This window comes from Puma concolor, chromosome D2 (assembly GCF_028749965.1).
Source record: "Puma concolor isolate L17-30 chromosome D2, mPumCon1.1.hap2, whole genome shotgun sequence".
Taxonomy (NCBI): domain Eukaryota; kingdom Metazoa; phylum Chordata; class Mammalia; order Carnivora; family Felidae; genus Puma; species Puma concolor.
This window is the reverse complement of record NC_141677.1, coordinates 62,509,117-62,650,740: the sequence shown is the minus strand read 5'-3', so window position 1 is coordinate 62,650,740 and position 141,624 is coordinate 62,509,117. Positions and strand designations below refer to the sequence as shown.

The following is a 141,624-nucleotide window of genomic DNA, read 5'->3' as shown; positions in this document are numbered from 1 at the left end:
CCAGATCTGAAAATCAGGGCGGGGGTGGACCCAGACACCCCCACGCTGAACATGCACCCCAGGTGATTCGATTAAGTTGCAATGTTTAAGAACTTCTGCCCTAAGTTTGAGTATGGAGTCTGGCTGGGAAGGAAAACCCTTGAAACACCAGGGTTAAATCTTGCTAGAAGAAGTGCCACTCAGTCTCTGGCGGCCCAAACAGGAAAGATTGGGGAAGATCTAGCCTGTGAGCTCCTCTGGGCTTCTGCCCCTCCCTGATGACTCATTCATTGCACACACACACACACACACACACACACTCACACACAAGCACACGCACGCACTCACTCATTCACACATACATACACATCCTGCTAATGCCTCCATCAGCACAGATGGTGACCACAGACATGCAAACCTGGGTTCACCCCATGCTTTTCTGGTCTCAGGGCCTGGGGGGTCATGCAGGGGCCCCTGGATGTGCCCTGGAGCCCAGCCCCCTCCGTATCAGGCAATCTCTGTTTTCCTGGGCTCTTGCCAAGAGACTCGTATGACCAGACAATCCCTGCAGCTCAGCCTTCCCCCATCTACCATGCTGTGGTCAGGCCATGCAAATGTTTGAAATGGAGCATGATTCAGCAAAAGTGTTAGCGGGGATTGGGTGGGGAGGAAAGGTGGGAGATCTTAGAGATGGCCCAGTCAGTACAGTGAGCTCTCAGCTCAGGTAAGCGGGCTCAGGGACCCCACTTTGGGCTGCAAGGAAGCAGCATTTGGCACAGTGAAAAGCCACCGACTGTAATCAATACCCCTGCCTTCTTACACTATGCACTTACAGAACACCTACTGCCTAGATAGCATTGTGTCAGGGAATAGGGAAGAGAAAATACACAGATGATATGCCCTGCCCTCAAGGAGCTCACTGTCTACTAGGGGGACAGAAACGGGTACAGAAATAATTATAATCCAAAGCAAAAGACGTAAGTGATATGACAGAGGCAAGCCATGTGCCACAGAGATTTAGCATGGAGAAGAATGGCTCCAAGCTGGGGGATCAGGGAAGGCTTCATTTGAATGGGTCTGGAAGGAGAGGGAGGGTTGTGACAAGTGGAGCCAGAGATGGGAGTGGGGCCGCAGAGCACCTACAGGGAGGAAACAGCAAGAACAAAGGCAAAGAACTGGGAAAGGGGCAGCATATGTTTCATTTATTCATTCAACAAACATTGATGGAATACCTAGAGTGCCAGAGAGCAGGACGCACGGAGAGGCAGGGTTCTATCTTAATGGCGCTTCCAGTCTGGAAAGGAGCTATGACACAAGCTAGGGAGCAAACAAGCAAATGGAGCAGTGTGCAGTCCAAGCTGGCAAAAATGAAGGACTGGGCGGGGGGGCTGAGGAGCCCGCTTCCAGTGAGCCCCACCAAGAGTTGCTCCCTGAGCCCTGCATCCAGTGACAGAGTCTCTGGATCAGCGCTGGACAGTCCTCAAATGTGTCCCTGCCCTCTGAGGCCCCCAAATGCTGTGCTTTCCAGCCCAAACCTCTTTGCCATTGTCCGTCCACCATTTGCTCACATCCCCTGAGAGGGAGATGCCTGGAGCAGTGTGTGCCACCCCACCAGGGAGTGAAGGACACGGCTGGAAGCCTCCCGCCTGCTCCTAAAGACCCTCGCCTCCCAGGACAGCAGCCGTCATGGGCGCCCAAGCTCGTTCCCCAAGCCCCAGCCAACTCTTGGTGATAGCCCTCCTGACCACACCCTATACATAGGGCCTCTCTTCTGGGAGACACGTGGCCAGCGGGGCAAGGCAGAAATGTACTAGAAGCGTGAGCTGGGCCTGGACAGCTGCAGTTCTGTGCGAGAAGGGGAAGACGGCAGGAGGTTTAGGCCAGGACTTTGGCTTGACCCTGCAGGTAACTGGACATGAAAGGCAAGTGTGTACAAAAGCAAGGTCAGGAGGAAGGACATGGCAGTGATGTTTGAAGCTGCAGGAATGGGGAGGCCCAGCAAGAGAGAGGCTTAAGTGAGAAGAGGAAAGACCAAGACCTGTAGAGCTTTGGAGGAGAAAGAGGAACAATCACGGGCAAAGAGTCCAGAAGGATGCCAGGGAGGCATGAATTCCAAGACGGGGGGAGGAGAAGCAATAAATTCTGAGCTTCAGAGAGACCCAGGAGTGGGAGGACTGAGGGAAAATCATTGGGTCTTGGTAACTGTTCAGGACAGAAGGCTTCTCACCCAGGGAGGTGTCCTGGTGAAGAGATGGGTGGGTTTCTGTAAGATTCCTGTAAATCCCTGGGCATGTGCCCCCCACGCCCCTGGGGTTATAAAGAACAGGTGGGAGGTTTGGGGCCTGCCTGTTTTAGGATACTGATACAGGAGGGACCTTCAGCACCCATGTATAGGGCAAGGCACCAGGACCCCAAAGTACAAGGAGAATAAAGCATGTCCACACTAACATGCTGCCACTTTCCAGGGTCTCACAGAAGGTAAGGGAGTTTTCTGTTGAGAGGCCAGCTCTGCCCAGGCCTTTGAGGCCAAATGAAATGACCGCCCCTTGCCTCTGCTTGATCTGCTCTGCAGGAGAAGGACAGAGAGGGCTGTAGGGTGGGGACAGTGTCCCTAAGGATCTAGAGAAAAGCAATGGGAGATGGTCCAAAACGGCAGAAGGTAGCAGAGCGGAAGTGACGCTGGTTTTTACCATGGTAGTGAGTTTTGAATGGGCCCAGCCCCTCCTGCCCACCGCTCCCACCCAGCCAGCCACCCTTCACATAAAGGAGGAACTTCTCTTTAGCCCTCCCCACTCTGCTCACAGAACCCAACCCTGGCAGCAAGCCCAGAGCCAGAGTGGCAGGACTGTCTCCTATTTGGGTCTGAATTCCTGCCTCCTCTCAAAGTTACCTGGGTCCAGGGCTCACTTCTTTCCTTTATTCATTTATTCGTGTATTCATCCGGCACTTATTAACTGAGCACCTACTAAACCAGGCACACTGTGTCAAGCATTGGGAGCACAGACGTGAACAAAAGAGGTGTGGGCCTTGGACATTTATGGTCCAGTGGGAGCCCCAGATATTAAATAAACCCGCCCCTCCAAAAGAAGGAACTCAAGTTGTAATCAGTGCTGGGAAAGGGAAAGGGCAGTACATCCAGGAGGCCGGAAAGCCTATATCAGCAGAACTGTCTAAGCTAAAGGTTCAGGAACATCTCTGAAGACGGACCATTAAGCTGAGGTCTTTTTTTTTTTTTTTAAGTTTATTTATTTTGATAGAGGACAGCACGCATGTGGGAGCTAGGGAGGGGCAGAGAGAGAGAGAGAAAATCCCAAGCAGGCTCCCCACTGTCAGCACGGAGCCCAATGCAGGGCTCGAACCCACAAACCATGAGATCATGACCTGAGCCAAAGTCAAGAGTCGGATGCCACCCAGGCACCCCTAAGCTGCGGTCTTAAGGATAAACAGAAATTTCTCCGGTGAAGGGTAGGAGAAGCATTCGGGGAAGGCACACCGCACATGCAAAGGTTGTGAGATGAGGAGGGATTTATCCTGTCTGAGGAACTGAAAGCAGGCAAGTGAGCTGGAGAGTAGGTATTGGGAGCAGAGTGGCCCTGGGCCCAGCTCCCACATGGGCATGCAGAGCCTGTTAAGGATTTGTTTACTTCAGTCATTGAAGGGAGTTAAGAATGTGGTCATATAATCAGATGTCCACTCTTTAAAAATCACACTGCCTGCAGCCTGAGAATAGCTTGATAGGGGCCAGTGTGCACTTCAGAAGGAGGCAAGAGCTAGCGGAATCTGGATTAGGGTGGAGATGGGCAGAAATAGGTTGGAAGTATTTAGAACTCTGGGTGTTCTTGTTTGTCAGTGTCCTGCTTAAAATGCAATGCGTAGGGGCGCCCGGGTGGCTCAGTCGGTTAAGCGTCTGACTGCGGCTCAGATCATGATCTCGCGGTTCGGGAGTTCGACCCCTGTGTCAGGCTCTGTGCTGACAGCTTGGAGCCTGGACCTGCTTTGGATTCTGTGTCTCCCTCTCTCTCTGACCCTCCCCTACTCGCGCTCTGTCTCTGTCTCTCTCTCAAAAATAAATAAACATTACAGAAAGTTTTAGAAAAGGGAAGAAAGCCAGCAAAAGGTGGGGAGCCAGCCAGTCACTGCTGTGAACAACTCTGGGAGCCACGTGCAGGAGTCATCCCAACCCAGGCGGGAAGGAGTGGAGTGCTTATTACCAATTCCCAACAGTCATTCACTGGGACACTAACTCAGGTACCTCCAGCTTGCCTTGGGCCAGTGTCCCGGGTGTGCTATGAGCAGCCTTCAGAATGTGGAAGCGAATGCTTACAAGGCCGGGTGGGGCCCAGAGGCACGTGTTACACCTTGTCCAGGGTCCAAGAGACAGAAAGAAAAAGAGCAGGAAGAGTGGTAAGAGGTGGGGGTTGGGGGGCTCTATGCCAGAACTCAACCATGTGGCTCCAAGCTGCCTGGAACATGGACTGGGGATTGTGAGGAAGCACATAGACTATCTGATGAGCGCTACGGGTTTCTGCCACAATATACAACCTTCGATACAGTTTAGCTGATGCAGAAGAGAGTGGCATTATATCCTTCTTAGGTAAAGGCGTTATACCTCTGATAACACAGCTGACAGTCCTTGAGCTGCTTCGGCAGCCACATGTCGCTGATGGTTCCTGCCTCCTACACGGCCCTGTTCTCTGGGTACTCCCATGGCTGCTGGTTGAGGGCAATGCCCACTTGAACACCACACGCTCGTGCTCTCCTACGCAAATTGGGCATTTCCCTAGAGGGACAGCACCCGCTCCCCACAGGCCCCCTTTGCATGCTGCTTTTCATGACACGCTTAACTCTTCCAAGCTGGAGGGGACCCACCGGCACTGGTGAGTGCCAAGACCACTCCTGATGGCTGGAGGCGAAGGGGCCAGTGCACATCCCACGGTGTTGGCCGTGGGTGAGTTTGCCGCCCAAGGCATCAAAAAGTTTGAGCAGGGTCATGATATCCTGCTTTCCATTTACACCCAGTCACACTCTGGGGGGTTACAGGGAAGAGGTGCAGAAGACACAAAACACTGCTGAATGCATTACCAAAGACCCCAATCGCAGCAGATAAGAGTAATGGACCCCCAAAGTCTACCTCCTGATCTCTGGAACTTGTGAGTGGGTTACCTGCAAATGGGACTTTGCAGATGTGATTGTGCTAACAATTTTGAGATGGGGAGACTATCCTGGATTAGTCAGGATTACCCATGCACTCAGTGTTCTTAGAAGAGGGAGGTGGGACGGTCAGAGGCAGAGGAGAAGTGACGACAGAAGCAGAGGCTGGAGGGACATGGGGTTGTGAGCGGGGGAATGTGGTTATCTTCTCCAAGCTGGGAAAGGCCAGGAAATGGATTCTCCCTGGGAACACAACTGCCAACCCCTTGATTTTTAGCCTGTTGTGACCCATTTCAGACTCCTGACCTCCCAGAACTGTGAGAAAATAAAACTTGTGCTGTTTTAAGCCAATAAACTTGTGGTCATTTTCTACAGCGGTAATAGGAAACAAATAGAGATTTTCACAATGCACTACTGAAGCTCAAGTACAGAGCTAATAATTATTACCATTCCAAGGTTATTATAAGGGTCATTTGCCACTCCACTCCCACCTGCAGTATCTCCCGGAGTCCCCACAACAGCCTGAGCAGTAGGCTCTTTACTTGTCCCCATTCCACAGACAAGAACATTGTGGCACCCAGAGGTTAAATTACCTGCCCGAGGTTCCTGGCTGGTACATGGCAGGGTTGAGACCTGAACCCAGGCCATTGGATAGGTTGCTTCTTAACCACCCTGTAACATGGTTTCTTGACTGTTCAGCAAAAGAAACAATGAGTGAATGGGCAGGGCGTTGAAGTGGACGTGAGTGGGCAAGGGTGAGGGCAGATGGTATTCCAAGAGGGGGACAGCACAAGTCAAGGGGTGATGGCTAAGGAATTGCCCCCCCGCCCATGCAGCCTTGTGTCCCCGCTGTGGCCTCTGACACAGTTCTGGCCTCACCTGGTGCTCAAGAGGCCACCTCTACCTTCTCCCTAGAGAGCACCTGCTCTGCCCCACCCTCTTTTCGAGGCTGAGAGATTCCTAATCTTCTTCCCACCCCACTGGATCAACTGACTGATAACATCGGTACATGACACCGGGGCAAAGTGACCTCCTTCACCCATTTTATTCCACCCCCCCACCCCAAAGCTCTTTAATGATGACCTTTTCAAATGTTTGACAAATACACCCATGAAAGCCCTGACCCAAGGGGGAGTGATAAATTCCAAACTAATGTCTAATATTTAATATTTGCTTTCAATAACTGTAAACCAAATTCTGGTGATAACGAGAATAATAGGTTTCGAACCCAATCAAACTGTTTTATGTCAAGTATTTTAAACTAATGTGGAAGTTAGAACTTGCAAAGAATGGATACAGCATGGCATGGAGTAAAAAAGAGGTTCGAGCTGGTAGCCAGCTTGGGTGCCACTAAAAGGGCACATCAGCTACAAACAGGGAGCTGTGCCCACAGTAGAAAACAGAGATTCAAGGCAGCCCTTCCGGGCTCCTGGGCTCCTACACCGCACCCCCCCCCCCAGCCTCACCCCTCTACACCTGGGGCTGTGTTTTAGGCTCTGCCGGCAGCTCAGAACCCTTGTCTACCACGCACATTGATGCTGCAGCAGATGTCTGGGGACAGACACCTCCTTGGCTGTATCTCCCTCATCCTGCTCTGCACCTGTGGGTGCACCTCTGGAGGGCCCCCTAAAAGGTCCTGCAGGTGCCACCAGCCTAGATGCTCCAGCTTGAGGACTGAGGGGAACAATATCCTTCCCTACATGTATCCTACTTGTGATACCTAGCATTTCCATCCAAACTAGTAGAACAGGAGAACCTGATACAGCCGAAGGAAAAAGGCAAAAATAATACTCCCCTGTCCTCTCCTTCACACCCAACTCCCACCTAGTCTGAAATCAACTCCTCCACCTACAAGCTGGGTAACCTTTAGCGAGTAACTTCACCTAAGCCTTAGTCCCCAGTTCTGTAAAATAGGCACAGTGGTGCCTTTCCCATAGGATTGTGGGAGCATTACACAAGGTGATGCATGTGGCCAGACACGGAGGAAGCCCCAGGCAGTGCCAGTTCTTGTCAGTCATGCAGAGACACACAGACACAGAGACCTCGCCTATGGTCACTTGCACACATGCAGATGCACAGAGGCCCAAAGCCACAGGGAGCTCGCACATGGGCACACACAGGGACACACAGATCCGGGGGACCCATGGAGCCACTCCATCCAGGCCCTTGCTCTGCCTCAGCCCCATTTGCTTAGAGCTGGACCTGACCTGTTTTTCTGGGAGAACTGGCAGCATCAAAGGGAGCCCTTTCAGCTCTGCCCCACTTTGATATGCTGATGGAGGGGCCCTGGCCTGGCTCCCCACATACTCAGACTTTCATGCCACAGCGCTCCAGGCATAACACCCCACAGCCCCACCCCTTTAATTTTTGATCTGGGGGAGTAGAGGCAGGAGGTGCAGCTGGGAAAGGATTTCTCATCCACAGTCCATAAACACACGGGCACACTCACAGCGACACAAGCAGACTGGACATAAAAGCACCTGTTTTATGCTCACAGGCATAGCGCCCTGCCTAGCAGGGAGGGGACCCAGCAACCTCGCAGATCCAAATCCTCTGACTCCAGATTCAAGGCTTTTTGCACTGTGAGAGGCTGCATTAGCCCTATCTCCACTGTCACCACCACCACTGTCACCATCATCACCATTACCATAGCCACCATCAGCACCAACAGCATAACCGCCACAACCATCATCCCCACCACCATCCCTACCATCCCCACCACCACTGTCACCACCACCATCCCCATCGTCGCCACCATCCCCACCACCATCCCCATCATCCCCATCATCCCCACCACCATCCCCACCATCCCCACCACCAACCCCACCATCCCCACCGCCATCACCATCATCCCCACCACCAACCCCACCATCACCACCACCATCCCCATCGTCCCCACCATCCCCACCACCATCCTCATCATCCCCACCATCCCCACCACCATCCCCACCACCATCCCCACCACCATCCCCACCATCCCCACCACCATCTCCACCATCCCCACCACCATCACCATCATCCCCACCACCAACCCCACCATCCCCACCACCATCTCCACCATCCCCACCACCATCTCCACCATCCCCACCACCATCCCCACCACCATCCCCACCACCATCCCCACCATCCCCACCACCATCCCCACCATCCCCACCACCATCTCCACCATCCCCACCACCAACCCCACCATCATCCCCACCACCATCCCCACCATCCCCACCACCATCCCCACCATCCCCACCACCATCCCCACCATCCCCACCATCCCCACCACCATCCCCACCATCCCCACCACCATCACCATCATCCCCACCACCATCCCCACCATCCCCACCACCATCCCCACCATCCCCACCACCAACCCCACCACCATCCCCACCATCCCCACCACCATCACCATCATCCCCACCATCCCCACCACCATCCCCACCATCCCCACCACCATCACCATCATCCCCACCACCATCCCCACCATCCCCACCACCATCCCCACCATCCCCACCACCAACCCCACCACCATCCCCACCATCCCCACCACCATCACCATCATCCCCACCACCGTCCCCACCACCATCACCTTCATCCCCACCACCGTCCCCATCATCCCCACCACCATCCCCACCACCATCCCCACCATCCCCACCACCATCCCCACCATCCCCACCGCTGTTACCATCATCCCACCGCCATCCCCACCATCCCCACCACCATCCCCACCATCCCCACCACCGTCCCCATCATCCCACCACCGTCCCCACCATCCCCACCACCAACCCCACCATCCCCACCACCAACCCCACCATCCCCACCGCCATCCCCACCATCCCCACCACCGTCACCATCATCCCACCGCCATCCCCACCATCCCCACCACCAACCCCACCATCCCCACCGCCATCCCCACCATCCCCACCACCGTCACCATCATCCCACCGCCATCCCCACCATCCCCACCACCAACCCCACCATCCCCACCGCCATCCCCACCATCCCCACCGCCGTCACCATCATCCCACCGCCATCCCCACCATCCCCACCACCAACCCCACCATCCCCACCGCCATCCCCACCATCCCCACCGCCGTCACCATCATCCCACCGCCATCCCCACCATCCCCACCACCATCCACCTTCACTGCCATCACTACCTTATCATACATACCATCACTGTCTGAACCGACCAAGGAGCCTTCTCGAACCCTGATACAGCACAGAGGAAAGACCCAACAGGAAGGGCAGAAGGAGGGCGACACGCTTCCCAGGAGCCCAGGAGAAAAGGTCAAGAAGCTGAGGCCCTGCCACAGCCCTGCATTCTCCCAAACTCCAACCTTATTGGAGACGGTATCTTCCCAGCCTGCGTCTGAGCCTCCTTCCCCTCGCTCCTCCCACACCCACAGAGAACTGGTCTCCGTCAGGTGTGGCCCTCTTGGTTTCCCAGTGCCGGAGGCAGCTGTGGAGAGAGAAGCCCAGGAGGGGCAGGAAGGGAGGGAGGGGCAGAGCCCTGGCTGCACGCACAGGATTGGATGGCTTGTGCCCTCTCAGCCAGCCCCTGACTAGAAGGTTTCTCAAAGAGACGGTGACCTCGGCCGCTGCCCTGAGCTCTGCCCGTCTCTGCCATGAGGCGGGCACCTCCTGGGCAGAGTGGGCCACGGGGGCCATCCTGAAGCAGCGGTGAGGCGGGAGGAGGCCGTCAGGCCCCGTGAGGGAGGGCGCCATGGACAAGTTCCGGATGATTTTCCAGTTCCTGCAGTCCAACCAGGAGTCCTTCATGAATGGCATCTGCGGCATCATGGCACTGGCCAGCGCCCAGATGTACTCTGCCTTCGATTTCAACTGCCCCTGCTTGCCCGGCTACAACGCAGCCTACAGCGCGGGCATCCTGCTGGCGCCCCCGCTGGTGCTCTTCCTGCTCGGCCTGGTCATGAACAACAACGTGTCCATGCTGGCCGAAGAGTGGAAGCGGCCCCCGGGCCGCCGGGCAAAAGACCCTGCCGTGCTGCGCTACATGTTCTGCTCCATGGCCCAGCGGGCCCTCATCGCTCCCGTCGTCTGGGTGGCCGTCACACTGTTGGATGGCAAGTGCTTCCTCTGTGCCTTCTGCACTGCCGTGCCCGTGACTGTGCTGGGCAACGGCAGCCTGGCGCCCGGCCTGTCCCCACCCGAGCTCGCCCGCCTGCTAGCCCGGGTGCCCTGCCCCGACATCTATGACGGCGACTGGCTGCTGGCCCGCGAGGTGGCCGTGCGTTACCTGCGCTGCATCTCCCAGGTGAGGGGGTGCCACGGCCTTGGCATGGGTCTCCCCTCACAGCCTGGGGTCCCTCTGGCAAGGCCCAATCCCTCGCTTCTTGAAACGGGGCTTTCTCAGGGTACAGTCGTGTTTCTCAATGGATTGGAGCTCCCCAGACTGGGCTGGGTCTCCCCCTCAGACGGAGCTCTTTGGGACAGGGGCGTATTTTCCCAACTGAGGCCAGGACTTCTGAAGGCAGAGCCGTGTGTCTTCCCTGGATCAGCACCACCTGGGAAAAGTGATGTGGCTACCTCAGCCCAGAGGCCTGTCCTGTCTCGAGACCCCTAGAGTGGACCCAACAGCTCAGGCAGCCCCACCTTCTCCATCCTGAGCGCCGGCTTAGAAGCCTGGTGTATTTGCATCCTTTTCTTCTTCCAGGCCGGGGCGGTGGCGAGGCAGGTGGGTGGCTGGGCCATTTGGGTACATTTCCCTGGCAAATGCCCCCAGTAGGTGCCCCTCTGCTCAGGGAGTGGGATCCGAGGGTCCTGGGTCCCCTGGAAGGGAGGGTTTGGGGAGGGGATGTACTGTTGGGATGCACCCTAAAGGCAAGGGTGGAGGGCCCACTGATGGGCCAGAGCTTGGTCCTCCCCAGCCCCACTCCCTCATCCTCTGCCCCCTGGACGTCCCCCACCTAAGCCCCCAGGCCTCCCCTGCAGTCGCTGCAGCACGGGGAGGAAGCGGCAGCAGGCCCTGGCAGCAGATGGACCAGGGGCTGTCAGGGGAGGGGCAGGGGGCCGGGCCTGCCCTGCCAGGGCTAGAGAAACACTGTGCTCTGGCAAGTCCAGACCCTTGGCTCCCCATCTCCGGCCCTCCCGTGGGGCCCGTGTCACCACCACCACATGGATGTCGCACTCTGAGTGTACGAGCTCTGCTTCCCTCCCAAACCACTCCCTCCCTTGTGGACACTTGTGCCATCATGCCAGGCCTCAGGGCCTGGGGCAACTGTCTCTCCACCCGACGTTTAAACCACTGCATCATAAACTAAAGGGTCCCCCAGGGGACACGCTGCCTGGCCTATAGACATGTTTCATCTGGCCTTCCAAGTGAATTCAAAATTCAATTTTGGAATTGGTCTGAAAACCTCCTCTGAAAACCAGAAATTTTCCCATAAAATTCAGATTTCTGGCTTTACTTAAAACCTGAAGATATCTTGGGGCGCCTGGGTGGCTCAGTTGGTTGAGCGACCGACTTCGGCTCAGGTCACGATCTCACGGTTTGTGAGTTCGAGCCCCGCATCGGGCTCTGTGCTGACAGCTCGGAGCCTGGAGACTGCTGCGGATTCTGTCTCCCTCTCTCTCTCTCTCTGCCCCTCCCCCACTCATGCTCTGTCTCTCTCTCTCTCTCTCTCTCTCTCTCTCTCTCTGTCAAAAATAAATCAACATTAAAAAAAAAATTAAAAAAAAAAAAAACATATGAAGATCTCCAGCCCCACGGGGTGCGCATTTCCTCTCGGAGCAGCACAGGGGATGCCTGCTCCCCCCGACCAAGCACGTGCTCTGCAGCTCCCCAGCCCGTGTGTGCTCTGCCACAACACCAGCTCCAATTACAGGCACTTACCTCGCATCCTGATCCAGCCAGACACTTCTCTGTGCAGCTGGGGGCTGATCCAGAAGCCCAGGTTAGGAGAGCGTCCTGCCCCGGGCCTGACTGAACTATCAGCAGAGCACATCTGGCACCCAAGCATCTAGGGCTCTCCAGCACAGAGTCTGAGCAACTGTCTTATTTGTCTCCGTGACCCTTGAGGGCCCAACTCAGAGCCCACACAGAGAAGCCTCGTGTAGTGCTAGCTACTGAAAGGCAGACAATGCCAGGAGCCAGAGGACAGGTACCAGACTCAGAGGACGAAGGGTCACTCTGGCTCTGGGAGGTGAACGAGGACATAGTAATAGTGGCTAACAGTTCCTGAGCGCTAAGCACGTACCAGGCTGTGTGCCGTGTATTATTACATTTAGTCCTCGCAGAAACCCTATGAGATATGTACCGTCAACAACCCCATTTTATACGTGGGGAAACTGAGGCACAGAGAAGCCAGACACCTTGCTCCTGGTCAACTGGTAAGGACTGGAGACAGGGTCCAAAGCCAGGCAGCCTGATTCCAAGGTGTGCCCAGCTAACTCCTGTGCACTGAGTGCCAGGCCCACACGTCGGGCATTTTACTCACATGATCCCATTTCCATGCCCATTTGACAGAAAAGGAAATGGAGGCCAAGAGGTAAGATCATTTGTCCTGTCAGTCCTCTTTTCCCTAAAGGCCCTGACATACAGAGTGCTTTGGGGGGTTTAGCCAGGCTTGGGATGCTGGAGAGCAATGCCAGCCGACTCCCTCCTCTCTCCCCTGCAGGCACTGGGCTGGTCCTTCGTGCTGCTGACCACACTGCTGGCATTCGTGGTGCGCTCTGTGCGGCCCTGCTTCACACAGGCCGCCTTCCTCAAAAGCAAGTACTGGTCCCACTACATCGACATCGAGCGCAAGCTCTTCGATGAGACGTGCACAGAACATGCCAAGGCCTTCGCCAAGGTCTGCATCCAGCAGTTCTTCGAGGCCATGAACCACGACCTGGAATTGGGTCACACCCACGGGGCACTGGCCACGGCCCCCGCCGGCTCGGCTGCCCCAGCGCCCCCCGAGGGTGCTGAGGAGGAGAGGGAGAAGCTCCGTGGCATCACGGATCAAGGCGCCGTGAACAGGCTGCTCACGAGCTGGCACAAATGCAAGCCGCCCCTGAGGCTGGGCCAGGAGGAGCCGCCGGTGGGCAACGGCTGGGCGGGGGGCGGGCCCCGGCCTCCACGCAAGGAGGTGGCCGCCTACTTCAGCAGAGTGTGAGCTGTGGCCAAGCGGAGAGGCGAGAGAGGGGGTCTGAGCCCATGGCCTCTCAGACCCCCAAACCAGATGGGAAGATGAAGTCTGCAGGTTCTGGGCGATAGGCCCCCGGAGCAGACCCACATGCATTTACCTGCCACTGAGGCAGGAAATTTGGAGCTGGATGAGGACCTTAGTCCTCCAGCTGTGACACAGCAATATGAGTCAGAAGGGCTCAGAACTGGCTCGTGGTGGGGGCAAACTCCCACCTGACCAGCCCCTCCCAAGCCACTTCACCCCTGCTTCGCTATCTCCTCTCAGGTTCTACAACCATCCTTGCTCTGGATTGCTACCGTCTCTGCTCCCTTATGCGCAAGTCTCAGGGAGTGGGGGGGAGGGGGACGTCCAGTCATCTCACAAAGCAGGAATCCTGATTTGGGTCAGTATCCTGAACGAGGCTGAGAGTGGGCCGTGAGGACATGGCCCACAGCCTCACCCGATGTCGCATACCTGCAGTGCTAGGTGATGACACAAGATGCCAGAAGTTCTGTCTACTTAGGGGAAGCCAGAGTGCGTGGTCACCACAGAGGCCACCCAACAACTTGAGTATATTTATTTAGTGCTGAGCACAAGTCTTCCTGCCTTAGCCATTTGAGCTGCTGTAACAAAATACCACAGACTGAGTAGCTTATAAACAACAGAAATTTACTTCTCACACTTCTGGAGGCTGGAAGTCCAACATCACGGCACCGGCACGGTCACGTTCTGATGGAGGCCATCTTCTTTGTTCAAAGCCGGCAACTTCTCAAGGGAGCTCTCTGGAGCCTCTGGTCAAGGCACTAATCCCACTCATGAGGCTCTGCCTTCATGACTTAAGCACCTCCCAGAGGCCCCTCCCCCTAGTACCATCACCCTAGGGGGTTAAGATTGAGCACATGAATGGGGGCGGGGGGGGGGGGGGGGGGGGGGGGGGGGGGAGACACATTCAGACCATACCACCCTCCCTTGGAGGGGTCCTTGGAGACCGCCTGAACACCTCCTTCACATCCAGGTCTTGCGGAAGATCAGACCTCCCCTGAGCTCAGGCATTTAGAAAAAAAGCTGAATTTTTCCCATTTTCTCAGAAACCCTACTCCCTGGGAAGGGGTCTCTAGAGTGCTAAGAGGCTCTGCCCTGAGACGGGGAGGAGGGTGGAGGAGTGGAAGGGGAACTGCCTGCAGTGGAAACAGCTCAGGCTCCAGAGCCAGAGAAAACTGGGTCACATGCTGACTCTGCCAGTTACAAACTGTGTCCCTCGGGCCAACTGCTTCCTTTTCTGTGCCTCAGTTTCCTCATCTGTATAATGGGGCACCTACCTGATGGGGTTGTTAAAATCATGAAACAGGTGAGGGGTGTAAAGCACAGAATAGGTACTCAGTATGCAGTGGCTCATGTGTTTGTAGATTTCTGAACCTGACAGCTTATCCGACCCTGGACAGAACGGGAGGGCGACATAAGGAACTGGAGACACCTTGTCGAGGAGGGAATTGAGGGCCAGGAAGATGTGAGTCCCACTCATCTAGGAATTCATTTTGATCTTGATCCCTACAACATCGCTTTAATAATTTCCCTTCTTCCCAACTACTCTTCCCTCCATTCCCACTTCTAAGACTCAGCCTGAGCTCCTTTCATTATTTGGGAGGAGGACACGCCCAGGGTATCAGGAGGTACAAACGCCAAGGAAAGAGCAAGGTTTTGGGTCAGGCAGATTGGGGTTCAAGAACTAGAGCTGTAGGACCTCACTAAATCCCTCCAAACTTCAGTGTGTCTATGTGAAAAACAGATCTTAAAAAGACCTGCTTTTCAGAATTATGGTGAGGATAAAGGAGGATAACTTTTGAGGAAGAGGATCTTCCTCACCTGGTAGGATCTGAATAATAACCACTGGTCCTTTCCGTTCATTTCTGCACAGGGACAAGCACAACTCAGGGAGGCCAGTGTGGCACTCGGCAGTCCCACCGTCACAGAACCACAAACGTTGCAGAGATGACACAGTGGGGAACTTGAGGGAGGTCTTTCCCTTAATCATAGGGCTCATCTAGCCTGTCCTTGGACAGGGCTCTCCCCTTTAGAATTCTTGACCCGTGACTTTCCAGCCTCAGCTTGCACACTCCCACAGATGGGGAGCTCATGACCACTTTCTGGGACAGGCTGGGCAGCTCTGATGGTTACAAAGGGGTTCTTGCAGCAACTCGCCTTCTTGTAATTTCTACCCACCATCCGGTGGTCTGCGCACAGGGCCTCAGAGAATCACGGTGCCAGCCCTCCTGAGATGTGAAGCAGTGCCGGGGGAGTTAGCTGAAGTATGGACAGAAGACCCAGTGGTGGGGAGGAGGACCGACTGGTGCAGGGTGGCTCTGAGGGAGAGGAGCCAGAATAAGGTAGGGAGGCCGTGGCCTGTGCATCCTGCTAGTGGTCAGCATCAGTCTGGTGGCGCCTCTCCTCCAACCCTCCTGGGGCCTCCATGGCAGCTCCTGTCCAGTGGGGGTCAAGCACGGACAGCACTCCTGACACTGGCAGGGAGGACAGGCCCAGGCAGGATCTCCCAGAGGGCCCCCTTGCCTGGCCCCTGAACTGGTCCCCCTGGTGTGCAGCTGGCTCAGGAGGGCAGGCGCGGGCCAGGCGCTGCTAAACAGGCAGCCCAACTTCCTCTCCTCTTGCACCGCCCTCACCACCCGCCCTCCCCTGCCTGGCGCCTGAAGGCGGCTGTTTTTCCACTCACTGCTACTGCCCGAGTTCCATCCCGCTGTTTCCTTCTCTTCCTGGAGTTAAAACTTCTTAGAAAACAGCGCCAGGCCGGCCCAGCTCCCTGCTCCAGTGCAGAAGAAAGCGCAAGACAGCCCGAAAGCACTTCGGGTCAGGGCCGCCCTGCAGGCCCACGCTCCGCGGAGGCTGAAGCCACTGGTTGTCACCCGCAACTGGCCCCAGGTAAGAGGAAGGGCCCTTCTCTGGGGTGTGCCAGGTGACGGGGAGGATGGGGAGGATGGGCGGGCTGCTCAAGGCCACCCGGAGGGATTGTCCTGGGAGGAAAGGCCCCTCCGAGGCTCCTCACTCTGGACCCCGCCAGTTGTGCCCCTCCCAGCCTGTCCCACTTTCTGTCCCGACTGCTGTTGTCAGAGGTCCCACCCAGGCCTAGATGTGACCCCTTCCTGGCCTGCGAGACAGGGCCGGTAGTCTCAGCCGATGGCCTGGTTTCTTCTCTGTTCACTACCCCAAGGATTCAGGTATCTTGTACCCCATTTTGGGCAGCTTCTGAACCCATGAAGGCCCATTAGGAAACTTGAAGCCAAGAGGGGAAGAGCAAGAGGGAGAGGAGCCTGCCTTTAACCCATTCATCCCTGGCAACATTATAAACTTTTTCCCAAAGAGTGCAACCGGAGGCCCTGGGCTGAGTGGGAGGGAGTCAGGTCCCTCCTCCTGCTCCTGGCTCCCCACGTGGTCACTGCCGGGGCCCATCTGGCAACCTGGGCAGAGACCAGGAAGGGTGGCGGGTACAGAGGAGGTAGAGAAGGAAATATGGGCAGGTCTCCCCCACTTTGTTTGCTGCCCACTCCATCCCACCACTCCCAGGCTTCTTCTGGCTGTGGGCTTTTTTTCATCCCCTAGATGGGGAGGACATAGGACCACACCCTGGAATGTCTGCTTGTGTGGGTGGAGCCTAGGAAGGGAGTCGGGACAGAACATGGCTGGAGCCTCAGCCACTTCCTGGCAGGCTGCCAGTACCACATGGCGGAGCAGGCTGGGTATGGGCTGGTGGGGATGGTCAAGCCTTAGCCCATCAAGGCTGCCTGTCCCTGGCAGGCTGGGCAGCCCCCCCGGGAGGCTGCTTAGAAAGGGAGGGGTAATGGGTGGGGAATGGAAGGTTCACCAGGGCTCTCTCATGGATGAGCAAAGAGCAAGGTCAGGAGGCCAAGAAAACAGAGGACTGACTTAGCTAGACCCACCCCTGTCCACTTCCCAAGCCTCCTTACATCAGGCTCGAAAGTCCTGCCCAGGCACCTCCATACTTTAATGGCCTCGAGCAAGGCACTTACTCCTCTTTAGACCTTAGTTTCCTGATATTTGCAGGAAGGAGAAACATGCCAGGGGCCTCACCTCTGGGAGCCACCCTAAAGACTTGACAGGGTGAGGTAGGGGGTTTCTGACGCAGAACAGTTATTAGGCATCACTTTTCCCCCTTTCTTTTCCCCCCAGCACCGCTAAGGAGAGAGCAAGGGCCAGAATGATTTGGCCTCTTTTCAGAGATGAGGACACCGAGACCCAAAGAAAAGTCATGAAGTACGTTGAAAGCCAGGATCTCCTAAACCAGTCCAGATGCTGAGGTCTCCAAAATGAAAAGTTCTCATGAATTCTAGGAACGCTGCACCAGGCTTACCACTGACCGAGTCCCCTTCCTCCACCCCACCCCACCCCACCTCACTGAGTCAGGCCCAAGTCCTTTACCAGGTCACCCACTCAGCTGTTATACCCATGGGCTACAGGCCTTGAGGACAAAACCCTCCAAGTAGTCCTAGGTCCCTTAACACATCAGAACTACTTGGAACCCCATATTCCCCAGGGCCACAAGGCCATTCTTAATCCCTCCTTCAAGGGAAGCTTGTGGGAGTAACAAGAACCTGAGTGCCTGAGGCAGACAGACCTGAGCATGAATCTCATCTCTGCCACTTACTTACATGTGACCTTGGCAAGCCCCTCCCCCTCAGGAAGCCTCCATCCTCTCTGCATACACTGGGGATATGACAACACAGTGAGATCCTGACCATGGGCAATGAGGGATGGAAAGCACCTGGCACCTAGCAGAGGCTCAGTGAGCAGTGGCTGCCACCACCCTGTCCACCAGGCCCTGGGGCTCCCCAAGTCTCCTTCCCATCTCACCAGCCTGGCCACACAAGATCCCCTCAAACCCTTTCAGTTTTCAGAGGCACACATTTATCGTCACTTACTGTCCCACAGGGAGCGCTCGGCCAGCCACTAGAGGGGCTAAGATGACAAGACCTCGCCCTGCCTTCAGATGCCTACCAGCCTGCACGCCTTCTTAGTCCCACCAGGAACCATCGGCCCCAGGCTCCGCCTGCACCTCCCCTTGCAGTCGGTCCCCCAGCCGACTCATCACCATGGCAGCCCTGATTGCAGAGAACTTCCGCTTCCTATCGCTCTTCTTCAAGAGCAAGGACGTGATGATTTTCAATGGGCTGGTGGCACTGGGCACAGTGGGCAGCCAGGAGCTGTTCTCTGTGGTGGCTTTCCACTGCCCTTGCTCACCTGCCCGGAACTACCTATATGGGCTGACAGCCATCGGTGTGCCCGCCCTAGCACTCTTCCTCATCGGTGTCATCCTCAACAACCACACCTGGAACCTAGTTACCGAGTGCCAGTACCGGAGGACCAAGAACTGCTCGGCCGCCCCCAACTTCCTCCTCCTAAGCTCCATCCTGGGCCGTGCGGCCGTGGCCCCCGTGACCTGGTCTGTCATCTCCCTGCTGCGCGGTGAGGCCTACGTCTGTGCTCTCAGCGAGTTTGTGGACCCCTCCTCACTCACAGCTGGGGAAAAGGGATTCCCACCAGACCATGCCACGGAAATCCTGGCCAGGTTCCCTTGTGGGGAGGGCCCTGCCAACCTGTCAGGCTTCCGGGAGGAGGTCACCCGCAGGCTCAAGTACGAGTCCCAGGTAAGGCTGTGCAAAGGGAAGTTGTTCCTCTTTCTTCCCTAGGCGACGGCTGGTGGGGAGGTGCTGGGATGGTCCAGCCTTGAAGGCAGAGTTGTCCTCAGGGGCTGAGGTCTCCAGGAAAGCACTAGATTGTCAGCGTCAGGTGTCTGAGCCGGGTAACCTTTGAGTTAGGACTTGGTGAAGCAACTTTTAAACATTAAAGGAATGTTCTGGCTTAGACTAAGCCTCGATCCCAGTCACAGATTAAACCTCTACTTCGGGGCGCCTGGGTGGCTCAGTTGGTTAAGCGGCCGACTTCGGCTCAGGTCATGATCTCGCGGTCAGTGAGTTCGAGCCCCGCGTCGGGCTCTGTGCTGACAGCTCAGAGCCTGGAGCCTGTTTCAGATTCTGGTGTCTCCCTCTCCCTGACCCTCCCCCGTTCATGCTCTGTCTCTCTCTGTCTCAAAAATAAATAAACGTTAAAAAAAAAAAATTAAAAAAAAAAAACAAAAAAAACCCCTCTACTTCACCCAGATTGAGCACGAACCCTTGCAAGCTTATGAAATGGTTACCGTCAGCTAGGAGGTGACACGTTCCTATTCCGGGAAGGACCCCGGCCCAGCACGAAGTCAGCCTTCAAGTGCTGCTGTCATAGGGGAGTCCCCCGAGCCAGGAAGGGGTGTTGACTCAGGACGCAGTGGCTGCTGCCCTGATCCTAGCCTTAGCCGTGGCTCAATTCTGAAGGAGCAGAGGTCAGCCTGGGGAGAGAGGACAAGGGCAGAGACGGGGGCAGAAAACACCGCTAGGAGTATTAACTCAGAGCAGCAAGGGATGAGGGACACAAGGAGAGCACAGGATTTTCTAAACAAACAAATAAAACACAACAGAGAAAGTGAGTTCAAGGGAGTGAGGACAAAGTGGAATCACAGCCATAAGGGCCGGTTTCCCTTCTAGTAGGATCTGCCCTCAGGGGGGTTGTGGCTGAGGTTCGGTTCGGCCCAGCCCAGCCAGAGCCCTCTGACCAGCTCCTCCCACTTCCTCCTGGGGCGGGTGAGGGTCTAGGCAGCTCCTTGCCCCTCCTCAACCCTGCCCCTTCTCTGGCCAGCTCTTCGGGTGGCTGCTTATCGGCATGGTGGCCATCCTGGTGTTCCTGACCAAGTGCCTCAAGCATTACTGCTCACCACTCAGTTACCGCCAGGAGGCCTACTGGGCGCAGTACCGCGCCAACGAGGACCAGCTCTTCCAGCGCACGGCCGAGGTGCACTCGCGGGTGCTGGCCGCCAACAACGTGCGCCGCTTCTTCGGCTTTGTGGCGCTCGACAAGGACGACGAGGAGCTGGTGGCCAGGTTCCCCGTGGAAGGCACCCAGCCTCGGCCACAGTGGAACGCCATCACGGGCGTCTATCTGTACCGCGAGAACCAGGGCCTCCCGCTCTACAGCCGCCTGCACAAGTGGGCCCAGGGTCTGGCGGGCAACGGCACGGCACCAGAAACCATGGAGATGGCCCTGGTCGCCTCCTGAGGGACCGGTTCCCGCACTCTTTGCCAGTGACGGTGCCTGGACTCAAACGGAACTCCACCGCCTGCTCACAGCATCAGAAGGGGATGATTTTTTTTTAACTTTTTGGGGAAACAGGTCAGAAGCAAGGAACACAAAGCACCCTGGGGTGTGGAGAGCTAGTAGACAACGTGGTCTGCTCCGACAGCAAGGCTCTCAGACCTGAAGAAACGCCCTGTCCTGCTGCCACCAAACACTTGGTCAACCGCTTTGGGGAAAAGGCCCTTTCCCAGAACCGAGCCTTAATTAACTATGATGTGGACAACTGCTTACCGGTGAGATTCCCAAGCTGGGAAGCCCCGGCCAGCAGAGCCAGGTGAGCGTGATATCCTTGTGCAGGATATCGTGCACTTACCGTATGTGTGACTGCACGCGGATACCTGGCTCAGCAGTGCTCAGCCAGGAAGCTGCCCTCCAATGTAAGCCTCTGGCTTTATTTTATATACTTAAAATTTTTGATAAAGTTGTTCCTAGTATAAACGAGTAGCTTGGTGTCTGCATTATTGGATGGGCTATGCCACAGCAGGCTGGTGGTCACGGAGACAGGCCCAAATCCCAATCCCTTGGGATTGGCGGGGGGGATAGAGAGACTCTGAGCAAAATTAAAATGGATGGAAGGGAGGGCAGGGGTGCAGGGAAAGCCAAATGTTCCCACATGTGGGAAGGCCCTACGGCTGATGATGTCTTGGTAGTTAGATTCAGTTATCTGATTTGATCTGGGGAACAGATGAAGCCTGGCCTGTCTCAGATGGAAGATCACCTTAAATTCCATGAGTCAAAAGACCCAACACTCAGGAAGGTAGACTAGCTCCTATAACTTAGTGCTAATGACCAAAAACCAGGATAGCCCCACCTCTGCCTCTCCCCACCACCCACACATGCCCACCCTTGTCTGACCGCCTCCACCATCTCTAAAACCTTTGATGCTCTCCTTGTCCCTGTCCTGCTTCCCAGCATTCAACCCAGTCACTTCCCATAGGAAAGCTCTCCAGTTCTCAGCACATTTAAAGCGCTGCCAAAGAAAACGTTTAATCCCCTTAAGACCAGCCAGAAAAGAACTGGCCTCTACAACTGAGTCTGTGCTGGCCTCCAAGAATTCTGGAACATACAGGATTATTACCAAAGGAGGTGGATGCCACCTTTCTGGGAAATTTACAAGGGCCCCAGGGAGGCGTGGGTGTGGTGGACCCAACATGTCCCCTTTCCCTCAGGTCTCAAGGAAAATCATCCAGCCAATCAATGCCCTCCATCCAAGGATCTCTCCCCATCGGGGCTATAGGGAGACACAGAAAAACTGTGGTCTCCCCAACTCACACAGCACAGCAATCTAGGTCCTCACCGAGCCTCCTAACTACCCGGCCCCACCACTATTCCAAGTAGGACTTTTTGACCCCATTTCACAAATGAGGCACCTAACTTAGGAGAATCTGGATAATCTGGGCCTGGTGGGCCTGGGAGGAAACCTCCCAGGTGGTTCATGTCAATCCCTGTGGCTTTCCTCTCAGGTACCCAGGTTCCCCAACTGTCCTTTCTGGGGTCTGCCTTCATCCTCCTGTCCCAGCCTCACTGAGTCCACAAAAGGGCATAAGTGCTAGCTGAGTGCAGGCTGCGGGACTCAGCCTAGGGGAGGAGGCCCACTCCCTGGATCTTGCTGACCCCCTCTAGTTGGACCAAGAGCCTACTGGGGCCAGAGTGAGATCCTGACCAGCAGGTCATCAGAAGTTAGCCCCTCCATTCTTGTCCCCAGCAAACTCCCAGGAAGGAGAGCGCCTCAGCTTTTCTAGGGGTCCAAGAGTCTGCTGCCTACAACCACTGAGCAGCCTCAGAAAAGGGTACAAATGAAGTAAACTAGTACTTAAAACAAGCAAAAAGGCAGTCTAAGAAAGCTCAAGTTCTTTTCCATCCTGACAGGATTACCCTAAAAGGTGCTGCAGAAAAAGCAACACTTAAATAAGAGTCCTCAGACAACACAGCTTTTCAGCCGCCCACACGCCTGAGATTCGCCAGGGCTGGCCCCCTGCCGACAGTGGTCATCTGAGGCCCGCGGGCCACTAGTCCTCCAACACGGAGCTCTTGGCTTCCACGTATTCCAGGGCCTTCGCCTTCACGGCCTGCACGTCCTTCTCAGTGCCGTGTTGTTTCTCATAGTCCAGGTAGCGCTTGAAGAAGAATTTCATTCGCTTGGGAGCCAGGCTGAGATGAATGACCCGCTCAAAGATGTCCCTGTGAGGAAGAGCAAGGCAGCATTTGCCTGTTGGCCCCCGGCCACTCGACTGCTGGCTAGCTGTCACCCACTCGCCCTCTGGCCCTGGAGCCAGGCTGTCTGTTTTCCAGCACTCTCACATCTGTCTTTACATTCATTGCCATTTTAAAGTCCTAAGGTGTCCATGGGAAGATAGACTGCCACCCTCTTTCTAGATCAAACACCCACAGGCTTGGGCAAGGCACTAGTTCTTTCTGACCTCAATCCATCCATCCCTAATCCTCTCTGCCTTGTGGAGACACAGGCGACAACAGCAAGCCCATGAACATTCTCTATCACCAGAAGCAGGTACAATGAATTATGCAGGAAGCCCAAATTTCCTGACTCCCACACCAGGACCAGCCTACCACCCACCCCAGGTTCCAGATACAGAAAAAGAGGTTGCAAAGTGAATGCCACAGGACCTGGTATGTCATGTCAAAGATGTTCTTCAGAGAGTGTAAGAGAACCGGGGATCCTGGAAGCTGACTGTGGGGCTAAAACTTACACACTTGGCCAACGTCCCCCAATCCCCACAGTTAAATCAGCCCCGATCTGTCTTCCCCTCTCACCGGACTTCCTTCTGGCTGCCATGCTTAATGGTCATGTCGATGTAAACCGACCAGACATCGGTGCGCTTTGGGTAGGTGCTCAGTGTGTTCTCAAAAATGGCTTTGGCCCGTTCCGCATCCCCTAGCTGGAACTCCAGCTGGGCAAACTTGGCAATCACATCCACATCTGCAGGGAGAGGACAGCTCAGATACACAAAGCAGACAGACCCCTCACCACAGCACAATGTGCTACATGTCAGACACCATCTGACCCCTGACTCCCTGCTCCCAGGTTCCAAGATGACAGTTGGGACAGTGGGGCAGTTTAGGGCCAAATACACAGATGGGTACTGATCTATGACTTCCACTGGAGAGTCTCTCTGGGCCCAGTAGGGAGAGAGGGCAGGGGCAACAAAGTTAGCACTAACTGTTTTTTGTTCCTTCATCTTTGAAGTTTAGCATCTGAAATGCAACACATGGTTACGTCCATGAGCACGTAATCAATAGAAAAATAGTTATATGCCCTCCACTAGGCTTTCCCAACACCACACCCCGCTCAGAGAAAACCCCCAATCCCTACGTCCAGACATCAGAGAGCCTAATGTGATCCAGAATCAGGCTGGAAGGTGGGGATGAACACTCACGCTCTTTACTGGGCAGACACTCGAGGGCTCGCTGCATCACACGGTGACTGGCCCCAGCCTGGCCCCTCCGCAGAAGAAAGGCACCATATTTGATCCAGACAGATTTCTCCTGCCTGAATCGCTTCAGCATCCGGTTGTAGAGCTCACCAGCTTCCTGTGGGAAAGAAAAGGTAAGCTACAGAGTGTGATACAACAGAGACAGGCAGCAGCTATGCTCATGAGGGGTTAGACGTAGCCTCAAACTCCAGTCACTGTGCAGGCCCAATTCTAGGTGCCTGAGGGAAGCAGAGAGGCTCACAGAACACATGAAGGAGCCTTACAGGTGAGGAGTCTCCCTATCAATCCTGTGCTGCATGGAAGTCCAAACAGGAGAAGAGAGAAGGTGAGAACAACATGGGGGCACACGAGAGACAGAAAAGGGACACTCTGCCGAGCTGCTGCCTCATGGCTGTAAACCCAAGGGATATACACCAGGGGTCAGCTGTCCCTTCACTTCCTTCCGCTGCCGGCTGCAGTCCTAAAGTAGAGGGGGGAGGAAATGACTCCACCCACTTAGAAGCCAAACAAGTTAGGGCCCAGATGACACATAGCAAGCCTGTGGCAGGGCTGTATCCAGAATGGGGGAATTCATCCCTGTGACTTCCCTGCTGCCTCTGTGCCTCCTAGGAGTTAGTTTCTGAGCAACTAAGGACCCTCCGGCAGCGGGCCACCCAGATCAGACTCCTACCTGGAATTTCTCTGACTTGGTGTAGATGTCAGCCAGATGGAGAAAGACCTTGAGAGGCTCATTGTACTGCACAGCCCGCTCAAAGACCTTGGTCAGTGACTCCGGAGAGCCGTACATGTTCTCTAGATTCAGCAGAGCCACCCATACATTCAGCTTCTCCTGCTCCTCTCTGGAGAGAAAGTCAGCACATGAGCTCCATCACCTCAACCCAAGAAAGCCCCCACTACTGCCCAGGGATGCAGACTGGAACTATTTCTTCGTTCCCTGGCTCTATCCACATCCTCAGTTTCCAGCCCCTAGTGAGAACCCTGAGAAGCCCAGTCCCCACTGCAGCTCACACAGAAGCAGAACACCAGCCCCTGACTGTGGGGGTTCCCCTGGCATCTGCCTCCATTCCTAGAAAGGAAGCCCACTAAATCTTAAACTGGCTAGATGTTTGGGCAGGAAGGAGCAGAATCTTCTGGTCTCTCTCTCCAAACTAAGAGAATGAAGCAAAGGATCACCATCCCTCCTCTTAGCGGTCAGAAAACTCACTCTACCCTGTGCCTGGAAATGGCCACTGAGAGTGTCTGCACCCAGGTACGTGGAGTTATTTCCCTTGTTCTACTTCTGCTCCAAGTTAGGCCCTTTATTTCAGTGTAGGGACTCCTGTAAACCCTTAGCCACTTCAGTGAAGGAGACTATAAAATATTAATGAGCAGATCTGTTTCACAGATGGCGCAGCAATGAGACAAGCCTGGGAACCTATGGGTGCGGGTGGCGGCCACCCAAACTGCTGTCGGCCTGCCGAAGAGGAAATGACCCACAGGCAGCAAGCTCTGCAGCCGGCGGAGACACAGCCCTCCCTTTCAAGAGCCACCCCCCCACCAAAGCAAGAGGACAAGTCTGAGACCTGAAGGAAATGGTCTTGAGAGCCCTCTCAGCCACGGCCCGGGCCTTCTCGATCTCTGTGGCCTGCAGGTGGAAGGCCATGTACTGCAGCCACAGGATAGAGCTGTTGGGGGAGCTCAGCAAGAGTCGGTCAAAATCATCTGCGGACTCTGGCTGTCGCCCGGGATCCATCAGTGCCTCCTCAATGCGGGACAGCTCTTTCTCTGCCTTCTGCTTCTCCAACATCCTTTCCTTCTTGCTCCTCTTCTGCTACAGAAGGCACAAAAGTTAGTGAGTAATCTGCTCCTCAGACCCTTGCAGAGGTCTGCAGTTGAAGCCAAGAGTTGGCAGGGCAGTCAGTGAGCTCTGTAAATACTCCCCGGCCTGAGATTGCCCCGCCCTGCCAGGAGGGACACCCAGGCCAGGAGAGAGCAAAGAGAGACTAGCACCAAGGGGTCCCCTGCAAAATACGACACCGTGGACTGCTGTGGCTTGTCGTCCTCCTCACTGTCTGAGCTCTCTCCTCGAGGTGGTAAGGCCGGGGTCAGAGAGTCTAGCCCCACGTCCCAAATGAAACCGGAGGACAGCTGTAGCCGGGGCACTTCTGCTGGCCTGGTTGGCTTCCCCTGAAGGAGCACAAGAGGTGTGTGAGGAAAGCACTCAGCTCGGGCTGCACCCTGTTCCGACCCCATCCCACCTGGAGGAGCAGGGGCTCCCACCAGGCCCAGAGACCCTTGCTCCCTCCCAGGGCCAGGCTAGGCCCGCTCCACTGGAGAAACCACAGTAGTGATGTGAAAGCTTTTCTTGTAAATACATTTATTTAGGCAATGAGCTTTTAAGACATATGTATGCAAAAAAACAAAAAACAAGAAAACAAACAATCCACCACCACCAGCAGCATACATATGCATACATATATACACATCTGTGTATAAAGTGCCATACACGTGTAAGGAGATAGTAGAGCCAAGACAGAGAGATAAGCGTTCCAGGGTGTAGAGATGTTAGTACCTACAGTCTGGGCAGCCCTTCCTCAGTCCTAATGGTACTGTCCCCATCTTTCAGAAGGGGATGCAGGTTCAGGAAAGGTTAAGCCTCCCCTTTATCTGCCCATCCCACTAATTTAATTCAGCTCCACTCAATAAATACTGATGAGAATTTCTTTTATGTAGCCCCCTCCTTGGATAAAGCAGTGGCCCCACCTGGTCACATTTTACAAGAAGTGAGAGAAGAGGGTGGGCCGGAAACTGCCCAGCTCGGAGGCAGGAGACCAAGGGCTTCCCTCCCCAGGGCCGCCTCCTCTCTCCATCAAGGCTGACCCTCACCTTGGGCAGCACACTCCTCTCTTCCACCTCCTCTTCCCCTTCCCGATAATACACTTCAACACCACTGTCGTCTTCCTCTGACGGAGCAGCTTTCTTCTGCTTCTTCTTCACTCCTTCCTGAGATGACAAGAGGGAAAGATGGCGAGTCACCCTTCCCGCCCAGGGGAACCCGCTGGCGGCAATGCCCCCTCCTCTGCCCCTGCTGGCACCATCCAGCGCCCGGCTCCAAACTCACACTGCTCTCGGTCTAAGAGAAGGCCACGTGGCATCTGGCTGGCTCTGAAATGCTCTCCTGTGCCCGTGAGGGAGGCCATCCTCCCTGAGGGACGTACCTGTTCACTTGCAGGCTCCCGGCGCGGCCGCTTGCCCTGCTTCTTGGCCTGCGGTTTCTGGGACTCGCTCTTCTCCTTGCCAAGCGGCCGCACTGCCTCCTGCCCTTCCTCATTCTTCTTCCCTTTCCTTTTCTGATTCTTCTTCTTCTGCTCTTCTTCTCCTTTGTGCTCTTGCTCCTCTGCCTCCATTTTCCTCTCCTCTTGCTTTAGAAGTGGCAGTCCTAGGGAGGCGGGAAACACGTCCGGCTTCCCAGTGTCACCGGGGAGGAATGAAAGCTCTACCAGGTTCTTCTGGCGGTTCAGGCTACAACAAGGAGGGAGGACAATGAGGACAACAGAGGACAGCAGGCTCGGCAAACAGCCCAGGCCTTTCTCTCCTGATCGGTCCAGTTTTCCGGGCCCTGTCCTACCTACTTGCAATCCGTTCAGTATTCTTTGGAATGACCTGTGCATTTCCCATGCTGAATAGTAAAATACAGGGGGCAGCTCTGATGTCCCCTTACCCTGTCCCCAACAAGTGCCGACGCAGAGAAAAGTCTCCACGTCGACTTCTAGGAACTGAGGCTGGGGCGGAAGTAGAAGGCTCCAAACAATGGGATTTTGTTCAGCTGAACATTGCACCAACACTACCTAAGCCGTTAAGTCTAGTTTACCTCTTGAATCTCCTCCCAGGGCTCCTCGGAAAAGAGGGCGTATGGGGGTGGGGAAGACACCTACCTCAGGACCTTGGCTGTAAGCAGCTTCCCTTCCGGAAGGTATCTGTTATAAAGGGCTTTCTTGGACGGGCTGTACTGAGAGACATGTGGGTATTGGGCCAAACCCACAACAGAGGGGCCGAGGCTGACAGGAGAGAGACAAGAGTTGTGTGGTCACAGGGGTGCCTGGGTGGCTCAGTCAGTTAAGCATCCGGCTCTTGATTTCGGCTCAGGTCATGATCTCACAGTTTGTGAGATCATGGCCTGCACTGGGCTCTGTGCTGACAAGCATGGAGCCTACTTGGGATTCTGTCTCCCTCTCTCTCTGCCCCTCCCTGCTCACACACTCTCTCTCAAATATAAATGAGCATTTTTAAAACATTAAAAATAGGGGCGCCTGGGTGGCGCAGTCGGTTGGGCGTCCGACTTCAGCCAGGTCACGATCTCGCGGTCCGTGAGTTCGAGCCCCGCGTCGGGCTCTGGGCTGATGGCTCAGAGCCTGGAGCCTGTTTCCGATTCTGTGTCTCCCTCTCTCTCTGCCCCTCCCCCGTTCATGCTCTGTCTCTCTCTGTCCCAGAAATAAATAAACGTTGAAAAAAAAAAAACTAAAAAAAAAAAAAACATTAAAAATAAATTTAAAAAGAAAAAAAAGAGTCCTGTAGTCATAAATACAAGAGAGTCCCAGCCTAGCCTAGTGCCTCCACTTTCCTAGGGACCCAAGTTGTGACAAGGATTTATGACACACACAAGTTCCTGGCATTCACAAGGATAAAAAGAGCTCTGTAAACTAGAAAAAACTATCAGGCATAATGAAGATGGGACCGAAGGGCATTTTCCATCGCACACCAGAGCACCACAATGCATCTATCACGAATGGCCAGAGGAGATGAAAATGGGGAAATCGTAGCAGAGAACGCTGTGCTATCTGCTGGTTGTGAACGTCATGTGATTTCACTGAACAGTTACAAATCACCATCAAATACCAAACCAAAGAAAAACCAAATGAACTGAAAACTGAAATTGGACATGCCATGCTCTTTGGTGTCCAAAACACCAGTAAGAATAATTCAAAACGCTTTTAAAAGTATAAAACATCTCAGAATTTACAAACTGGTGGGAACTCATTGACTCCCCTTCCTTCATATTGTCTCCAGAGGAGGTGACCAAGGACCACCACAGACCACGGACCAGCACAGGCCGGGGAGGGCGTCGCATTTGGCCCACGCCCCCACACTCCACCTCACTCACCCAAAGAGCACACCGTGCGGCTGGACAGACTTCACATAGCCCCTCAGGAGCTGCCCTTCCTGAATATCCTGGATGGAGTTAATCTCAGCATCAGTTATTTTGCTCTTCGTCTCCGGGTTTGTCCTAAGAATGAAAGGCTTATTATGTACACATACCTCAACCCTCCCTTCCCCATCCACTCCCAACTCACTTGTGATAATCAAACTCTACATCCAAGAATATAACTCTGGACCTGACTGTAGGATATGACAACCTCAGAGCCCAGCCCCACTCTCTCCTGAAGTCCTGTCAGCCTTGGCCTCTGAAACATCCATTTCTAACCATGGAACGAGAGGACTTCAGGCCAATCCACTTCATGACATGCCACTAACTACGGAACCCTGGGAACCAGATCATCTTCCCTTTCCAGGGCCACTATGTGGCCACCTTGAACACCACATTCAGATGTCTGAACCTTGCCCTGGGCAGCAAGAGTCTGAGCAGACACGTTCTTCTGGCAATGTGAATGGCCACAGCTTTTCTGGATAAAGATGGGGCAAGGTAGAAAGTGCACAAGCAGAAAAGAAAGGGGGGAAGCCCAAAGTTCTGTGCAGCCTTTCCTCAGTGCCCTCCTTGTCTCCACCACAGACACTCACCTAGACGATCGCAGCGACAGAGTCAATACATGGTCTGTAGCAGACAGGACGTAACACCTGGAATGAGAGCAAAAAGAGATGTTGACTTTTCAGCATCCCAGGAAACAGCAGAGGGACTCAGCCTCCTCTCCACAAGGCTGATCAACAAGCAAGAGTAAGGGGACATGACACCTGGGCTCTGTTCTTCGTTCTGTCAAGAACGTGCTGAGGGACTCTGCACAAGTCACCTCCCTGAGCCTCAGTTTACTAGTCAATCACTACCTACTCTTCTTACTCAACAAAGGTGCTGGGAGTAGAAAATGAGAGGGGGCATGGAGCCCTCGGGAAGAGACACAGCCATGTGGTGGGTACTCAGGAGGTGTCAGCAGCCTGACACTGGGTCCTGGCAGTGTGCAATCTCAGCCACTAACCACTGGAAACCATGACCAGTGACGACCTAGGTGTTAGGGCAGGATCACGGCAGCAGATCAGAGGATAACAGATCAGTGAGTCCTAAGCAGGGGAGGCTTCTAGGAGGGAAAGCAGAGTTTACTCTTTGGTTAAGGTTTCCAAACTTCGTTCGTTGAAAACAGCACTTAGCAACCCAAAGTTGCAATTTCAAAATATAGAATCTTAGCAGTAGAAAGGATCTCAGCAACAGTCCAAAGTTTTCCCATGACACACACCTGCCTCCTAGCCCACAGCATCCTCATTCCCAAAGCAGGGGGGACCTTGAGGGATCATCTACATTTAGGCAATTAATTTATTATCCACATGGGGCAGATAAATCACAACTGAACGTGACTCACAGGTTTGGCCACAATAAAATGTATTAAAATTAAATACTTTGCTAAAAGTCACATCTGCATTTTTAAAAAATGTTTATTTATTTGAGGGGGTGCAGAGAAAGAGGGAGACACAGAATCCAAAGCAGGCTCCAGGCTCTGAGGTGTCAGCACAGAGCTGGATGTGGGACTCAAACCCATGGACGGTGAGATCGTGACCCGAGCTGAATTCGGACACTTAACCAACTGAACCACTCAGGCACTGCCACACCTGCATTTGTAAGCCCAAGAGGAAAAGCAGAGATGACCCTGGATTTCTCATTCCTTTTCTTTTCCTAGGCCCTGGCTATCTCTGTGCTGTTTAGCTCAGATAAGTGGTTGTGAATTTATTAGGCAGGTGCTAGTGGCTAGCACACCTGAGGTGGGAAAGAGCATTATGACTTTCCAGCTCGTCTCCTCAAGGCCTCTGCTCCACTGTTAGTCAACTTGGAGTCTCAGAAGTCTGTACTATGTCAGGCCGAAGTCCGCCTCTTCAATGCTAATTTATTCGCCCTATCAAATGACTTTAAAACTCTGAACCAGGCTCATTTTAGTGCACAAAAAATACCCCATAAAGCAGCTCCCAACTGCAAAAGGTTACTATCTTTCTGCAGAGAACACCTATAGATCAATTTTTTTCTCATTAAAAAGATGAATGCTTCAATAGGAAAACAAGCAAGCCACTTGGACAAGCAAAGAAAGCCAACCAAGAGGGAAAATGACAGTAGGAGAACTGCACACCAAAATGAGAGATCAATTTTTGCCTAGTCAATGGCTGAGACTAAATATCAAGAATAGCCAGTTTTGACAGGGATGTAAGAAATAGTCATATTTATTGTTAACGGGAATGTCAATGAGCACAGTCTTTTCAGAGAGCATTTTGGCAAAATGTATAACATTGTTTGGCCCATTAATTTTACTTTTGGGAATTTACTTCACAGATATACTTATGTTCGTGTCCAAACATATGCACAAAGATACTCACTTCAACATTACATCCATCAACAGAGGTTTAGATAATGACAAAAGAAAGAAAGAAAGAAAGAAAGAAAGACCAAGAAATGTTAAAAATAAGGTAAAAGAACAAAGTAAATTTAGATATACTAGCACAGGAAAAGAAAAAAGTCCATGATAAACTGCTATGAGAGAACAAGCAAGTTGCAGACTATATATCAAATGAAATTCTATTATTACATAGAAGAAAATTATACCTACAAAGTCCTGAAGAATAGAGACCAAGGTGTATAATGGTGAAAAATGGTGGAAAAAGAGGGGAGCATCAGAACTTTTCTTCTTTGGGGCACCTCAGTTGAGCGTCTGACTTTGGCTCAGGTCATGATCTCACATTTCATGAGTTCGAGCCCCACATCAGGCTCTCCGCTGTCAGCACAGGGCCTGCTTCGATCCTCTGTCCCTCTCACACTGTTCCTGCCCCACTTGCACTCTCTCAAAACAAAACTTGTCTTTTTTTTCATACTATTTTTTCTGGTACAAAATCACCTATCACATCTATACTTTCTTTCTTTTTTTTTTTTTTAAAGAGAGAAAGCAAGTGAGTGGGCAAACTGGGGAGAGGGGCAGTGGGGGGGGGGGTGGCAGAGTGAGAGAGGGAGAGAGAGAGAGAGAGAGAGGAAGAATCTTAAGTAGCCTCTGCACTGCGCTCAGAGCCCGACACACCCCTGAGCCAAAATCAAGAGTTCAGACAGTTAACCAACTAAGCCACCTAGATACCCCTCACATCTATATTTTAAAAAAAGAGAAATTTAGGGGTGCCCAGATGGCTCAGTTGGGTAAGCATCCAACTTCGGCTCAGGTCATGATCTTGTGGTTCGTGAGTTCAAGCCCTACATTGGGCTCTGTGCTATAGCTCAGAGCCTGGAGCCTACTTCAGATTCTGTGTCTCCCTCTCCCTGTCCCCCTCCTCCGGTCACACTCTCTCTTCCTCTCTCAAAAATAAATAAACATTAAAAATAAGTAAATATATATGTAAAAATTAAAAAAAGAAATCTATAATCCCACATAGAGCTGAAAAGGGAAAAAACACAAAAAATTTGGCCTACCTGACAACCTTCTGGGGGATGAAGTCTTCCAGGGGCATCTCTGAGTAGGAGTCACTCACGTGAAATATACTAACAGTTCCCATCTTCCCAAAGGGGAAGGAGACAGTCAGCCCCTCCTTGGGAGTCACCTTCACCACTCGGCCCATGGCCACTTCCCCTTTCTCAAGCTTGTGAGGACCTGGTAGGAGAATGAACCAGATTCAGGGAAGAGAAAGTGAGCCAAGAAAGAAGGTAGAATGCTGGCCAACCACAGGCTGGGTGGACCAGAATGATCATGAAGACCCACATTACCATGCCATGTAGTCAGGAATCCCAGGGCCATGTGGTGGACAACCCCTCCTGAGACACTTGAGAAAACCAACTATGTTGGTAAAGGTGACTCAGACAGTAGCAGAGTGACACAGGCCAAAGAACAAAGCCTCAAGAGAAAAGGTGTTCCCAGAAGGCACATACTACACTGGGCTTTCTGAGGACCCCAATACCTGAGACATCCTTAAACCCAGACACTACCTGATGACTCTTTCCCACTCCTTTCTACCCCCTCCCTTCCCTGACCAGGCATTCATCACCACACCTATAAGTGAGAGACACAAGAAGGCCTTGGAAGAATCTGGGCCAACCACTGTAGCCTTCAGGGCCTGGCCAATCCGGAACTTCTTATCTGGATGTTTCAGAACCTGGAAGGACAAGAAAATTCCTTTCATGTTTAAAGAGAGGTCTGTCATTTATCCAAAACTACTGTCAGTTATCCAAAACTACAGCACTTAAGTCTCTATATCAAGTATCTCCCAAACCATTCCCTGAATAAGTACATGGTTTCCTGTACCCACTGCAAACATATACCAGACTCTGAGTCGAGCTTAGGGAGCCTGGGTTTCCTCTCCAGGGATCTCAAGCACACTGACCTTGAAGCTGAGAGAAGTGAGCAACAAGGGAATCCTCCCCCGGATGTCTGGAGCAATCTCCACCTCAAGCCATTTCTTAACCACGTTGTACTAGAGAAAAAAAAACAGGAAGGGAAATGGAATGGGATGGGATGGATATAAACATCTCTTTTCCCTTCATTAAAACACAGACTCTCCTAAAATCATAGGGTTGAAGGGGCCCTGTTCCAAAGGGACAGGAATCCACCCTCTACACCCCACTGCCTCTGCCATTCTCTCATTTCTCAGGCTTCACTCAGAGTCTAGCTCTGAGCCTTTGCTAGGCTAGCCGACCATGCATCCCTCCTGGTGCCTCAGTTGATAAGAAGGCTAAAATGACCGCAGAGATGGCTTTAAGCAGCAGGAACAATTTCAATGACCACTGCAGCCTTCTCCAAGCTCAGCTGTGCCCAATAATGGTTAATCCTCTCCAGGGCTCAACATCTGATTTCTTTTTATTTTTTAATTTTTAACATTTATTTATTTTTGAGAGAGAGAGAGAGAGAGAGCGAGCACCAGCAGGAGGAGGGACAGAGAGAAGGAGACACAGAATCCCAAGCAGCCTCCATGCTGCCAGCACAGAGCCCAACACGGGCCCTGACCCCACAGACCACAAGATCATAACCTGAGCCAAAATCAAGAGCCAGAAAGTCAACCAACTAAGCCACCAAGTGCCCCTAAATCAATTTAAATTTTGATCCTTCGCTGTTTATAGGGTCCTGCCCTAAACACAGACCCCCAATTTTCTAAGTCAATTCAACAAGACATTTATCAAGCAACCACTATGTACATGGCATCACAGTGATAAATAAAAACCAAACCCCACCTTCAAGATTAGAGTCTACAAAGAGTAAGTCAAATAAATATGCAAATAACCAGAGCAACAGAAATATGCTATAGGAAAAAATAGAAGAATGAGTAATATGGGGAGATTATCTGTGCTGGGCCATAAAGGGTTGTAGGAAGAGAGGGTACTCTGGGTAAAGACAAGAAGGGAAAAAGAGAAGGTTTCCAGGGTGACTGGAACACAAGTTATATGAGGTCAGATTATGAAGAGCCTTAAGTACAGCTCTAAGGCATTGGGGGTTTATGAACCCCACCTACGGACAATAGGTAACTATAGGGATCAAGCATCAGTGACATGCCCAGCTAGAATGCTTATGAAAGAAGAATCTGGCAGCAATGAAGAGGAGCTATCCCTCAAGGTCAAGCCCCATCCAACTTTTTCTCTGATACATCCCAACCGGTACAGTTTTCACTATCTCTTCCTTTCTTAAACTCCTGTTCCACTTGGGATTAGAACACATAATCTGGCACCCAGGTATGCATTATTTTGCATTGCACTTGAACTTCATCAAAGGCAAGCATCTAGAATCCAAGAGCGCATTCACTTTAAATCTTGCTCTATATTGCTCTTTCCCTTTTATACAATTAATCTATAAACATGCTGAATTGTGAGTTGCTTGCTAATTGTTTCATGTTTAGCTCCTCCATTAGGGCTTCTGGTCTTCCACAAACCGGCATGGTAGCAAACAGACTCAAATGTCTAGTGCTAATGGCCTTTGTCTCCAGCTCCTCCCCCACTTTCTTCTGAAAGAAGGAAGCATCACACTGCAAGGTGTGCACAACTCACCTTCTTCAAGAAGCAAATCACAGTCTGTCCAGCCTGGTACTGTTTAATCTTCTCCAAGGGGCTGACAGTGTGAGTGTTGAGAGCAGTGCAGCCATCCTTCTCCAGCTCACTGTTTGTAGAAAAGCAATGGAAACAGTGGGCCAACCTCTGGATAAGGCTTCTAGCTTGAAACCAGCTCCCCCAAATGGCCATAGATTGACTGTACCCCCTCATTCATGCCCACCTCCCACACTCCCACTTCCCTCCTCCAAGGAGAATGTTCATAATACCTGCACGAGAGATAATCTTTTCCATTTCGCTCACCTAGGTACGAACAAGCTATAAAGTAGTAGCCTACAATAACCTTTACAAATTTAGGAAACAAAATTGTTTTACTTCTTTCACAATACTTTAGCTATTGCTTTATAGTTTGCAGAACTGCTCTGTCAAATAATCTCTCACTGAATCGTGACAACAATCTTATGTGTGAATTAGGCAGGGTAGATATTCTTGAACTCATTTTATGCTCTTGAACCAGGAGTTGAAGTCAGGGTTCTGACTCAAAAGTCCAGGGCTCCATCCCCTATGCTACTTTGCCATTATCATTGTCTTGATTCTTTTTCTTCTCAGGAAAGCAATAAGGGGATGTGGTTATCAGCCCACAAATCACTTCAAAGGTATCACAGAACTCCCAACTCAAGTAATTTCTAAAACAAAACCAAACTTATCAATAAGACGGTACAAATAATACTGGTAAAACTGTAACATATAACAGGCACTGGTGACTACAGAAAAATGGAAACCTTCATATACCAATAAAAATTACAAATGCATATACTTTATGATCCATTAATTCTACCCTACAGAAATCCTGGTACAGATGCCCAGTAGAATGAGTTCAAAGATGTTCACTGTGGCATTATTTATAAAAGAGAAAAACTGGGAACAACCTTAAATGTCCCCCATCAGATGGCGAACATACAGAGTTGAGCCCATTCATACGATGGACAGCTATTTTCACTACACGCACAAGAGCAGATCTCAAAGACAAAATTTGGAGAGGAAAAAACAAGTTGTAAAATATTAAGTACAGCATGACATTTATGTAAAATGTGAAAACCACACAAAACAATTTTATAAATATATGTATGTATATGTGTACATATAATTGAAATACAAAGAAGTTGGATACATATCAAATTAATAATGGGGAATCCATCTTCTGAGGGTGCAGAGAGAAGCCTCAGGAAGGGAACATCTGTAGAATGTTACTTCTTAAAACACACACACACACACACGCACACACACAGAAAATCTGTGTGCCTGGCACTGTAATAGACAATTTATATACGTTATCATAATGCTTATATGGTAGGGGGCGCCTGGGTGGCTCAGTCGGTTAAGCCTCCGACTTCGGCTCAGGTCATGATCTCACGATCCGTGAGTTCGAGCCCCGCGTCAGGCTCTGTGCTGACAGCTCAGAGCCTGGAGCCTGTTTCAGATTCTGTGTCTCCCTCTCTCTCTGCTCCTCCCCTGTTCATGCTCTGTCTCTCTCTGTCTCAAAAATAAATAAACATTTAAAAAAAATAATAATAATTAAAAATAAAAAATAAAAAAAATAATGCTTATATGGTAGAATGAAAAAGCTTATTCCCTGAACAGATGCCATTGGAATGTCTCTGTTATTGGCTAAATTGTGTCACTCCCACCTCCAAGTTCATATGTTGACATGCTAACCCTCAGTATCTCAGAACATGAATGCATTTGGAGATCAGGAACTTAAAGGGGTGATTAAGGTAAATATGAATGTCAGGATGGGCCATAATCCAGTCTGACTGGAGTCCTTATAGGAGGATTAGCCTACAATGCAATGACAATAAAACCTGATTAAAAACCGGACTTGAATAGACATTTCTCCAAAGAAAATATAAAAAAAAAAAAAAAAAGACCAACAAGCATAGGCCAAGGCACTTCACATCACTAACCATCTGGGAAATAATCACCACAGTGAGATTATCACCTCGCACCTGTAAGGATGGCCATTATCAAATACACGGAACACAAGTGTTGGCAGGGATGTGGAAAAAAGGGAATCCTTCCCTGCACACAGCTGGCAGTACTACAGAATGATACAGCTGCTATGGAAAACAGCATGGAAGTTCCTCAAAAAATTAAAAACGACCATATGATCCAGCATTCCCACTTCTGGGTATATATCCAAAACAGGATCTCAAAACAGATACTTGTACACCCATGCTGACTGCAGTGTTAGCCAAGATGTGGAAGCAGCCTAAATGCCTGTTCACAGATGTATGAAGAAAATGTGGCCTACACATACGTGCATTATTAATCAGCCTTAGAAAAGGACAATCTGCTATATGCAACAACATGGATGAAATTTTAGAACGTTATGCCAGTCAGAAGGACTGGCCATGACTCCACTTACATGAGTTATCTAAGTAATCAAACTCAAAGAAACAGAAAGTAGAATGTTGGCTGCCAAAGGTGGGGGGTGGGGGAGGGTAGGGATAAATGGAGAGTGGTTCAATGGGTATAGAGTTTCGGCCATGCAAGATGAAAAAGTTCTGGAGATCTGTTCTACAATAATGTGCACATAGTTAACAAAACTGTGAGGCACACTTAAGAACTGTTAGGAGGGTAAATTTATGTTTTGTGTTTTTAGCACAATAAAAAAAAAAAAGAAAGAAAAAAGAAAAAGGGAAGAGATTAGAACACAGATATCTACAAAAAGAATACCACATAAAGACACTGGAAGAAAGCCATCTGCAAGCCAAGGAGGGAAGACTCAGAAGAACCAACACTTGTTAATTAAACATATCTACCCTTAGCTTGAATACATTACTTGACCTCAACTTTTCATTAAACAAGGTATACACCACAGGTGAAGATCTGGCAGACTGAAACGACCAATATGGTGAAGTCTCTGTTCTCACAACAAAGACTAGAGAAGGACACGATCAAAATCTACAAAACTAAAGTAACCACAGAGTAAACAAATAGGAATGTGTGCATCCAACAACTCTCATTATTCTGGAACTAAGGGGCTTTACTTTGAAGTTCCAAGAATGTTGTTAGCACCTCGAACTCAACGTTCCAGGAATATCTGCCTATCTCAGGCAAGCCTTCCCAGAAATATTCCACTTCTATTCTGATACCTTCAGGACACTGACCAAACATTACTCCCTGACAACACAATACTACTCAGCCATAAAAAAGAATGACATCTTGCCATTTGTGACAACATGGAAAGACCTAGAGAGTATTACACTAAATAATAGACAAATAACTCATGGTTTAACTTCTATGTGGAATCTAAAAAACAAATGAATAAACAAAAAAACAGAAATAGACCCATAAATGCAGAGCACTGATGGATGCCAGAGGGGAAGTGGGTGTCAAGATGGACAAAATGGGTGAAGGGGAGTGGGAGATATAAGCTTCCAACTATAGAACTGGTAAGTCACAGTGATGAAAGGTACAGCATAGGAAATGTAATCAATGGTATTGTAATAGCATTTTATGGTAGCTACACTGGTGAGCATAGCATTAAATATAGATTTATCCAATCACTATGTTGTACACCTGGAACTAATGTAACATTGTGTGTCAGCTATAATTAAAAACAAAAAAACAAAACCTTACCCCCTAAAAGTTACTAAAGAGGCTCTTCTATAATATCCCCAGGCACTTAAGATTTACAACCTGTGTGGATCCCAGGGCTGACTTTGAAGAGCCATTCTCTCAGTCATGTGTATCTAGCTTCATTCATTGATGACCCATTAATTTTAGGAGGCTGAGTTTTTTTTTTTTTTTTTAATTTTTTTTTTTTTTTTAACGTTTATTTATTTTTGAGACAGAGAAAGACAGAGCATGAATGGGGGAGGGTCAGAGAGAGGGAGACACAGAATCTGAAACAGGCTCCAGGCTCTGAGCTGTCAGCACAGAGCCCGACGCGGGGCTCGAACTCACGGACCACGAGATCATGACCTGAGCCGAAGTCGGCCGCTTAACCGACTGAGCCACCCAGGCGCCCCGAGGAGGCTGAGTTTTTAATGGAGGAAGCAGAAGCAGATAGATCCATGGGTCCAAATGCTTAAGATCCTCAGGAAAAAAATGATCCCAAACTAGATCCAACACTAAATGGAACTAGTATTCCTCCACACAGAATCCCTCATTGAACACCCCTCTACAAAATCCACTAGAACATGACTTAAAATGGCAGTCACCAAGCAGTAGTCTCTACACTCAAAGAACAGGTATTCTTGGTTACATGTTTTTTATTCTGGGAATTACTGAGTTTTAGAAAGTTGGGTTTAGAGTAAAAATGCTTCTTTTTGTTACATGCTGACAAACAGAATTGCAACCAGTCTTTTAAACCCTAAATATAGCTTTTACATTAAGTTTCATATAATTCTTCTAGCCCTATGAGAGCCAAATATCCCTACTAGAGAAGTGAGACAACATGGACAGAGAGAAGCAAAAAAAGCCACAACACTGGCAGAATCTAGACTAGAACTCAGGTTCCTAACTCCAAAGCCCCACACTCTTTCCACGAGCCCATGCTGCTGGGGTTCCCTCACCTTGGCCGGACACTCAGCTCCGGAATGGTTCGAATAAATCTGGGATGACTTATTGGGAGAAACCTGGAGGAAGAAATAAGGTCAAATCATTTCTCTTATGCTCTGTACCACCATAATCTGCACATCAGAATTTCTCTACTCCCACGAAACTGAGCTTAAAAACCACCGGGTTCCACTGCCATATCACCTCCTGGGGATGTGTCAGGCCTGAGGGTTTCCATTCTTATCCTCTGCAGTAAATGTTAAGGAGCTGGCTCATCTGATCTTTTATTATTGTCTTATTAAACCCTTATTTCCTTACAGACTACATACTCCAACTCTTTCACTCTGAAGGTAAGGAAACTGAGGTCTAGAAAGAATAGTTACTGAAATTAACAGGCAAATTATAGACCAGACTTTGAATTATTCTTCTTTTCTTATTATAACAAGGATTTCTACTGCAGTAACAATATCACATGTAGATTTAAAGAAAATGAGTGTAATTAAGGCACGCAGTAGAGAATGAGTGATAATAACCTCTGATGTATACTCAGCAATAGCTGTGTCAGGCAACCTGCTTGGCATACTGCATCCTAGATATTCTTTTAGCTCTGCAAAAGAGGTACTAACCACTTATACTCTCATTTTACAAATTAGGAAAATAAAAGTTAAGTAACAACTTAAGTCATCGTCACACAATTTTAAGTGGCAGATGTGAAATGCAAACCCAGGTCTCACTTTAAACCATTGTTCTAACCATTACACCATATGCCTTTTTGAAAAAAAAAAGGGGGGGGGAGACAAAAAGATTCTTTTGGTGAACATTTCTGTTAATTAGAAGAAAGTCTGATTCATGCACAACTTTTTGGAACCTGCTCAGTGCCCACAATTACAACAGTCTCCCCTCAAAGACAGCCCATCCCCCAAAGCCTCCATACTTGAATGTTTTCATGTCTCGCCCACCAATCACTCGGGCAGTGACCGTCTTCCCAACTTTCAGCTTGGCAGTAGGAGATATGCCCACTGGAACATCATCTAGAATGTGGGAGGCATGAATACAGCCAATGATGCCGTCTTCCAGGGTCACAACCACATGAGTGGGTTTAATGGACTTGACAGTCCCTGTGACCATGTCCCCAATGGACAGGGTGTGCTTCTTCACAGCACCCATCACCAGAGCTGGATCTGCTTCCTCGTCTTCATCGACTGTCTCAGAGTCCTTCCGGGTCTGTCTCACAGTCCTCTTAGTAGCTGGCCCCTCAACAGCCAAAAGAAAACCAGTCACTCCTGGTTCTGTGGTCTTGAGGGTTAGGGAGACACCCTGTCCCACCTGCAACTTCTCTGAGTCAAAGCGGAAGGTGTCATTGAGGTGAGAGGTCAGGGAGAAGGCTGCCAGGTGGCCAGTCTCTACCAAGGAGGCGACAGCAAAGGACTCCTCCAAGTGCTGCACGATCGCCTGGTGCTCACTGCCTTTCTTCAGCTGGAAAACAGAAAAAACCCACCATCCCTGCTTCTTACGGGGCACAAGTGCTCAGTCATCACTCACTGGGCAGTGCGGGGCTGGGGAAGCCCTCTTGATCCCAGGGGAGCCAGGCCTAGTGCAAGTTGTAACAAACTAGCTTTCACTTCCTTGACCTAGCCTCCCCTCCTGTTACTGAGGTGGCCTGACTAAACTCAAGGCACTAAATCAGAATCCTGGGGACTTAGCTTTTGTTTTGAATTCAGATTCCTATCCTAGAACTAGTGAATTCCTATTCCTAGAACTGAATTCCTATCCTATAACTAGTGAAATCAGCATTTTAGAAGTTACTGAGGTGATTCTAAGCATAGCTGGGTGCCCCCTAATGGTTCTCCAGCTTGAAGATGCTGTGTTCCTGACTTTCATTGTTCCACAGCATCCCATCCAATTTGTTCACCTTTTCAACCATTCACCAGAGGCATTCCTGAGAGCTTATTGTGTTCAAGGCATTTAGCCTACCTTTCCCCAAAATCCAACCTGTGCTCACGCCCTTATATGCACCAGCTTCACTTAGATAAATTAGGGACCTACCAGAAAACTTAGTGAGGGATTAACTTTGTTTCTATTTCTGTTTTCCCAAGTCTTAATTATAGGCAACCAGACATTAAGAATCATTATGCATGTAATTCTCTCTACCATACCCTACACAATTAGATGCTTAAGAAGTACTTTAAATGATGACCAAATATATATATCATCCAGAGGGAAATACTACAAATGTTGAGATTTCCCTCAAACCCATTCTTTTCTCACACAAAAGTGTATAGGAGAGGGTGTAGATGAACAGCCTGGAGGTCAGAAGCACCCACAGACATGTTCTGTTTGGTTCATATGTTTTAAAAAACACAGTTTCCAATGTTTCCCACATTTATTTCAAATAAAAATCAAATTCTGCCTTCTCTTAAAAATCAGATGCAGCAACCCTAGATGCAGATGTTCTTGCTTAGCCACGAGTCTAAGTCATCTCTGCCCCTCTATGGGCTTCTCATGCCCACTTCAACTCGTTTACATGATCTACCTGGCCCTGAAGACTGGGTGACCACATAATTTATCACTGGAACCAAAGGGCAAGTCAGTGCTATTAATAACCACACCAATTGGGGCGCCTGGGTGGCGCAGTCGGTTAAGCGTCCGACTTCAGCCAGGTCACGATCTCGCGGTCCATGAGTTCGAGCCCCGCGTCAGGCTCTGGGCTGATGGCTCAGAGCCTGGAGCCTGTTTCCGATTCTGTGTCTCCCTCTCTCTCTGCCCCTCCCCCGTTCATGCTCTGTCTCTCTCTGTCCCCAAAAAAAAAAACGTTGAAAAAAAAAAAATTTTTTTAAATAAATAAATGACCACACCAAGAGGTATAAAACCATGACCCGGACAAAGCCAGACATAATGATCCTCTTATCTACAGCCATTTGCATTAGAACCCTTGAGCAAAGTGTGTGGGGCTAAAGAGGTCCACAATGCCTTCGAAACCAGGGAATGGAAGTCATCCGCAAGCTTACCTTTTTAGCTTTTCGATTCACCAAATCGTGGCAAAGGGAAACATGTACCTCCAACTTCAACATATCAACATTTAAGATTACAGCCTTCTTTTTCTGCCCAGGTTCCACCTCTTGCCCTGAAGTGCAGAAAGAATCAAACACAACGTGATCACCCTCTTGGAGCAGGGAAGGAAGCATCTGCCCAAGAGTCTTGCAAGCCCTTAGGCACAAAAAAGAAAAGACAGCATCTGTTCTGGGTCTATAGGGCCTAGGAAAACCAAAAGTCTGGCTCCCATAATTCAGGTTCAGGTGTGCCTTAATTTATGCACCCTGACAGACAAAAATCTAGACTTACCCAATTATAACAATAAAAGGATTCACACCTAAACATCCTTTAACATGCTGTCAACTGCATTGATTTTCATTCATAAACGACAGGGATGACAAAATTTTCTACTGAATCAGCTCATCAACACTATGTATTTGGAAATTTCTGTATCCAGGAGAGGGAACAATGAGCAAAGGATTTCCCCCAAGAACCACGAGGGGCGAGACAGAAGTGCTCACCTGCCCGATGATATCTGCTCGCTCTCAGGACCAGGCCAGGCACTGGGCCCTCACTGAACACCACAGAGCCATCCTCCAACACCTCCTGCACCTCTAGGTCAAGGACCATCCCTGGAATCATCTCAGCCAGTGTCTGGATCAACACAGAGTCTGCCAGAGACCCAAAGGAAACAGGGATTAACAAGCAGAAATGCTCACCATTCTTTTCCTTTGGAAATGTGCCGCCATGCTGGGGACGGCAGAGCATTGCAAGCACTGTGAAGGTAAAGTTACTTTGGGTAGAAATATGTGATACCCATGAACACTCCTATCGCAGGCAGAGAGAACTATGCCTCTTACCAATCCTACCTGGCCACAGTTCATGAAAGTAGCCAACAAATACCACACACACACCCTTTCCTTTGACTTCTGGATTTTCATTGCTTCTGTTTGGAATCTACCCTTTCAAGCTTCTTATTCCCAAATCCATCAGGGTGCCAACAATCCTACCCATGGTTCAAAACAGGAAGATCAGCATAATAATTCCTCATAAAGTCTTCTAGAAGGTCCCTGTTCTATTCTATCATTCACCAGATATTTGTTGAATAAAAGAACAAGGGAAAAGGTGAATGGATTCACAACAAACGCAAACCTGAGGCCATAAAACTAAGGGAAATTTTGGTTTTGGTCTGGCAGGGAGCACAAGGGGGACCTGGAATCTTTATCTGAATCTGGGTGGTAAATAGGAATGTTCATTTTATAAACATTCACTGAACTGTACCCTAAATGATTTATGCCCTTTATACAGGTTATACTCCCACTAAAAAAAAAAAAAAAAAAGTTTATCCAAATTGTATGTAGTATCTGGGAAGCCCAACAACTCATTGGAACAGATGGGCTTGACGTGTGACACACGCCCTCACCCGCCCCTCATCCCCAGGCCCCGCGCCCCCACCTCGGCTGCTCATGAGGCTGCGCACACCCTGCCGCTCTTCCAGGCACTGGCTCAGGAGGAGGAGGCTGGTGGTAGCCAGGTCCCCTAGACCGCAGTCCGACAGCCGCAGAGACAGCAGCATGCGCTGCTTCTCCTCGTCCACATTGGTCACCTTTGCAACCACCGTCTGCCCCTCGACAAAGTGGTCCCTTGTGGAGGTCACAAACTTGTCACTCATAATCTAAAGGGAAGAGCAGGCAGAAATTAAGAAACAAGTATCTATCAAGACAACCCATTTAATGCCCCCCCCCCTGAAAAGAATGTGGGGTGGGGTGGGGTGGGAGGGAGAGATGGGACCCAGGAAGCCCGCCCTCTCCAAGCCCTCTCTAAGCACAACTTTACCCCTCTTCCAGAAAACCATATGAGGCCCTGGCTGTCCAACCCAACCTCCTAGAGGGCACCCAGCCAAGGAGGCACATCACTGGCAAGCCAGAGGAACACGAGCTGCCCATGTCTCTAACACCCATGGTAACCCTCTGCCCCATGCCATACATGCGTCTGGGGGCTTCCCCTCTGCTCCCATTGTTAAAATTGCTCTGGCAAGGATTGCAAATAAGATTTGCCCAGGGAAAAAATCAGGGAGACAAACTTCTGGGAAGGAAGAAGTATTTACGAATTATCTGTGGCAGGAGTAACAACACACCATTTGCTTGCAGTGACGTTGGCAAGACTCCTCCCAACTCTGGGTCTCAGTTCATTCAGCAGGCATGAGGGGGTTCAACTATGGGATCACTAAGATTTTTCCCAGTCTGAAAAGTCTATGAATTTGATGACACTATGGTGGAGGGGATCATTTCAAGGGTGTTCTGGTAACATAACACTTCAAAAACCTCAGAAGGTTGTAAAACCTGTACTCAGCTGCTCAGGAAAATCAACTTCCATGTCTATACATACCCAGAGTATAGAAACGAAGGTGCCTTTTCCTCTAGGACACAGCCCTGCACCAGGACACACATGGCTGGGCAAGGTCTCAGCCCCATTCCCCGCAGGTGCCTTTTGGCTTGCCCCTGAAAATCTTTCAAGGCATTTGGGTATCCTGCTCCCTTCCACCCTCAGGCTCCATGACCCTAATGTCTCTCCTCCAACACTCTTGGGCATGGAACTGAACTCACAGCTTTGGGGGCCAGTCCACTAAGGCCTGATGGGAACTGGACGAACACACCATAGTCCTTGATGCTCTTCACAAAACCAATGAGCAGCATCCCAGGATGGATTTCTGAGAAGCTCTTAGGATCCTGGCCGCCCTCCACGGTGGAAACCAAAGCTGGCTTCCTGCAAAGGAGCTGGTAGCACTTCATCAAGGAACATTCCAGAAGAGGCAGATGAACTTATCCATCCATTTCCTTTTTCCACCCTACATCCTCTGTTGCTACAATGGTCTAAGCATGCAGACCAGCAGCATTAGCATCACCCGGAACTTGTGAGAAATGCAAATTCCCAAGCACTGCCCCAGACCTACAAACTCTGGGGCGAGCCCAGCAAGCTGGCTGAACAAGCCCTCCAGGTGACTCTGATACACACTCACGTTTCAGAACCGGTTTTCTCCCTCTGCCTATGAATTCATCTCCAGATTACCGGAAGGGACAAAAACAGGGACCGGCTCAGCCCTGTGCTTTGGCAGCTGGATCTGCCACAGTCTTCACACAACCCTACCTCACCTCCTCTGCCTATCTGCACTCTAAGGAGATTTTATTTTACATTCTGTGTAAATAACATCCTACTGCCTCTTTTCTGGCAGTGTCCTCCTTCGAGGTGCACACACCAAGACCAAGGGGAATATGCTGAGTCCCATATGGGGGGGGACAGGAGGAGGAAGATAGCACCTACCTTATGAATTGTTTCAGCTCAAGGGGCAGGCGCTGAGTGTCTGAGAAGGCAAGGTGTGCTACTGGAAATATCCCACTGGGACTGGCAGGCCACACCGCCCCCTCTGGACTGGACTGACCAGCATCTGCTGATAGGACTTCAATCCTCTTACTTTCCACCAGGTCTGGTCACTGGTCTGGTTTTTTGGAGGTACTTCTGAAGTCAAATGGCTGACATTTCCCCATGGGGTTTCCAATGAAGAGCAGAGCCTGACCCAGAATCTTCCCCCAAGGGCCCATGGCTCACCAGATACCAGTAAAGGATACAACATGTCCCTCACTCTGGCTCAGACACAAGACTCTGTGAAGGATGTCGCCAGCCTGGAGCCAGTGATACAACAGAGGGCCGTTGGCGACATGGTCTGACAGATGAGGTATGGGGAGGAAAGCAGGGACGTTGTGGGGCAGAACAGCCACCTCCAGCCCATCCTTGGTCTTCTCTAAAACCTTTACATCCACCAACTACTCAGGAAAAGAAAGACAAAAAATAGTACTTATCTTGAGCAGACAGCAACCACACCTGGCTCAGGCAGACATAAGAGGTATCAAGTTCCAGCACCAGGAATATGGAGAGGTCAAGATCAGAGAAGCAGCTTTCTTCCACACCACTGCCCCCAAAGACCCCGCAGGTACGCACACGCACATACACCCATACACCCCGGGACCCACTTGCACACTCATGTCACTTTTCTCCCAAGGGGAAAGACAGTCTCACAGGCTGGTCCTAGGGACCAGAGAGGAAAAAGGAAAGAGGACAGCAGTACACTGCTGAAAAGTCAGACCACAATGGTGCTTTCCTGGACAGCTTCCATTTGCTCTGACACACAGAAAGAACCCTGTCTCGAGGTCTTCAGTTCTCTCTACCCCCAGAATCTTCTTTTTTTTAATGTTTGTTTATTTTTATTTTCAGGGAGAGAGAGAGTAAGAGAGGGAGGAGAATAGAGAGAGGGAGAGAAAGAATCCCAAGCAGGCTCCATGCTGTCAGCGCAGAGCCCAACGTGGGGCTCGATCCCATGAACTGTGAGATCACGATCTGAGCCAAAATAAAGAGTCAGATGCTTGACAGAGCTACCCAGGCGCTCCTCTAGCCCCAGAATCTTATCTAGCTGCCTTTATCTTTCCCGCCATGGATCCCAGTGCCCCACGTGTCAGTGGCACCCTTTCTGTCAGTGTAAACTAAAATAGCTTGTCTGGAGAAGTCCAGGTACCTGTCCAACACTAACAGCTCTTCTTTTCTTCTGACTGTGTCCCGTATGCTCTCGCTTTGGATCACCCAGCAGCTTGAAGGACAAGAGCATCCTCTCTTTAGATGGCTCACAGTTCAGCACCGCAACCTTCACCACCTGGTGAGAAACCACACTTGCCTGGTGAACTCTTCCCAGCAAGCCTATGAGGCCCTAGAGAGAGCTGCCCTCAGTGAGCACTGCAGAGTGAGATACACCAAGACTTTGGATTAGATCAGAGGCAGTGGAAAGAAATGTACTGAAAGCGACACAGAATCTCAAATCAGCCTTTTGGGTGAAAGGAAGACATGAATAAATTTCTGGTACAACCCCGAGCTTTAAACAATTATTTTTCCTAGATAAACCCCGACTCACTAGTTTCTTGGCACTGCCACCTTGTGGTGACAGTGGCCTCAGAGCAACTTCTGATGGGAGGGACACTGGTATGTTGTAGGTAAAGACTATTTTCTATCAGGTTGTGGGCTTGAGGTCCATTAGTTTGCTAGCTTTTGCAGAACACCCTTGAGGGGTTCTGTCAGTTCTGTTCTACAGCTCCTCCGCTCAGCTGGCTCAAGCCCACTGCCCCACATGGTCATTCCTTATCCCTTAAAAAGTAGTCCTCCTACAACTCCTTCAAATCTGTGTTCATGGGGTCACCAAGGATAAGGGCCTATCGAAGGAAAGGTTACCTGGCCGATGTAAAAGACCCTCTCTGGGTCAGGGACATACTCGGCACTGAGCTCATGCTTGGGCACTAGACCCTGCACATCATTGTAGAACTTCACAATGCAGCCATAGTCCTTGACTCTGAGGATGAAGCCGTGTGTCTGCAGACCAGGCTTGGCATCGGCATAGCAGGTAATGGCAGGCAGTTTGGACTCAATCAGGGTTTTCTTCAGGGTCATCATCAACTTCTTGGCTTCAGGATCACAAAGCAAAACCTAGGGGAAGGATACTAGTCGTCATCAAGTTACCCGTTATCAAGAGAGCCACTGGCCTAGTCTCTGCAACATCTGAACCCAAAGGCCATGGTCAGTGCCAGAGAACCTGCTATCTCTTTGCCTCTGAGTACTGTCAGAGGCAAATCCTCCCTGCTCCCTGCTGGGACGACAATCTAGGGAAGATTCACCTATTTCAAATGTACTTCCTCCCACATAACAGAATGAACCATCAAACCAATTTACCAGCTCAGTACTGTGTATTAGTTATAAATTAAGGCCGAGAGATCCAACCATCTCTCATCCCTCAGGTTATCTCCTAAAGGGCAGAGAAATTCCTCTACTTCTAACCTCCTGACTCCACTATTGTACAATCTTGCACCAATGGGTGATCAATACCTATTTTGACTCAATAATGAAACAAAATGAGAGAAAGAACATCTAACATTGTGACTGGCTGCACAAACCAGGCCCTATGCTAGCCACTGCTAACCACATGTAACCTTCACAACTCTGCAAAGCTTCTCTTGGGATTCAAGACTTTGTTATAAACCACTCATATTTCGGCAACTTAGCTTGTCTATTTCTGGGCCTGACACACATCGCTTGCTCCTCCTCAAATCCTTTCCAGTTCAAGTACCACCTCTGCCAGAAATCTAGAAGACATTATTGTCATAGAGACCTGAATTTGAAAACTGGTTCTGCCATTTATTAACTCTGTGACTTCGGGCAAGAAATTTCACTTTCCTAAGCTTTCACTTCCACACCTGCAAAATGAGGATAACAGTACCTACTTTATACGGTTGTTTTCAGGATTCAATGACATAAAGCATGTCATGAGCCTAGCATAGCAACTGATACAAAATACATGTTACACTGTAGTTGCTATTAACATCAATGATTCTTGCTGGCCCAGCCCACTGTCACCTCCCCTTTGTGATACGATCATAGGACACAGCCTGTACCAAACCATGTGATAAAAGGTCGCACAACAGCCTGCTCTTTTCATGTATGAATATTTTAACTCTCAATTATATTACACAATTCTCAAGGGCAGAGACACACTTTTCTCTTCCCAATGCCAGGCACAGCACCATAGATGTTAGATGGTCACTTTGTGGAAAAAGGCAGAAACTTCAGCTGAAAAGCAATGCTCTCTTCCCATCTGGCCAAAACCCCAAGGAGACCCTTCAAGAAGCTCACCCGGCACTTGACCTCATCCCCAATGTGGTATTTCTTCTCTGGATTCTTTATCAGGATGTCGGCCAGGTGTATGGGAGGTACCAGGCCCCTGATTTGTTCGCCCACTTTCACCAGCATCCCATATGGCTTTATGGTCAGCACTGTGCCCTAGGGAGTCCAAAGAAAAGAAGTCATCATGCCTCAAGAATGGTTTTTCTTCCACCTCTTACAACAAAGCATGTCACATCTCTCTCAAAGCCCACCTTTCCAGACTAACTGTGCCTGTTTTTCCAGATGTCATGGGGTAAAGCATGTACCCCACACTGATCTGAAGGCAGTATGGTTGATTCATGGGAATCTTCACATCTTTTTGTGGGAGCGTGTTCTTTCGGCCTACCTCACAAGCACATTCTCTGAAGGAGAGATCTATGTCTCCTAAGGAATGAACTCTACATATAAAGGAGATCTGCTCAACTAGGGCTAAATGGTTAGACAGGAGAGGCAACTGCAAGTGACTTACTAACATCACAGGAGCTCAACTATCACAAAATTAACTTTTGACCTGGTCTAATAAACATCATCAAACCCCAGGATTTATGACCTCCTGCCTCTGTGTAGCTGGGTGATGCTATTAAGACCTTACCTTGAAATTAATTACAAGTTACTCCAGGGAAGAAAAAGAAATGCCAGTTAACAGGTAGAGAGAAGGAAGGTGACTTTAAATGTGTTCACATGACAACTAATAAGCTAACAGTTAACCTGTGAACTAAAGAATGTCTGAAAGTGGAAGGGTATCTAATTATGTGCTTGAGTCTTACCTTTACCAATGCCCCAGGTTTGATGTCATGGTACCTAAGGTATTGAGCTTCAATAACAGATCTAGAACAAAAAGAAAATACAAGATCACATAAACCAGGGCAGAGGCTACCTAAAATTCAGGGCTACCAGAATCATGCTGGCAAGAAAGAGAACCCTCACCAAGCCAGGCCAAGAGAAAGTGTGAACGTGCACGCACAGAGGGGCCCATCTCCACAGCCCCACATGCGCTGATGACAGACTTACGTCCTCAGAGACAGCAAAGCCAGTTCATCCATTTGGCTGTAATCGATGATTCTACACTTGTGGGTGTTCCCTGGCTTGAAGGCCTCGGCATTGAAGACGTTCTTAGAATCGGAGAGATGGCTGAGCTACAAAGTACCAAGTGATTAAGGACAAGCCAGAGACTGTAGATCTGAGGCAATCAGGTATGGAAGCACGTGACATAACTCAACACATTTATCACATACCATAAAAACAGTAGTCTGATTGCCTGTTAAAATAATTCTTCTAACTAAAACACTGTTCTTTACTATCATAGACTCTCTATAAGGTCAGAGAACAGTCTAGATCATGAATCAGTATACTATAGTTCACAAGTCAGTGCCTATTTTTATAAATAAAAGTTTTATTGACCACAGCCATGCCCTTTCATTTACATACTGTCTATGGCTGCTTTTGGCTTTAACAACAGAGTTGAGTAGTGAGGACAGAGATCATATGGCCCACAAACCTGAAATATTTACTATCTAGCCCTTTCAAAAACTTTGCCAAGCTCTGGTATAGATCTTAACACACTCTACCATCAACCAGGTATCAAAATAAGTCAAATTAATCCTGAAGAATTCTAATAGAACATACATTGTTCTAATCCCTATATAGAGTCCTCCACACTTGGGAATATTCAAAAACAGGAAACTAATACAAAGGATGAAGGAAACAAACAAGGACCCACGTATCCCCAAAGTCCTTCTAGGGGTAAATCCTGGTGAAACAAAGAGCCTCCTCACCCGGGCATAGGCCAGAGCCCCATCCTTCAGCCTGAAAGTGGCCCCAGCCTTGCTGGAAAAGCTCTGGACAGGAACATCCTCCAGCACTGCTCCCAGGTGCTGGCAGGAGAGCCGGGTGAGCGCGCGCCCAGGCTGCAGGAAGATGGGGCGCAGGCTCAGCCTCACAGCCCTGGTCCGAGGATGGACACAGAGAACACAGGCCCTTACCTACAAAAGGGAAAGAGCATAATGAGCAGGAGGCACACAGAATATAACGCACCTAAAGCAGACCTTCAAAGGCCAAGACTCAACATGTGCTGACCAGGTTATGGACATAAGTACTCCTATCAGCTTGTGCGATCAAGCAGCATGTGGAAACATCCAACAAAATGTCCCAGAAGGACTATATCCAACTAAATCAATGCTTACTCAAGGTCAGCAAAACATATTAGGGTCCCCTCAATACCATGAGGCTAATAATACATATGCAGCAGAAGCCATGTACTGGCATCACTGTATCAGAGGCGCATCTGAAATATACCAGAAACAGCCTGCTCTGAGCACAAGGCTACAGCACACAAAACGCCTGCACTTTGTTTACAAATATGATTATAAAGAGAAAAAATTATTAGAAAAACGTTTACCAATATGTGGTGGGAAAACCAGTTTAGTTAAAAAATACGTCTATATAGGGGCACCTGGGTGGCTCAGTCGGTTAAGCATCCAACTTTGGCTCAAGTCATGATCTCAGTTTGTGGGTTCAGGTCCCACGTTAGGCTCTCTGCTGTCAGCACAGAGCCCACTTCAGATCCTCTGTCCCCCTCTTTCCTTACTCCTCCCCAGCTAGCGCACACACTCTATCAAAAATTAAACATTAACAAAAAAAAGGTTCAAAAAAAATGTGTCTCTACAGAACCCAACAGCAATGTTATTGTTAAAAACAAAAAAGGAAAGAATCATTTTAGAATTCTTTTTAAAACTCTGAATAGCATATATTGGGATTTTCTTCCCAAATATCCATGTTCATTGTAAAAAATTTAGATATTTAGATAAGGGTAGAAAAAAACCACCCAGAGTTAATCATTAACACCTGACTGTAAATCTTCCAATATTTTAAGTAAGCGTACTATTAAAAAATATTTTCAGGGGCACCTGAATGGCCCAGTCAGTTGAGCATCTGACTCTTGATTTCAGCTCAGGTCATGATTCCAGGGTCGTGGAATCAAGCCCCACATCAGCTCTGCCCTGAGGGTGGAGCCTGCTCAAGAGTGCTCTCTCTCTTTTGGCCCCCTCCCTCTCACTCTCTGTATGTCTGTCTGTCTGTCTGTCTCTCTCTCTCTGTGCTCCTCTCCCCCCGCTTGAGCACTCTCTCTCAAAAAAAAAAAAATTGCTTTTCAAAGTTGGTTCTGCTCTATTCTCTTCACAGCACTTTTAAACACATTTTTCTATTTAAATATAGATTTTGTTCTTTTACATTAAATATTTTTCTTAAACACTTTAAATGGTAAGAGCAAAAGATCCACTACTCACCCCCTAAAATCAAACTACCTAAAAGAGTAATAAATGCAAACTACAAGTTGCCTTCTTTTTCACAGGCTCCATTTCTCATCTCAGTCCACAGAAATAACTACGGTGGCTTCCTGTGGTCCTTCCAAAACACCTTTCCTTCCCCTCGCCGCCTCTAATACCCATACACACGCAGCCCTAGGACCGGCCCATAGCTAACTGCAACACTGGACAGCTGTTTGGGACACAAATGGAATCAAGAAAACATTTCTTACTGTTTGGTTTGAGAAGTATGTTCCAGCTTTCTTGGGATCCAAGTGCATAAAGTCAACCAGGCCAGTGAAGAATGAGAGGAAGTTCAATATAAGGCCATGTGGAGTCACCTGAAAACAAACAGAAGAAGCCAAGAATGTAAGAGACGTTGTGCAGATGAAACACTCAATGCTACATTTTCCATAACCACTGTGTATTTCTCCTCCCCCAGCTAACCCTTGACAATCTTTCTTCTTATAAAATTAAGTGGCAGGGCAACTCCTGGCTCTGGCTGTTTCTTTATTCAGTAAGCTCACCTCCCCTCAAACCTGAGGGGACATCAATCCTCCAGTCCTCGGGATTTCCATATGGAATGGAGGACAATTTGCACAAAGACCCTCAGGGAACCATCAGCCTGACAACGTGGACAAATTGTTGCTAACTTGGTGATTTGCCCAGACTCAGAAGGCAAAACCCAAATGCATGCAAAAGGGAGATACTGACCACGCTGATTCATCCTACAGAGCCCCCCAAAAGCTACATAATTAGAGGTGACAAGCACCTCAAAAGAAAGCAGTGAGGCAGATGACTGAAATCAGGGAAACTAAGTTAGATCTCCAGGTCCTCTCCTCACACCATAGGGCCTGCGCCTCTCCCGCCTCCACAGGAAACCTGTATGAGACTGAAAAGACAGAGGAGTGCAAACTCTGAAAATGCAGATTAAGAAAAATTCTGAACATCATACAGATATAGACATGGAGACATCCAGCCCCTCTCCCACCTATCTCTCAGGCAGCCAAGATATTACCCCCCTGAGGAGAGATTAATAGATCCTTTCTAGAAAAATCTGACATGCCAGAGAAGACTGGTAACTGTGACATCTGGAGCTTGCTCAAAGTCTGCTAGCTCCTGATCCTGACACTGAATTCAGCCAGTCAACAAGTCCCACCCAACCAGGCACACCACATTTTATACCACCTCAATGATAAGATGGCAGTCAAAACACAAATTCAGTAGAGGAGATAAAATTAAAGTTGAGGGACTCTCCCAGAAGGTAGGATCTAGATAAATACATGCACATGCCAAAACAAAGGAGAGAAAAAACATAAGAAAATTAGAAAACTGATAATTAAGTCCAACACCATTCTATCAGGAGTTTAAGAGAAAGAAGAGGAAATTATACTTAAAAAAAAGTGGAAGTGGGGGATGCCTGAGTGGCTCAGCTGGTTAAGCATCCGAATCTTGATTTGGCTTGGGTCATGACCTCATGGTTCGTGGGACTAAGACCGAACCTGGACTCTGCACTGACTGCATGGAGCCTGCTTGGGATTCTCTCTCTCCTTCTCTCTCTGCCCCTCCTCAGCTCACTCTCTCTCAAAAATAAACAAACATTAAAAAATTAAAAAAATTAAATCTTTTTAAAAAAGTCTGATAAGGGGCTAGTATCCAGAATATACAAAGAAATCTTACAACTTAATAAATACGAAGACAACCTAATTTTAAAATAGGCTAAAGACTTTTGAACAGATATTTCTCCAAAGAAGATATACAAATGGCCAGAATACAACCAGTGCATGAAAAGATGCTCAACGTTACTAATCACTAGAGAAATGTAAACCCCAATCATAAGGAGATGCCACTTCCCACCCATGAGGACGGGTATAATAAAAATAAAAAACAAATGTTTGTGAAAATTTGGAGAAACTGAAACCTTTAATTGCAGGTAGGAGTGTAAACCGGTGCCGTCCCTTTGGCTGTTCCTCTAAAAAGTCAGTTACCATATGACCCAGCAATTCTATTCCCAACCATAGGCCTAAGAGAAATGAAAACTTACATCCACACAAAAACTTAAACATGAATTTCACAGCAGTATTACTCAAAACATCCCAAAGTGGAAACAACCCAATTGGCCACCAACTAATGAATGGAAAAACACAATCTGTCATATCCATAGTGTGGAATATTATTTAGCCACAGAAAGGGATGAATCACTGATACTTGCTACAACATACATGAACCCTGAAACCATGAAAACATCATGCCAAGTGAAAGAAACCAGACACAGAAGGCCACATATTATAGGATTCCATTTATATGAAACACCCCCAAGAGACAAATCTAGAGACAAAAAGCAGAGCCAGAGGCTTGAGAGAGACAGGGATGGAGATTGACCACCAATGGGTACAGGGTTTCTTTACGGCGGTGATGCAAATGTTCTGGAATTTAACAGTGGTGATAGGATGAGCATTGGGTATTGTATGGAAACCAATTTGACATTATATATAAAAAAAATTAAAAAATAAATAGTGGTGATAGCTGTGCATCTTTGTGAATACACTAAAAAAAATCACTAAATTATACATTTTTTAAAGGATGGCTCTTCCTATATGTGAATTACATGTCAATATGAATATAAAAAAAAACAGTAAATACAAGAAATTTTCTCAGAATTTAAAGATCTGCATTTCTGAATTGTAGGACAAATAAATGGAGACAGATCCACACAAAAACAAATCACCATGACATTTTAAAATAAAAGGGATAAAGATAAAATCTTTAAATTCTTCCAAAAATAAAAAATACATACAAGGAAAAGAAATCAAAGTAACATCAGACTTTTTTTTTTTTTCTTTTTTAAATTTTTTTTTCAACGTTTATTTATTTTTGGGACAGAGAGAGACAGAGCATGAACGGGGGAGGGGCAGAGAGAGAGGGAGACACAGAATCGGAAACAGGCTCCAGGCTCTGAGCCATCAGCCCAGAGCCCGACGCGGGGCTCGAACTCACGGACCGCGAGATCATGACCTGGCTGAAGTCGGACGCTCAACCGACTGCGCCACCCAGGCGCCCCATAACATCAGACTTTTTAAGAGCAACAGAGGCTAGATGACAATGGGAACAAGGTCTTCAAATTCCTCAAGTTATTTTTGACAAAAGGATGCTAATCCCAGCTTTACTACCAATCACATACATGTGAGTGTAGAATAAGGACATTTTTCTACTCTGTGACTCCACTGGGAGAGGAGCTTGGCTTCCAGTGCCTTTTCCCTTTGCTGATTTTGCTTTGCCTCCTTTCATCATAATAAATCATAGTGATGAGTATCACCATATGCTGAGTCCTGTAAGTGTTTCCAGTGCATCAGTGAACCTGGGGGTGGTCCTGGGGATCCAACACACTAGGTCAGGAAATCAACCTCCCATGTACCTTTCCAATGATGCTTCTGGAGAATGTGTCATGCTAAAATGAGCAAGTAAACCAAAAAAGAAGAATATATTGAATCAAAGACTCCCATATAGGAGAAAGAGGGGAAGGAACAGGATGACCAAGAAGGTAAGTCTTAGGATATCGGTTCTGCAGGGTTCCTACCAGAGCAACCAGTCTAGCCTGCAGGAGGATAACAGGAAAAAGGGCCCTAGGTTTAAAAACAACAACAACAACAAAAACAACAACAACAACAACAACTAAGAGGTTATCCAAAGGAAAAATCTTTATGGAAAATTGTAATATAAGGAAAATGCAGGATATACAGTATTATGAAACAGTGATAGGTAGGAAGAGAATTTGGCAAATGACAAAAACAAAGCTGATAATCAGCTCCCAGGAAAAAAGCTGTTCAAGAAATAGTCATAGTATGTTACCTGGCTCAGCACTAAATAATATGTACATCAAACACTGATTAATGATTTAACCAAAATTTAAAATACTGTTAGGGGGTTGGAGGAAGGGAAGGGGAAAATTGAGAGAGCCAAATCATCATCTACCACAGTAAGAACTTAAAACTCAATGCCTAGGGGCACCTTGGTGGCTCAGTCGGTTAAGTGTTTGACTATTGATTTTGGCTCCAACTATGATCTCACAGTTCGTGAGATCAAGCCCTGCATTGGGCTCTGCACTGAGAGCGTGGAGCCTACTTAGGATTCTCTCTCCCCCCTCCTCTCTCTGCCTCTCCCCTGTTCATGCATACTCTCTCTCTTGCTCTCTCTCAAAAATAAGTAAACATGTAAAAAAAAAAAAGTATTTTATGGGGTGCCTGGGTGGCTCAGTCAGTTAAGCGTCTGACTTGAGCTCAGGTCATGATCTCACAATTCCTGAGTTTGAGCCCTGTGTCGGATTCTGTACTGACAGCTCAGAGCCTGGAACCTGCTTCAGATTCTGTGTCTCCCTCTCTCTCTGCCCCTCCCTGACTCGTGCTCTCTCAAAAACAAATAAAAACATTACAAAGATAAAATTAAAAGAGTGTAGCGCTTTAAAAAAAAAGATAGATAAATAAAAGTATTTTAATACTATTTGACCTTTCCAATCGGCACTGTTCAAAAGAAACATGGTCCATATGTAAGCCTATACCTTTAAGTTCTCTAACAATCACATTTTAAAAACTACAAAGAAATAAGTGAAATTTATCTTAATAACACTTTAACCCAATAGATGTAAAATACTGTCATTTCCACATATGGCACTGGCTACATTTCTACTGTGTAAAGCCACATATGACCAATGGCTACCCTACTGGACAGCACAATTTCAGGTTGTGTGCATAGCACTACTTCAGTAAAAATTATCTTTATTTTAGAAAATAGTAATGACAATGAATGGCTTACCTTCTGTACCTGGGCTTTGACAACCAGTCCTGGTAGCAAGTTATTAAGGGTCCAGTTTTGCTCCTCAGTAGCAATGGCGGTAGAAACTTCAGAATGACCAATAGATAGACCAACGACTCCTCCGTTACCTTTCACCTCTTCAATAACGCAGTTCAGATAATGACCCACCTTCATTTCAGCACCTGCAAGCCCCAGCCCCCCAAAAGGCAAAATACCTCCATGAGAAGGGCTCTTAATTTGGGTTCAAGTAATACCTGAAAAGATCCATGGTTTACCTGCCTAGTTACCATGTAATACCCATGTTCCCAATCTCTCAGTGCCCAACTACAAGAGGGGAATAAAGTGACCCTGACTGATCTGGAATCAACACCACTTAAAAATATGAAAATCTCAACAAGGCAGGAAGAGTGCTGGCTCAGAGGCCCTGGGGGCTCAAATTTCAGGGGAATCTTCTAGGTGAGAAAAAGCAAAACTGGTCCATTGGATCTAAACCCTGTCACTCCCTGGCTCTTCACACATCTTCCCTTTTCTATCAGCTGGGATTAACACTGATTTTAGCAAAGCCAAACAGCTTTTGGGGTCACCATTCTGTCATTTTACTCACCAAACAGCATTTAAACATAATCCCTACACGTACCACCTCCCTACCATGTACCTGCCCCTCTTTTTCCCCTCACCTTTGTTCTTCTGTCGGATATATTCCTGGGCTTTCTGCAGTGGCAGGAAAGCTCTGGCCCCACCAACACCAATGTCCACTAGGTAGCCGTGGTCTTCCAGGCTGGACACAGTGCCTGTGAGCAGCTGGAAGAGAAAGCATTCCCCAGAGTTCAAAAATCAAAGGTAATGGGATACACAACAAACATCTCCTACCAAACATGAATGTTCCCATCATCGATCTTGACATATCATCCGTAATCCTCTCCCACTCCCCCTCCCAATAACTTGTAACTGTAAATTTCAATCCCACTAGAGGATAGAGAAGGGAAAGACATCAAGTTTAATTCTCCATTGGCTTGAGGGATCTTATGGTTTCCAGTCAGTGAAGAGTGCTATAAACAGGTGGGGAATGACAAAGAGGGGTTTCTCCCCTGAAGAATTTCCAAAAGATAAGAAAGACTACTATGTTACACAAAGAGGAATAAACCAGATGGCCTTACAAGGTCACTCCCAGCGCCATGACTAATCCAGAACTACTCTTCTAGCAGTCATCATGTCTTTTCTAAGTGCCTCCAAGACTTCGAAAAAAGAGAAAAATCTTGCCAACCTCCTGCACATTTCATCAGGAGCAGTGTGAAGTTCCAATCTGGCTCTTACTAGCCATTTTGTCTTTGGCAAGTCACAAACCCGAGTCCATTTTCTCAAATGCACAAAGGTATACCTATCTGCCTCACAGGGCTATGAGAATTTAAGATAAAATGTCTAAAACAGCGCCTGCCAAACAGCAGGCTCTTGATGCTTGTCAATTTCCTGCACCTTGGGTTATTTTTATTCCCCTTTCTACCCAGCTTTCAGGCCTGTCCCAAACTGACTGCTTCTACCTAAAGGTTAAAAGATCATATTGATCTCCTTCCTCTCAATTACAAGAGCACTTAGAGGAGTGTAGTTTATTCGAGCATGTTTTACACCTATTGGACGTTGACACTTGGAGCTAATTTCTCCTGAATCTCCACAGGACTGGGAGACTCAATAGCGAGCTCCTCATTAGTACAGCTGACAGACTAATTGCCCTGACTACCTGTCTCCTGCTCTCGGAGAGCAGTCCTCAAGCATTCCCTACAGATGCCAGATAGCCTCTGAAAAAAAAATCTGTAAAGAACAAGTCTTGGTAAGCAAGGCACTTTGTGGAACTCCTCACTCCTGCTAAGCCTCCTTGAAGACTTTTTTTTTTTTAATTTGGCCACCAATGAACCTTCCCTTTCTCCCCTCCAAGGTAGTGTGATTACGTTCAAGCCTTCAATTTCCACTAGAGTACCCAAGCATCCTAGAGACTGTCCTTCTCAGGAAAAGACCCACCCCTGTGTGTAAGCTGAAAGTCAAAGGTCACCTAAATACTCCCCAGGAGGCAGGCCAGGAAAAAGGCACATGGTCTGCTCCTCTTCCTTGACCTGATACATACCATGCCGGGCTCCAGGGCCTCAGCAGATAACACTTCGTTGACATTTTTGGGGTTCAGAGATAGCTTGACACTCTTTTTGCCCCCTTCTGTGAAGCCCACACTGCTCACCACACACCTCACCAGCATCCCAGGTGAGAAGAGTTCAGGCAAGCGGGCCAGGTCCTGCACAATACAAATGAGAAAATTCTGATACATACCCCTCCCCTGGACCAATATACCACTGCCCAACCTTGGCTCGGTGGTTTCTCATCCTCAGACCCCAAAGAGCCCAAAAGGCGGATGAAGAGGGTAACCACTCGCCCATAAAGGAAAAGGGATCTATGGCCAAGTCAGTCTTCACTTTCAGTATGAAGCCTCCGTATCTCCCCAGAACAGGCAGATGTAAATGACTTGTCAAGAGCTGTCTGTATTCACCATCTCCGTTTCTTCACCTCCTGCTCTCTTCAGGTCACTGCCTCTATGTTCCACCTCTCACACACCACTTTATCTCCCAATAAAATCACCAGTGACCTCCATGTCACTAAATCCAAATCTGTTCTCCAGTCCTTCTTATATGTGACCTTTAAAAGGCATTTAACACTGGCGCCTCTCCTTCCTTTTTTAAACATTTCCTCCCTGGCTTCCAAGCCCTTCATGTGCTGGTTTTCTTTACTATCCCTCTGGCCCCTCCTCCTTCTTCCAACAGCGACTCTCCTACTCAAGACGTTAAAATACTTGAGGGTCAGTCTTCCTCGACGATCAGTATTTACTCGAGGGTCAGTTTTTCGGTCTCTTCTAACTCTATTCACTCCTTCTAGGCACCCTCTTCCCTCTTCTTAGCTTCAGTCACCACCTACACAGAGCAGTCACACATGCACATTTCTGGCCCAGACCTGTCAGAGCTCTGGAATCACCTGTCTACTGGATGTCTCCACCATTCCTCAAACTCAACACAGCAAAAAAATAAAATCATCATCATCTCTCCCAATCCAGGTCCTCTCTCAGGGTTTCTATCTCAGGATGGCAAGGCTGACCATCAAGTCAGGTACAACAGAAACCCAGGACTCATCCCCCATATCAAACCCATCAGTGCCCATGGACTTTTCCTCCTCAGGCCGCAGGAAACCCTGAATGCAACCTGCCATCAGGTGGACTACTACAGTAACCTCCTACCTGGTCTCTGGGCAACTACACATGCCTCTTCAATCTAATCTCTGTGTTGTCTACGTACAAACATTTCAAGGGCTTCCCACTGGTTCTAGAATTAAAAACTAATCCTTAACATGACCTAGCCTCCAGCTAGCTCTCCTGCCCCATCCCACGCCACTTTCCCTTGCTTTCTATGCCATAGCCACACTAGCCTTCTCTCAGCTCCTTCTGCCTGAACTCCTTTCTTTATTTACCTGGTATACCCTCATCCTTCAGATCTCAGCTCAAGCATTCCTTCCCCAGGGAAGTCTCCCAGGCTCCCTAGGCTAAGTCAAAATCTCCTTATTAAAAAAAAAAAAAAATTAAAATCCCCTATTATAAACTCTCATGGCACCTTGCACCTGGGCTTCTCAGCATTTAACAAAGTTGTAATTTAACATCTACCTATGCACCATTTAGTTCCAGTTATTGAGTACATTCAGGTCTCCCTTACCTTCAGAGGTTCTTCTTGAGCCACCTGCTCACTCAGCTTTTTGGTGTAAGCATCACAGATTTCAGTCACTTGCACAAAGCCCTTGAGGCCATTGGGGAGACTCACCACCAGTTCCAGTTCATTTACCTCTTTCACACAACCCAAAATCCGCATCCCCTCACACAGGGACTAGAAGAGAAAAAGTGAAATGTGTACAATAGGGAAAAGACCAATGAATGGGATCAGGGGTTGTGGCTTCTAGTCTCAACTCTGACTTATAATTTTTTTTTTTAAGTTTATTCATTTTTGAGAGAGAGAGAGAGAGTGAAGAGGAGAGGGGCAGAGAGAGGGAGGGAGACACAGAATCCAAAGCAGGCTCCAGGCTCTGAGCTGTCAGCACAGAGCCCGACGTGGGGCTTGAACTTATGAACTACGAGATCATGACCTGAGCCAAAGTCGGATGCTTAACCAACTGAGCCACCCAAGCGCCCCACAACTCTGACTTCTAAAAGCTACAGGAAATACATGTTCATGTGTCACATGACATGTGTCAAATACACGTCAGAACACTTATCATTGCTGACTGAGCACCGTAAAACAGCACTAGGATACTCGAGGACGCTTGCTTTACTCCAAACATCCCACACTCAAACACGTGGAGGGGGCAACAAAATGAAGGAAGCAGGTCAGTGGAGACAACGGCAGGGTGGGGTGAGGATGTCAGACCTAAAGGGTTAAACCACTACTCAGTTTCATGTGATTACAAATGAGGAAACACGAGCTTGTGCTGTTAGCACTCTCAAATTCTTACAAGAAGCTAGAAAGCACATTTTTAAAAAAGTTTATTTATTTTGAGAAAAAGAGAGCATAAGCAGAAGCAGCAGAGAGAGGGAATCCCAAGTGGGCTCCGTGCCGTCAGCGCAGAGCCTGATGCAGGGCTCAAACTCATGAGCCGCAAGATCAGGACATGAGCCAAAACTAAGAGTTGGACATTTAACCAACTAAGCCACCCTGGCACCCCCAGAAATCACATTTTTATGTGAAATTTTCTCTAATGTTAACAAAAAGTTAAGAAATTCTTCTTCTGGGGGACACCTGGGTGGCTCAATCAGTTAAGCATCCGACTTCAGCTCAGGTCATGATCTCACAGCTCGTGAGTTCAAGCCCCATGTCAGGCTCTGTGCCTGGAGCCTGCTTCAGATTCTGTCTCCCTCTTTCTCTGCCCTTCTTGCACTCTCTCTCTCTCAAAAATAAATAAACATTTAAAAAGTTTTTTAATAAAAATAAAAAATTGGGGCGCCTGGGTGGCGCAGTCGGTTAAGCGTCCGACTTCAGCCAGGTCACGATCTCGCGGTCCGTGGGTTCGTGCCCCGCGTCGGGCTCTGGGCTGATGGCTCGGAGCCTGGAGCCTGTTTCCGATTCTGTGTCTCCCTCTCTCTCTGCCCCTCGCCCGTTCATGCTCTGTCTCTCTCTGTCCCAAAAATAAATAAACGTTGAAAAAAAAATTTTTTTTAATAAATAAATAAATAATTATTTTTCTGAGCGTCATAAAGAACAAACAAAATACCTCTGCAGGCTGAATTTGAATCTTTTCCTTAAGACTTATTTCACTTTTTTTTCTTTTTTACAACATATATCCCCAATTATAATCTAAAAATCTAAAGTAAATTAAAAGACGACTTTTCCAAGAGAATCTCCACAGCTACAAAATGAAATAGAAGTAGAATGGTTGTTAAAGTTATTGCCAGTTCTAACCTATGAATCTACTAATACACAAGTTCAATGAGGACATAAGCACAACAAGGGGCTCAGCAGCGGCTAAAAAAACAACACATGATCCCAGGCACTGGTTAACAGTCAAAGGCAATAATGTTCAATTCTGAGCACAAACTCCAAAAAGTCTCTACAGGGGGGCGTGCACACTCACATACACGCACACATGTGTATACAAAAGGAATGAAGGAAAAACAAAAGCAACCCAGGTAGTTTGTTTAGAACAAGATCAAATTGTAACAAACCTCAATACTAAGGATTTCAAACTTCTCTCTTATAGACTTGCTGTTTTCTCTCTTTTCGATTTTCAACTTTTTTGTTTTTGCTGGCCCTTTCTGGCTCTTTTTCCTTTTGGTAGATTCCTCTTCAGTAGAAATCTACAGAGGAGAAGAAAGATCTCAAGGAATGAAGAGAAACAATCCTGGACTTTCCTTCCAATTTCAGGTCACCTGTCACCTTGCTTCGTTACTCCTTCACTGCACCCCCTTCCAGTGTTCCTGTAATTCCCGCTCCAATGTCATCTCTTCCATTCTGCCACCTTTGTTCAAGCCAAAGGTGAGAACCTTCGCATTTTCAAAAGCCCCTTCTCTTCTGTGTTCTTCCTCCCTTGACTGGGATGGACAATGGCATCCCCAGGATGAGAAGCAATTTGGAACAGTGTGTGAAAATGGAAGGTGGAAACACGGAGACCAGAGTTAAACTCCCAACACCACCATAACAAGCTATGTGGTTTCTGCTCAACCACATAACCTCTCTCAGCCTCAGTTTCTCATCATGGAATGATGTTCTCTACTCCACTGTAGTTGGACAGATTACATAAAATCCATATGAGACCACACAATCAAATGTTAGTTCCCTTCCCTCTAGCATTTGGAGCAATGCCTACTCTCGGGGAAGATGGTGAATTTTAATGCAAATTCTGACCATTATACATGGCAAGAATCCCATTTAAAAGTGCAATCACCAGCTCCTTTCTCTCCATACTTTATTTTTAATCAATTGAAGTATAGTTAACACACAATGTTACATTAATTTCAGGTGTACAACATAGTGATTTGACAACTCTACACATTATGCTATGCTCACAAGTGTAGCTACTATCACTATAAAATGCTATTACAATATCACTGACTATATTCCCCATGTTGTACCTTTCATGACTTATTCCATAATCTTTCTCTCCATCCTTAACCAACATGGCAAAAATTCCTAAGAATAAGGAACAACAGCACTGCAAACTCAAGTACTAAAAACCATGTTTCAAAAAATATAGTCTCATGGTGGTATGGACTCTCCAACAAGTTCACTTTACAAAAGCAGACTTCCAAAAGAAACAAATATGGAAAATACCACATTCTCAAACAAGGTTATTCTTCACAAGGACACTAGAAAGTGTTCAGTGAGTCTTACCAAACAAGCACACCACTTACATCAAATAAGTTGTCTTGTTCAACCGACTGCTGGAAAGCTTTCTCTGATTTGTGGGTCTTTCTTGTACCCCCTCGGGGGAAGCTTTCTTCCATGGTTGCTGTGTTTGAGTCTCCTAAAAACAATGCAAAGAGTATCAGTGAGATGTAGCGTTGGTGTCAGATTTCCTAAAGGCTGTGATCAGTGGTCAAGAGGCAGAACTTTCTAGCACCAATGTGCTAAACAACATTGAGGCCTAACAAATAGATGGTTTGATGCTAAGCCTCAAATAACCTATAATTCATCTTTTCAATGGTATCTGCTTCAAAACCACAAGTTCATACACTTCCTCCAGAAAAAGAAGTTCTAGATCCAGTGTAGTAAATATCATAGAATAGCTACAGAGAATAGCTATAGAAATAGACAAATGAATATATAAATGCCTATTTTCAAAGAACATGCACAATTTTAAGAAAATAAAGCAATTAGGCAAACAATTTAAAGTACAAATTGGGGCCACTGGCTAGCTCAGTCAGAAAAGCATGCAACTCCTGATCTTGGGGTGTTAAATTTGAGCCCCATGTTGGGTGTGGAGATTACAAAAAAAACAAAACCAAAAAACAAAAAACCTACAAAAAATAAATAAAATACAAATCAGGAGCACCTGGGTGACTCAGTTAAGTGTACAACTCTTGATCTTGTGAGTTCAAGCCCCGCATTGGGCTCTGAGCTGGGTATGAAGCCTACTTAAAAAAAAAAAAACGCAAATCAAATTATAAGCAAAGAAATAGGAAATGATGAGGCTTCAGTAAAGAAGGCAAGCTTCGTAAAGAAGATGCCTTTGAGCTGTTAAAAGATGAAAAAGATTTTGACAAATGGAAAAGGAAAAGCAGAAGGAATGTGAGAAAAGGCATTCACTTAGAGACAAATATTTTCAATAATCACCAGCAATTTGTCAAAAAATTGCTCAAAAAGTTGCTGTTTCCTTTCTTTGAAGAACTGTTCCACTAAACCACAGGGAGAATAAATCATAATAATCACAGTTAAATTGTAGAACACAGGTGGGCTTTTTTTGTGAAAGATTTTGAATTAGACAGGAACAGTTTAATGTCTACTTCGATTAAGTCAGAGTCTTAATTAAGGGAAGAAAGAGAACAGCAATCAAAAATATACTGCAGGCTATAAATTGGACAGGAAGAGAGACAGGACTGAAGGAAAGTAAACAGTGTACAAGTCAACTGCAGTACAGAGAGACACCATGCGAATGAGAACCAGGTATAAGAGAGAACGGAAGATAGGAGAGATTAGTTGTGAGAGACACTTGGTATAAGGATCTAAAAAGGCTTTAAACTGTAGAAGAGGTGAAGACCCACTGGGAGGCTTGGATTTGGAATCAGGAATAGGTGGGTCAATGTTTCCTAGAAATAGGAAAGAACCGAGGAGTCTAGTTTGCAGGCAATTTGACCTTAATCTCACTTCAGACAACGGGAAACTGAAGCTTCAAAGAGGGGATGCAGCGGCATAGAAGGAACTTAAGCAATTTGCCAGGGACAAAGCCTGATGTTAAAGGGACCACTCGAGTAGAGCCAGCTTCTGAGCTGGGCTGGGGTGGCCGAACCACTCACCCAACCCTGTAGGTCCATGGGAGGGACCCAGAAGACCTAGCCCTGGGACAATCCTGGAAGCCACGAGGTTTCCTCCTTTCTCGCCCTTGTCCTCGCTTACCAGCCCCGCGACGCCAGCACCTCTGTACTTCCGAGCCGGTATCACCGGAGACACACGCGGAGACCAGCACACCCACATGCCACCACAGCTCCCCCCGGAAGCGAGGGCGGGCTTAACGCCCTACTTCCGTTACCATGCTCGGTTCTTCAGAAGGGGGTTGTGCGGGGAGGGGGAGAGATTTAGAGACAGGAAGCGGAAGGGCGGGACTCCGAGCCGTAGCCAATCGTCACTGACGGTTGAGTTTCTGTGGCCCGTTGAACGCGGGCGGGGGGAGGTGGCTTCTTCCGGCCGGTGGTGGGGTAGCTGCGTAGGTCGAAGGACACAGCCAGCGGAATTGGTGTCTTTTGCAAGGTCGGTGTGTGGAGGGGAACCCGGGCTCAGGCCTTAAACCTCCGCTTTGCGGGGCCGGCATAAAAATCCCACCGTTCCTGATCCGGGAACACCGCTAGGTTTTCAGTTTGGGGTGCGAGAAGGGTGGAGAATGGAAAATAAATTAGACACAACGAGGGCCGGGGCGCGAGCGGTCGGACTCGCCTGGAAAGCCTCGGGGCGAGACGGATAGGAAATCCCAGAGGCTCCCAGGGTCCCCGAAGGCCCTTAAATTGTATCTTACAATGGAGGACAACGAGGCCCGCAGCGAAGGGAGTCCCCCAAGGTCACCAGCGAAGTAATATTGAATGGAACTCGGGCCTGTGGCCCAATTAACCTCTTCCTCTGTGTGCCCATAGCAGTTTGCTTCCACTGTGCGGTGCTTAGGGAGCTGACGAGCAAGGTCTCCTTTAGCTGCGCTGCAGCCTTTGTCAAAGCGAGAGTGAGTGTGGCCCGGCCCCTGCAGTTCGCCAGGCCCGCAGTAACCGGGTTAGATTTCAGTTTATGTCCGATCAGCCGGAAGGCCTTTCCTAGGAGGTAGCCAGAACAGAGAGAGCTGTAAACTCCTTGAAGTGCAAGAGGCTGCTTCTGGTCCCCGAGTGGCTCTCGACCTTGCCTCCTTTTACCTCGTGATCTCACCATTCCAGGTAGGTGTCCAGTCAGACAGGAAAATTGCAGTTTTAAGAAACAGAGAAAGTAGGGAGGGCAGTTGGTCACTTCGGGCCTTTTCTGAAATGCCCATTTTCACAGGTGAAAAAAGACGTGGAAGGCCTAATGTTTAACAAAGGTGGGCCGGTTAATTAGAAACAAGAGCAAGACCCCTTGCTTAGGTTTCTCCACGGGCTACCATTTAACAATTAGTACATTATTAGTCTTAAGTAATTTCCTCCATTATTATTATGGCTTCCTAAACTTTGTAGGATTTAAAAAGGAATAAGGTTTCAGTGTCAGTTATTCCGTAAAGGGTGCTCTAGCACAAGGGTTCCTGATATTTGTCCAAAAGTAACCTGCGGTTTGCTGAAGGGTGCAGACCCAAGTGCTTGTAGGCTTTTCTCCCATTGTTTATTTCACCAGCAACCTTTTAGTCTCCACTCCTGCTTCCATCTCATGTGAGCTTCACAAGAGTCTTAAGACCCAGACTAAATTTCAGTTCCTATGCCATGCCCTTCCTTGCAGTCAAAATTAGTCTTCTGTGGAACATCCCAGCCTTCCTCCTATAAAGTGTAAAGAGAAATTTAAACTGCTTTAGTATTGTTTCATTTGGACACCACATCCTCTTAAAACTTTTTGTTAGGCACAAGGTCATGGGGTTATCCATTAATAATTTGATAAAGTTAAGCTTCTGTTTTATGTAGGGTTTCTCCTAGAAACCTACTTAATACCGTAAGAATCCAAAAGTGTATCATGAAGATGAATGCGGGGGAAAAACATACCTTTAATAAGTCTAGTAAAAGGAAACAGTTAATGTAAGAGCTACATTATAAAGATTTACTTTAATGGAGATTTTCCTACTTGAGCTGGAAAGGCCAAGGCCCCAGAGGGGGCTCACGGAAGTTTGGATTTCCTTCATTGTTCCAAGAACCTTATTGAAACAGTGTTCAGAATTAAGGTCATTTGTCCAAATTTTCATTGCCAATTCTATGCACATGAAAGCCTCTGAAGGCCTTTGAATGGTAAACTGGTGAGTGCCAGTTTCCATAGCAACGACTTCCTCGCAGTTCTCTCCCTCTTCATTTCATCAAGAGCCAGCTGAGTCACTGCCACTGCCTACCAATCTCGACCGGACCTCGACCGGCTCGTCTATGTTGCCAATCGACTCGGCGTGGCGTCGGTCGTGGTAGATAGGCGGTCACACATACGAATTTTCAAGTGTTTTGGTGACCTTTGAATGTGCCTTTGTTATTTTTTATTATAACAAATATATGCCTGTGTAAAAAATAGGTACTATAGATATGTCTTCCTAAAAGCTTGCATATTTTTCCAGAGTTTTTTTCCTACATAATTACTAACAAGTACTTGGTTTTCTATTCCTGCAGTGTCTTTCAAACTTTAGCTTACATCAGAAACGCCATTGCTGGGCCCCAGAATTTCTGATTGAATAGGCCTCTGATCCCTCCTCTTCCTTCCCATACGGGACAAATTGTGAAAGGGGTTGTGAATTGAGCTGTTTTGTTGATGGTTACCCTTCTGAGAAACTTTGAAATGTATCACAAGCTCCAACTTGACTCTTAAAACTGATTGATTCCATGCACGGTGTAACATGGTATAGCTAGAGCCAGGAATGAAAATATCGAGCAGCATTGGGTTAGAGGGTGGACTTAGAGAATACTGTATTTTCTTCCTGTGCTGGGTGATTTGATGTATCTTCTGGAATGTTGTATAGTAACAACCAAGGCAAAGTCTTCTTTCTGAAATGTAGTCTTATCAGTAAGGCTTTTTCCACCATCTTTACTGCTACTGTGTTGGGCAAGACATATGTAAAAATTTATAATACTTCTGTGCAATGACTTTTCAGGTTTTTAAACTAGAAAAAAAAAAGTGGGGAGTGGAGGCGCCTGACTGGCTCAGTCAGTAGAGCATGCAACTCTTGATCTCAGTTGTGAGCTAGAGTCCCATGTTGGGTGTAGAGATTACTTTAAAAAAATAAAATCTTTAAATTAAAAAAAATATTTTTTCTTTTAAATTGCATCCAACCCATTTATTGTTGCTTTTTTCTTTTTTTCTTTTTTTTAAAAGATTGAAATCATGGCAGGACCAGAAACTGATGCCCAATTCCAATTCACTGGTATCAAAAAATATTTCAACTCTTACACTCTCACAGGTAGAATGAATGTGAGTATTAATGATACCTTTCAGCAATTATGTTTTAGAATAATAGAGATGGCAATGGCTTTTTGTTTACTTTGTCCTTTCTTTTTTAGTGTGTACTGGCCACATATGGAGGCATCGCTTTGATGGTCTTGTACTTCAAGTTAAGGTCTAAAAAAACACCAGCTGTGAAAGCAACATAAACAGTAAGGAGTTTACATTTAAGTTTGTAAGTTAGACATTTTGTTGTTAGCATTTTTCCCTCACTATGAAAGTAAATTGTCATTGTGCAAAATTATATACAAGAAAAAGAGGAAAGTATTGTTCATATCCCATTACCGTGACGATTTTTGTTAACATTTTGGTTTGGCTTTTTGTTTTTTTTAATTTGGTTTCCAGTGGCTATGAATCATGTCTGTAATACTGTCTTATAGCAAATATGTTATCTATTATTTGAATGCATGAGTGTTTATGGATATATGATTTTTGAGAGAGAGAGAAAGAGGGCACAAGTGAGAGAGGATCAGAGAGAGAATCCCAGGAAGGGCAGAGAGAGAAGTGGGACTCACCTGAAGCAGGTGGGACTCGCCTGATGTGGGACTCAAACTCACAAACCATGAAATCATGACCGGAGCCAAAGTCAGATGCTTGACTGGGCCACCCAGGCACCCTGTGATATAGGATCTATATGTTTCCTGTTAGAATTTTTCAAATAGAAATAACATTACATTGAACACTTTTGAGCATGAAATGTTGTATGATTGTTTTAGGCTTAAGTGCTTTTCCAAAGGTTGTGGGGCACCCAGCTTAGTATGAGAGTATCTCTTTTGGACTAGCCAATGTTGAATAATAATCAGTTTCTGGTTTTTGCTCATTTGATGAGTGAAAATACTTTGTCTTTTTTAAGTTGATTTATTTTGCACTCCTAATCCAACGAGCAGGGGAGGGACAGAGAGAGAGAATCCCAAGCAAACCCCACGCTGCCAGCATGGACCCCATGTGGGGCTGGAACCCTAAAACTGTCAGATCATGACCTGAGCCAAAACCAGGGATCAGTCACTTAACCGACTGAGCCACCTACGCACCTCTAATTTGTCTCTTTAATGAAACTACATTTTTTCCATTTGTTTGGCTTTTGTATTTTTCTTAACATCCTTTTCATGTGTTTTTCTCATTTAACAATTGTCTTTGTGAAGACTTTATTTCTCTTATATAATCTCTGTAATAATTATTAGCCAACCTTTTAAATACATTACAAATCTATCTTTTGCTGGTTCTAATTTTTATATAAGCAATTTTATTTTTTCCTTAAATTCCCATAGATTTTATTTTCTTCTTATGATGCCCTATAATCTCCATTTGCCCATGCTTAAGTGAATGAATATTTGTTTTGGTAGTAGATAATGTGCACAAAACCCAAAACCCAGATCTTTAATGTAACTCTCCACAGAAAATTTTTCCTCTGATCATAAGGGTTTTTCCAGTTTCAAAACTGTTGACTATTATTCCAGAATACAGTGGCCCATGGCTTATTCCTGACAAACAGGTAGTATTTGCCCAGTTTTCCATTAGGTACCTCCCAACTTTGGGAGGGTGGTAGTATTCTCATTATAAATATGGAGAAATTTTATCTCTGATACTAAGTAACAGATTACTTTCCACTATTTAAAATGTTACTTTGCACCTAGACTTTTCCAATAGCGTATGTTCAGTATCATACTGAATTCGTAGCAGCTCTTTTTGTTAAAGGTGAAATGTTAGGTTAAATTGTATTAAGCTGAGAGACATCTTCATTTTGGGGTGGTTACTGACTCTGAGAATCTCATGAATTTGCATTCAATTTCAGGGGCTTCATGAATAGTCCTTATAATTACTGTCTTAAAAGTAGGGTTGAACACAATTGTGTCTAAACTATTTTTGCTTTGTTTATAGGATTTTAAAGTGTACCTCATCTGTTAAGTTCCCATGCCTGGAGAAGCTAATGTCAACTCATCATGTGATACTCAATTTGTACAATAAATTATGAACCTGGAAAAGCTGGTTGTCTTTATTTACAAGATATCAAAAATATAAAAACTGTACAAAATGCAACGAAGGCAAAAAACTGGCAGTGACTTGGTCTAAATCTTTTAGTTTCCCAAAGCAAGGCTCAGTACTGGAGGTAAGCAACTGAAATGTCTGTCTGACTTCAAGTGTACTAGGTTGTATGTAGCTGTTTTAGCTGAAGTAGAACATGGAAGCTAAATTTCTTCACCTGGTTTATAGAGTGGGTGCACTCATAATCCAACAGTTACAAATTCAGATGGCATTGGATGGTTGTACTTCATCTAGTACTTAGAAAGGAACTGTAGTTCACCCTACCCAGTAACGTACATTCCACTAGTCATGGGCCAAGCAAAAAGGTTAGTGGATCATTTAACATAGTACTTGAGTGCCATACAGTAACTACATTTTTACAGCAGAAACATACATGCTCATAGAATTCTTCAGCTAAAATTCAAGATGGTATTATATTACTTGATTTGAATCTTGAAGCAGGATGAATTATTGTAATTGATTTTTTTCTAAACATAATAAATTAAAATAGCATTTGAACAGAAAATGCATAGTTTCCACACAATCCAAAGCACCATAAATGTCCCCTCCACGAACATAATACCTCTTATTCAACTAACGGAAATTAGTTAAATGTGGTTGCTATAGAAACGTGGAACTGTCCTGTTCAGATTTTTCAAGCAGCATCCTTCCAGATCCATATAGACAAAACATTCTTTGTAGCTTAAATATTAATCACTGAGGTATTTGCTTTTAGTCTCCCTTTTTCAAACCGTAGCTTCCAAAAGGTCTTTAATACCGATGGTTTATTGCGGACTATAAGCTCCTGCAGCTAGAACCAAGTTTCTTCGAGTAAAATGGAGGTGTACAACTGGCGTTGATTTGGTCATATATGTTCCCAGCAATAACTCCTGTGAATTCTCAGGTAAATTTATATGCCCGGTGGCTGTAGTAAAGTCATCGGTCTCTAAATCTTCAAATGCTTTGACAGCATCCCATAACCGGACTGTATTATCCATCGAACCTACAGGAAAATCAAAGGAAACCATTTAGTAGCATCTACCATATTTAGATTCTGACATTTTGTCAAATATACTTCCTATATTTACTGTATATTTCTGGTGAAAAAAATCTACTTGATTAATAACTCTTCCTTCTAAAGGACCATTTCAAGCAGTTTAACCTGAGAAGTCAACACACATGTTGACTGGAATCATGGCTAAGAGAAGCAAAACCTAACATAGTCAACACTCCTGTTTCATTTCAACATACCATCCCTTTACCACAAAGTCATTTCTAGTCATTTACCTGATGCCAAAATTTCACCATCTCTACTAAACCTAAGTGAACAAACTGTATCAGTGTGGCCTTTTAATTCTCCAACCATCAAACCATGTCCAATATCCCAAAGGAGTACTCTGCCATCCGTTGCTCCTGTAGCCAGGAATCTCCCATTGGGAGAAAATGTCAAGGAATGAATTGGTCCCTAGAAAAGAAGTCCATAGAAATAATCAAAAGGTTAAAAATGAGAAAATAAGACAAAGCTAGAATTTTAAAGCTTCGTGGAATGAGTAGTTTCTTTAAAATGTGTCACTGGTTAATTTTTAAAATATTCTCTCAGAAGCAAACTTGTATGTGTAAAATACCTTGTGTCCAGTGAATATCCTTACACAGTTCCCATTCAGGACATCCCAGAGTCGCACAGTTCTGTCTGCAGAGCCCGTAGCAACATAATTAGAATTTGGATGGAATCTAGTACAATTCACATCAGCAAGATGGCCAGCAAATATCCTTAAAGGCTGATAGTGGTCAGTAGCCCAGAGCCTTTTAAAAAATACATTGAAAGCAACAAATGATAGTTAACTACCAAAATTTGAACATAAATAATAGAAACACCATGTGAAATGTTAGCTCCACATGGGGGACCCTTCACTAGCTACCTGATTGAGGTAAAGAAAATGGACTGATGGAGACGAAATAACATTCTTAAGGAAAACTAAGTTGATCTAGAACAATATTTTTTTTTAATTCTGTAGTTCTCTGTACCCCCCTTTCTTTATCCCAATTCCTAGTCTAACCTATAGAAAAGTATTTTTCCCTAGTTTTGGCTTCCACAAAATAAGTTTCTAATCTGAGTTACCTCATCCTGAACAAGAGATCACAGGAAAACAGGGGTGCACATAATGGTTGTGAAAGACAAGGTTTAGCATCTAGCTAAGGGAGGGGCTGGAAGCATGTTAATAAGCTAGCTTGAGGAAAAAAAGCAGGACTCTTAATCTTGGTATAGACATAACTGCAGTCATAGTAATACTTCTCCCAAATTCATTTTCAAATAAGGAGCTATAAATATTGACACTCTTGAAAAGTTGATCCCAAATAATAGGAGTGAAAATGAGTTTGGCTGGAGTTTGTAATTCTCAAAAAGTAACCATTCTGCCAGTCATAAGATCACAATGTTCTTACCGAGCTACTCGATCATGGCCCCCTGACACAAAATAATAGCCATATGGGGAAAACTGTGTGTCCCATACTGGGTAGTTGTGTCCTTTATATCCCACCAAGCAAGTAAATGTTTGAAGACTCCACAATCTAACAGTCCCATCCTCCGAAGAAGAAAGCAAGTAGTTCCTGCAAGAAGAGAAGGTAATACATTTGACTCCCAGCGCAACTTAGTTACCTGTCCAGTTTCTCTGTACATTTGAGTATGTTAAATAACAGCTGAGACATCTCACTTTTACTTCATACATGGAATTCACAGTAGATAACAAAAGTTGAAAGTACTAACCAAACTAACATTAGCTGTGACACTATACATCTAGGCACCTACTGAATGAGGTTACGTTATTTTTAAAAGTATATTGGAAAAGTCACAGTTCTTATAAAAAATTATACCAAAGAGTACCAACAAAAAACATGGTCAAAAAGTTCAATTGAGAAAAACTAAGAAATGTGATACAAGATGTTACTTAAAATTCAACAATTTTTTACTTTAAAATGAAGATGCTATTTTCCTATCCTGTATGACTTAATATAAGCATTTAAAAGAAGTGTCTGGGGGCGCCTGGGTGGCTCAGTAGGTTAAGCGTCCGACTTCGGCTCAGGTCATGATCTCGCGGTTCGTGAGTTCAAGCCCCACGTCAGGCTCTGTGCTGATGGCTCAGAGCCTGGAGCCTGTTTCAGATTCTGTGTCTCCCTCTCTCTCTGACCCTCCCCCGTTCATGCTCTGTCTCTCTCTGTCTCAAATACACGTTAAAAAAATTTTTTAAGTAGGCTTCACACCCAGCACAGAACCCAATGCAGGGCTTGAACTCACGACCCTGAGAGCAAGACCTGAACTGAGCTCAAGAGTCAGGACGTTTAAACTGACTGAGCCACCCAGATGCCCCAAAAGGAAGTGTCTTTTCAACAAAAAAATACAAAAACGAAAACACTATAGACCTGTAAATAATAGTTTACCCTCTCAGAGATAAACACAAAAGCTGAACAACTCAGAAAGTTACGGTTTTCACTGAAATCAGAGGTTTCCCTCCGGTAAAAATGTTTCATCTGTCTAAACCCTATCAAAGTTTCATTCTCAAGGTTTCATAAAGATGAAAATCTTAGTGGACTGAAAGCTATTATCCAAGTAAGATACAAATGGTATTATAAATATAAAATTCCCTTCCATTTCTACAGAATGTCAGAGATCATGAAAAATAAGTAAATACCTATTTGTGGGTTTCAAATTCCCTTTTCAGTATCCTTAGTTCTTTTGATTATACAAATTCTTCAACTGACATCTAATAACCTTTAATATCAGGAATTTGTTCAGAATTTGGAGATGTTGGAATACGGCAGTAGCCACAAACCCAAGACAAGAACCCAAAGAAGCAACTCAGCTCCTATCGGGGTTATACAAAAACTAAAGCAAATTTTTAAGGCCAACAAACCTGGAAGCCATGCATCTCGAGTCTATAAGTTTAGGTATAAAGTTGCTACCTTGTATACCAATACCCCAAGATGAATTAGCAAATGGCAAGAGTCTAACAGATAATGCGTGAGAGGCAACCATGAGATTTTTCTAACAGAATTTTTCCCCACGTTTCCAGTAGTTAACTTTTATAATCTCAAATTTTATAATGTAGCAGTATTTCATTTTTTGTTTGTATTTTACCTATCTGGACTGAAGCTGGCTCCATAGACAGGTCCGCTGTGACCATACAAAATCTTCAACTCACTTGCTGTTTTCTCATCCATTATTCTTTCTAAGACATCATCTGATTCCTTGTCTATGAGGCTAAGATCTAAAATGGTGCAGAAATACTGATTTTTAAAACCACATTCACTTAAAAAGTATATTCATTAGAACATTTTAAGGCAATCAAATCATTGTTTAGAAGAACTAACATTTGAACAGTTCCTCTTACATACCAACCACTGCTAATACCTCTAAATTAGGTGGTATCAGCCCAGTGTATAGAAGAAGAAACTGAGGTTCAGGATAGTTAAAAATTTGCCAGAGTGCACAGAGCTACTCCATGTGGGAACTATGATTGAAACTCAAAGTAACCACTCTATCATAATGTTCTACACAAATGAAAACTATGGAAATATTAAAAATTTTTTGAAAATGTATTCTCTTGTTTAAACAATACATTTAGCAAGAAACTTTCTTTAAAGTGAAATCCTGGGGCGCCTGGGTGGCTCAGTCGGTTGGGCGTCCGACTTCAGCTCAGGTCACGATCTCACAGTTCGTGGGTTCGAGCCCCGCGTCGGGCTCTGTGCTGACAGCTCAGAGCCTGGAGCCTGCTTCACATTCTGTGTCTCCCTCTCTCTCTGCCCCTTCCCTGCTCATGCTGTGTCTCTCTCTGTCTCAAAAATAAATAAACATTAAAAAAAAATTAAAAAAAAAATAAAGTGAAATCCTAACCCCATTTCTTTTTTAGCCATTTTTATGTTTAAAACAAAGTACAATCCCAGTATTTACTTTAAAGGCATGTTTTAAATTAACAGGCAGTCATAAAAGTAGATTTTTAACCTTAAGGAGTTTTCCAACCCAATCCTCTCATCCTACAGATGAGAAAACTGAGGCCTAGAGAAGTTAAACCGGTCTAGTACCCCTGTCTCCTAATTGCCACTCCAATGCACTTTTCACTGTTGGGAACATTAGCATTTTTTTTTTTTTTTTTTTTTTTTAAGTAAGCTCCATGCCCAACATGGAGCTTGAACTCACAACCCCGAGATCAAGTGTCACATGCTCCACCGACTGAGCCAGCCAGGCACCCTGGGAATGTTAACATTTTGAGTTAAAGTGAAATTCTGCTAAGATCACAATCTCTTGTGTATATTCCCTGGATTCCAGATTGGTGTAAACTAAGGACAAGTTCACATCCTAACAGGTCATCTCAGTTACCTGCTGCCTGTTTAACACTACGAAGCTTTTTGGGTGTCACAGACCACACTCTAACAGTTGAATCTGCAAAACCTCCAGCAATCAAACTAGAATCATCAGTGACATCCACTGCAGTGAGGCCCTGCCAATGAAAAAATAAAAACTTTGTACTAAACAATAATGTCTTGGGGGAAAAAATTACAATTACATGTTAGAGAATACATGATAGCTCTTTTTCTCATATAAAATACCATTAGAGATTTCATTCTCCAAGGAAACCCACTGTTTGAAAGTATTTACTTTGAGAACACGTCATCATTCACCCCTTTACGCCCTCCAAATTAGGGGCACATGATACGAAGAAAACGTTAGTCATTTTTGTACTTTGCTAATTATATCCTCAAAAGATTATAAACAATCTATAAAGACAGAATCCTTAATAAAAAGTATTAAGTTTATTAAGTACGTAAGCCAAGTTAAATAGAGATTAACTACACAGTTTCCTCCTCAAAGACAAGCAGAATTCTAATCAGTGAAACAACACACACATAACCAAGATTCTGGCATCTACAAGTTGCTAAAGGTCTTTTCAACATTGCCTTCTAGCTATTCCAAGCAGCGTCCAATTATCCTTGTCTAACTTCTGTCTTTAAGCTATATTTACATCAAGAGTTTAAAAAAGAAAACTCCGTTTAAGTTAACACATCTAGGTTTCTTTTAATGGTAAGTCACCATTTTACATGACTCTCCAGGCAGAAATTGCGCAACGATCTCACCAACCTGGTAAGCATTGAGGAATGTATAGAAACAAATGGAGGGTAAACAGTCTGGCCCAAGGCGTACTCGTTTGGTGGTTTCTTTCATATTCATTATCTTATCCAACTTATCTGAATCTTTCAACTCAGGAAGAGGGATTCTGTAAAAGAAAAACAGATTGAAAAGTACTCTGAATTACTGAATTCTCTACAACAATATATCACCTTATACCTCTACACATGTTCCTGAAGTTTTTTCCTCACCTGTTTTGAGGTGGAGCATTGGGATCTTGTTTTTTGCTTTTGGACCCAATACTATCTTTTTTAGGTTTCTTCTTTTTAGGTTTTCCTTCTTCATTTTCTCCTTCTTCATCTTCATCATCCAAAGGTACCTCAATTTCTGGTTCTTTTAATAAGCCAAAAAATACCTATAAGTCAAAAACGCCAACATTTTTGAAATGAGTATTTCACTCATTGATATATCCTTTTCATATCTTGATAGGATGAATCACAATTACAATACAGTAATTTATATCCTGAAGCAGATTCTGTAGTTTTCTACCCAGTAGCCAATCCCTCTTCCTTACTAACAGAACCCTGATTTTGCTGGAACAGCAATATGCTCAGTGAAATAATTTCTGTTCCCAGAATCCTTTGCAGCTAGGAATGGCCATATAATGTCATTCTGGCCAATAGATGTACCCACAAATATACTGGGTAAGATTTTAGGAAGAAAATATTGTTTTCCTGATAACAAAAGAGATTTAGCAGGGATATGCCTTCTGTCCTCCCCCTTCAGACTTCCTGGAATGTAGGTGCAGTGCTGGAGCTGCAACAGCCATCTGTGAGCACAAAGAAGAAAGCCACATTCTAAAGATGGTGGAGCAGAAACTAGAAGGAGCCAGGCTCCTTGATGGCACTGTGGAGCCCTCATGCGAGTCCAAGAGGGCTTTTCTCTGCAATTCATTATATGTATGCAAAATCCCTCACTTGTTTCAGCCACCGTAGTCAGGGTTCTGTTCAATGCAACCATTCCCAAATTCTCATCTATACAGCATCCTTAGATCATGAAACTTAGTATATAGTGTACAATTATTCCCAAACTAGCTATAAGAAAAATGTGTAAATTATGGAGATGGAAATGCTACAGTTTTTCATAATCTGCATTACATAGTTCTTAGGTTTATTCCCATACCTTTGACTTGTTTGCCTCTCGTTTAGCCTCTCCTGCCAAACTTCCCACCATCGCATCTATCTGTTGCTTACTACGCGGCATCCCATCAAAGATGTCAATGTAGAGGTGCTCCTGAACTATGTTCCATATCTGATTGTTCTGTTTCTCCTGAAGATGCCTCTTCAAGAGTTGGTACGAGTCACGGGAAATACGCAGAACAAATTTACTTGTTCGAAAATCCAACATGGTCTCATTCCCTTTCATGTGTTCCTTTTTGGTAAGACTAGATAATACTCGTAGGTCATCCTGGTAATAACATTCCTGATCTCCATGGAACCTGTTTCAGTGATTTTAAAAAGTCATTTTTCAATGTAATCATTAAGGGATCTTTTCTCCCCCATATATTTATAAACATCCCAGAATATTTTCAATGTAGCAGTCTGAATAATCCTGGACTAAGCTACAGGATCAGAAGTAACTCATTTCAAAATGATTACAATTCAGTTTCTGAATTCATCCTGAAATTTAAAAATTTTAATTCTCTAATGAAATGTATCATTAACATTTTAAGAGAATCTGAAACAAATACCTTAAGTGAATGAAACATATCTACCACTGGTAAACATATGAATTAGAATTCTTGCTTTACTAAATTTTATGTCCTGTCAAAACCCACGTTTAAAAACTTTTTATTATGGAAAGTTTTGAACATACACAATAGAAACTAGTATAATTAACTCAATGAACCTATCACTCAGCTTCTTAACAATAATCAATACATGTCATCCTCATAAAACTCACCCATTTTCAATGATTTCTTATATTCTTAATACCAGACATATTTATTAAACATCAGTATAATAATATAACTAAAGGACAAACAAATGTGGATGCCAAAGAATGAACACTTCCATTTACTCACCATTACCAAAGGTAATTAAGTAAAGCTTTCAGCCTTGGTGACAATTAGTAAATTTAAATGTACTTTTGTTTCTACAAATCTCAATTTTCCTGATAAAGTAAAATTAAAGATTATATATTTGGCACTCACTAAGAGCAGCAAACAATGCAAAAACAATTAGAGAACAATGACTAAACATAATAATATAATCTAGCTCTGATACACAGTCAATACATTCCTAAACTGTTACCTGTGTTACCCTGCTATGACTCGTCAAGACATGAACTAAGGTTTCTGTCAAGATTTGAGTGAAATTAGGAATCTCAGCCTCTTGGTGTTCACATCAGTCACTGCCTGTAACCTGATCTGAGCATGGTGTCTGGGCAAGGGTTGAGACCGTCCATAACAAGGAGACAGAGTCCTCTGTGATATTCCAGCTTCCCACGTGAGGAGATGGCTACCCCATTAGACTGGGAGAGGAAGACGTTTTTTGATGACAACACTGTAAGAAAAATTAGCTTACAGTAGAAGTTGTCATCATCAGCCTCTGTTCTTTTTTCAACAACACTGAGCTATAGAACGTTTACTTTATAACCTTCTATTAGGCATTTGTACAATAACAAATGGCATAGAAGCTAGGGGTCCCGAGTTCTATTACTCATCTATTCCTACTACTTGTGTTATCTGACAAGTCCTGGCTTTTGGATCTATTGCTTGTACTAAAGTGCTCTCATTCAAACTGTTAAGTACCGCCTCCTTTTTAAACACTTCTTTCTTTGGCTTCTTTTTTTTTTTAATTTTTTAAATGTTTATTTTTTTGAGAGAGAGAGAGACAGCACAAGCAGGGGAGGGGAAGAGATCTCAAACCACGAGATCCTGACCTGAGCCGCTTCACCAACTAAGCCACCCAGGCACCCCTCCTTTCTTTGGCTTCTAAAACTCAATACCCTCTGTGCTTGCTTAGGCAGCACATATACGAAAACTCAATACCCTCTTGCTTTTCCTCCTACTTCTCTGACCTCTCCTTGCATACCTCTTCTACTTGGCCATCTCTTACACTCTTTTTCTATCTCTTCCACTCCAAATGCTGGAGATCCCTAAGGCTCAGTACAGCCCTTTTATTGATCTACTTCATACTCCTACCCCCACCCCAGATGATCTCATCCATATCCGTCAATATTATACACAACTGCAATTTATAGCTCCAGTCCCTACATCTCCTCTGAGCTCCAGAGCCTTATATATCATCCACCTATCAACTTGACATCTCTTAAATGAGTCAAAGGCATATTCAGATCTGAACTCAAGATTACTTCACAACCTGACAAACCAGGTCCTCTTCAAGGGTTTTCTATCTTAGCAAAGAGCACCCCTATCCAGGTGGGGGAGCCAGAAACCTAGGGGTTAGCAATAATGCCTTCATCTCCCTCACCTCCATATCCAATCCATCACCAACTGCCTTACCAATATGTCTACTTCCCTTCACAAACACTACTGCATCCTGGCCTAGTGTTTCTCAACAGAACAATTTGGGGCAAATAATTCTTTGCTTAGTGGGATTACACACACATATTAGAATATTTCGTATCCCTAAGCCACCTGCTCCTCCCCACCCTAGTCATTATGACAACCAAAACACCTCCAAACATTTTCAAATAGCCCAGACAAAGAAGGAATAATATTACCCCAAGTTGAGAACCACTAAAATAACCTCCAAAACTGGCCACTCTAGAGTCACTCTGTTTCTCTCCCACTATCTATTTTTCCAACTGCATAAAGGTCCTTTCAAAATGCAAATTGGGGGGCACTTGAGTGGCTCAATTGGTTAAGTGTCTGACTTCGGCTCAGGTCATGATCTCATGGTTGGTGAGTTTGAGCCCTGTGTCGGGCTCTGGGCTGACAGCTCAGAGCCTGGAACCTGCTTCAGATTCTGTGTCTCCCTCTGTCTGCCCCTCCACTGCTCGCACTCCGCCTCTCGTATTGTCTCAAAAATAAATAAACATTAAAAAAAAATTTTTATTAATGCAAATTGGGGTGTCTGGCTAGCTCAGTTGGTAGACCATGTAACTCTTTTTCTCAGGGTTGTGAGTTCGAGCCCCACTTTAGGTGAAGAGATTACTTTAAGAAAAAATAAAATTAAAAAAAAAAAAAAAAAGCAAGTCTAATCATGACATGGTCCTTCAATGACTTCTGTAGCACAGACACCTCACTGTCCCCAAATATCCTTTTTTTTTTCTTTATTCCTCCACAACAGAATACCTGAATATTAGCTGAGCATATAAACACCTAGGCAAAGGCCACATTTCCTACCTCCCTTGTAGGTAAGTGTGGCCGTTGACTAATGACGTAAAAAAAAAGTGTGTGCAACTTCCAGGAAGGATGTGTGCCCTCCCTGCTGACTGTAACACTGATGTGATTGCTTAGAACCAAAGAGCCATCTTGTGCCACAGGTGGAAGCTGCATGACAAGAATGGTAGAATAACGAGATGGAGAGAGCCTAAGTCCCTGGTAATCAAGGACTCCATGCCAGTCCTGGACTGCCCTACCTCTATGAGAGAGAAATAAACTGTTATCATATTTAAGCCTCTGCTGTTTGGGTTTTCAGCCATTCTTGGTCTAATCTAATCCTAACACCACTTTCTATTGCTCTTAGGATAAAAGCAAAAAATAAACTTTTATTTTATTTATGCCATTATTGTTTTGAGTTTTCAGTGTATCTCAACCAAATCTAATCCTACCCAGTACAACCCACTACTGCTCTCAGGATAAATAAAGACCCTCAACGTGGCCCAAAAACCTGCCTGTTCCAGCCCAGCTTAATGTTATACTATACCCAACCCCATACTCTGCTCCAGCCACGCTGGCCTTCTTTTATCTCTATACCTACCACGATCCCTCCTGCCAGAGCTGTCACATATGCTTTTCCCTCTTCTCTTCATCTGGTAACTCCTACCCAATCTTCAGATCTTACCTCAAGCATCACTTCCTCTGGGAGCCTTCCCTGACTTCTCCAACTAGATCAAACCCCTTTTTTAGGTTCTCAGAGCACCAGGTACCTCTCCTTTATGAAATACTTTTGGAGTTACAATCTTACATTAGTGTGGTTACAGATGTGTATATACATTATATATATATACTATATATATAATATATATAAAATTCACATACTTCTCAAAAAATGATTTTGCTTCATTCTCATGTTGATTGTAGACTAGTTCCAAGTACATGTGTACAAACAGAGGATAAAAGAGTTGGGATAATTCTGCCCGATGGCAGTCCAAAGAACATTCAATGAAGTGTTTCAGTCCACTATAGTATTCTTCATACATTGTGGGGTCTCCTTGTTGGTTGTAAGCTGATAGCACAGCACTGACATCCGGCTGGTCTTCTACAGCTACACTTCCAACTGTTTAAAACACAAAAAACAACTTTCAAGAAAATGGCCTGATAAGCACCAAATGACTAAGACTGTTTTGCTAAGGTCCAGAGGTAAATTGTTTCTCAAATGTTTGTCTCTCACCAAACTCTTCTCCAACACAATCACATGATCTTTCAATGAAATTTTCACCTTGTTTCAGTCACCCATCCAAAACTCCTTCGGCTTGTCCATATCTTCTTGTTTTAATGTTAATGATTCTTTTTTAAATGTTTTTATTTATTTATTTTGAGAGAGAGAGCATGCGCACACACAGGAAAATACGTGCATGCACAAGCACAGGAGGGGCAGAGAGAGAGGAAGAGAGAAAATACCAAGCAGGTTTCACACTGTCAGTGCAGAGCCCAATGTGGGGCTCGATCTATGACCTGAGCCAAAATCAACAGTCAGATGCTCAACCGACTTAGCCACCCAGGTGCCCCTCAGCTTGTCCATATCTTAAAATAAAAATTCCAAATCAATAACAAAACAGGTCAATATTTTTCCTGCAGCTACCTTTTTCTAAAGACAAATTTCATAAAACATGACATGTGCAAATCAAACAAGTATATTAATCTTCTCCCAAGGCTTAGTGTAAATGGCACCCACCATCACGAAGCCATGCCCGGAAATAACATTCCCAGCTCTCTGAGCTATCTACATATTTTGTAACTTTCCTGTAACACGTCCTATCCTGTAGAATATGTGTACATCAATCACTCCTTACAAAATGCAAGCATTTTAAGGATGGGAAGGACTTGCCTTATTTATGTTTCCAACAGATAATTCAATTTTATATGCTTAAAATAATTCCCATAAACATTCCAGGGAAGAAAACATTAGTATTTGTTTGTAACGTAGCAACACCAAACAATGATACACCTGTCAATCTAATCAGCGTTTGATCGTTGGAAATTATACTACTGCTGTGTTCTTAAATGCACAAATGTTATAAGTTCTTTTGGTTACTGTGATGGCTTTTTTTCCTCCTTATTGGTTCCTGAATTTTGACAGATCAAGTTTCCAAAAAGATGAGATATTATAGAAAAATAATCAACATAATTTATCCATCTTATAGTTAATCCACAAAATTTAGCACTCAGAAAAGATTACTCTCAATCACAGTTTTGCACATTTCTATTTACAGGATACAATGCTATATATTCATACTTCATGTCTGGCAATGCCGCAAAGATTGGGTCTCATAAATGCAGATTAATTTGGCTAGAGGCTCTGCCCTGGATAACTTAATTAAACAAACATTTATTATCAGCTCAGGATCACCTTTGAGACCTTATATTGTGTATGAATTTTACTGCATGGACTTTGCAACAACAGCTAGGTAAAGGCTGGGAGGGAGGTCTCAGGTGATAGGTGCTAGACATAAACTTATCAGTAACAGGCATTTTATATACATATAATATCCGTATATATATAATATATACATATTATAGGTATGTATGTAGATATGTATGTATGTGTATATACGTATATACCCATGTGTATATATGTATAACCCATCTAATAGAGAAAAAAAATTCAAACTCAGGAAGAATCAGCATCACATCACGCAAGTAAAAACAACAGAGACAGAATCCGAACCCCGGTCTGAACCTATTCCTAAATGAATGGTTCTCAAACTTTGCCATATATTAATATCCCTTGGAAACATATTTTCAAAAATGGAGATTCTTAAACTCCACCTCTACACGATCTGATTCACTAAGTCTGAAGTGATGCCCAGAAATCTGCATTCCCCTATAGGTTTACCACTAGTAACAACCTATATTTTGAGAAATACTGGCTGTTTGGTCCAAAGCAAAGGTCCGCTGGCCTTTCCCAGTTCGTTTTCTGATCTCCAAAATAGAGGTAATGTCTAGCTCACAGTGGAATTGTGAGAATTAGGATAGATCAAATATTTTAAGTAATTACTTAAAGAAGCTAGTACAGAGCGGTACAAATATTATTACTGTTAATGCAGACCTGCCAAGGCTCAAGAGCCCAAAAAAGAGGAAAGAGGCCAAAAGCCTGAAGGTCCTCGCCTCTCGGCGCCCACCTTCCCCAGACATCCCTTTGCTCAACAGCTCTCCTCAGCCTCTCACTGGAACTGACAGCTCGGAAGAGGGTTTGACTGCGCAGCCGGCGCACTAGAGAAAGGGGCGGGCATGTGGTCCTAGAGGCGGGCCCAGGAAATTCAAAACAAGCCCGCAGAGGTGCAGGCCTGCCTGCCTCTGCCTTCCCGGCTTGCTCCCCTTCGTGCCCTACCTCCCCGGGACTCCGCGGCTCACCTTTCCCCGGAGCCGCAGGACCTGTCGCTAAGCCCGAGACGGCGGCGGCCCCCGAAGCACCGGTGCCCGGAGGGTCAGTGGCAGCGGGGCCGGGGGCCGAGGCTGTGACCCGGCTGAGAAGCGCGCTAGCCGCCTCAGCACCGGCGCCGTCCGCCTCTCCCGGGACTCCGGTGCCCGCCACTGCCTCCTCCAGCAGCCGGGCCTCACGGCGCAGCGCCTCTTCAGCCTCGCGGAGATTGCTCTGCCGCAGGAACTGCAGCACGGCCAGCAGAGTCTGTCGGTCGTGGGGAGCTCCGGCCTCCGGAGCAGCGGCGGGCACCGTGGCCGCCCCCGCCGGAGCAACGGCGGAGACAGCCACCGAGGGTTTGGGGGTCCCACCATCCCCGCCGGCCGACGACGACGCCGCCGCAACGTTCCCGCCGCCGCCGTTAGGGCCGTTGTTGGTAGTGCCGCCGCCACCCTCGCCAGCGCCGTCCCCCGCCTGCGGAGGTAGCAGCGTCGGCGGTCCCTCAGGCTCTAACTTGACCGCCACCTCCGTCTGCTCCTCCGCCAGCGCCGCCATCTTGCGGCTGAGCCACCTCGCGCCGTCAAGCGTGATTGCGTTTTCGCCACATGGAGGGCGGGGAGGAGCGTTTTACGACAGCTTGGGAAGGCAATATACGGCAGTAGGAGGGGCGAGAAAGAAGGCGAAAAAGAATGGGAGCAAGAGCACTTTCAAAAGTGAGTGACAGAAAGGCAGGAAGTGGGAGGTGGCGACCGCCTATAGCGTTTGCGTGTAATAATTACCGTTTATTTCAGACCAGCTATTTTTAGGCACTGTGAGAGGTATTTTACATTTTATGACCTCCTTTAATTCAACACTCTTATAAGGGAGTGTTAGCCTCACTTTAAAAGGTGACTGAACCGAGACCCAAAGAGGTTAAAATAACTTGCCAAAGTCAGGCAAGAAGAAAGTGAGTGTCAAGATTCCAATCCAGGTCTCTTGTAAACGTAGCCAGAAGGAAGCTTCTGAGATACTGGTAATGTTTTATATTTTGATCTGGGTGGTAGTGACTTTTTTTTTTCAACTTTTACTTTGTAAAAATTAAGCTACACGCTTTAAGTTTTGTGAACTTTACAGCATGTATGTTATATATAGTTGTTATTTTAAATTTTGGTTTAGTTTATTTATTTATTTTGAGGGAAAGAGCGAGAGAGAGACAGCAAGCAGGAGAGGTGTAGAGAGTGAGGGAGAGAAAGAATCCCAAGCAAGCTGTCTGCACTGTCAGCGCAGAGCCTGACCCTGGGCTCAGATTCACGAACCGTGAGATCATGACCTAAGCCGAAATCAAGAGTTGATGCTTAGTGGACTGAGCCACCGAGGTGCCCCTAAAAACAATTTTCTTAACGTTTATTTTTGAAAGACAGACACAGAATTCCAAGCCCGCTCCAGGCTCTGAGCTGTCAGCACAGAGCCCAACAAAGGCCTGAGCCCATGAACCTGATATCGTGACCTGAGCCAAAGTCAGAAGCTTAACCGACAGAGCCACCCAGGCGCCCCTATATATTTCAATCAAAAGTTGAGTACCTAAGTTTTGTCATTGAGAAATGTGTACGTTCTGTATTCATGCTATGTTATCTTTTGTTACAAATAAACTGTATTTTAACCGTGTATTTAAAATATTATTTGCCGTTTTGTAATGCTTCACAGGTTATAAAACACTGCTGCATATTTTATCTCATTTGAATCTCACAACTCTGGGGCTAGATGCAGACAAGTGAGCCAAGGGAGTTGGGAAAATCTAGCACAATTATTCAAGTTGTTGGTTTTTAGGTCTTACTGGCTTCCTTCAACGATATTTAGTAGCTGAATGACCTGGAGCAAGTTACTTAACTCAAGTTGCCCAATTTCTAAAATAGGGATAATAATTGTACCTACCTCACACAGTTGTGTAAAGATTAAATGAGATAATGTATATATAATACCTAACATGTAATAAATAGTTGTTGGTTACTTTTCCTTCACCTTAAAAGGTGTCCTGTAAATGTTTGATAAAGTCCAATTATGATGTTCAGGGTGATATTAAGACTGAAATATGAAGCTTAACTAATTGCGTATCTAAAGTAAGATTATGGAACATGGGGGAAGAGAGGGTGGAGGGGAAGATGAGCAGGAGTTGGTTAGCATTTACCCAGCACTTACCAACAGAGAGAGAACCTGAATCTCTTATGAGGTGGGGAGAATTTGTCCTTTTCCTTAGGATCATTCAACTAATTTTTCTGATTCAGTATTCACTAATTAACTTGATAATTGGTAAATTATTGAGCACTTAGGTGAGGGATGCCATGAATAACAAGCCCAGGCATGTTTATTGTTCCCTGGGAAGTTACTTTACCCCCTTACGAATAGTAAATTAGCATTCTGGTGCAGACATTAGTCTTGAGAATCAGATCCTGGAAACTGGATCCATCTGAACAGCTGAAACCCGGATAGTGGGACTCACGAAAGTACAGCCACCCCTTTTCCCTCTGTAGGGTCTACCTTTCACCTAGCTTTGTCCCTTAAGTTCCAAAAAGTCTCGGTTGGAACTTTATACCACAGTAAAGTATATTGAATAACTGCAAGGCCCACTTTTAATTTTTGTTTCTCTTTTCCCTTTTTTTTTTTTTTTTTTTTTTTTACTTTATTTACCTAGAGGTGCCTGGGTGGCTCAGTTGGTTGAGCATCTGACTTTGGTTCAGGTCACGATCTCAGTTGGGAAGTTCAAGCCCCACATCAGGCTTGTTGCTGTCAGCACAGATCCTGCTTTGGATCCTCTATCCCTCTCTCTCTCTCTCTCTCTCTGCCCCTCTCCTGCTCACACTTGCTCTCAAAAATAATTTAAAAATTAAATAATTAAATAACTAAATAATTATTAAAAATTATTAAAAATTAAATAATAAATAATTTAAAAAGTTTTTTTTAATTTTTTAAAAGTTTATTCACCTATTTTTAGAGAGAGTGAGTGGGGGAGGGACAGAGAGAGAGGGGGAGAGAATCCAGAACAGGGAAAGCCCAATGCAGGGCTCGAACTCCTGAACCATGAGATCATGACAAGAGCCAAAATCAAGAGTTGGGTGCTTAACCAACTGGGCCACCCAGGTACCCCTCCCCTTCCTTTCTAATCCCTACTCTCATTCTCCTTCTGCTCTCTTCTTGGGGTGTATTAAGAAGTCAAGTGTCAATCTGTATCTTGTTCCTTTACAGAAGAGGTACTCTTTCTCTCTGGTTGTTTCTCTTTCTCTTCCATGTTCTTTTACTCTTCATGTGTCAAGGGTTGGACTTTTCATGTCTATTCTGATTGGACCTTTATGCACTCGTTCAATCTGAGATTTTTTTTTTTAATTCTGGGAATTTGGAAACATATCTACAAATATTTTCTCCTTTCTATTTTTCTCCTTCTTCTTGTATTCTTATAGTACAGATATTGATACTTTTCTTTTTTTTTAATTTTCTTTAAAGTTTATTTATTTTTGAGAGAAAGACCAAGAGAGTGAGCAGGTGAGGGGCAGAGAGAGAGGGAGAGAGAATGTCAAGCAGGCTCCAGGCTGTCAGCACGGAGTGCAATGTGGGGTTCAAAACTCACAAACCATGAAATCATGACCTGAGCTGAAACCAAGAGTCAGACACTTAACTGACTGAGCCACCCAGGCACCCCAATGCTTTTATTTCTATCTTCTAGGTCTGCTTTCACATTTTCATATTTACCCCTTCCTATACCTTCTAGAAAAGTTCCTCTACCTGATGTTTCAGTGTAATCATTCTCGGCTGAGATCCATATTACTACATAACCCATTTATTGAATTATTTACTTCAACCATTATATTTTTCATAGTATTTTGAATTGGTTATTCATGATTTATTATCCTGCTTTAACCCATTTGGGAGATTTTGTCCCTCCTGGGGACATTTGGCAATATATAGAGACGTTTTTGGTCGCCACAGCTCACGGTGGTGCTGCTGGCATCTAACCTGTAGAAGCCAGGGATGCTGCTAAACTTCCCACAATTCACAAGACAGCCCCATCCCACCACAGCAAAGAATTATCTGGCCCAAAATGTCAATAGTGCCCAAATAGACAACCCGTGATGTAACCAATATGAACTCCTTTCTTTTGGGGGATATTATTTATTTAAATTTTCATCTGATGCACTTAATCTGTTTTAACTAGTCTAAACTCTTCAGTTTCTCACTTCAATGTGAGTTGCACCTGCTATATCTCATTACTTTTCTCGATTAATTTGTATTTCAGTGGAGCTATAAGCTACCTTGGCTAATATGTATACCCAGAGGGAGAGGCAGAAGCCCAGCATTGGAAAAAGGTGAGAGATGCACCAAAAGGAGGAAAGTCTATAGTGTCACTGTCTGGGCTCCATCACCCCATTTGCCAATTCACACGCACACATGTGCACACACACACATCCTCAGGATTTTCACAGTTTTTACAGATGTGTCAATTTGGGTGCCATCTCAGGTTGGGTATGATGGGGAGACCAGCCACCAGTGTGAATTTACCATCTTGTTTGGTTCCTAAGTTTAAACTCATACCAGGGGGATCAGGCTGAAAGTTCCAACCCTCTAATCACATGGTTTTTTTCAGACCTCATCCTGAGGCTATCTAGGTGTCTTCAACCTCCAGTCATCTCTTCAGCATACAAAAAGACACTTATTACTTAAGAGATTCCATAGATTTTGTGCCTTATATGCTGGGTGTGGGGGAGACCCACAGAGGCCAAATGGATATTTCTCATTACGTCACAAATAGTTTTACTATGTCCTTTCCAATGTCCTTTATTGTGTGCTTTTTATTTATTTTTCTTGTCTTATTGCAGTAGCTGGGACTTGCAATATGGTGTTGAATACGAGTGGTTAGGGGAAAGTAGACATGCTTGCTTCATTCCTTATCTTAGGGAGAAAATACTTAGTTTTTTATTATTAAGTATGATGTTCACTGTGAGGTTTTTATAAATGCCCTTTATCAAGTTAAGAACGTTTCTGGGTAGTGGTATACTTTGTATCTCAGTTCTTAAAACCTGTGTAACATTGATTAGGCTCAGATCATGTATATGCAGCTTGAGGATAAGCCCAACTTTATACGACCATTTTATTGATCTCCTTAATCTCCCCAACACTTCTCTTTCTGGTCCTCTAGCTGGAAAAGGGAGTGGGCTTTAATTTTCTGCTCTGCTGTGTACTACCTGAAAATGCAACTACTGTGGAGCCAAGAAGCAAGAGGATATACAGTGAAAACAGTGGTGGGGACGCCCCCTTGCTCTTGGGACCAGAGTTCTCCTCTCAGAGTTTTAGGTGCCTGCCTAGCCTCCACTGTCATCCCACATCCATTGCCACGATGGACCTGCCTATGGACTGGTGTGGGAGAGAATGGAAAAACAAAAACAAAGGAAAGTTTGGATTTCCCTCATTCTTTGTGACCTACAGTGGTCCCCTTTCCTGCCCCTGAAACCATGATAGAGGATTTCTCTCAGAGTTCTATCTTACATACCTGGTGCACAGTTCTGAATTTCAGCTTGTGTTTGAGTCCAGGCCAGGAGATACCAGAGGAAAAACAAAATGGGAAATGCAGTGATGGTTCAGTTGTAGTTAGAGTTCTGGTTGCCTTCCCCAATCTGCCTCTTACGAATTGCATTCTAGAGTCAATAGATAGCTGTTCCATGCATTCTGTCCAAAGCTTTTACCTGTATTCAGTGAGAAATACAGAGTGAAGCACTTAATTATCACAACCCAGTAATCTTAGCTACATTGGTTGATACGTATTTTAGTTTATATTTTGTCTTATCATTAGAGAGTTTGAACATCTTTTCATATTTTGGCACTGTTTTTATATTACTTTGGGGGATTAAGTTTTATCTTTGTCCCCTAATTTTTAAGTTTTTTTCATCTGTTTAGCATATTAGGTCCTTACCTGAGATATGTGTTGCAAATACTTTCTCCCAGTTTGGCCATTGTCTTTGATACTGTTTATATTTTGGGGACCATGCAGAAGTATTTTTTATGATGTCAAACATGTCAACTTATTTAATTGCATCTGGATTTTGAATCATAAATAGACTTTCACCTAAGTTAAAAAAAGATTCACCCATGTTTTCCCCTAGAGCTTATACATTTTCCAATGAGCTCTCTCATTGGTTTGGGACTGAATCTTGAATATGATGTGAGGTATGAGTCTTTTTCAAAAGTGTTTGAGAAATCCCACAACTGGAGCACCTGGCTGCCTCAGTCAGTACAGCATGTAACTCTTGATCTCGGGGTTGAGAGTTTGAGCCCATGTTGGGTGTAGAGATTACTTAAAAATAAGAAAACCTTTCTAAAAAATCCCACAATCTTCTCAAGTTTGGCAATTCACTAAAAGTATTCATAAGACTCAATTGCAGGTTATTCTCAAGGCTAAAGCATATTATAGCTAAGGATGCAGAGCAAAAGCAGCAGGAAGATGTTCATTGGCAGAGTCCAGAGAGGCCAAACACAGGATTTTGCATCTTTCCCATCTAGGCCCACACAGACATGCTTTCTCTCTACCATCAAATTACAGAGACAAATATGGGGCACCTGGATGGCTCAGTCCAACTTCGGCTCAGGTCATGATCTTGTGGTTTGTGACTTTGAGCCCCCGCGTTGGGCTCTGTGCTGACAGTTCAGAGCCTGGAGCCTGCTTCAGAATCTGTGACTCCCTCTCTCTCTGCCCCTCCCCCCTTCATGCTCTGCCTCTCTCTGTCTCTCAAAACATAAAGAAATGTAAAAAAAGACTTTTAAAATTTTTCACATGCCTATAACCCCTCAGTGATTTCTCACCTCATTTATAATAATATGCAAATAGTTTCCCTTGGTTCAAATCTGCTGCTTACTTGAAGCCTCTGTCTCCAACTTATCTCCCATTCATTTGCCGCACACTTTGCTTAGGCAACTCTTCCCCTCCACCTCCATTTTCTTACGGTTGACTCCTATTATACCTTCTCCACAGGTCTATCGACTGGTGTGGTAGTTCACACTTAATGCTAGGATATTAATTGTTCTACGGTTGGGGTCAGCAAACTATAGCCCACTGTCTTTCTTTAGAAATAAACTTTTATTGGCACAAAATCAGAGTTATTTGTTTATATATTATCTATGGCTGTTTCTGTGCTACAGCAACAGAGTTGAGTAGCTACAACAGAGGCTACTCAACTGGCCCATAAAGCCAAACATATTTACTATATAGAACTTTACAGTTGGGGAGCCTGGGTGGCTCAGTTGTTTAAGTGTCTGACTCTTTATTTGTGCTTAGGTCATGATCCCAGGGTTGTGGGATCAAGCCCCACATTGGGCTCCATGCTGAGCATGGGGCCTGCCTGAGATTCTCTCTCTCCCTCTGTCCCTTTCCCCTACTTTTGCTCTCTCTCTCAAAGCAAACAAACAAACAAACAAAGTTAAATAATTAAATAAATTAAAAATAAATTTAAAGAACTTAAAGGGTGCCTGGGTGGCTCCATTGGTTGAGTGCCGACTTTAGCTCAGGTCATGATCTCTCAGTTCTTGAGTTGGAGCCCTGGGTTGGGCTCTGTGCTGACAGTTCAGAGCCTGGAACCTGCTTCGGATCCTATGTCTCCCTCTCTCTCTGCTCCTCTCCCACTCAGTTGCTTGGATGACTTATACAAGATATGTAAAAGTGTTCATTTTCAACTGTTGGCTAAAGGACTCTCTACCTCTGTGGACCCAAACTGATCTTAAGGAGATTGTTGCTCTGTTTCAGTATCTTCCAGTGGTTTGCCATAGGCTGAGTCCTTTTCTTTCCTCAGTGGCCCTCCTGATAGTAGTCTCAGCCAAGAAGAATGGGTTGCCCTATTGTGCAGGTCTAAATTGGTCTATTGGTCTAAATTAAGCTAAACCAACATTTAGGACCTATCCATATATCCATACCCCTACCCCAAGTGACAAAATTTTGCCTTATATACTTTAAAAGATTTGGTTCTCAGAACTATCATTGGAGACATTTCGTTAGCGCACACACACACACACACACACACACACACACACACTTTAATTATTATTTTATTTTTTAAGGGTAGAAAAGGGCTATCTAACATTCTTTAACACATGATAATGATGTGCACCAGACATGTATCTGTGGGTTCATGAAAGCATGTCAGAAAAAAACTGTGCTTAATCTTACTCTTTCTTTCTTGGGTTCAGTGTCATTTTACATGAAGGCTTATTATTATTATTATTATTCAGGAATTATTTCTATTGTACAATTTTTATGACCTCTTTTTTTTGTCTTCCAAGTCTTTAAACATAATTTTGAAAAGAAAAAAAGAATGTATCATTTTCATATTTGCTACTGTACCCTCACTGTTTTTAGCTTTTACACTTAAGTCCATGATCCATTTGTGTGTATGTGTTTTAAGTAGGCTTCACATCCAGCACAGAGCCCAACACAGGGCTTGAACTCACAATCCTGAAATCAGGACCTGAGCTGATGGAGCACCTGGGTGGCTCAGTTGGGTAAGTGTCCCGATCTGGTTGGCTCAGGTCATGATCTCACTTCTTGTGAGTTCAAGCCCCATGTCTGAGCACAGAGCTCATTCTCTCTCTCTCTCTCTCTCTCTCTCTCTCAATCTCTCTCTCTCTCTCTCTCTCTCAAAATAAATAAATAGGGGCACCTGGGTGGCTCAGTCAGTTGGACATCCAACTTTGGCTTAGGTCATTATCTTGCAGTTCGTGAGTTCAAGCCCTCATCAGACTCTCTGCTCTCAGTGCAGAGCGCACTTTGGATCCTCTGTCTCCCTCTCTCTCTGCCTCTCCCCCGCTGGCTCTCTCTCTCAAAAGTAAACATTAAAAATTTTAAAATAAATAAATAAACTTTAAAAAGCTGAGATCAAGGGGCGCCTGGGTGGCTCAGTCAGTTAAGCATCTGACTTTGGCTCAGGTCATGATCTCGTGGTCCATGAGTTTGAGCCCCGTATGGAGGTCTGTGCTGACAGATCAAAGCCTGGAGCCTGCTTCAGATTCTGTGTCTTCCTCTCTCTCTGCTCCCTCCCTGCTCATGCTCTGCCTCTCTCTGTCTCTCAAAAATAAATAAACATTAAAAAAAAATTTTTAAGCTGAGATCAAAAGTTGGATGCTTAACCAACTGAGCCACCCAGGTGCTCCAAGTCGATCATCCATTTCAGCTAACTTTTGTATATGGTAAGAGGTAAGGGTCCAACCTCATTCTTTTGCATGTGGCTATCCAGTTATCCCAGCACCATTTGTTGAAATTCTTTCCCCTTTGGCTGTTTTGGGAACTTTCTCAAAAACCAATTGACTACAAATGTGAGGGTTTATTTCTGCCTTCTCAGTTCTATTCCATTTGATTTGCGCATCTATCATTACGCTAGTACCACAGTGTTTTTTATTATTGTAGCTTTGTAGTAGTTTCAAAATTGGGATGTGTGTGTCCTTCAACAATGTTCTTCTCTTTAAAGATTATTTTGCCTAGACCTAATCAACATTTTGTAACAACAACAAATGAGTATATTCATCCACTGCCTTTAATTAGATTTAGTATAGTTATTACAAACCTTTATAAAGGAACTCTAAGGAGTCTGTTTTAGATGGGGTATTTGGAAAAACAAACAAAAAACACGTTTTAATTTGGTAAGGTACCATGATGCTAAATACCTTTGGAATCTGACTTTTCAGAGGAATCTAAAGTTTGATTTTCTTTCACAAATACAATTTGTTGTATAACATCTGAAGACATGATCTGTAGGACTTGAGCAGCAATGCAGAATTTTAGATCATTAGCCATGTGATCCTTGAAATTAAGACAAAGCTATGAGTTTCAGGAACCCTCACCATGTTAGCAAATCAGCACAAGAAGTAGGGTAAATAATAATATTTACAAATCAAGTCTAGACCTAGATTAGAGTCTATATTTTGGGTCAGAGTTGTATCTAATTATTTATATAACATATTCATCTGATGATTTGAAACTGTTTTAATAATACTTTTTTTGAAATGAATATTGATACCATAAAATCCTTTGTATATTTTTTAAATTTAAGTAATCTCTACATACAACATGGGGCTCGACCCCAAGATCAAGCATCACATGCCCTTCCAACTGAGCCAGCGAGACGCCCCAGTCCTTTACTAAAACAAAATTTTTTAATGTTTATTTATTTGTTTTTGAGAGACACAGTGCAAGCAGGGGAAGGGCAGAGAGAGAGGGAGACACAGAATCTGAAGCAGGCTCCAGGATCTGAGCTGCCAGCCAGAGCCCGACACGGGCTCAACTCAAGAACTATGAGATCATGAAGTCAGATGCTTAACTAACTGAACCACCCTGGTGCCCTGATTTTTTTAAATCTGCTTTTAAAAATTAAAGACTTTGGTGAATTGTTTATTTACAAAGAGTATCAGGAAATCGCTGCAAGTCCCAAGGAACATTTAGGGGTTTCTTGATTCCCCAACCAGTCCCACAATATTGCTCATGGATCTGCTTTAAAAAGTTTGTACCCAAGGGGACCTGGGTGGTTTAGTCAGTTAAGAGTTTGACTCTTGATCTCAGCTCAGGCCATGATCTCATGGTTTGTGAGATTGAGCTTTCAGTTAGCTCTGTGCCAACATCACAGGAACCTGCTTGGGATTCTCTCTCCCCCTCTCTCTGCCCCTCCCCTGGTTGCATGCTGTCTCTCTCTCTCAAAATAAATAAGCTTTTAAAATACATAAATAAATAAAAATAACAATTTTGTACCCAGAGACCCACTATCCTTCACAATCAACATTTATAATCAAGCAACAATTGCCATCTCCTAGTTAATTAATGTGTGAGCCCTTCATAACGGTTTTTAGATATGATTTTTTTTTAATGTTTATTTATGTTTGAGAGGGAGAGCATGAGCAGAGGAGGGACAGAAAGAGAGAGGGAGACAGAATCCCAAGCAGGCTCCACGCTGTCAGCACAGAGCCCAACACAGGGTTCGACCTCACAAACTGCCAGATTACTACCTGCACCCAAATCAAGAGTCAGATGCTTAACCCACTGAGCCACCCAGGTGCCCCTCTTGTTTTTTTAAGTAGGCTCCACACCCAGTGTGGGGTTTGAATTCACAACCCCGAGATCCAGAGTCGTATGCTCCACTGACTGAGCCAGGCAGGCACCTCTAGATAGGCTCTTCTGTTTGAATATCAAAGCACCCCCCCCCCAAAAAAAACCCTCTAATACTGATGTTTCATCTTTTCTACAGCATCTCTGTCAGTCTAATTAATTATCATGTAAGGAGTGCAATTACTCGTTGTGTAGGTCCACTTCTGCTGTTTTGTATTTACACCATTTTAACAAGTTAACATTCAGGGTGAGTTCTGGCTCAATCTGGGACATGATTCAATTCTGGTGCCTTGTCAAAATGTAAAGGTCCCAGGTAAGTGCCCCAAATATAACTTTGATGTGGAAACACACTTAGATCATAATGGAGATACAAAAAAATCCTCATTTTATGAAATAGATACATTTTGGAAGGCCTCACATATTATAAATATCACATAGTTAAGCCGTTTACCATATGGATTAGTCGTTCTACCAGAGAAACATAAGTACTAGGACACATATATATATTTTTTTTAATTTTTTTTTTCAACGTTTATTTATTTTTGGGACAGAGAGAGACAGAGCATGAACAGGGGAGGGGCAGAGAGAGAGGGAGACACAGAATCGGAAACAGGCTCCAGGCTCTGAGCCATCAGCCCAGAGCCTGACGCGGGGCTCGAACTCACGGAGCGCGAGATCGTGACCTGGCTGAAGTCGGACGCTTAACCGACTGCGCCACCCAGGCGCCCCAGGACACATATATTTATTAAGAGATTTATTACAAGGAATTGCTTTAAACAATCCTGGAGGCTTGCTAGGCAGATCTGAAATCTGTAGGGCAGGCCAATATGCTGGAAACTCCTGGGAAGGATTAATGCTGCAGTCCTCAGGAAGAATTTCTCTTCCTCAGGTGAATCTCAGTTTTACCCCTAAGGGTTTCAACTGATTGGATAAGATCTGTTCAGATTATATGGGATAATATCTTTTACTTAAAGTCAACTGATTGTAGATGTTAATTACATCTATAAATACCTTCACAGCAATACCTAGATAAGTATTTGAATCACTGGGTACTATAGCTTCGCCAAGATGACACATAAAACTACCTTTCACACCCTAGGACCCACAAAGCCTGCAGATATTTCTGTTTACTAACTAAACTGCTACCCCCCGTGGCAGTAATGCAAGTTCATAATTCAGTTAGCTTGCCAGATTTGAAAATGTGCAGATTCTTGATTACATTTTAAAAATTTTGAGGATTCTCAATATTTCACACTCTACATAAAATATAATATTAATAAAGTAGGCTCCGCGCCCAGTGCAGACTCCATTGTGGTGCTTCAACTCACCACACTGAGAGCAAGACCTATATCTGATATCAAGAGTTGGAGGCTTAACTAACTGAGCCACCCAGGCACCCCACACTACAAAATTTTATGATTAAAACGCATGGTACAAGTAATTATTTTGTCTTACAATGTTGAAAGGTGAAAAGCTATGCCTTTATCTAATGTAATCAGGTGGAAGCTCTTACAGTTTTAGGGCCATGTAAGGAGACTATCTCAGGTGTCTATGTCCCTTTCAATCTCTCTTCAACCGTCCTCTTTCAATATCCTAGTCCAGTTCCCATCCCCCTTCCTCGAGGCTTTATACTCTTCCATATAGGAGGAGACATTTCCTTTCTTCCACTTTTTGAATCTTGCATACTTCAGTATCTTAGGCTTGACCAGATTTTGGCGACTACAGAGGGAGAGGGAGAGTCTAGTCCAGGGGCAATGGGTGCTCATCAAGTCAGGTTCAGTTTTCCCCAAATAAGCATAATGACTTGATTTCCTCACCAGTTCCCTAAGAAGTATGTACACCACTCCCAAATTAGCATTGATTTTACTCAGTGACAACACATTCTCTCTCAAGTGTGATCCCCCACCCCCAGCATTATTTCGTTAAGGAGCTTTTAACTCCTTTCTGAATCCAGCTTACAAGCATCATGACATTAGCTGGCACTATGTTAGCAAGGATAAACTACACCAACGCCATATCTCTTTCATAAAAAAATTGGGGGGTGGGGGGTAGGAGTGCATGAATAGGTCTCAGTTCCTGCTACAATAGACCTTTGGTAAATATTTGTTGAAATAAATATAATGACTTTCTTCTATGTGATAGGGACTCGAGGATGGTCTTTAAATGGTGATTAAATGTCCATCCTATGGCAATAAAAGATTTAATTCCTCCAAATAAACTTACATATTTCAAAATAGAAATGTCATACTTCCTCATGGAAATAATCTTGGATGAAAGAAATGCGCAATCGCCACTCAAACTTAGGTCATTATGGTTCATAATACGACATCATGATGGCACCTATTTCAGTGCTCTGCGCATCAATCCATACAGACAGAATACTGCTGTCTGGAATGGTAACAATTTTGTCATTTTAATTTTTTTTAACATTTTTAAATTTACTTTTGAGATACAGAGCACAAGTGGGGGAGGGGCAGCAGAGAGGGAGACAGAATCCCAAGCAGGCTCCAGGCTCTGAACTGTCAGCACTGAGCCTGACCTGGGGCTTGAACCCATGAACCATGTGATCATGATCTGAGCGGAAGTCATATGCTTAACAATTTAATCATTTTAAAAAAGGGAGTGAAGGGGCGCCTGGGTGGCGCAGTCGGTTAAGCGTCCGACTTCAGCCAGGTCACGATCTCGCGCTCCGTGAGTTCGAGCCCCGCGTCAGGCTCTGGGCTGATGGCTCAGAGCCTGGAGCCTGTTTCCGATTCTGTGTCTCCCTCTCTCTCTGCCCCTCCCCCGTTCATGCTCTGTCTCTCTCTGTCCCAAAAATAAATAAAAACGTTGAAAAAAAATTAAAAAAAAAAAAAAGGGAGTGAAGAGGGACAACCGAGTGACTCAGTCTGTAGAGCACGGGACTCTTGATCTCAGGGTTGTAAGTTCAAATCCCATTTGGTGTAGAGATCGGTTTAAAAAAGCAAACTGCTTAAAAATTAAATGAAATTAAAAAGGAGTGAAGAGAGCATCAGCCTTCCAAAGTGAAAACTTGATTCTTCTAAATGCGGCCATGGGCCCCACCCTATATGCAGAACGGCTCAGTGCACGCCCAGGTTTAGGTGAGGGCAGCGAACCACATTTCCCAGCGGCCCTGCAGGTCTCTCGCGCCTGCGCACTGGCAGCGTAGGCAGGTCGGCAGTACTCCCGCGCTAGCCAGCCACTGGGTCTCGTCTCGACCGGCCTCTAGCCCCGGCATGGAGAGGGTTTCGTTGGCGACGGGCAGCGCGGGAGCCGCCAGGGCCGAGGGAGCTGCGGCCATGCCGCCCCCGCCAGCCGTGTCCCCGCCTGCCCTCACCCCGGCACCCGCAGCGGGGGAGGAGGGCCCGCCGCCTTTGCCCGAGGCGGGGGCTCCCGGCTGCTCGGGCGCCCGGCCCCCAGAGTTGGAGCCGGAGCGCAGCCTGGGCCGCATGCGGGGCCGCTTCGAGGACGAGGACGACGAGTTGGAAGAGGATGAGGAGCTGGAGGAAGAAGAAGAGGAGGAGGAGGAAGAGATGAGCCACTTCTCGCTGAGGCTGGAGGGAGGCCGGCCGGACTCCGAGGACGAAGAGGAGGTATTTATAGCCCCTGCCTGACCACGCCGGGGCAGAGGGGCCTCCGGGACGAAGCCCGCCCTCCCCGTCGAGGGCCGGGCCGCGCGTCCCCGGCTCGCCGTTGTAGCCCTTGGCACTCGCGTCGACCTCCACCCCTCCCTGCTCTACCTGCCCAGGCATGTGGCGCGGACTGGGCTTGTTTCCCCGCCCGACCCCCTGTCGACTCTTTGTGAGGTTCCTGCCGCTCACTTAGGCTCTCGGGGTCCGACTCGATCTTTCTGTAAATCATTATTAAATTATGCCAGGCGGGTGGGCGCGTAGGGTGCAGTGCTTCTCTTTCCAGGAACTTGCAAGTCGGACGAGAAACAGTCCATTTCTTCTACAGGGTGTTGAGAGGATGGCACACTCTTCCCTATCCAGTCAATCTCTAATTGAAAAGGATGGTTGTTTTTGTTTTTTGTTTTGTTTTGTTTGTTTAATGTGGTAGGGCATACTTCATCAAGTTGGATAATACACCTAGCCAGTCAGAATTGACCTATTAAACGTAAACACCTGTATCTGGAAAGTTTGACCGTTTTGTAAGTATTTCATAAAGTAAGATACTCCTCATCTGGCGGTATGCAGTATATCCAGGAGAATAAGGTCTTTTTGAAACATTGGTTTATATTGTGTTATTGTAACTTTCAGAAGGATTTTGAAGGGTTGGAGGTACTGTAATATTGTGGTGTTGCAAAGTAAGTTACATTGTTCATAATGATATGTGGGGATTATGGCTTAAGAATTTGAGAAGGCAAGGGTTTGTACTTTAAAACTACTTCCATTGCATTTGCAGCGCCTGATTAATCTCTCAGAACTGACCCCGTACATCTTGTGTTCCATTTGCAAAGGTTACTTGATAGATGCAACTACCATTACAGAATGTCTTCATACATGTAAGTATATAGTTCACATTTTGAAATGATACATTCAATTTTTGAAATGTCTCCAAAGCATCCTAATTTAAACATTTTATTTTTCAACAGTTTGTAAAAGCTGCATTGTAAGACATTTTTACTATAGCAACAGATGTCCAAAATGCAACATAGTAGTACATCAGACACAACCTCTTTATAACATAAGGTAAGAAAAATATATAAGTAAAATTTATATTTTAAATATACTTTGTTTAATGAAAACTTCTAGTTGTGTAGTTGGGAATGAATTCTTGACCTGTTTCAAAAAGGCAACTACATATTCTCTGAAGAAATATATCTAACACACTTACTGTGTGCCAGGCACTGTGATACCTTCTGGGGACCAAAAATAAATAAATAAAATAAATAAATAAATAAATAAGCACAGGCCTCTCTTTCTGAGGGTTTTAATTCCATCAGTCAAGTTCCTGTGGCTAGTTTAGGTTTGTCATTTGGGGATAGTTAGAATTCTGCTTTTTAAAAATGATGCCTGAAACAACTGGCCTCTTTAGAAAAACCGGTGTGTCCTAGGTCATTGTGGCTTTTTCAGATTTTCAGTTCATACTATGTTTCCTAAGTGAAGAAAAATATTAAAAGTGGATTGGTTTTCATTTGTTCAGCAAATACTATTACGTTTTTACTATCTTTCTAGAAGAATGGTTTGCAGATGATGCACAGAAGTTCAAAATCCAGTTTCCGCACTCAAGCTCATATTCTTATCAGGAGAATAAGAGAGTCCACATGGAACAATTTAGCAAACCATTCAATAGTCTGTGATTACTTATGATTACATATAATTAATGACTTGAGGTTCTCTCAGTTGAGAACTGGTGCTACCTATAAAAGTAACTCACCTCTGAAAAAGGAGATACCCACTCCCAAGAGAAAGCAGTTATTTACAAAGAGCATCAGTTATTCTCACTCTGTACCAAAATGCATTTTGCTGAATTCTGAGGTATTCTCCATCCTTTCCTTTTATTAGGTTGGACCGACAGTTACAAGACATAGTGTACAAATTAGTGATCAATCTAGAGGAAAGTAAGTTTATTTTATTACATGGTTGTGAACCCCAGAATCTCTGCTGACTCTCCTAGTTACATTTTAAGTGTAATTTAGTCTGTGTTTTATCATTTTTTAGGAGAAAAAAAGCAAATGCATGATTTCTATAAAGAAAGAGGTCTAGAAGTACCTAAACCTGGTAAGTTTGGGTGTATACCATAATGTATTTATAGATTAAAGACCACTAACTTAACGAAATTTATTCCCTTTGAAATTATTTTTGGTGATAGCTTGTTTTCTTATGATCAAAGAGCGAGAAAGATGATGAAAGTAATGATGTGTAATTCAATTTAATTAATTATAAAAATTAAGGAGTACAGGCTCTGGAGCTAGATGGTCTGAGATTGATCCTAGCCCTGCCACTTTCTGTGTGACTCTGACAAATTACTTCAATGTCTCAGACTCCTCATCTATAAAGTAGGGATAATCATAGTACTTCCTAAAATTGTTGTGAGGATACATTGAGTAATACAAAGCACTTAAAACAGTGCCTGGAACATAGTAACTGTTCAGTTTTTGTGATGATGGTGATGTGATAGCTTAGAAATTAGATAAATTTGTGTTTAAGTCCTGGTTCTTCCACGTACTATATATTGCCTAATCTCACTTGAACAGTAATCTCCGTTTTTTTTACAGTTTTAAGTAAAAAAAAAAAAAAAAAAAAAAGCAGTATACCTATGTCATGGGATCATGATTAGGGTTAAATGAGAATCTGCACGTGCAGTGCTCAGCATGACCCCTGAGCCCTTGCACACAATAGTGCTTGTTAAGGATTATCTACAACCGTTGTGTTATGAGCCCTCTCTGTGGCCCTGATAAACCAACCCTGTATACCTGCCTTCCGTTGTGGAGTGGTCCCCACGCGCAATTTCACTGGCTTTGACAGATTATTTAATGTTATTAAAGGGAGATTGAGTGCATTATCATCTTTTAAATAGTCAACATAGTTATAATATCTGTGTAATATTTTTCAAAGATCTCAATTCATGAAATTTTTATTCTAACCCAACTTTTTTGTTTGGCTTTTAAATAGCTGTTCCACAGCCAGTCCCTTCGAGCAAAGGAAGATCTAAGAAAGTCTTAGAATCAGTGTTTCGTATCCCACCTGAACTTGATATGTCTTTACTACTAGAGTTCATTGGGTGAGTACCCTTAATCTCTCTACCTCTTAACCTTAAAATAAAGAATTTGTTAAGTCCAACAGTTATGAAATTCATCCTTAACGTAGGTAAAATCAAATTTTTGTGATATCCTTTTAAAAATTAATCATGAAATATTTAAGACTTAGAAAAAGGTCTAAAGAATAGCACTACACCACTTCTGTCACCATCATCAGGCTTAAGAAATACCACACGCTCGTATGGCACAAACCCTTCGGCCACCCCTTCCTGCTCATCCCTCTTTTCTTAGAGGTTAATAACCAGTCTCCTAAAAGTAATGATTGCGATTCCCATGGTTTCTTAAAATATGTTTATCACACGTATTTATCCTTAAGCAATGATGTAGAATTGCTTTTGCCCATTTAAAAACTTTAAATGGTATCACTGTGTTTTCCAACTTGTTTTATTCACTCAGCATTGTGTGATTCATCCATGAGGAAATGTGTAATTCTAGTTGATTCATTTTCACCATTGCCTGGTATTTCCTTAAAATAAATATACCGTAATTTTTCTTGTACAGTTGAACTTATAGCTTGTTTCCAGTTTGTTTGTTTTTTTTTTTTGCTGTTATAAATAATGTTGCTTTAAACATTTTTGTATGTATCTCTTTGTGTATATGTGAGATAGTTCTCTAAGAGTATAGATTTGCTGAGTTTTAGGATATATTTGTTTTCAACTTTACTTGGTTTTGCCAAATTGTTTTCTGAAGTAGTTGGATATCTTTCCAATTGATATAAATTGCTTCCTTCAAACTTTATACGTAGCATATGGTATATTCTATTACATTGCAACATTGTTAAATACAGTATCATCAGAGTTGGCATGTATCAAACTGCAGTTTTCAAAATTCTTACATAGTTTGCAGAATAAACTAACATGCTTTTTTTAGAAAATCTAGATTTTCCATTTTGTGTCGCTGATGACTATTTTACTTTTCAGTAACTTTCTCCTTATAATTCTAGATTGCCTGTATCATCTATTTAGTATCTAGCGTGTGCTATGTTGTGTTTACCTCTTTATGTGGTCAGTCACCCTGTTCTCGGCTGATATTAAGGACACCTAAGGGGCGAGAACACAAAGCCCATGTAGTAGTGGTTGATAACAAAATAATCCCTTTGGAGGAATGAACAGAAACTGTGTAATACCAAACTTTAAACAAGCAATTTCTGATAATAAAGAATGTGTTCCAATCTAAAAAGGACCTGGTTACATAATGGTATATAGCACACGAGTATGTGCTAATGTAACAGCATATATGCTTAAATGGAACAATCAACAAAATAAGAGAATACATCTCAAGCGCCCACGTATGGTTTTTTTTTAAAGAGCATGTTGGGAAATATGTATATATACATTTCTCTTTTACATGCACAGATCATTCCTGAAAGGACATATAAAAAAAATGTTAATGTGTTAATGGCAGTTGCCTCTAGAAAAGGGCAACTGAAGTCTGTGAGTCTACAGTAGGGAAAAAGTCTTTTCGTTGTGTTTGAATTTTTACTATGTAACCTGATTTTTTGGAAGTCTGTTTAATTAAAATTTGAAAGCTGAAAGGAGTTTATATTTCTAAAAAATATTTTGGGGAAATGTAAAGTTTTCTACTGGTACACAGTAAGAACTGATGATCAATTTTTTATACATTTTTTGAAAAGTGGCAGGGAGGTAAAGATGGCAAATAAGTGATGGGTATGCCGCCATTACCTCTGTCTCTGCCCGCAGCAGAAATCCATAATAAGTCATGGCAGGCTTTCCTGATGAGTGAGGATTGACCACAGTACTCAGGGCAGTCATTAACACTTACCAAATTTGTTTCATTAGTAAATTTTCCCTGCTGTAGAATAAAGAGCCCTCATGCTCTTTCCCTGCCATGGGGAGTCCCAGGGAGGCAGAGGCTCTGTTGCACTCAAGCTTCGCTCCACCGGTAACCCACCACCATGGCTGAGGAAGGCATTGCTGCTGGAGGTGCAACGGATGTCAATACTGCTTTACGAGAGGTGCTGAAGACTGCCCTCTCCCGCGATGGGCTGGCGTGTGGAATTCGCCAAGCGCCAAGCCCATCTTTGTGTGCTTGCATCCAAGTGTGATGAACCTATATACGTCAAGTTGATGGATGCCCCTTGTGCTGAATACCAAATCAACCTAATTAAGGTTGATGACAACAAGAAACTAGGGGAATGGGTGGGCCTATGTAAAACTGACAGAGAGGGAAAACCCCATCAAGTGGTTGGTTGCAACTGTTTGGTGGTTAAGGACTGTGGCAAAGAGTCTCAGGCCAAGGATGTCATTGAGAAATACTTCAAACGCAAGAAATGAACAAATAAAAGACTTGGTTCTTGTTCTAAAAGAAGAAGAAGAAGAAGAAGAAGAAGAAGAAGAAGAAGAAGAAGAAGAAGAAGAAGAAAAGAGCCCTTGCTTGGAATAAGGGAGGATCTAGGTTTAAATCCTAGCTTTTCTGTTATCTAGTTTTGTAAACATTAACAAATTGCTTTTTGTTTATTCACAAGATGTTAAGGTCCAGCTACATACCAGCACAGCACTCTGCTAGTGGTTGAGAATATGGGTTTGAAGAAGTCAGCCATGGCCTTTGCCCTCACAGAACTTCTAGTCTCAGAGCTTCAGCTTCTCTATCTGTGAAAAGAAAGAATTGAGCCTTTTGTGTTGATGATTATGATGAGTAGTCTGACTCATAATATAGCCCTTTATCCATTTTCAACTGGTTGAGGGGAAAAAAGCTTTCAGAGTGGCAAGGAGTCTTTTTGAAAGAAAGCTTCCAGAAGCAGAGAGTCCTTTTGAAGTCACCAGTCCCCAGAGTTCACTACATGGAAAAGCTTTTATGTTCTCACAGAAGTCAGGCTACTGAGGGTAACGCATAGGTAGCTCTCTCATGGCAGGACAAGCGGCAGATGAGTTTTAACCTGATGCAAGTACAAAAGCAAATTTGGTCCATCTGTTGACCCCACTTGAGTTGGAGGAGCAAAAAAAACCGAGGTAGGTTCATCTCGTGGGCAGTGACTTTTCAACCCTTGGAATATGAAGCTAGGTCCCCCCCTAAATTGGGTATGCGTGTTTTGTGATATTTAGATAGTCTTGTACTTATTGTTTCTGTTCTTCAGTTTGTGTGTAAAGTAGAAGATTATAAAAAGAAATAACCTCAGGCAGGCAGTATAGTGTATATAGAAACCATAGACTTTGAAAAGTCTCAGTAACTAACGGTATATAACCTTTGGGATGTAGCTGAATTCTCATCAGTTTCTGTTTTTCTAAACTGGGGATCATAATAGCATCTAACAGGAGTGTTTTAAGTATCAATTTATGGTATTCCTACCATGTCTAAACTATTAGCAATGTATGAATATTGAAATAATGCAGGGTCATTCGAAAATAAAGGTTAAAGTACTCTGTGGTCCTGTAATATGTACATCTGCCTAGTGAATAAAATGGACTCACATGAGATAAGTATGATACAGCCAAAATTTAATGCAGTCTTCAGCTCAGTAACACTTAGTCGACCAGGGAATTGCTATCCAACTGTATGCTGTATTAATCCAACTAGTGTATTATGTTGAGCTCTGGGCACTACATTTTAAGAGAGAGTTTGGTAAAATGAGGTGTAACCAGAATAGCAAAAAGTTAGAAAACCATGTCATATATGGTAAGGGAAGGAACAAAAATAGTCTGAAAAAGAACAATCCTAAGCCCCTTAAATTAATTTCAGATCTTTAGAGGGTTATCATATAAAAAGAAAAGTTGGATCTAGTTCACAAGAGTACCAAAAGACAAAATTAGGACTAGTAGGTGTAAGTTACAGGGAGAAACATGTTTGATTCAGTGCGAGCAAGCCATTTCTAACCAAGTTGCCCACAAATGGAATGAACTAACTTGTCAGTTGAGAAGTTCTCTCTTTAGGTGCTTAAGCAGAAGCCAGATGACTGTACATCATGGATTCTATAGAAATAATTCTTGTAACAAGTAGGATATTTTATTTTACAACTCTAAGTTTATATTATATATTTTAGGTTTACATTACATTCATATATATATATATAAAACATTTATATTAACATACTATGTGCTTATAACGTAGCTTTTATGTTATCTTTTAATATATTTCTTTATTATATTTGTATTATAAGAATATTTTGTAGATGATGCAATTGTGGTCTGGCCTACTCTTCACAACACTGTAGGAAAGAATGTGGGTTCTGATGCTAGGTACACATGAGTTGGAAGCTTTATCACTTAGTAGCTCTGTGACCTTAAGTTATTAAACCTCTCTGAGGCTAATTTTCCTTATCTGTAGAAGGGAGATACTAATACCCGATATGCAGGGCTATTATGAGGACTAAATGAAAAGCATGCATCTTCTATGAAGACCTCATACAATGCCTGTGCATAGTAGATGATCAACAAAAGTTAGAGCCTGTTGTCTCCTCATGACATAAATGTAATGGACTTAAGAAGTCCCTTTGCACTTCTAGGTGAAGAGCAAACAGCAAATCTTGCCCATTATGCTATAAGCAAACTAACAGGAAATCTAGTAGCCTTCTTGTAAGAAATCTATCTTGTAAAGGTTACTGTAAAAACAAATTTATTATGATAGGAAAAAAAGAAGTCTTACTTTAAATTGGAAAATGTTAAAAAAAAAATAAATTGGAAAATGTTAGAATGTAACATGCGGGGGAAACCTAAATATTAAAGATATAGTCTTCACTCCTGGAAGTATACAAAGTAGTGTAAAATAGCGGAGAAAACTGCCTTTACCTTCCAGTAGGTGGCAGACGTGACAACCACATTTCTTTATTTCATAAAAGGGTAGGTGGTGGCCTTTTAAGATTAAATTGATGTTCCTCGAGTATTTATATCCATGTTATTTTTCTGTGTTTTATGATTTAACGTATAGTTTAAAATGTTGATTAATTTTGCTTTCATTTTTCAGTGCTAATGAAGGCACGGGACATTTTAAGGTATTTTATTTTCATTTACTTCACAGGAAGACCCTGTAGTACACAATTTGGGAGTCAGATTAGCAATCATGGAGATTGCTTTCAATTCCAGTAGTGTTTTGTGAATAAAAGTGGTAGAAATACGAAGTACGTTCAGTAATGCTGTCATAATAAGTTTATGAGAAAAGAGTTAATACGTAAGGATTTGTTATTAATACAGGACAGTGGTCTAAGGAAATAGAAGTGAGATATTTCTAAAACTCTAAAACCAAATACTAGGATAATTTGGTGATTTAAAAAAATGTTTCAAAGCATTTTTTGCATAGTTGGCATTCGGTTAAATATGAGCTTAAATTTTTAGTTGCACATAACATTTTGGGCTCAAGGTAACCTGCCCTAACTTGTAACTTCATTTACTGAATTTTTAGAAGTAAGAATGAACTCCTTTGTAACATACGTAAGTTCAGAGTTGTCTTAAAGGCTCTATTAGCACAGTTCCCATTGTACACAGTGTTGCTCCTATAGGATGAGTCATTCAGGAAAAGCTAACTTTTTTTTTTTTTTTGAAAGGGTAACTTTTTAAAAAGGGTTAAATCGGGCCTTATACTTACTTGGGATTGTAAATATATAAGGAAATAGCTTTGATCTGTTTGGATTTTTAGTGACTTTGTCAAAGTCTGTAGTAACGCTTGGGTGGATTATATCTGGTTTGGTATACTGTTTTGTGAATACAGTTGCTGAGAGACATGAACTACAGCATAGGAATAGGTGGATACCTCTGTGGATGAAGTATATTATAGATGTTTCCTAGAGATCAGAGTGATGGAGGGGATGCAGTGTTAAGTTTGGTAACTTTGAATTTATTCTAAGTTGTAAAAAATCAAATTTATGGCAATTAACTTTAGGAAGTTCTTTCATAGTAGTGTGGTAGGTGGGAAAGTGGCATATAAGTTTCTGTATGGGTCAAGTATAGTGTCCTATGCTCCTAGAGTTTGCTAAAGATATTTGTCCAATCATCTGTAGTAGCCAGACACCCAAGAGAGTGTAAAAACTTCATGAAGAAAGAACTAGAAATTAATTAGCCTGTTGCTTCCACAAAAGCATATGGACCTAGAATATTTAAGTAGTTCCAATCCTAACACATTAGAAAAACATGACAATACCACCTGTAAAGTATTCTTGCCAAAACAAACAAATGTTATGCTGATCACACTCCTAGATTTAATTACTAATTTACAAGAAATCCAGGGATGTTAAATGACACCGTAGGAATATAATAAGCCAAATCTAGACAATGGAAACAATTCTGTTCAGAATAAAAGGGAGAGGTGAAGAGGGAACATATAGATAGGATGATTAATTAAAAGAGACTCAAGGGATGTAACTAACTACAATGTATGGAGTTTATTTGGATTTGATTTGAAAAATGAACTGTAAAAAATTTATGAAAAAATAGCCCCAAATTGGAAACACCCCAAATATCCATCAATTGATGAATGAATAAACACAGTATGATATATCCATACAACAGAGTATTATTTGGCAATAAAAAGGAATCGAGTACTGATACATGCTACAACATGGATGAAGTTTTAAAATATGTTAAATGAAAGAAGCCAGGCACATATGTATGATTCCATTTGTGTGAAATGTCTAGAGCAGAGAAATTCATAGTAACAGTATTATAGATTGGTGGTCGCCGTAGTCTCAGGGCAAAGGGAGAAACTGGGAGTGATTTCTAATTGGTGTGGGGTTTCTTTTTGGATGATGAAGATGTTCTGAAATTAGATAGTGGTGATGAGTTGCACAATTCTACCAATAAACTAAAAACCATGGAATTGTATACTTTAAAATGGTGAATTTAATGATATATGAATTATATATCAATAAAGCTGTAAAACTTTTAAAAAGTAAGCCAAGATCTGATGGAAACTTTGAATAGAATTATTGTTCATAATATATTTAGGGTATGTATTTTGAGAGTATAAAAAATGTATCGATAAAAATACATGCATAAATTGGAATTTTAGTTTGAGTCCATATTTGGTTTAAATTTTTTTCATGAAATCTGTGTTTTATTATTTTCTCTTTAATGGTAGCCCTAAAAAGAGTAAAATCATTTCCTGCTGGGTGAGAAAATTGAGACAATGGGTGAAATTTGAACATATACTAGATATTTTTTTATATCAAGGGATTTTACAGTATGATAATGGTATTATGTGTTTTTAAAGAGCTCTTACCTTTTAGGGATACATACTGAAGTATTTACAAATGAAATAATACATCTGGGGTTTGCTTCAAAACTAATGGGGGCAGGAAGTAGTTGCAGTAGGAAATGAGTGGGGTATATTTAAAACAAAATTGGCCTTGAGTTGGTAAAGCTAAGTGATGGTATATAGGAGTTTGATGATACTATTCTCTTATAGTTTTGAGGCATTAAATTTTCAGTTTTAATTGATGATACAGATGTTAATTTATAGGTTTGATGCCTATGAGAGGTGATGATGAATCTGTTGGTTCATATCTTTGAGTTTAAATAAATATGTCTGAGCGGGTTGTTAAACTCTTTACCATGTAGACCTGTAGCATGAAAGTCATAAAGCCTATTTGCTATATTCAATTTCAAAGTGTTTCACAAGGCAGTAATATAGTCCCAATAATTTTTCCCAGGAGTCATTTTTTTTAACTTTTAATTATGAAAAATTTTAAACATAGTGAAAAGTAGAACCTCCCTGTCACCCAGCTTTACCAGTTAACTAATGGCCAATTTAATCTGTACCTCTGTCCACTTCCCTGTTATACTGAAACAAATCCCCAGCATTTTGCCACTTCATCTGTAAATATTTTAGTATTTAAAAAAAATTTTTTTTATTACTTATTTTTGAGAGAGAGAGAGACCGAGCCCAAGCAGGGAAAGGGGCAGAGAGAGAGAGAGGGAGACACAAAATCCAAAGCAGCCTCCAGGCTCTGAGCTGTCAGCACAGAGCCCAATGCGGGGCCTGAACCCATGAGCTGTGAGATCATGACCTGAATCAAAGTTGTACACTTAACATATTTCAGTATTCTTGAAAGAAGAGTCTCTTTTTTTTAATGACCATGTATCATACCAAAAAAAAAAAAAAAAAAGTTACAAAAGCGTCATTGTCATGAAAGATAAAAATAAAGTGGCAGAGCTATTCTTTATTAAAGATTACAGAAACATAACAAAATGCAATGTGTGATCCTTCACTGATATAAGAACAATTTACAATGGGTATTAGACAATTTATAAAAGAATTTGGACTATTTAGATAATTGTGTTGTATTAATGTTAAATTCCTGAATATTATATATGTTTCATGATAATTATATTGTAGTTATACAGGAGAGTCCCTTTATTCTGAGAAAATAATTGCTCATATGTTTAGGAGTAAAATATCTCAGTGTATGTACATAAATCATGTGGTCCAATAAAAAATTAACATGCACATATACATACATGCATATAGATTAGAAGAGTTAAAGCAAATGCCGCAATATATATCAACAGTTTGTAAATTAGGTGAAAGCTATCTGGGTCTTCATAGTACTATCTTAAAACTTTGTATGTTAGTCATTTTACAAAAGGTTGGGGGTGGTGAATGAGATAAATTAACAATATTTTTAAGCTTGTTTATTTATTTTGAGACAGAGAAAAAGCAGCGGAGGGGCAGAGAGAGAAGAAGAGAGAGAGAGAATCCCAAGCAGGCTCCACTCTGTCAGCACAGAGCCTGATGCATTGCTTGATTTCACGATCTGTGAGATCATGACTTGAACCGAAATCATGTCAGATGCTTAACTGACTGAGCTCCCCAGGTGCCTCCAAAAAACAGTTTCTTACTGTGAAGTATCTATTCATTGTTCAAATTTTTCATTGTGTCAATTACAGTGGGTGTTTTTCTCTCTCGCTCTCTTTTTTTTTTGTTGGTATATTTTTTCTTTTTTCTTTTTTTTTTAATTTTTTTCAACGTTTTTATTTATTTTTGGGACAGAGAGAGACAGAGCATGAACGGGGGAGGGGCAGAGAGAGAGGGAGACACAGAATCGGAAACAGGCTCCAGGCTCTGAGCCATCAGCCCAGAGCCTGACGCGGGGCTCGAACTCATGGACCGCGAGATCGTGACCTGGCTGAAGCCGGACGCTTAACCGACTGTGCCACCCAGGCGCCCCAAGTTGGTATATTTTAAGACAGAGTGTGTGTGAGTGGGGAAGAGGCAGAGAGAGATGGAGAGAGAATCCCAAGCAGGCTCTGCACTGTCAGCACAGAGCCCATTGTGGGGCTAGAACCCCACATGTGGGATCATGACCTGAGCTGAAACCAAGAGCTGGTCGCTTAACCAACTGAGCCACCTAGGCACCCCACTTTTTTTTTTTTTTAAACACTTTAAGTCAGGATCCAGATGAAATTCACACATTGTGATTGGATATGAATGTCTTCAAATCTTTAGGTTTTCCATTTCTTTTTTTTTTTGCAGTTGTTGATGACAACGAGTCATTTGTCCTGTAGTTTTCTATAGATTGGGTTTTGATGTATCACTGTGGTATAATTTGGCATGTTCTTCTGTCTTCTATCTTTCCCATAAACTGATAGTTAAGTTCAGAGTGTTGATCATACAGGTTTGATTTGAAGGGATCAAGAATACGTCATAGGTGGTGTTTCTGTCTATCTAGAAGCACATAATATCTGGTTGTCTGGATCTCTTTATGTTAGCAACCATTGGAGCTCAGTGTCTAAGCCCATTAGCTTAATAAGGTTTGGAAAATGATGCTATCATTCCTCTTTTTTTAAGATTTTAATTTAAAATAATCTCTGCATCCAATGTGGGACTCAAACTCACAACCTCAAGATCCAGAGTCACATGCTCCACTGACTAAACCAGTGAGGCCCCCCTGCCCCCACTTCTTTTACTAGTTAAAATACCTTTATAAAGAGAAACTTCCTTTCCTCTATTTGGTTAGCCAGTGGAATCGTTTTTTATAGGAAAGGCAAGATAAATGCTTGATTCTTTCCCTTTACTTACCAAGCTGAGAGTAATGAGTTGGTTCATGAGCGTACTCCAGTCTTGACCAAATCAAATAGGTTTTCTTGTTTTTGTTTTTACTTTAGTGTGAACTCCTAAATTTAAACATATTTGTGATTTAAACCTATTTTATTTATTACCTTTATTGATGTTCCAATTGTCCTATCATAGGTATCATAGTCTGTAATACTTTCTTGCTATCTGATATGACAAGATGTTCTGTGTTCAACTTGTACATCTCTTGTCCCCCAGACATGGAATTAGTCCTTTCTCCAAGGTGTCCTAGTTCCTTTTGGTGATTTTTTTTTTTTTCCTTAATGTTTGTTTATTTTTGAGAGAAGGAGAGGGAGACTGAATATCCAAAGCAGGCTCTGTGCTGACAGCAGAGAGCCCAATGTGGGGCTCAAACCCACAAATTGCAAGATCATGACCTGAGCTGAAGTCAGACGCTTAACCAACTGAGCCACCCAGGTGTCACCCCTTTTGGTGGTTTTTAAAAAATCAATCTGGCTACTGGGGGGTTCACCTACCTATTGGGTACATAACAGTTTCTAGGCCTTTTCAGTTGACAGAAATAGGGATTTTTTTCAAGGTAAAGTGTAATTATGAGTTGGTATCAAAGAGGTATAAATCTGGATTTTTTTTTTCCTATTTACAGATGGTAGGAGACCATGAGGTGTAGCAGAAAAGATAAGAGTTGACTATGTAGGTGAGAACTGTTCTAGAGCTTTAAGCAAAACAACAAAAACAAAAAACCCAAATTGTCTTCTAAAAAACTGAATGTGAATTATATGGAGGAAAAGTCCAGTTAACTTGTGAACCTGGGGCATGAGGACTAAGTCAGCCACATGAGAACCCTGGCTTTGAAAGCCAAGACACGTTTTTTTCTCTTTCAGGTGTTGGCAGATCTCATAATTCTGTTCTAGGTGATCTAAAAAGTACAGTATTGGGTCATCTGGGTGGGTGGCTCAGGCAGTTAAGCCGTCTGACTTCAGCTTGGTCATGATCTCACAGTTGGTGAGCTCAAGCCCCACATCAGGCTCTCTGCTATTATCACAGAGCCTGCTTTCAATTCTCTGTCTCTCTGTCTCTCTCTCTCTCTCTCTCTCTCTCTCTCTCTCCCTCCCTCTGATGCTCGCTTCTCTCTCAAAAATAAACATTTTTTAAAAAGTTAAAAAGTAATAGTATTTATAACTTTAGCTAAGTTGGATTAATTTTAACAAACGCCTGGGGTGAGGTGTTCACTAAGAATTTAGAAATGAGAGAAATTGGACTGTCCTCTGCTGGTATACCTGAGGTAAGCCCAGGGAATTAACCTTCAGAAATGCTCTCTAGTTCAGCTGAGCATCTGACTTTTGATTTCCGCTCAGGTCATGATCCCAGGGTTGTGGGATCAAGCCCTGTGTCCAGCTCCATGCTGAGTTGTGGAGCATGCTTAAGATTCTCTCTCCCTCTGTCCATCTACCCCACTCATTTGCTCTTTCTCTAAAAAAAAAAAAAAAAAAAAAAAAAAAAAAACACTGGTTGCCAGACAGGCATAGCTAGATAATTCAGAATAGCAGCTTCTCAAGGTCCTTGATAGGATTCTTATGCTAACCAGTGCCACCTACAATGAGATATTTTCTTGGGGACTCCACCTGGGGCACGGCTGTACCTCCTTAGACTGCTTTAGCTTTGTGAGATGATTCCTGTACTTACAATAAAAGAGCGTGAAACTTTGCCATTTTTGTCTAGATTGTATCAGTATCCCATAACCATGGGATGAGGGTCTCTTATATAGACTTTCTTATGTAAGAGTCAAGTTCTTTTACATAAAGAGTGAAATGATCACAACACACCAGTAGTAAATATGTGCCAGGAATTATTAATAGTTATTTACATACATTAACTCACCTTCCTCTTGATAAAATCTGTGAGGTGTAGTAGGTGCTATTATTATCTCTTTTACAAATGGGGACAGAAAGGTTCATCATCTTGCCCAAAGGCTTAGGGCTAGACAATGGCAGAACCAGGGTTTAAACCCAGGGGGTCTGTTTCTGGAGTATCTGTGCTTAACACCTATGCTGTCTGCTGCACTGTGGTAATAAGGGGTAGTGTTACTATAAGGGAATATCTTAAGGAACCAAACTACAGATAAGAAGGCTGAGTGCTGTTATTTGAGACAAACGTGCACCTAACCTATTGTTCATGTATTCCTAAAAGGTACCCTTTTAGTTTTGATTACCTCAGCTTTTCCTTTGTGTTAGAGAGTAATATCCTTAAAACTGCCTTGGAGATGGAGTGCCTGGCTAAGTGTTAGCTTTTCCTTTAAGACCCTGTGGCGTCTCCCCTATCACCTTAGACCATCGGATCAGATTCCAGCCACATATGTCTAGATGTCAGTCTTTTTATTTTCCTCTCAAAAAAGAAAACCGTTTATTTTGGAAAATGTCACACTTACACAGAAATAGACAGAACGGTAAAATGAATGCCCATGTACACGCTCAGCTTCAGTAATTATAAACTCACGGCCAATCTCGTTTCATCTATGTCTTCACCACTTCTCACAATTTTAAAGCAAATCTGAGACATTTTTATCAGTAAATAATCAGATTTGCTTCTAAGAGATAAGGACTTTTTACAAACAGAATAGGAATACTACAGTTTTGAAAACTAATAGTAATTCCTTAATCAAATATCCACATGCTACTTAAATTTCCAGAATTATCTCATGAAAATTATTGTATAGGTTTGTTTAAATCAGGACCCAAATGCGATCCATACATTGTAATTGGTTGACATATCTCTTACTTATATTGTTCACATCTTTTCAGTCTAGACGTTCCTTCTCCATCTTGTTCTTTTTTTCCCTTGCAGTTTTTTTGTTGAGGATGCTAGATTGTTTTAGACATAATTTAGTCTTAGATATTCTCTCTCTGTCAATACATTTTACTCTAAGTTTTATTTTTGATGAGGTATTAAACCAGTAAGCTTTTCTATTAAAAAAAATTATTGACATACTTTTCAGAGGGGAAGCTAAGCAAAAATTCCTTTTTTCTTCTTTGTTAGGTAAATGAGCTCAAATTTCATAGTAATTTTTTTCATAAATCTGTTGGACATCTTATAAAATTTGCTTTATGATTTATACATTATATGTATTCATTCTGAAAATATTTATTTATGTTTATTTTTGTAGCCCTTGGAAAAGAAGTTTGTCCGAGTTTCTGGAGAAGCAACTATTGGGCATGTAGAAAAATTCCTCAGAAGAAAAATGGGTCTTGATCCAGCTTGTCAGGTAGAGTATATGTGTGTAAAAGGACAGATGAAGCTGTGAGATTACCTTTAGTATACTGAAGAAATGCTAAAAAGGATTGCATGCTGTGGCTTTTATGACATGTAGATAATGTAAATGCTAATTAAATATTGGGACACAGTGATTCCAGCCCCACTTGAATCACATTTGACCAACTGTCTGCTTCTCACTGGCATTGGTGACTGACTACCTGTCAGTGTCAGAGAAGAGCTGAGGATACGAGCCTCGGTTCCCCAAGGCTGTCTCTTTGATAGTGCAGAAGGTTGTTTATCACCCATCCTCTTCTCTTCAGAGGACATCCTTGTGTTTGTGACAAGCTAGGTCCAAGACACCTAGAAAAGTGAGATAGCTGTCTAATAGAGACCCTATTGGTTTTTTGAGCATTAGGAAAGATCTCCCATTCTAGCCATGTAATATGTTCTTGTTATAAGGTAGAAACTCGAACCTCATGTATTGTTGAACATAAAGTCTAAATAGAATGTGGGTCACTGACAACGCACATCTATATAGTTTTGCTCTTTCATTACTTAAATTTTAAAGAGGATTTTGTTCTCCATCATGTGTAAAATTTGAAGAAATAATTTTTATTTAAAACACTATTTGCTATTAAGTTAACAGATATTTCTCATGGCAACTGAAAACTGGAAATAACTTACCTGGCCACCTTGTAGCCACAGCTTACCTGAGGTTATTGCTAGTCTTCTGGTAACTAACTAGATGGGGCGCCTGGGTGGCTCATTCGGTTAAGTGTCCAACTTCGGCCCAGGTCGTGATCTCGCAGCGTGAGTTCGAGCCTAGAGTTGGGCTGTGTGCTGGCAGCTCCGAGCCTGGAGCCTGTTTCAGATTCTGTGTCTCCCTCTTTCTCTGCCCCTCCCCCGCTCACATTCTGTCTCTGTCTCTCTCTTTGTCTCAAAAATAAATATTAAAAAAAAAAAAAAAAGGTAACTTATTAGAGACCCCTGGACAAAGAATTGTAAGTGATCCAGTAACAGTCTATTATTTCTGAAAGCAGAATTCAGAAGAGTGGCACCTGATTATATAAAGTAAGACATGCCACCCAAGAGGGCTTTCTGTAGGGTATAGATTACTTCCTCTGTGGCTAGATACCGATCAGAACAGAATTACCATTTATAAGTTTCATATTTGGTGTTTTAAGAAATGTGGTTGCCAAATTGGTTTGGCTGTGTAAAAATGTAGGTTTTTTTCTTTCATATCATAGAATTCAAGGCTTTCAGCATTTTGAAATAAAATTTTATATATATACGTATATATACGTTTATTTTTGAGAGAGAGAGAGAGAGAGAGAGAGACTGCAAGTGGGGGAAGGTCAGAGAGAGGAGGACAGAGGATCCAAAGCAGGCTTTGTGTTGACAGCAGTGAGCCTGATGTGGAGCTCGAATTCATGAACTACAAGATCATGATCTGAGCTGAAGTCAGATGCTCAACCAACTGAGCCACCCCGGCGCCCCTGAAATAAAATTATTTAAAATTTGTCTTCAACATTTAACTTTCTGTCAGTTCTTGGCTTTCTCGGTAAATATTTCTTTCCTATTCAGGGACTATATAGGTGGTAACACTTATAAATTACTATTTCACCAAAATGTTGAAATGATGGAACAGAGAACTATCAAATATGCAGATTGTGACTAAAATTGTTTAGACCTTCTAAATCCAAGAGAGAGTAAACAAGAGTTACTTCTAATACGAACAGAACATTGAGCTAGTTAACCATTAATCAAAATAAAATGCTTGGTGAACCCAGTTACTTGAGCCTGCTATGCTGATCTTCTTTAAACCAGTTATTCCCAAGTAGGAAATGTGTGCTCTGTTTATAGGTATGTGGCCTTCACTTAGGGTTATTTCTAGCAGGAATGAATGATTACTACAGGACTGTTAAGTAATAAACTACCTTTAAAGTTATTTGTGGCATACCAAAATAAAAAAGGAAGACAATTCTGAAAGATTAAAAAAATACAGATCATGTATTCTTACAAGAGATTTAAGTTAATTCAAAATCAGAAATCAGTAATTGTCTGGATAGATTCCATCACATAGAAATCCGAGTGCCTCTGGATTACTGTGGTTGAGTCAATGGTATATTGAACTCATGTCTTCTTTTATTTTGTCTTATAGCTACTCTTGTGTTCCTTCGTACACTGTTTGATCGTCAGATCTTATTTTTGTTTTATGAAACGAGACTTAGAAAATAAACATCACAGGGGCGCCTGGGTGGCGCAGTCGGTTAAGCGTCCGGCTTCAGCCAGGTCACGATCTCGCGGTCCGTGAGTTCGAGCCCCGTGTCAGGCTCTGGGCTGATGGCTCGGAGCCTGGAGCCTGTTTCCGATTCTGTGACTCCCTCTCTCTCTGCCCCTCCCCCGTTCATGCTCTGTCTCTCTCTGTCCCAAAAATAAATAAACGTTGAAAAAAAAAAAAAAGAAAAGAAAAGAAACATCACATTGATCACTAAAAATTCTTTATGTAGAATAAGTGATGTTAGATTTTATTGTTAATCCTACCATAATTAATTCCATCTTAAAAGATAGGTTATTATTTATTTAGGATATGAACTTAACCTTACTATTAAATTGTTTCCAAATCAATTTTTAAACAGACTCTAATGCATCATATGGTATGTCCCTACCATTTATTTATTACCTATTGATGCTAAATTGAGCATCTATGTACTTGGCCTTAAGAGTACAAAGATGAGAGAGAAAATTTATGCCACCAAGGGACTTGGTTGTAGGGAAGATATACAAGAAAACAACTGAATGACAATAGGATATGGTGAGTGTGACAAGAGTGCAAGAGTGAATGATTTAACTCTGGAGGAGTCAAAGAATGGACTTGAAGAATGTATAGGAATTTGCCAGACGAAGAAAAAAGACTTTCTGTCAAAGAAGAGCATGTGTGAACAAGTATGCTACTAGCTCATTCAGTGAAAAATCCTATCTTGGAATCTGTAGTGTGATCTTGCTTGTAAAAAAAAAAAGGGGGGGGTGGTTTGGGGCCCCTCGGTGGCTCAGTCGGTTAAGTGTCCAACTTCAGCTCAGGTCATGATCTTACGGTTCATGAATTCAAGCCCCACGTTGGTCTCTGTGCTGACAGCTCAGAGCCTGGAGCCTGCTTTCGATTCTGTGTCTCTGTCTCTCTCCGCCCCTCCCCTGCTTGCACACTGTCTCTCTCTCTCTCTGTCTCAAAAATAAACGTTGAAAATTTTTTTATATGGGTTTAAAAAAAAAAAAGATACAGGTTTTTCCTGCCTTCTTAGACTACCCTCACAGTCTGATTTCTGCTCTGAGGTTAGAAATATTACAGTTAACCTTTCTGCCTGAGACCTAGCTACTCCAGAGGTAGAAAGATTATACAGGAAAAGAGTTAATAAAGCAAACCTGAGGTTGCTCTCTTTAGAAGGGACTGCTTCTACAGTTGGCCCTTGCCTACCTAGCATTTTGGCTTGCAGAAAGTTCCCAGTAAGGGTGTTTCACCATGCCTACACCATACAATGGATCTGTGATGAATACCTGCTTTCCTTCTGGGAGTCTGGAGCTTAGTACTTGTTACAGGCAGAGAATGCCATCATGAACAGCCCTCAGTAAAAACCCTGTACTCTGAACTTCAAATGGGCTTCCCTGGGCAGAAACATTGCACAAGTGGGCTGCATTTCCAGTGCTAGGAAAAGGAGTACTCTGGGTGTATCTTCTTCTGAACCGAGAGGGGAACCATAGGAAGCCTGTGTGTGGATTTGTCCAGACTCCACCTACATCTTTTTCCCTTGCTGATCTGGCCACATATCCTTGCTGTGTTGCTGAGTCCGTGAGTCCATCTACAAACTACCAAATATGTGGGTCATGTTTGTGGGAACCCAGAGATGTGACTCTGTTTGAATGAAGTAATTTATGAAATATTTACAGTCAGGTAACTTTTAAAAATCAGTATTGTAAAATCAGAAGCAATTTAAATGTTTATCAGGGAAATGGATTTATAGATTATGACATATTCAGGGGCACCTGGATGGCTCAGTTGATTGTCCAACTCTTGATTCCAGTACAGGTCATGATCCCAGGGTCATGGGATCGAGGTCCGCCTTGGGCTCCATGCGGAGCATGGAGCCTGTTTAAGATTCTCTCTTTCCCCTACTTGTGCTCTTTCTAAAATAAAAAATAAATATAAAAAGTTATGACATACTTATATAGTGGAACACAATATTAGAGGTAACCTTGTACTTCAGAGATGTCTATGCTATATTAAGGTTTTTTGGGGTTTAAAAAATTTTTTTTAATATTTACTTATTTTTGACAGGGAGAGAGACAAAGCATGAGCGGGAGAGGGGCAGAGACAGAGGGAGACACAGAATAGGAAGCAGGCGCCAGGCTCTGAGCTGTCAGCACAGAGCCTGACACAGGGCTCGAACTCACAGACTGTGAGATCATGACCTGAGTCAAAGACAGACGCTCAACCGACTGAGCCACCCAGGCACCCCTAAGGCTTTTTGTTTTTTAAATAAGTTGTAGAACAGTTTATGTGGCTTGATCCCATTTTTTATTTTTTGTTAATTTTTTTAATGTTTGTTTTTGAGAGAGAACGCAAGCAAGGGAGGAGCAGGGGGAGAGGGAGACAGAATCCAAAGTAGGCTCCATGCTCCAAGCTGTCTGCACAGAGCCTGATGCAGGGCTCGAACCCATGAGCTGTGAGATCATGACCTGAGCCAAAGTTGGACACTTAACCGACTGAGCTACGCAGGCTCTCTCATGATCCCATGTTTAAAAAACAAAACAAAAATCCCACATGTGCGCATAGCATCTAGGGCCATCCACATCAAACTGTTAGTAACTGGCCAACTTCTGGGGGTTAAGATTAAGTTGAAAAGAAAAATACAGTAACCAGACCATAAATGTATACCATGGGGAGAAGCCCATGAAGAGTGATGGTCTCTGGATTGCTGAATACTTAATCAAAACATGATGATTGTTTCCAAATTCTTTAGTTTTTCATGGATCTGAGGTCTGTGCACAAAATATTCTATCATAGCTTTCAAATCATCTTGCAAACAAGGCTTGCTCTGCCAATGTTGAAACTAGTAGGTGTGAGACACAAAAGCTGGTACTAATTGGGGGCACCTCGCTGGCTCAGTCAGTGGAGCATGTGACCCTTGATCTCGGGGTTGTGGGTTCGAGCCCCACATTGGGTGTAGAGATTACTTTCTAAAAATCTTTTTTTTTTAAAGTTGGTACTAATTGGAGTTTATGCCTTAAGATTTAGCATGTGCGTTGACAAACTGGCCCATAGGCTAGATCTAGCCTGCCATCTGTTTTTATAAATAAAATTTCATTGGAATGCAGCCATACTAAGGCTGTTTTCATGCTATTGTGGCAGATTTGAGAAGCTATGACAGAGATCCTAGAGCCTACAAAGCCTAATATATTTAGCGTCTACCCCTTTATAGAACAAGTTTGCTAACCCCTGATGTACACTTAGGCTTTGGAGAAAGATAGACCTGGGGACAGACCTGGGTTTAGATCTGGACTTTACTAGTTACTAGCTTTGCGACTTTAGGAAAGTTAAATGTCTTTACCTCTTAGTATTTTTATCTGTAAATTGGGCATTATAATACCTAGCTCACAAGAATGTGAAGATTATATACATAGTATAACATATGGTATACATAGTGGCTTCTCAGTGAAATTCAACTGCTTTTATGATTCTTCCCCACCTATGCTGAAGCTTTCAAGGAGATTAATAATGTTGGCATTGAACAGGAATTTTAGAGTAAACAGAATTTGAAAGTAGGAAGATCTGGTTAGAAGGGGATTTCAGCTTTAAGCCCAGGGGTAGCCGCTGAAAGGATGATAGGAACACTGAGAGGTATTATGAAGAAAGAAGCCGCAGGACTTTTTAACTGTTTGCGTATGAGAAGAAAGGGAAAGGAGAACTAAGAGTCAGAGGTGATATTCTATTCTGAGTTAGAGGACAAGAAGAACTGTCACACCATAAACTAAACAGTGACCTTAGGAGATGTAGTCAATGAAGGGATCTATATGAATAAGACATCAAGAACCTGACCCCATTTTAAGGCAATGGGAAAGGAGCACTCATTGAAAGACAAAGAAAGATTGAAGATTTGCATTTCTGTCTTAGCAAGTAAGTATACTGGAATCTTACTACCTTGTAGTATGTCACTGAATGTCATTCTTTCTTTTTTTTTTTTAAATTTTTTTTTTCAACGTTTATTTATTTTTTTGGGACAGAGAGAGACAGAGCATGAACGGGGGAGGGGCAGAGAGAGAGGGAGACACAGAATCGGAAACAGGCTCCAGGCTCTGAGCCATCAGCCCAGAGCCCGACGCGGGGCTCGAACTCACAGACCGCGAGATCGTGACCTGGCTGAAGTCGGACGCTTAACCGACTGCGCCACCCAGGCGCCCCTGAATGTCATTCTTTCTAGAGCATTCACCGTAAAAGATTTATCTTAGAGCTTTGACTTCCCAAAGAACTAAAAAATCTTAAGATGTTCCATTTATAAAACAGCTCCCTTAGTGTGCACTTGATGTCACTGTTAGACTCTTCATTGTTGGAAAGTGAGATAGTCCTTGTAAGAGAATTATTCAAGTAACTAAAAGCCTTTTTAAGTATTATATACCCTTTTAACAATTTTATCATGGAACTTAAAAAAATGTACCTTCCCGTGCTGCCTTATGCTGAATATATCAAATGTGATTTTATTTATTCTCAGAGATTCAAGGGAACATTTTGAGTGCCTGCTGTACTATACTATTATCCTGCTATGTCTTCTAATACCCCTTCCATTTTACTTTATTTTTATAGCAAGTTTTTAAAATATGTCTTGAGAGTGTTTAATCTGTCTAAAATAAAATAGCAAAGTCTAGTTTGGAAATAATTATGTAGGTTTTTCTTAATTTTTTTCATATGGTTTTTTGAAGCAGGAAAGCAATCTGATACTCTTATTTGCCCATAGGTAGATATCATCTGTGGCGATCACTTGTTGGAGCAGTATCAGACTCTAAGGGAGATCCGACGTGCGATTGGTGATGCAGCAATGCAGGTGGGTCCTAGACTTTATCGTACTTCTGCCTGACAGGCACGTTGTTTAATGAAAGAAATGTTATCAACGGTTTTAATAAAGATTCCATAATTTTCTTTTTTTTTTTTTAAGTTTATTTATTTTGAGAGAGAGAGTACAAGAGGGGAAGGGGCAGAGAGAGAGAGCAAGAGACAGACCTGAGCCAAAATCAAGAGTCGGACGCTTGACCGACTGAGCCACTCAGACACCCCTTGGTTTATTTGATTATAGCCATCCTATTGGGTGTGCAGTGGCATCTCGTAGTGGTTTTGATTTTATTTCCCTGATGACCAATCGTGTTGAGGATCTTTTCGTGTGTTTACTGGCCATTTGTATATCGTTAGAGAAATTTCTATTTAGATCCTTTGCCCATTTTTAAAAATTGGGGATTTTTATTATTGAGTTATAAGAGTTTTTCATATCTTCTGTATACTCATCCACTATCAGATATCTGATTTGTAAAAATTTTCTCCCGTTCAGTGGGTTGTCTTTTTATTTTCTTTGTGATGACCTTTGAAACACAAAGTTTTTATAATGAAGTGCATTTTATCTGGTTTTCCTTTTGCTCCTTCTGGGTTTTTTTGTTTGTTTATTTTGTTTTTTGTTTTTTGTTTTTGTTTTTGAGTTTATGTATGTATGTATTTATTTATTTATTTATTTTGAGAGAGAGAGCGCGCGCACGCACAAGTATATGTGAACAAGGGAGGAGCAGAGAGAGAGAAGAGAGAGAATCCCAAGCATGCTCTGCCCTGTCAGCACAGAGCCCGACACAGGGCTTCAACTCAGGAACCACGAGATCATGACCTGAGCTCAGATCAAGAGTCGGTCGTTTAACCAACTGAGCCACCCAGGCACCCCTTTTTCCTTCTGTATTTGGTGTCATATCTGAGAAACCATTTCCTAATCCAGGATCATAAATATTTATACCTGTGTTTACCATAGATTAATTTTGTTTATTCTGGAATGTCATGTAAGTGGAATCAAGTACTCTTTTGTGTCTGGCATCTTTCATCCCTCATGTTGAAATTTATCCATGTGGTTACATGTAGCAATAGTTTGTTTCTTTTCATTGCTGCATAGTATTTCATTGTATAACATGCCATATTTTATCCATTTTCCTATTCATGGACACTTGGGTTATTTCCCCTTTTTGGCTAATGCAAATAAAGTAGCAGGGCACCTGGTAGCTCAGTCGGTTGAGCGTCCAACTTCAGCTCAGGTTATGATCTCGCAGTTTGTGAGTTCGAGCTCCACATCTGGCTCACTGCTGTCAATGCAGAGCCTGCTTTGGATATTGTGTCCCCCTGTCTCTTCCCTTCCCCTGCTTGTACTCTCTCAAAAATAAATAAAACATTTTAATAAAAAAATACAAATAAAGTAGCTATGAACACAAGTATACATTTTCTTCCTCCTCCTCATTTTTTTTTAAATTTTTTTTTAACGTTTATTTATTTTTTGAGACAGAGAGAGACAGAGCATGAACGGGGGAGGGTTAGAGAGGGAGACACAGAATCAGAAGCAGGCTCCAGGCTCTGAGCCATCAGCCCAGAGCCGGACGCGGGGCTCGAACTCACGGATCGTGAGATCGTGACATGGGCCAAAGTCGGACACTTAACCGACTGAGCCACCCAGACACCCCTTCTCCTCATCTTTTTAAATCAGTTTTGCTTCCACTTACTTTGGACAACTAACTAGCAGTGGAATTGTTGGATCATAGGGAAGGTGTATGTTTTCTTCGATAGGAAACAAAGAATTGGTATATTTTGATATGATTTTTGTGGCTGTACTTTACCACCAACCTGTAAAGAACTATGGCCGAAATTTCTGCAGCCTAATGACTGGTCTATTGTGGAGAATTTTATTTATTTTTTGCATGGTTTTCTTTTTACCAATTTGCTACAGATTTCCTTGCACCCACCACTCAGATTTAATGAGGGTTGGTAACATTTTATTCTTTCAGACAGGAAGATGTAAAATTCACATCACTTTAAAAAGAAATTTGAGGGGCGCCTGGGTGGCGCAGTCGGTTAAGCGTCCGACTTCAGCCAGGTCACGATCTCGCGGTCCGGGAGTTCGAGCCCCGCATCAGGCTCTGGGCTGATGGCTCAGAGCCTGGAGCCTGTTTCCGATTCTGTGTCTCCCTCTCTCTCTGCCCCTCCCCCGTTCATGCTCTGTCTCTCTCTCTGTCCCAAAAATAAATAAATGTTGAAAAAAAAAAAAATTTAAAAAGAAATTTGAAACAAAAGTGTTAATACTCAATAAAACTGAGTACTGGTTACAAAGGTGTTATATTAATCTTTGTACTCTGAAAAAAAATTTTTTTAATGTTTATTTATTTGAGAGAGAGAGACAGAGAACACAAGCAGGGGAGGGGTAGAGAGAGAGGGGGTCAGAAGATCCAAAGCAGGCTCCATGCCAACAGGAGTGAGCCCAATGTGGGGCTCATACTCATAAACTGAGATCATGATCTGAGCTGAAGTGGATGCTCAGCCAACTGAGCCACCCAGCCACCTCTATACTTTGAAAATTTTTTAAACCTTTAGGAAAGTCATAGAAATAGCACAGTGAACATTCATCTATGCTTTACCTGGATTCACCAGTTTTTTGTTTTATTTTTTTTAAGTTTATTTATTTTTATTTTTTATTAAAAAAAAATTTTTTTAACGTTTATTTATTTTTGAGACAGAGAGAGACAGAGCATGAACAGGGGAGAGGCAGAGAGAGAGGGAGACACAGAATCTGAAACAGGCTCCAGGCTCTGAGCTGTCAGCACAGAGCCCGACGTGGGGCTCGAACCCACGGACCATGAGATCATGACCTGAGCTGAAGTCGGACGCTTAACCAACCAAGCCACCCAGGCGCCCCGATTCTTATTTTATTTTTTTAACGTTTATTATTTATTTTTGAGAGACAGAGAGATTGTGTGAGCAGGGGCGGGGCAGAGAGAGAGGGAGACACAGAATCCGAAGCAGGCTCCAGGCTCTGAGCTGTCAGCACAGAACCTAACATGGGGCTCAAATTCAGGAACTGTGAGATCATGACCTGAGCCGGGGTTGGATGCTTAACCACATGAGCCGCAGGTGCCCCTTAAGTTTATTTATTTTGAGAGCAAGTGAGCAGGGGAGGGGCAGAGAGAGAGAGAGAATTCCACGCAGGCTCTGCACTGTCAGCGCAGAGCCCAAAAAGGGGCTCAATCTCCCGAACCCTGAGATCATGACCTGAGCTAAAATCAAGAGTCGGACACTTAACTGACTGAGCCACCCAGGCACCCCTGGATTCATCAGTTTTAACAGTTAGGATTCCATTGGAGAAATAGAACCCAAATGAATATTACAGAATTATACCTTAAACAACTGCAGGGGCCGGTGAAGAAGTGTATTGAAAGATAGTGCCTATGGACCAGTAGTCATTGTAAATCAACAGGGCAGCAATTGGAAGAAAAGACCGTCATGAGTGGGGAATAGTGAGAATAAATTGGAACCTGTAAGGAGAAACTGGAATGTGTGTCTCATCAGTTCCATCTTCAGTGACATGGGTGATCTGTAGACAAAGCTGGTGGTCTTTGGCCCAGAACTCAGAGAAGCTGAAGGTGGAGCTCTTGTGGGAGCAAGAGGAATTAGTGGCAGGCCTGGCTGCCTTCCTGTCCCTACAATGTGAGCCAGCATACCAGCAACAATGTGTATAAGCTGAACGAGCATCAGGTGTTCTATGATGACCTGAGCATAATGGCTTCTGCCTCCTTCCACTTGGCACATCTTATCTTACACAAATCTCTATTGGCTAACCTAACAGGGGAGGGATTTGGGGAAATATAGTTCTAGTTTGGCCAAGTTGACCTAGCAAAATGCAAAAGACTCAGAATCTAAGTGTTGGTGTGGGTGTGGAGCAACTAGAATTTACGTGCGTGGTTAGTGGGGGTGTGAACTGGTTCAGCCACTTTGGCATTCTTTTGGTGGTACCTACTAAAGCCATGAATGTACACCCTATTCCCCAGCAATTCCATTCCCGAGTATAGACTCGATAGAAATGAATATTATGTCTACCACAAGACATGTACAAGGTAGTTGATAATAGTTTGATCATGATAGCCACAAACTGGAAGCAACCCATATGCCCAACAAAAAATGAGTAAAAAATTGTGACATATACATACAATTAAATACAACTACCATATCCATCAACATGGATGAATCTCACAGACATGATAGTGAGCGAACTAAGTAGGGCCCAAAAGAATATACAGCTGATCAATGCAGATTTGCTTACTCATTAATATTTTATTGTAACCTCCAAATTAATACTAATTGCCATTTCATGGTCATTCACAGTTTTTCATAACTTTTTAAATGGCATTTGGATTTCTTTTTCTTTTTTTTTTTTAGAGAGAGAGAGAGAGAGAGAGAGAGAAAGCATGCTTGAGCAGAGGGCAGGCAGAGAGAGAGAGAGAAGGATAAAGAGAATCCCAAGCAGGCCCCACACTCAGCGCAGAGCCTGATGTAGGGCTCGATCCCACAACCATGGGATCACAACTCTAAGCTGAAATCAAGAGTCAGACACTCAACTGACTGAGCCACCCAGGTTCCCCGGTATTTGGATTTTTTAAAGAAATTACAAATTTTGTAATTTTGCTAATGAAACTTATATGTAATTGAGTATTAGAAAGATGCTCCAAGGTTAACTGTTCTTTACTGCAATATTATAGGTTGTAATTATCTTTTAGTTTTATAGGTATACTTTAGTTGTGATAACAATTTGTCAGAGTAACAAAAGTAATTAGCATACCATGATTGGGGACCATTACTTTTTTTTAATGGCTGTCATTATTAACTTGAATTTTATATGTGATTTACAAAGAAGAAAGAGGACTTTGTCACCTTTCTGTTTCTTTGAAAAACGTAGCTGGCTTTTCCTTGAGCAAGAAAAAGGACATGAAGTTGCATGAAATGTAATTATTTTTGCAACATAGCCAGCTTAGTGATAGAATGAAATGGTGTTAGGACTTAGTCTTGAAGTTATTTGGGTTGAAAAGTGAAAAGAAAAAGGGAAATCCATTGATAACCCTGCCAGACTAATTAAGGAAAAACACATATATGATGTGAAATTGCTTAGAGTTCAGAAAAAGACAATACCACTAATAATTAACATTTCTTGAGCTAAGTAATCTCTATACCCATCGTGGGGCTCAAACCCACAACCCTGGGATCAAGAGTCACACTCCACTGACTGAGCCAACCAGGTGCCCCAGAACATGTGTTATCTTGTGTAAGCCTCACAACAACCTTAAAAGATAACAATTAATGGGGTGCTTGGGTGGCTCAGTTAGTTAGATGTCCATCTCTTGATTTTAGCTTAGGTCATGATCTCACAGTTCCATGGGATCAAGCCTGGCGTAGGCTTCTGTGCTGATAGCAGAGCCTGCTTGGGATTCTCTCCTCTCTGTGCTCCTCTCCTGCTCATGCTTACTCTTTATCTCTCTCTCTCTGTCTCTCTCTCTCTCTGTCTCTCTCTCTCTCTCTCTCTCTCAAAATAAATAAGTAAACTTTAAAAAAGATAACAATTACGATCTCCTTTTATCTTTTTTAAAATGTTATTTTGAGATACTTTAAGACTTAGAGAAAAGTTACAAAATAGTATGAAAGTTCCTATGTAGATCTCACCCAGCATCCATTAGTGTTAACGTCTTCCATGACCACAGTACAATCATCAAAACTAAGATATTGACATTGTTACAATACTGTTAACAAAACTGCAGACATTGGATTTTGCTACTTTTCCCATGGTTGTCCTTTCTCTGTCCTAGGATCCACATTGTATTTAGTCATCATGTCTCCTTGTCTTCTCCCAGTTCTCCAGTTCTTTCTTGTTTTCATGACTTTGATACTTTTGAAGAGTATTGGTCAGTGATTTTATAAACTGTCTTTCATTTGGGTTTGTCAGATGTTTTCTCATGACTAGATTGAGGTTATGCGTTTTTGGCACATCACATACAAGTGATGTGCCATTCTCAGAGTATCATCAGGAGATATTTAATACTGGTAGGTTTTTCTCTTTGGAATTGATAATGTGGGGGGAGATACTTTGAAATTATGCAGTTATCCTGTTTCTCTTCAAATTTGGCCCTCTATTCTAACATCCATTGGTGGATCTTATAATTTAGAAAATTGATGTACAGAGGTTGCATACCTTGTCCAGGATCACTTGGCTAGTTAGTCATAGAATCAACAGTCAACTGTTGAAAATTTGAACTTAAAGCTCAGGCTCTTAACAGAAGGGTAACCAAATACTTTTTCAGGTGATTATTCAATTTATTGTTAACACATTTTTAGAAATATAGTACCTTGCCAACTGTCTACATTTTAGTAACAGTTTAAAAGAATCTTCCTAAAATATAGAAACAAAATTATTTCTTCGATAACTAAAGCATACTTAGAGGTATAAACAAAGCCATTTCCTAAAAATTTTATAATGTTAAACTTCAAAAATCTTAGAAAATGATTATCTTTTAAAAAATTAAGCTTACTTGATTAGAAATGTAAGAAACTAGGAGTAAAATCCCAGTGGAGTAGGTAGAAAATATTACTTCAAAAAATATTTACTGGAGCACCTGGCTGCCTCAGTTGGTTAAGTGGCCAACTCTTGATCTCAGCTCAGGTCATGATCTCACAGGTCATGGGATCAAGCCCTGGTTAAGGCTCTGCACTGACAGCGTGGAGCCTGCTTGGGATTCTCTCTCCTTCTCTCTCTGCCCCTCCCCTACTTGTGGGTACTGTCTCTTAAAGAAATATTTTTTAAAACATACAGTAAAGCCTTAGTTTGCGAGCATAGTTCATTTCGGAAACATCCTTGTAATCCAAAGCACTTGTATAAAACGAATTTCCCCATAAGAAATAATGGAAACTCAGATGATTCATTCCACAACCCCAAAATATTCATACAGAATGATTACAATACTGTAATATAATATAAAATAATAAGGAAAACATAAAATATAAAGAAAAATAAATTAACCTGTACTTACCTTTGAAAACCTTTGTGGCTCGTGTGAGGGAGAGGAGAGAGGAGGGTTATTATGTAGGAAGACTTTCACTATCACTAATGGAACCACTGCTATCTTTTGGCTCAATGGAATCTTTTTCTGCATGGGGGCCATTGTATATACTCACACAGATGTTGCCTATAGTACAGTATTAATGAACTCTTGTCATATACTGTATTTAATGTAACTGGCAATAAGGCAGCAGACGAAAGGGTCTATATCTGCAGTCAGCCTGACCTAGAATGAAGCAAAGCATTCCTAAGCTTACTCTTGTATGGACAAGCAAAGGACTGTCCATAGGTGCTTTGAAGTGACAAAAAATAACACTAGTGCCAGTTGTGTGGGTACCTTCCAGTGTTCTGAAAAATCACTGATTTCTGCCAAACACCGTGGCCTAAGATCCGAGCATGGGAGATGATCACCCACAATCCCCCATAGAGAGAGAGAGAGAGAGTAGAACCATTGGCTCAGTTGTGATCTTGTGATGTTTAGCATCATGTACTACTCATATTGCAAGATACCACTCGTTTATCAAGTTAAAATTTATCAGAAATGTTTGCTCATCTTGCAGAACACTCACAAAACAAGTTACTCACAATCCAAGGTTTTATTATATTTACAGAGCACTATTCTAGACACGTAGGGAGATTCAGAGATAAGCAAGTCCCTGAACTTAACCTATAATACAATTAAAGTCCTCATTGACAACAATGTAAGATTCATGGACTCTCAGGACCTCTCAGCTAAATGAATAATATACCTTCTGTGGGAAAGGGGAGGAGAATGGTAGGAGCTGAGATCTGGGCAGTCGGAATAAAACCCTGTGCAGGACTTTATAGGCCATAGTATGAACTTTGGATTTTAATTGGGAAATTAATATGGGAAATTATTTTTGGAGAGATTTAAGCCAAGGACAGAAGTGACCTACTCTGACTTAAATTTTAGAAGACTCATTCTGTTTGGATAGTTCAAGAAGACCATGGATAGAGACATCTCTAACTACAAAATACAAATAATATTTATATCTATGTATATAGAATATAAATATAATAGACATAGAGACTTGAATTATAATTATTTCATTTCATAAAATGTGATTTTATACATACATTGAAGTTGTTTTGAGGTTTTAAAACCACTTGTAAGCTATTTTCAGTTTGACATCTCAGCATGTCATATTTTGCAAATGATGCTTTCATTTCTGAAACATGAATAACTACATGCAAAAAATTAACATGTAAAATGTAATTTGTATTCTTGTAAGAACATTGATAGAATCTGTTTGTGTTATAATATAAATTCATTTACTTAGATTAGGCTAATTAGTCTAGAATAGATCTGATGGTCCATGGGCCAAGCATAGTATGAAATTGTGGCTTACTGTGTTGTAAATATTTTTGAGTTTAAATTCCTGTAGCTACACATCTGCTCTCTGGTTTACCAGTGGTCTCCACTTTCCCTATGGACTCACATGCCTAACTCACATATTCATCTATGTTACTTTCCTGGCCCTTGTAGGTAGGCCTTTGAATTTGTGAACCCTTTCCTAGAATTCTGGTGAGCTTTCACTAGAGTTGCCAGGAACAGAATCCAGATTGCAGTGAATTGTGTAATAAATGAGAGATGAGGAAGTAGAGCCGTGGAAAAGCTTAACAAAGAAGAGAGAAATAGCTAGAATGTGATTGGAAATGCAAGGCGTGCATGTCACCATTCCCCCTCTGTGTTGCTCAGGGTCAGCCCATTGCTCATGGCATACTCCCCAACAAGTTACTTTTCCAGTTCATAGTAGGTTAGAAATAGCACTTTAGGGGCACCTGGGTGGCTCAATTGGTTAAGTGTCCTGACTGCTAGCTCGGGTCACTGTCTCAGGTCATGATCTCTCTGCTGTCAGCGCAGAGCCCGCCTGGGATCCTCTGTCTTCCTCTCTGCCCCCTCCCCTGCTCGCGCACTCTCTCTCGCTCTCTCGCTCTCTCTCTCAAAAATAAATTAACATTAAAGAAAGAAAGAAATAGCACCTTTAAAAGGTGGATTGCTTCCTGGATGCAGACTTGGTGAGAACACAAAGGATTAAGACCTGATTATCAAAAGACGAGACAGAAACCCAAAAGAGCAGATGAAAAGATTCAGAAACACAGTACCTGGAGTCATTTAGTGTAGGGTTAAGTTGCCCAGAGACCGAAGACGTCACTGTGTTACAGAACAGTGTATTCAGTGTTCATAATGATGACTCTAGACATCAAAGAAAGGTTAAACTGTGTTGTGAACAGTCTTTTAGGCACAGTTAGAATGTATAATGTATTAAACGGGTAAGAGTTCCACAGTTTTCTTAACAGTGAATGGTAGTGAGCTGCATTTATGTGGAAATAAATGTTTAATTTCTTCACAGATCCATGGTGTTTTATGATAATTGAGTCTTTTTTCAGGAAAGTAGTCCACGCAGAAGGAAAGGTGTATCTCTTTGAGTTCTTTTCAGAGAACTGTTTAGCCACAAACATCCCTGGCTAATTGTGGAGTTTCAGAATTACCTTTGAGAGTCATTTAAAAAGGCACAGTGGCAGGGAATATTTGGTGATAAGGTGAATGAATAAGTAAGTCTATTTACTTGGACCCTTTATTTTGTTTAAATCAAAGAATTTCACATTAGTGTTGGGCCATGAAAAATAAACCGTATCTGACTTGACTTGATTGTTTGCATAACCGGTTTTCAAATAACTGCAAAACACTTTTTTTTCTTTTCAGGATGGTCTGCTGGTCCTCCATTATGGTCTTGTGGTTTCTCCTCTGAAAATTACTTGAAGATTCTAGCAGCATTAGGAGGAGGGAAACGAAATAATGAGGCTTCTGCAGGATTGCATTTCACCAAAGATTTCCACACAACATGTAATAGCTACCATTTTGTGCTGCTGGAGACATAACTTATCTATTTTCAGCACGTAGATTCATAACATTTATAAGTACAACTTGGAATGACGGAATGCATCTGTTTTACTAGAAACTATATATAAGAAGCATCCATAGCTCAGGGGGAAATTTTCAGAGCATTAAAATTTTAAATTCCTTGTGATCTCAAATACTTTGACATTGATTTTGCTTCCTAATCTTTGAGGTAAATCGGTTACTATTTTCTTCTTTGTTGAGCCATATCCCTTTCCCGTTGGCGGTTAGGATTCTGCTCTCTGGAATGGTATCCGTTGGGCAGTCATACTTTTGGAAAAGAAGGATGCTTTTGAACTGAAGATTCAAAGCCAGGCTTTGTTAAACTACAGAGTGTACCTCTTGGACAAAGACCAAAACTACTGGCCACTTTTGTATGTTGCCATCATATTTGGAACACGTGTCTTTCTTTTACCAGCAATACTACTACAGAGATGATATATACTTCTAAAAGGGATGAATTATCATTCTGTGTGAAGAGACTGTCTCCTGCAGGGTTTATGGCCTGTACTGTAAGCCTTCAGCGTAATAAAGACTCCTTTAACATATCTTAACAACAAGGGATGCCTCTTTGAAACATTATCTTTATTGTTTGAATGTTAGTTTGATTAGCATTCACTTTGAGTATGTAGTTTGGTTGTCAGTACCTTATAACACCACTGCTTCTCAAAGTAATAAATAAACGAGTGAATTTGCAAGTTTACAGAATACTTACTCACTGTTCCTCAGTAAGTCAGTTTATGTTCATTGTCCCATTACTTTGTCACTGGGATAAAGAATACGGGTGTTTAAGAGTTTGCTCACGTGCAAAGATTTCAGTTTTAAATGTTATTTTGCCTAAAATTAGCATTGTGATACTTTCTAAAACAATATTTTGTAAACCCTATTTCACTGCAAAATTTCCAAGTCTGCGTATAGAAACAAATGAATGAGGTTTGGCGATTGTTTTGTAAAGAATTTGTGAATTGTGTATAAATCTCTTCTAACATTTAATAAAAATTTTTGATAAAAATTTATTTTAACCTATTTTGAAGTGTTCATATTTATTGTGGATTGAAACAAAAATAACCAAAATTCCTTACGAGATAAGGTATCCAAATTAGTTAAAATACCATCAAATTGTTATTTTATAAACATCTTCACTGATTTTACTAGATGCTGTTATTTGACAGTGGACAGAATAGCAACTATGGAATTCATTGCCTCTTAAATGTTTCTTACCCAAATTAGTTGCTATTTTTATTCTTGTCCCATGTTAACATATCTTTATCAGGGATTCCCAAGACTACCTTCAGGTTTTGTTTTAAGTAGGCTCTATGCCCAATTTGGGGCTTGAACTCATGACCCTGAGATTAAGAGTTGCATGCTCTCCTGACTGAGCCAGCCAGGCACCCCAAGACTGCCTTCAGGTTTAGCGGTTCACTAGAAGGACTCATTATACTTATGCTTGTAGTTTATTACAGTAAAAGGATACAGATTAAAATCTGCAAAGGGAAAGATGTATATTGCCGAGTCCAGGAGAAACCAGGCATAAGCTTTCGGTTGTCTTCCCACAGAGAATACGGGACAGTGTTTAATTCTTTCAGCAATGATACGTGACATACGAAAACTGTTGCCAGCCAGGGAAGCTCACCTGAACCTTAGTGTCCAGGGGATTTAATGGGAATGAGTCATGCAGGCAGCCAGTGCCCATATGATTGACTCAGCCATCAAGAGTTCAGCACCCACCCACTGCTCAAACTGATACAGCATGTCCCAGGGCCCCAAGTATACAAAAACAGGCATTCACCAGGAGTCACATTGTTAGGCTAAACTCTCCCCCTGTGGCCCAAGGTCTTTGGCATATAAGGACAGGATATTCCAAGGGCTCAGTAACATAGGAAAATACTTATTTTAAAGCAGAATATTAAATGTAATTACTTGATAAACACTTCTGCGATAAGCAAGTCAAAAGGTTATCGCTTTTTAGATATTGTGTGGACAAGATTAAAATGAAAGGAGTGATCTCCTTCAAAGAACTCACAGCCTAACATACATCTCTCAGAATCTTAATAAAAAGCAGACACTGGTAAATACTATAAGAGTCACAAGGAGATCTATCGTTTGTATTTTTGCTTCCTCCTGGACTTGACCTCGAAGACTCCCAAGGGGGCACCCGGGTGGCTCAGTAGGTTGAGCGTCCGACTTCAGTTCAGGTCATGATCTCACGGTTTGTGGGTTTGAGCCCCACATCAGGCTCTGTGCTGACGGCTCAGAGCCTGGAGCCTGCTTTGGATTCTGTGTCTCCCTCTCTCTCTTGTCTCTTCCCCACTCGCACTCCATCTCTCTCTCTGAAAAATAAAAAAAAATAATAAAAGAATTCCAAAGAACTAGGTTATATCTGGTTATATCTATTTGGCCTATTGTTCCCACCAGGCAGTAAACCAAGTAATGAAGAACACCGGGGGCGCCTGAGTGGCTCAGTCAGTTAAGCATCTGACTTCAGTCATGAACTCAGTTTGTGAGTTCGAGCCCCGCATTGGGCCCTGTGCTGACAGCTCAGAGCCTGGAGCCTGCTTCGGATTCTGTGTCTCATTCTCTTTCTGCCCCTCCCCCACTTGTGCTCTATCTCTCTCTGTCTCTCAAAGATACATAAATGTTAAAAAAAAAAAAGTTGATTGATTGGCTTTCAAATCTCTACCCCTAAAATCAGTGTGATCTTCGGCTTCGTCGACAGAAATACAGTTTCAGATCAAGGGAGTTAATACTTCCAATGTCTGATTCATGTTGTACCAGTTCTGGGTAACATACCTAACTACTGAGAGATGGGAGGGTAATGGGATAGGGTATAAGACCCAGAACAAAAACGAGCAAAGGTTGAGCAGTTGCTTACGGTTAACTTGGAGAGGCAAAAACTTACGGCAGGACAATACAAGGTAGCTGTCTTCAAATAACCAGAGGGTCAAGGACTCGGATGTGGGAGAAGCACAAGCAACAGACAAATGCCGACTTGTCTTGGGTTAGCCTGGCCGCCCCCAGCAACAGCACGCCTTCAGTGATGATGAGATAAGATCAAAGAGTTTTCAAAAAGAATTTTTACTGTAAACAAAATTAAACAAATAAGAGTATATGAAGTACGGATTTCAGAACCCAGCTTCAGTGGCCTTATAAGAGTAAATTTGTTTGGCATAGCTGTTTGGCACACTTTGTTTTTACCTAAACCCTCTCGGAGGTGACACTAAACAAAGATGCCCAGAGGGATAGTTTGTAGTAGTTGTAGTATGGCAGAACGTGTGCTTGGAGATTTCTCAGTTCCTCCCTTAGATCCGTCCCAATCTTTTCTCTCTAGTATGGGCCAAAGTCATTTTCTCTGACCTTGGGCTTCACTGAGCTCCCCCTCTGCTTCTACTGCATTGCCCTTGCCTGTTGATTCAGTGACATTCTTGTCTCTGACAGTTCCTGCTCTGGTCCCCAAGCTAACACAGTTCTATACATGCACACAATGAGTCTCCTACAGTGACTTTGAATTCTTGAAAGTAATACCTCTACCGGGATGCCTGAGTAGCTCAGTCAGTTCAGCGTCTGACTTGGGCTCAGGTCATGATCTCATGGTTTGTAAGTTCAAGCCCCAGGTCAGCCTCTGTGCCAACAGCTCTAAGTGTATCCTCTGTGATTCGATCCTAGATGAGTATTCTTGTAGGATCACCGAGTTGTAATTGGTTTATCACATGTATGTGTGACTAAACTTGTAAGTTGTTTTTTTTTTTCCTTTAAAATTCTAAGAGTTGCAACCTCTGTAGTGTGTTTTCTCATCTTGGAAACCCCTAGTAATAGAAAAGATTCGAGCAGATGCTGATTCTGAATGTTTGTCTCTGTTTTCTTCAGTAGATCCTGACCAAAGAGTAGGTCCTCGTTTTTATCCCTTTTCAGTATGTTATTCTGCAAATGAGTTTGATTATTGGCATCTCTTCAAAACTGCACTGATGAAATCTAAATTTTATCACCTATTGAGATTAATGGTCATTTCACAGATGAAATGCCATATCGATCTCCTGAAAGCATGCCAAATATTTACTTACATGGAACGGATATTATGGTTTGATCTTTACATTTTGATTCTGTTCTGATGATGTCTGTAGTTTTACAGAGGTTCTAATTGTGATAATATTTTCATATAAATGAGAACAGATTTTTTTTCTTTGAATGTTTTTAAGAAAATTTTTTCCCAAGAGAAAAGCTGGGTGAATAATATTTTAAATTAGAGATTGAAGATGGCAAAAGTTTCCAGGACAGATTTTTTTATCTAAAAAAAGACATAGAGGCAGTATTGCATAATGGTTAAGGACATGAATTTTCAAGCCAGACTGCATAGCTTTGATTCCCAGATTTGCTTCCTGCAAGGCATATGGTCTTGGACATGTTATATGACTTCTCTGATCTGTAAATAGGGACAAAGGAACCTAACTCAAAGAGATGTTATGAGAATTAATGAATATGGGAAGTATTCAGAACCTTAGCTGGCATATAGTCTACTATCAAATTCAAATATGGTCCCTATGTAGTCACTTCTTAGATTACTTTGCTGCATTAGTTCCTTTCTAATGAGTGGTGGGGTCCGCTAATATTAAAAGACTGATGTTGAAACGTTTGTTATTTTTCCTGTCTTCTTTCTGATGTATTTTCTCTACTCACCTCCTTCTATGGATAACCAGGCGAGGGACAGGGACACAGCCTCTAACGTCAGACCTGGATTCTGCTTTCACTCTAATTCTAGTCTTAGCTCTGCTGCTTATACTTTGCAGACTAGATTAGTCCTTAGACAATTTCAGTTGCCAGGAGTTCCTTTTACTGAGCTCAGTCTGGCTTGAGGTAAAGATAAAAGATTTGTCTAGCCCTGAAGGACATCAGGAACTCCATATATCATTTATGAATCTTTATGGCAGGAAATCATGGGAAATGGAAGTTACACTTCTCATTTATTCATATTTATGGCATAATAAGTAAACCTAAGTGAGTTAATTTTTTTTAAGTAGGCTCCATGCCCAATGTGGAGCTTGAACTCACGATCCTGAGACTGGGAGTCACGTGCTCTCCTGACTGAGCCAGCCAAGAACCCCTTATTTGTTTTAGTAAGCACCTCTAGGGGCACCTGGCTTGCTAGGTTAGTAGAGTGTTCAACTCTTGATCTTGGAGTCTTGAGTTTGAGCACCACGTCGGGCACAGAAATCTTACGAAAAATGTATAATAAATACTTCTAAGGAAAAATACCTTTTTTGCCCTGCACAGTATGCAGCAACTAACTAGACCTGCTACTGATCATATTCTAAAACTCCAGCCCTTATATTTATGATTTTGGCTACCCGCTGCTAACATTCTATAGCCCCTATTAATAAGAACATACAATAGAGCTAGAATGAAATGTCTCAGACTTACACACAGAGACCAATTGCCTCACCAGGGGAGGGAGTGGCCATGTGGTGATGTATGGTAATTAATCGATGAGGAAGGGAGCCTGGAGACCCCTCCAAGATCAATCTTCATTTTTCTTTGTAGCCTGAACTTTCTGTTTTATTTTATTCGGAATCACTAAAGAACTGTAGAAACAAATCTTTAAATATCTGCAGTGTGATTCACCGTATCTTATTATAATCCTGGGCTATGTGTCTGTATTTCTGTGTGTTTCAAGGGATGGTAAGCAAGAATTTATAAATTTTAGCTAGTCACCACCCCCACTGAGTAAGCTTGTCAAATATCAGCATAAAACATGAGTGCAATCAAATAATCTAAGAGATCAATAGAGGAAGAGAGAAGCCATTTGATCTACATAGTAACCGTTCTTCTCATCTTTTGAGGATTTGCAGCAGGGGATGGTAATTTAATAACAATCCTTTGTTTGGCTGGATTCAGGAGCATTTGCCCCTTTTGCAAATGGCATAGACCATATGAGATATTTGAAAATAGCGAAGTCATGATTGGCTTAAATCTAAAATGTACATGAAGTTTGAACATGCAGCAAAGCTAGTAGTGTATGTTCTATAAAGAAAAATAAAATTTCACATACGAGCTCTATTTTAAGATCCTATAAAGCCCCCCCCCCCCCCCCCCCCCAGTTATTTCCATTTTAAGTACTGGGCTTTCAGGCACACCAGCTTATTTGGTTCTAAGGGGGAAAACGTACTCTTAGGATTTAGATGCTTTTCAGGACTTTGAAGATTTCTGATGATAGAATAATAAAAATAGTATCAGTTGGAAATCAGTGATGGGTGCTCATTAGCAACCAATATTTCTAGCTATTCTTTCTTTTGTTTACATCCAGGGGTATTTCTGGCTTTTTCTCTACGTTCTGCTTCAAAATCAATACTCTTATTAGATCTGGCTTATGTTGTCCTCACGGAATTCCTTCCAACTGAGATTGATTGACCCAGGTGGCTGTACGTAATGGTCTCAGCTGGAGCAGAAGGTATAGTAGACTTTGTAATTATATTTTTCTGATAGTTCCATAAATTCTCTATCAGTGGATTTTTTTAGATTGAGGTGAGATTTACATGATATAAAATTAATCATTTTAAAGTGAACAATTCAGTGGCATTTAGTATGTTCACAATGTTGTGCAACTACCACCTCCATTTTAGTTCTAAAACATTTCCATAAGTCCAAAATAAAACCCTGTATCCACTGAAGAGTTACCCCTTATGCCCACTCTCTTTAGCCCTGACAACTACCAATCTACTTTCTGTTCCAATGAATTTTTTTTTTAATTTTTAAAGGTTTATTTTTAAAAATGTATTTTTAAAAATTTTTTAATGTTTATTTATTTTTTAGAGAGAGAGAGAGAGAGCGCTAGCAGAGAGAGAGGGCGACACAGAATCTGAAACAGGCTCCGGGCTCTGAGCTGTGAGCACAGAGCCCGAGGTGGAGCTCAGACTCACAAACTGTGAGATCATGACCTGAGGCAAAGTCGGATGCTTAATCGACTGAGCCACCCAGGCACCCCTTTAAAATGTTTTTAGAATATTTACTTAATTTTGAGAGAGACAGAGTGCAAGCAGGGGAGGGACAGAAGAGAAATGGAGACACAGAATCCAAGGTAGGCTCCAGGCTCTGAGCTGTCAGCACAGAGCCTGACGCAGGGCTTGAACTTGTGAATAGGGAGATAATGACCTGAGCTGAAGTTGAACTTAACTGACTAAGCACCTAGATGCCTTAATGTTTATTTATTTTTGAGAGAGGGAGAGACAGAGCACCAACAGAGGAGGGGCAGAGAGAGAGGGAGACAGAGAATCTGAAGTAGGCTCCAGGCTATGAGATGTCAGCACAGAGCCTGATGAAGGGCTTGAACTCGTGAATTGGGAGACCATGACCTGAGCCAAAGTTGGACGCTCAACCAACTGAGCCACCCAGGCACCGCCCCTGCCCCGTCCCCGCCGCCGCCACAATGAATTTCTTAATACAGTTCAAAAACGATTTCATATTTGCCTTTAGAGTCATCAATGGTGGTTCTGGACTCCCTGCTTTTGTTCACAAGTAAGTTTTAGAAGTTTATCTGCAGGACTATAGGTGATTTGTGTTGTGTCTGGAGCTAAAACTTGGACTCTAGTTTCCAGACAACAGCTCAAATCTTGCCGTCTTCTTTAGCTAGTGCAGTAAAATGAATTCTAAGTATCCTGGATTGATTACCTCTTGAGGAATTGTCCCTGCTGTAATATTCCTTCATTTCCAGGCCCTTTGATACTGAGCTACAGAGTTCCTTTGCAAAATTACATTTTAAAACTCCTTTTTAAGAATTAGGTAATCGCATCTAATTCTGTTTCATTTTTAGTAGGAGGTGACTCAGTTAGATGGGCTCAGAACCCAGTTTTGAGCTCCCACGACCTCACTGCAATGCAGGACGGTAACAGGTTCAGGAAGTCTGGAAAGCAGTTTGCCTATGGGACTTGGTGTTGCCCATGGTTTCTGGGGCAGAAAAACCTGAAGTAAAACCTGGTGAAGAAGGGGTGAAAAAGGTGATAGAAATAAGGATTCCCACTCCCTCAAGTGAGGGGACTTGCTTTTCTGTAGAGAAGCAATATCGGAAAGACAAGCACTGCGGTCAGAAGATCAA

General features: G+C 43.7%; 6 protein-coding genes, 1 long non-coding RNA gene and 1 pseudogene across 12 annotated transcripts; 6 read left to right on the top strand and 2 right to left on the bottom strand.

Moving 5' to 3' along the window:
* Positions 1–9,781: 9,781 nt before the first annotated feature.
* Positions 9,782–13,934, top strand: CALHM1 (calcium homeostasis modulator 1). The gene is made up of 2 exons (XM_025918425.2): positions 9,782–10,396; positions 12,759–13,934. Exons 1-2 carry the CDS (start codon positions 9,845–9,847, stop codon positions 13,239–13,241), a joined length of 1,035 nt encoding a protein of 344 aa, XP_025774210.1. The 5' UTR covers positions 9,782–9,844; the 3' UTR covers positions 13,242–13,934.
* A 1,849-nt stretch (positions 13,935–15,783) lies between these two features.
* CALHM2 (calcium homeostasis modulator family member 2) lies at positions 15,784–20,945 on the top strand. 2 transcript variants are annotated; one of them, XM_086680769.1, is made up of 4 exons: positions 15,784–16,184; positions 17,451–17,534; positions 18,210–18,925; positions 20,010–20,945. In XM_086680769.1, exons 3-4 carry the CDS (start codon positions 18,371–18,373, stop codon positions 20,424–20,426), a joined length of 972 nt encoding a protein of 323 aa, XP_086536895.1. In that variant the 5' UTR covers positions 15,784–16,184; positions 17,451–17,534; positions 18,210–18,370; the 3' UTR covers positions 20,427–20,945. The 2 variants fall into 2 exon arrangements, with proteins under 2 accessions (XP_086536895.1, XP_025774144.1); XM_025918359.2 differs by lacking the exon at positions 17,451–17,534.
* Positions 20,946–22,340: 1,395 nt separating this feature from the next.
* PDCD11 (programmed cell death 11) lies at positions 22,341–66,403 on the bottom strand. Of its 2 annotated transcripts, none has more exons than XM_086680766.1 (36): positions 66,232–66,403; positions 64,530–64,642; positions 63,345–63,476; positions 61,348–61,515; positions 59,727–59,888; positions 58,288–58,411; positions 57,611–57,792; positions 53,035–53,142; positions 51,275–51,481; positions 50,511–50,635; positions 50,267–50,327; positions 49,470–49,616; positions 48,018–48,269; positions 47,314–47,448; positions 46,373–46,567; positions 45,353–45,523; positions 44,202–44,421; positions 43,268–43,417; positions 42,722–42,837; positions 40,648–41,189; positions 39,731–39,793; positions 35,151–35,259; positions 33,500–33,589; positions 33,169–33,271; positions 32,595–32,772; positions 29,732–29,788; positions 29,097–29,219; positions 27,871–27,993; positions 27,154–27,457; positions 26,822–26,938; positions 25,973–26,122; positions 25,519–25,763; positions 24,627–24,795; positions 23,900–24,053; positions 23,277–23,442; positions 22,341–22,685 (listed from the first exon to the last, which is right to left on the bottom strand). In XM_086680766.1, the coding sequence occupies exons 2-36, from the start codon at positions 64,620–64,622 to the stop codon at positions 22,514–22,516; spliced, it is 5,613 nt and encodes a 1,870-aa protein (XP_086536892.1). In that variant the 5' UTR covers positions 64,623–64,642; positions 66,232–66,403; the 3' UTR covers positions 22,341–22,513. The 2 variants fall into 2 exon arrangements, with proteins under 2 accessions (XP_086536892.1, XP_025773847.1); XM_025918062.2 differs by having other exon boundaries at positions 25,519–25,766; positions 66,232–66,402.
* A 26-nt stretch (positions 66,404–66,429) lies between these two features.
* ATP5MK (ATP synthase membrane subunit k) lies at positions 66,430–71,444 on the top strand. Of its 3 annotated transcripts, XM_025918032.2 has the most exons (5): positions 66,492–66,582; positions 67,117–67,247; positions 69,337–69,432; positions 69,522–69,614; positions 71,341–71,444. In XM_025918032.2, the coding sequence occupies exons 3-4, from the start codon at positions 69,346–69,348 to the stop codon at positions 69,609–69,611; spliced, it is 177 nt and encodes a 58-aa protein (XP_025773817.1). In that variant the 5' UTR covers positions 66,492–66,582; positions 67,117–67,247; positions 69,337–69,345; the 3' UTR covers positions 69,612–69,614; positions 71,341–71,444. The 3 variants fall into 3 exon arrangements, with proteins under 3 accessions (XP_025773815.1, XP_025773816.1, XP_025773817.1); XM_025918030.2 differs by lacking the exon at positions 67,117–67,247 and having other exon boundaries at positions 66,430–66,582; XM_025918031.2 differs by lacking the exon at positions 67,117–67,247 and having other exon boundaries at positions 66,430–66,582; positions 69,522–69,637.
* On the bottom strand, positions 71,429–85,955 carry TAF5 (TATA-box binding protein associated factor 5). Its single transcript, XM_025918082.2, has 11 exons — positions 85,368–85,955; positions 82,833–83,070; positions 78,785–79,100; positions 77,854–78,017; positions 77,615–77,750; positions 76,856–76,976; positions 75,617–75,746; positions 73,927–74,091; positions 73,110–73,287; positions 72,772–72,949; positions 71,429–72,487 (listed from the first exon to the last, which is right to left on the bottom strand). The coding sequence occupies exons 1-11, from the start codon at positions 85,927–85,929 to the stop codon at positions 72,270–72,272; spliced, it is 2,406 nt and encodes an 801-aa protein (XP_025773867.1). The 5' UTR covers positions 85,930–85,955; the 3' UTR covers positions 71,429–72,269.
* A 3-nt stretch (positions 85,956–85,958) lies between these two features.
* Positions 85,959–92,466, top strand: LOC147576138 (uncharacterized). The gene is made up of 3 exons (XR_015241802.1): positions 85,959–86,925; positions 89,639–89,708; positions 90,539–92,466. It is a non-coding gene; the product is annotated as an uncharacterized LOC147576138 (long non-coding RNA).
* A 6,865-nt stretch (positions 92,467–99,331) lies between these two features.
* PCGF6 (polycomb group ring finger 6) lies at positions 99,332–134,570 on the top strand. 2 transcript variants are annotated; one of them, XM_086680768.1, is made up of 10 exons: positions 99,332–100,068; positions 100,880–100,979; positions 101,070–101,166; positions 101,983–102,038; positions 102,139–102,198; positions 103,093–103,201; positions 108,156–108,183; positions 116,377–116,475; positions 123,474–123,556; positions 133,350–134,570. In XM_086680768.1, the coding sequence occupies exons 1-9, from the start codon at positions 99,712–99,714 to the stop codon at positions 123,516–123,518; spliced, it is 951 nt and encodes a 316-aa protein (XP_086536894.1). In that variant the 5' UTR covers positions 99,332–99,711; the 3' UTR covers positions 123,519–123,556; positions 133,350–134,570. The 2 variants fall into 2 exon arrangements, with proteins under 2 accessions (XP_086536894.1, XP_025773779.1); XM_025917994.2 differs by having other exon boundaries at positions 123,470–123,556.
* Positions 103,202–107,939, top strand: LOC147576137 (small ribosomal subunit protein eS12 pseudogene; annotated as a pseudogene).
* Positions 134,571–141,624: the final 7,054 nt, after the last annotated feature.

What these genes read in the sequence shown, in the direction of transcription:
- TAF5 (XM_025918082.2), bottom strand. Translation starts at nt 85,929, where the DNA reads ATGGCGGCGCTGGCGGAGGAGCAGACGGAGGTGGCGGTCAAGTTAGAG. An exon ending in AATGCTCCACCTCAAAACAG is followed by an intron (nt 77,751 to 77,853) that starts GTGAGGAAAAAA and finishes TTTCTTTTACAG; the next exon opens with AATCCCTCTTCCTGAGTTGA. An exon ending in TAGTGTTAAACAGGCAGCAG is followed by an intron (nt 75,747 to 76,855) that starts GTAACTGAGATG and finishes GCACCATTTTAG; the next exon opens with ATCTTAGCCTCATAGACAAG.
- CALHM2 (XM_025918359.2), top strand. Translation starts at nt 18,371, where the DNA reads ATGGCAGCCCTGATTGCAGAGAACTTCCGCTTCCTATCGCTCTTCTTC. An exon ending in GGCTCAAGTACGAGTCCCAG is followed by an intron (nt 18,926 to 20,009) that starts GTAAGGCTGTGC and finishes TTCTCTGGCCAG; the next exon opens with CTCTTCGGGTGGCTGCTTAT.
- PDCD11 (XM_025918062.2), bottom strand. Translation starts at nt 64,622, where the DNA reads ATGGAAGAAAGCTTCCCCCGAGGGGGTACAAGAAAGACCCACAAATCA. An exon ending in AACCTGGGGCATTGGTAAAG is followed by an intron (nt 49,617 to 50,266) that starts GTAAGACTCAAG and finishes TGGACTCCCTAG; the next exon opens with GGCACAGTGCTGACCATAAA. An exon ending in TGAATCGAAAAGCTAAAAAG is followed by an intron (nt 41,190 to 42,721) that starts GTAAGCTTGCGG and finishes TCTGTTTTCCAG; the next exon opens with CTGAAGAAAGGCAGTGAGCA.
- CALHM1 (XM_025918425.2), top strand. Translation starts at nt 9,845, where the DNA reads ATGGACAAGTTCCGGATGATTTTCCAGTTCCTGCAGTCCAACCAGGAG. An exon ending in ACCTGCGCTGCATCTCCCAG is followed by an intron (nt 10,397 to 12,758) that starts GTGAGGGGGTGC and finishes TCTCCCCTGCAG; the next exon opens with GCACTGGGCTGGTCCTTCGT.
- ATP5MK (XM_025918030.2), top strand. Translation starts at nt 69,346, where the DNA reads ATGGCAGGACCAGAAACTGATGCCCAATTCCAATTCACTGGTATCAAA. An exon ending in CTCTCACAGGTAGAATGAAT is followed by an intron (nt 69,433 to 69,521) that starts GTGAGTATTAAT and finishes TTTCTTTTTTAG; the next exon opens with TGTGTACTGGCCACATATGG.
- PCGF6 (XM_025917994.2), top strand. Translation starts at nt 99,712, where the DNA reads ATGGAGAGGGTTTCGTTGGCGACGGGCAGCGCGGGAGCCGCCAGGGCC. An exon ending in ACTCCGAGGACGAAGAGGAG is followed by an intron (nt 100,069 to 100,879) that starts GTATTTATAGCC and finishes TTGCATTTGCAG; the next exon opens with CGCCTGATTAATCTCTCAGA. An exon ending in AGTGATCAATCTAGAGGAAA is followed by an intron (nt 102,039 to 102,138) that starts GTAAGTTTATTT and finishes ATCATTTTTTAG; the next exon opens with GAGAAAAAAAGCAAATGCAT.